Below are 111,553 nucleotides of genomic sequence, written 5' to 3' on the forward strand. Positions count from 1 at the left end.
TACAAAAAAATCTTATAAGTAAAATTTAAGAACAGAAACTGTTTACCACTTATTTTCAAAATTAACAAATTTTAAATAGGTTAAGTATTTTTATAAAATATTTGTTGTGAAATAAAACTCCGTATGCGTCCTTGGGAATGCAGTCGAATTGTTTGCTCGCGAGTGTAGGATAACACTTTTATCTTATTTATCCTTATCATAATTAATAAGTGATTTTTCAGGTACAAATCATATAAATACGCTCAAGAAGCTCATAACTTTATCCAGGTCCTGAAATGGCGTTTAAAGTAGCAATTTTGTGTCTTGCTGTCCTCCTAGGCTGCAATGGTAAGCACCTACCACTTACTCTAGACCTATGGTCCGTGACAGCTTGAGACGGCAATCGGGGTATGAGCGGGGGGACGCACAGCTCACCCGCACGTCACCCTCACTCGCCCGCACCGGGTTAGCGGGACGTTCCCTCTCCAATTGCCATCTCCACCTGTCGCGTACTATAATATACCTACATTTTAAAATTATGAACCGCTCCGGCTTCGAAAACATATAGATTCGTTTGTGATTGGTTCATCATCATCATGATCAATCTATGACCGGCTGACTACAGAGCACGGGTCTCCTCTCAGAATGAAAAGGGCTTTAGCCATAGTCTACCACGTTGGCCAGATGCGGATCGGCAGACTTTACTTAGGTACCTTTGAGATCATTATGGAGAACTTCCAGGCATGCAAGTTTCCTCACGATGTTTTAAATAATTAAATATCACTTGCTATAACGATGAAGGAAAACATCGTGAGGAAGCCTGCATTGTGATTTCTCTCTCTCAAAATGTTTAACGCCCACTGACTTTTGTGTCTTTGTAATTTGTATGGGATTACGTAACAGAGAGAGCCCTATAGTAACGACCTCCTGGCGCAGTGGTAAGCACTGTGGTCTTATTAGTAGGAGGTCCCGGGTTCGATTCCTGGCAGGGGTTTAGAATTTTATAATTTCTAAATTTCTGGTCTGGTCTGGTGGAAGGCTTTGGCCGTGGTTAGTTACCACCCTACCGGCAAAGCCGTGCCACCAAGCAATTTAGCGTTCCGGTACGAAGTTTTCAACATCCCAAAATCACCCAATGTGCCTGAAATAATAATAAAAATGTTTTTTTAACAAAAAGAGCAACTAAGTACCTACCTACTGAGTTTCTTGCCGACTCTTCTCAGTAGAATTGCTTTCCGAACCGCTGGCAGAGACTTTACTTTTCATAATTTGACACATACGTCCTATATGATATGATAAATAAATTCATTTTTCATTTTTTTCTTTCTTTTTCGGGCTCAGTACCTCAAAAGGAAAAACGGAACCCTTATAAGATCACTTTGTTGTCTGCCTGTCTGACTGTCTGTCGGTCTGTCACCTACAGGGTACTTCCCGTTGAAATTTTGCAGGTAGGTGGGTCTTATAGCAGACATTAGGGGAAAATCTGAAAATGGTGAATTTGTGGTTACATCACACAAAAAAAATTAAATTGTGGTCATGAACTAATAATTAGTATTTTCAATATTCGAAGTAAGATAACTATATCAAATGGGGTATCATATGAAAGGGCTTCACCTGTGCATTCTAAAACAGATTTTTATTTATTTTTATGCATCATAGTTTTTGAATTATTGTGCGGAATGTCGAAAAAATACGACTGTAGTACGGAACCCTCGTTGCGCGAGCCTGACTCGCACTTGGCCGGTTTTTTATTTCAAAAAATTTTCACGAAAATCTTTTCAGCCTTCCCCGTTGAGGAGGAGGAGCAGGACATGTCCATCTTCTTCGACCACACGGACCCCGAGGCCCGCATCGTCGGAGGCACCAACGCTGGGAACGTGCCCTACATGGTGGCCCTGACCACCGGCAGCATCTCCAGGAGCTTCCTGTGCGGCGCCAGCATCGTCACCCGCAGGACCATCCTCACCGCCGCGCACTGCATGAGGGCTGCTGGCGGAAACAACCCTAGCAAGTACGTCTTTGATAATCCCAAATCAAAATCTTCCGCTTCTATACGTATCTAAATAAAAAGATTTATTAACTACTAGCTGATGCCCGCAATTTCGTCCACGTGGGTTTAGGTTTTTAAAATCCCATGGGAACTCATTGATTTTCCGGGATAAAAAGGTGCCTTTATGTCACTCTCCAGGATCTTTGACTATACCCATGCAAAAAAATACTCCAATCCGTTGCTTCATTGCACCGTGATTGAAGGACAAACCAACAATCCAATAAACCAACAAACCAACAAACAAACACACTTTCACATTTATAATATGGATACAGATATGGGTACCTACTAATTTGGGTAGTGATTGGTAGTGATAAATACAGCGACGCTGTCACCTTAACACATGAGCTGGTGGCACTACATGACGGAGCGCGTATTGTTTCAGCTCCCTGAGAGGAACCGTCGGAACCAACCGCTGGTCCAGCGGCGGCTCCAGCCACGCCTTCCAACGCGGTATCATGCACGCGCAATACAACCACAACCAAATCAAGAACGACATCGGTATCCTCATCACCTCGGCCAACATGGCCCTGTCCAGCTCAATTGCGCCAATTGTCATGAACTACGACTTCGCTGGCGCCGGTATGGCGACCAGAGTCACTGGCTGGGGAAGAACATCGGTGAGAAAGCAAAATTAAACCCTCTCCTCTAGTTAAAAAAAATTCAAAAAGTTCTAGTTTAAATATCAAGTTAATTAGTATATAGCCGCCAAATGCTTGTGACGGTTCACTAATGATTAACAAAAAACGTAAGTATAACCACGAATGCTTAATTAGTATAGAGCCGCCAAATGCTTGTGACGGTTCACTAATGATTAACAAAAAACGTATAACCACGAATGATCATTTCCACCCAAAAAGTTTTCAAAAACTAATCAAATCACAAACGTCGTACCTATTCCGCAAACATATAACATTGTTGATTGCGATTTTTTCCGCAGTGCGCGGGACTCAAGTATTTTTCCATATAACACAAAAATCTTACGAATTCGTATCGCACCGCAATTGCGAATATTAATCGCATGCGATTTTTTTTCGCAGTGCGTGGATGCTAATGTATTTTGATGGTTCACAGATTCGCGATTTTTTTTCGCAGATTTATTTTCGTTGTGCGCGCTTAGCCTTAATGGGAATGTTCCGCATTTGCGGATGCGGATGCGAATATCCGTAACAGCCCTGCTTCTTAGTTTCTGTAAAAGCTAAGAAAATTTTCATTTATTTTTAGGCTGGAGGTCCCCTTTCTCCGACCCTTCTGGAGCTCCGCCCCACCGTCATGGACGGTAACCGCTGCGTTCAGGACCTCGCCCGTCGCGCCCAGGAACTCAACATCCGCGCTCCCCCGGTACACCCTAACATAGAGATCTGCACCTTCCTCGCTAACGGACGCGGCACTTGCAACGTGAGTATGCAGGAACTTGTCACTGCTTCCTTCTTTACTTAACGGCACGGATCGTCATGAACTTGATACTTGCGGAAGTATACACTCACTATAAAGAATTGGTGTCGCACGGCAGATTGCGGGAGGCAGTATATGACGTGATAACATAACAATCACCACCACTACACGGATGACATCAAACGAGTCGCAGGCAAGACCGTGGCGTGTGGAAGTCCCTGCAAGAGACTTATGTCCAGTCAGACCAACGTCTATCGATATTGATAATGATGATAAAATATTATGTTAATGATTCATTAAAAGTGGTCCTTGGGTTTTCGGTTAAAACTGAAGAAGTGTTTCAGGAGTTTTGGAAATTTTACCCCCTTTCTGATTTTCAAAAGTCAAAGTCAAAGTCAAAGTGCTCACTACAGAGCACGGATCTCCTCTCAGAGTGAGAAGGGTTTTGGCTATAATCTACCAGTACCACGCTGGTCAAGTGCGAATTGGTAGACTTCACATACCTTTGAACCATTATGGAGAACTCTCGGGCATGCAGGTTTCCTCACGATGTTCTCCTTCACCGTTAAAGCAAGTAATATTTAATTAATTAAAATGCACATAACATCCGAAAAGTTAGAGGTGTGTGCCCGGGGATCGAACCCCCGACCTCCGATTAGAAGGCGGACGTCCTAACCACTAGGCTATCACAGCTACGAACATACTATAATTTATATAAATCTGTTTCCAGGGAGACTCTGGTAGCCCGCTGGTCCGCGCCGACCGCAACCAACAGATCGGTATCGTCTCCTGGGGCTTGCCGTGCGCCCGCGGCGCCCCGGACATGTTCGTGCGTGTCAGTGCCTACAGGTCCTGGATCATTAGCAACACTGTATAAACTAAACTGTATAATAAAAAGGATTACCTATACTCAATTGCTTCTCTTTTATTGACTTGCTGATCTCAAAACCTAACAACCTACAAATTACTGAAAGGTCGGCAATTTCAAATGGCTGTCATGCAAATTAAAAAGTACTTAGCACAATAGTAGTAAAATATTGCACATCGAATTTTAGAAAGAGATGACGGTTTAAAAGAGCGTTGTCTCTGTCATTGAGACCGACGAAACGTCACATAGGATGAGATGACGCTCTACAAAGCAGTGATCTCTTTCTTAAGTTCGATGTGCAAATTGTTAGGTAGGTAGGTAGGTACATGGTGTTATAATATCTTGAACGATGGTACGGAACTCTTCGTGTGTGTGTGTGTGTGTGTGTGTGTGTGTGTGTGTGTGTGTGTGTGTGTGTGCGTGTGTGTTAGTGTGTGGATGGTTGGATGGATTAAAAAGACATTCACATTACAATCCAGATAGGTATGCAACTAGCGTGGCCCCCTCAGTCCCTCTCGCTCAAGCAGAGGTACTTACTTGTGAAATGCTATTCAGTCTATTTTACGTTCGCTTCGGCTATTGTAGCCTAGTATATTGTAGCCTAGTATAGTATACTGCAACCCACCATTGCACAATAACTTCAAAAACAACAAAACAAATTAATTATTTCTTTAAAATACTTGAGTCAACATAACTTCACTTCGCGTTGTTTGCCAAAGTCTCACGTACAAAATACATTTTGGCAAACAAAAAGAAGTGGCCACGGTGATAAGGACAAAACATAATCATTTTGTCACGTTCTAATAAGAGCTTAAATGCATTTAGCTATCTCGGTCTAACAGTAAGTGTCACAATAAGGCTACTTCTAATAGTCCTTATTCTGAGGATCTAATACTCTAAGATCTCCCGCTCTCTATAGTCTATAGATTCTTGATCCTTACTGACTGCAATTTTTTTGTTATGTTTCTTATACACGCTGCGGTGTATATTATTAAGAAAATTACAGTGGATGTGGGTAACATTAGAATCGCGTACATTTTGTGAACTAAAATTTTATAGCACTTGCGAAAAATAACTTTAAACTAAAATAAAAGCTTTCTTAGACCGGTATGTCATTACATATATTTTTTACAGTACATTTATTTTAACTGTAGGTACCTACATAATTTCAAATAATAAGGTGAATGACGTGTTCACATTTAAAATGCACAGTAGTCATTTTAGTCAGACAAATATCAGACACAATATCTTCCAGTGGCCAGCTTAACGAATTTCTTAAAGGCACACACCCGGGCGTACACGTCGGGTGCTCCCTTGGCGCAAGCGAAGCCCCACGATTCGATACCGATTTGTTTCATGGTACGCCGACAAATTAGAGGGCTGCCTGAATCGCCCTGAAAAGATAATAGTATGTTAAAACTACATTAGTCTATACTCTATATATACACGCTGAAATTTTGATGGTTGTTTTCCCGAAGTGAAATGATTTAGTCAAAGTATTACAATCGATTTATGAATAAAAAAAAAATTATAATCAAAAATGGAAAATTTCCAATCGAGAAAAACAAAACTCGAAAGATACCTCGAACCAATAGTAAGAGGTACTTCGCACTCCGTGGGTCAGTGGTTGTCGGCGCGCGCGGTCAAAAAAGGTCAACGACTGCGCAGCCGCGGTCGTTGACCTTCTCGCTTAGTCTAAGCCTGGCTCGCAGCGTGCGTGCACGCTAGTTTATGCCGTATCACTACGCGCAAAAGGTTATTTTGCTCTGAACATCGTTATGAACTTTATCGTTATGTTTGGAGCAACGCTGGCTGAATGCGTACAGGCTATTTTATGCCGTATCACTACGTACGAGAGCTTATTTTGCTCTAAACATTTTCACTTATACAGCTGAATTCGAGTAGACGTAGGTACCTACTACCTGCCTACTTATCAACTAAATGCAGTGATTATTATTACCCTCACTATTGTTTCTCATACTTTCGAGTTGACGAGCATTTTTCTTAATTACTTCCAAACAAAAACATTTTTATATTTTGATTTTAACTCTATGTTTCGATAGTACTACTGAGGGCAAATCATTCCGCCGCGGGAAGACAACCAACAAAACTTCTAAAAGGAAAAACTGATCTATCAACGCATAGCTCAAACTTTTTGACGGATCGGGCTGAAATTTGGTATGTAGATAACTATTATGACGAAGACATCCGCTAAGAAAGGATTTTTGGAAATCCAACCCATAAAGGGGTAAAATAGGTGTTTGAAATTTGTGTAGTCCACGCGGACGAAGTAGCGAGAATAAGCTAGTAGTAAATATAGCATTTATATATATATTTTAAGTGCTATAGTTGAGCCATTACAAACGTGCGAACTGGGTCATAAATCATTTTATCATTTTATGTAAAGTACATGTTCTGTCCCTTTTTAGTATTGTTAAAAAGAAAAGGATGCAGATACTCTAAATTTAGTGTAGAGAAAAACGGAATCAGTGCCTGAGCACACCTATAGAGTATTCGCATACTCTTCTTACTAATGTATTATAAAAAGGACAGACACAGTCTGACAGTTTTAAATTCAATTCAGAGCTGCCATACCTCGTGACTTTTAGCTGCCAGTCGCGTTTGTAGCGTGCCCTACAATTTAGAGTCTTTAAATGTAAAATTCATGTTCCGTCCTTTTTTAACAATATTAAAAAGAGATAGATGCAGATACTTTAAATTTAGTTTAAAGAAAGACAAGAAAATCGGCGCCACTCTCTCACTATTCGCTGAAACGCACTGTTGTAACAATAATACCTAGTTAGGTACCATAAATTATTAGCAAGAATACTATAAATATCAAACAAACATAATCATTGAAATTGTAGCAATGATTGATGCACATACATGATTTTTTGTAGATTGACTGAAACTCTCTCTCTCTCTACTATTGCCATAAAAATACCATATTATTATGTTCACCTTATCACAGCAATGTTGCGAGTATCCTTTGTGCTATGGAAACTGTTGGTAAGGTGGTTGTAATCGCTTAAAATAATTTTTATTGATTGACAATTTTAAACGCGAATCTAATGTTACCCGCATCAATGATAACTTACATTGCACATGCCATGTCCTTTGGAATGAAAGGTGCATATCTCAAGCTTGGGATCCACGGGCGGCGCTGGCCCCATGATTTGTGAAGCATTCTTCATGGACAGATGACACTGCTCGGCTGTCAAGGTTGTGACGTTCAACATCTGGGCGCGACAAGGTATATCTCCCCAAACCTGGAATCATACACATTTTTTTTTAATATTAGCCATGTCAAATGACTAATATTCCCCTTTCCTATCCAACTAAGGGTAAAGCTTGTGCTAGGAGTAGGTACGACAATAGTGCAACGGGCGGGGTTTGAACCGTCGATCTTTCGGTTTTCAGTCCACTCCTTTACCAGTTGAGCTATTGAGGCTCAAATTCACATTCACTAGATGTACATAGAATTATTAATTATTATTAATGTATTTATTACCTACTTTTAGAGTTTATTTATATAATTATAGGGTAACTATACCTAATAACTAACTGTAAAAACGGACCTTACGATACAGGTCACCTCCTAGTGTAGGGTCCACTGGTAAAAGTTCATGAAATGTGCAAGCAAGTATAATATACCTACACCTAGTTACATATTATTATCACCACACATTTTTTACGAGACATTTCACCGCGATTAATAGCCTCAACTGGTGACAGAAGGGCTGGCTCATTTTACCACTTGTAATCTGTAATTGTAATTAAGACTTATATGTACTTGTACCAATACTTTTGAGAAATAAACGATTTATTCATTTATTTGTTATTTTAATTATTGTTTTTTTTTAATTAATTAATTTTTAGTTGTCAAATTACATGATACTCTTTATTCGCATGTGGTGTTTACCTGTAATTAACTTTTCATTTTGTCTAAGAACTTTTCTATTTTTAATTTTGTGTTTGATGTAGATGATAAAGCTGTTGGTGAACCTAATAAATGAAAAAAAACCCATTGTTTCAACGACGCGAAAGGCGTAAATCTCGCGATCATTGCTGTACAACCCCCCCCCCCCCCCCCCCGCACCTTCACTAAATTCAAAACAGAAAACTATATAAAGACTCGTAATATTCGCAATAAATTACTACCACAAAACCATGTGACTCGGTACTCGATACTTACGATAATTCGAGTAAGTTTGTATCAGTATTTGATCGATTTGATTACCTATGTAGTTACTGTAAAGTACATTGGATCAAAGTTCTGATTAGAAAATTCAACTTGAACTTTAATACTGTAGGTATTTTGAAACAATTCAATGGTACGGAAGGTCAATTTGTCTTTATTTTAATACTTTTAGTTTAGTAGGTATTATTTTTATTTACGGCTTTGAGCGTCAAGCTCATTCTTTTCAGTAAAGATCACTACACAGTATTTAATTACTATTATGTAAAATCGAATGAAGCTGGTAAAATTCAGTAATTAAATGATTGCAACAACGCTTCGTAAGTATTAATTATTAGAAATTGCATGCTGCTATAAAGTAAGTGCAAAAAGAATACTCGCAATATATTCTTTCATATTATTTAACATAATATATACCTAACCTATATATAATATATATAACATATTATGTAACATATATAACATACCTACCTAATATATATTATTTAACATATTATTATGTATATATGTATCACCCACGTACCCAAGATCAGGTAGTTATGTTTTAAAAAAAGGACTTACCTCCAAACGTCCCCACCCAGTCACAAACGCATGCTGCCCACCACTCATATGCTCGAAGTTCAATGCAATTGGACCAACACGCTCATTGAACGTGAACTCCTTAACGGTACAGAGGACACCAATGTCGTTCTTGATGGTGTTCCAATCCCAATCTGGATGATTCACATACCCGGAAAACGCTATTGTCGTGTACGTGGAGTTCCAATAGTAACTACCATAGACTCCAATCAAACCCCTGAAATAAAAATCTCTCTATCAAACACAACTACCTCCATGGTGTAGTGAGAACTGGGAAGTGCCGGGTTCCATGTCTGATAGGCGCAATTCATGGGAGGTTATGCCCGTGGCTGGTTACCAGCACCACCCTAACAGCAAAGTTGTGCTGCCAAGTAATTTAGCGATCCGGTACGATGCCGTAGATCGATGGATGGATAGGAACAGATTAGGGCTATAGAATTAACAAAACTGCCATATTTCTTACAGGCTATGCAACTACCACCTTAGGCTGAGATTTGAGATGTACAATTACCTAAATACTAAACTTTAGTACCTAAGTAGATATCAGATATCAAAAGATTGATATCAGATGAAGATCAGATTGAGTAGAAAAAAACGTCTGTTGAAAATGTTTCGTGTTGACAAAAACATTTTCATCAGACGTTTTTTGTATCATGTGATTGTGAACTCAAAACTATGTAAGTAATTAATACATTTGCACAGCCCAAGATGATGCACGTCACCTGTCTAGAAGATGTGTATTCAGTATTCACTCTTGTTTTGCAAGTACCAATATTGTAATTGGCTGAGAAAATGGTAGCTAGGTTCGGATATTCCATAAGTTAACGATGCGAAGAAACAAAGAAGTGATTCGCTTCGTAAGAGTTTGTTGAGACAAGTTAAAGCATATTCACGACGAAGAATGTAGTAGCCCAGTAGCAAAGTCTTCGGCCTCCTATCCAAACAGTTCGATTCCAGGCACGCAACTCTAATTAAAAGGCCTGAAAACATCGTGAGGGAACCTGCATGCCTGAGTTCTCCATAATGTTCTGCAAGGTGTATAAAGTTAACCAATCCGCTCTTGGCAATCGAAGTAGACTATGGCCTAGGGAGAAGAGAACCGTAGGTACTCAGTAATAGGACGGGTGGTGATAATGATGATGACTCACGGTGAAAGGTGACCCCAGTGTGAGTAAGGCTCAATACAGTGGGCTGCACTCAAAACGTGTCGTTTTGTGATGATGGAGCCTCCGCAGACCAGCCACTTCATGTGCCAGCCCTCATAAACGAGTGCCACCATATGCCTGGCATACCCAGGTGGAACATCCACACCTCCGACTATCCGAGACGAAAAGAAACTCTTTACGTCATAATCGGGCTGGGTTGTTTCCAATGGAATCCCTGAAAAAGGCGTAAAAGTCTATCTATAGAGAAACTTACTGAATCGCGACTGACATAATATATCAGCTTACAGCTAAAACTGCAATTTTAAGAAAGGTAAGGTTCTCTTAATAGCACTAAGCTTTTTAAACTTTTTATAAAACGGGAACCTAAAATAAAGCCAAGGGGACAAAGACGCAAAAAAAGTTAGTAGGTACCTACTTAATAATAATAAATAACTATTATTATAAAACTACATTAGATTATAAATTGATCTGATTTTGATCCTTTACTTTAATCTGATTAAAAATAAATAAACCGTGTCGTGTAAAGAAAACATTATATAAAGTACTAGCGACCCGCCACAAATTCGCATGAGTGGCAATGTAGATACTATGTAGTGTCACTTCCATACTATGTAATAAATGCGACCACCGCCGCCTCCGTCTCGTTTTGTTGCGCGGAATATTTGTTAATTTTCGATGGAAGCTTGATTTCGTCCGACATTTCGTTCAAATATCGTCATATTTCAACAAATTAACACAAACCAATATTAAACTATACCTATAAACTTTCCTTTTTAATCACTCTATCTATTAATGAAAACCGCATTAAAATCCGTTGCGTAGTTTAAAAGATCTACGCGTTCATACATACAGACAGCGGGAAGCGACTTTTTTTTATACTATGTCGTAGGTAATAGTATGTAGAGATTTCAAGTTGTCGTTTGGCGCGCTTTTCAAATCGTTCAGAAAAATTATTTAATACTATTTAAAAATAGCAGATTTTTGATTCTAATAATAACATTTTTATTACCACTGGATATTTGCAGGAAAGTAACAAATATAATTGTTATTTGAGCAAACATGTTAAATGTTCAACTCAGGATTGTTTACATACAGTTATTTTTTATTATTGCCTATTTATATGAAAACTCGATTTGTTATTATCAGTTTGATATTATTGAGTTAATTAAACTCTCGTTTTAATTACTAGGAGTCCATTGTTGTCTCCAGATAATCTCTTTAGATAATCTACAAATAAGTACGATACGATGAGCCCTGACCTTTATATCCTTGAAAATAATCACACTCCAATCACAAAAGGAAAGTAGAAAAGTAGATCACACTGACTTACTTACTTACGATAACTCTTTCTTTGTATATTTTTAATCTTCTGTGCATATTTATTATATTTTATTATTCACCAATTATCCCTCATTCATTACTTAATTAACCACTCAGGCATTGTTATTTTGCTTACCTGTAATCTTGAGAAATACTAGTTAGTCTAGCCTTATCATGGTTCCCAAATTTAGTAAGTAAGTTCAGATGAAAATGAACTTATATTGGAAGTATTAAATAAGTATAAATAAAGTACTTAGGTATATTACAAAATTTAGTTTTTATTTACTAATTTTTGTACTTTATCGTTTATATATTTTTTAACATAATTTTTTTAGGGGGATATTCGGGTAGTTGTTGTGATTTTAGGGGTTTTAGGGGGAAATATTTTTGGGAGTTGGTAACACTGAGTCTTGTTAAAACAAAATTGTTATTTAATAAAGATGGGCGTTATTGGCTATTTACGGCAACGGTTAATCAACAGTTACTTAGTTTCAATACCGATATTGTTAACCGTTGCCGAATATCGGTATCAGAGTTGTATTTCAACTAATTTAATATGCGCAACGCGCAGCGGTTTCCGTAGTAGTAACTAAGCTAGCTGCCGTATCAATACCGTCTGTATAGCTAGCGCGCGCATATTCACTAAAATAAAACCAATTTTACTTTCATGAATATCGTGAAGTAATCACAACCTTAAGTTCATAGCAGTAAAGTTTAATTTGATCATTGACATAGGTCAAACTATAGTGGACGCCTGCACGAATAGTTTGCCACAGTCCAGTTAACCAAAAACATTTCATAAAGATTGATAAACCAAAGAGGACCTTATCTCTATTACTCTAAGGCTAACTGTATTTAGAATGATAGATCAAAGTGTAATGGACAAGTACTTGTACAGTTAAGCCTTAGCGTAATAGAGATAAGGTCGGTTTTGGTTTACCAAGTTCTTAGTTACTAAGCCGGTAGCCAATAACCGCTCCTTCTCAGCTTTCAGTGAAAGAAAGAAAGAGAAGGCATAATTATTGCGTTTCTAGTTACCCAAAAACCAAACAATGCATTGTCGGTTGCCAGTTGGCAGTGTTGCGTTGTCAGGTGGTTCGTCATAGATGATAACTGAAAACCGTTGCTAGCTACGACAATAACGCTATGGTACGCTATAGGCACGGCAGCGGTTTTCAGTTAAGTTAAGCTATAGCGGACACATGTCTATTATTTAAGGATTTTTAGACTGCCAAATCTCGCTAATTTTTTTTACAGTACGATTTAAACGTAAATGCGCCCCTAAGTTTGCGTACGACGTTGCGCATGGGTTGCGCACCACACACAGTTTTTGGGTGTCCGGGGCATATATTCAATGTACTCTGTGGTCCGGGTAGCGGGGGCCGAGGAGGGTAACAGCGCACGTCTCGCAACTTCACGACGCATTTAAGTTTGAATCGTACCTACTGTACTTTGAAAAACCCAAAAAATCACTGATTTGTTACTTAATTATTGTTTTCATTTTATTCAAAAATAGTCCCACAAAGACAAAATTATAATAATGATCTCAATATAATAAAGACGTTTCAGATGATTGTGTAGATAATCTATGAATGAAAAAAGCAATTCTATTTTTCGTTTTGAGCTATGGCAGGGCTATGGCGGTAAAACAATCGACAGCGTACTGTCACTTGTCAGTAGTCGGCATAGTTGTCGGCGATTGGAGCATGATCTGAGGTGATCACGAGGTGATTGGTGATTGTCGGTTCCGGTTGTCAAAAATATTTATAAAAGTTTTTGACTATGTTTTGTGAAGTAAAATAACTTATTTTTGCGGGTAGTTGAGTGTTTTTTAATGACATAGCGATGAATTTAATAAAACCATTTCCGCCATGTTTCTTTCTTTTTAACCATCGAGGCGAGAAACATCAGCGAGGCCCGAGGTAAGTAACATTTATTATTTTTACCCTTTATTTCTGCTAATTAAGTTACCTCCCGTCTTTAAATAATATATTTTTACGTTGTACAAAGATCTATTTATCTACCTACGTCTAAAGACCTGTGTTAACTGAATCATAAGTTTTTGGTATAGTTCGAAAATGATTACCATGTCGCAATTTTGTTCCCAAAGGGTTTATAAGAAATGGAGGAAGCAGAAATTGCCTTCAGAGAATCGGGACCTGACCATCCAATTTTGTTCATACCTAAACACTTAACCACGCTCGAAACGAAATGTGCACCATCTGATAACGTATTTATTAACTTAAATATAACGACGGCGGACACAGAGGGAAACGACCTTAATGTATATTCTGGGTTTTGCAACGTTAAAGTTATAGACAGTTCCAATGACGATAACGATGCCGATGGAGAAATGTACTATCCATCAGATACAGAGAATGTTTTGGGTGAAGTCACTCTACCAGACTCGAACGATAGCAATGAGTCTGACATGTTGATCGATCCAACATATAATCCATACATTAGTGATGCCATGGAAACTGAGGACAACTACACCATTTACCAGTCCCATGATGAACATATCACAGTGCGGCAGCACGGCTCTTATCTAAAGAATGTGAATCATTATAGTGAATCTGTGCAATACTCTCAGTATATGGAGTTTGAGCACAAAAAGTTCAAGCGGATGAAGACGAGCGGTGAACCGAAGCCACAACACGGTGAACCCAGTTTAAACAGTAATATATTTATTTTACTTTGCTTGTTAACGGTAGCAGTAGCTTAGTAATTAAGGCTTATGCTTCCTATTGAGTTCGATCCAAGGTAAACACCTCTGACTGTAAGCAATTAAATATCACTTGCTTTAACAGTAAAGGAAAGCATCGTGAGGAAACCTGTATGCCTGGGAGTTCTCCATAAGTGTCTTAAAGGTGGGTGAAGTCTGCCAATCTATACTTGGCTTGATGGACTAGGGCCTAAACCCCGTTAAATCATCCTAAGAGGAGACCTGTGCTCACATAGTAGGCTGGCGATGGGTTGATATTGATGATGATGAACAGTCAAGAGTAAATAGGCATCTTTTAGTTAAGTGCACTCCGTCTTAGGCTGTGTCATCACTTGCCACCAGGTCTAATTGCAGTCTGTGTGGATTAAGATATTTTTAAAATCCCTAGAAATCTTAGCGGAGAACTACTATGAAAAGAACTTAGTTTTTTCTTTTTTTTTAAATAATAGCTATGTTTATCATGACTAATATTCCCCTTTCCCCTCCAACTAAGCGTAAAGCTTGTGCTAGAGAAGTAGGTACAACAAAAGTGCAACGGATGAAGTGTAAACGACCAACCTTTCAGATTTCAGTCCCACCATTGAGCTATTTATTACTAATTCCTTTTATTTATTCACTATCAGCGCACACTTGACCACGATCACACCTGGTAGCAAGTGGTGATGTGGCCTAAGATGGGCCGCGTTTGCCTAGAAGGTGCATTAGTTAAACCCTTTGATAAACATTGGTCCAACCTGCATCGTTGCGACAACAACAACTTTACTTAGATTGTTGTTATTGAACCTTTATTTATGTTTCTAACTAGCTTATGCTCGCGACTTCGTCCGCCTGGACTACATAAATTTCAAACCCCTATTTCACCCCCTTAGGTATTGAATTTTCAGAATTCCTTTCTTAGCGGATGTCTATGTCATAATAGCTATCTGCATGCCTAATTTCAGCCGGATCCGTCCAGTAGTTTGAACTGTGCGTTGATAGATCAGTCAGTCAGTCACCTTTTCCTTTTATATATATATATAGATTTAATTTAACTAGGTAAGGCGCCGATTCTCTTGTATTTCTCTAAACAAAATTTAAAGTATCTGCATTTTTTCTTTTTAATATTGCTAAAAAAGGACGGAACATGAATTTTACATTTGAAGACTAAAAATGTTGGTGCTCGCTACGAATATAAACCATAGGATCGCGACTGGAAGCTAAAGTCACGAGGTATGACAGCTCTAAATTGAACTAAAACTGTCAAACTGTGTCTGTCCTTTTCATATTACATTTGTAAAAAGAGGATACAAATACTCAAATTTAGGTGTGCTCAGAATCAGTACCAATTATATCTGTGTCATATTATTTTTTCTGTTTCAATAGTTTGTTATGGGCTCTTATATTGCCTGAAATAAAATTCATTTATTTATTTATTTTATTTTATTTATTTTATTTTATTATATTTATTTACTAGATGATGCCCGCGACTTCGGCCGCGTGAATTTAGGTTTTTGAAAATCGCGCGAGAACTCTGATTTCCCGGGATAAAAAGTAGCCTATGTCCTTCCCCGGGATACAAGCTATCTCTGTACCAAATTTTGTCATTATCGGTTGAACGGATGGGACTTGAAAAGCTAGCAGACACACTTTCGCATTTATAATATTAGTATGGATATGGATTAGTATGGATTTATTCATTTACTAGCGACCCGCCCCGGTTTCGCACGGGTAGGTTATTACAATTTTCGTAGGGATCTCTAATTCTTTTGAAAATAAAATATAGCCTATGTCACTCAGGAATAATGTAGCTTTCGATTTCGAAAGAATTTTCAAAATCGGTTCAGTAGTTCCAGAGATTACCCCCTACAAACAATCTTAACGACATTACCTCTTTATAATATTAGTATTGATTTATTAGGCCTATTCACTTTTGTTTTAAAGATAACACTGATCTCGGACTTCACTTATTTATGTACTAGCTGATGCCCGCGACTTTGTACGCGTAGGTTTAGGTTTTACAAATCCCGTGGGAACTCTTTGATTTCCCGGGATAAAAAGTGGCCTATGTCAGGTCTCCAGGTCTTTAACTATACCCATGCAAAAAATCACGTCGATCCGTTGCTCCGTTGCGACGTGATTGAAGAACAAACACACTTTCGCATTTATAATAAGGGTACTAATAGACTAAGCAGTTTTCGCTGAGGCGTCTATATCAGAAGTGCTTCGAGTTTTCCAAATGTTTGTCTAATCTATTATTGAACTGCTTGTTGCCAGAAGAAAGAATGATTGCCAAGGAGAAGCAAGTTAGAGCGGAGATGAATTACGTAGACTTCCCCTGCGACGTCGCCGTCAAGCAACTGATGTCCCTGGAACTGCAGGGGACTCCCCGCCAGCAACGGACCATCCTGCTCTTTGCTGACGGCTCGCAGGAGGGACAAACCATCCAGAGAATAGCTATAGATGATCCACAGGCTAAGTGCCGTGCGAGTGGAGCTGGAACTAGTGTTCCTGGTAAGTGGATTTTTTTGTTGTAGTCTAGGGTTCCATACTTAAAGGGTGGCAAGTGGCAACAGGACCCTACCTTTTTATTGCATCTTTAACAATTTATTAACGGACCATTCTGCTCCTTGGAGACGGCTCGCAGAAGGGACAAACCATCCAGAGAATAGCTATAGATGATCCACAGGTTAAGTGCCGTGAGAGTGGAGCTGGAACTAGTGTTGTTGGTAAGTAGATTTTTTGTTGTAGTCTAGGGTTAAATACCTAAAGGGTGGCAACAGGACCCTTATAGGATCACTTTGTTGTCTGTCTGTCGGTCTGTCAAGAAACCTACAGGGTAGGTACTTCCCGTTAACCTAGAATCATGAAATTTGGCAGGTAGGTAGATCTTATAACAGACATTCGGGGAAAAATCTGAAAACCGTGAATTTGTGGTTGCATCACACAAAAAAAATTAAATTGTGGTCATGAACTAATAATTAGTATTTTCAATTTTTGAAGTAAGATAACTATATCAAGTGGGGTATCATATGAAAGGGCTTTACCTGTGCATTTTAAAACAGTTTTTTATTTATTTTTATGTATCATAGTTTTTGAATTATCGTGCTATGACTGTAGTACGGAACCCTCGGTGCGCGAGCCTGACTCGCACTTGTCCGGTTTTTTATTGCATCTTTAACAATTTATCAATGGACCATTCTGCTCCTTGGAGACGGCTCGCAGAAGGGACAAACCATCCAGAGAATAGCTATAGATGATCCACAGGTTAAGTGCCGTGAGAGTGGAGCTGGAACTAGTGTTGCTGGTAAGTGGATTTTTTGTTGTAGTCTAGGGTTCCATACCTAAAGTGTGGCAAGTGGCAACAGGACCCTACCTTTTTATTGCATCTTTAACAATTTATTAACGGACCATTCTGCTCCTTGGAGACGGCTCGCAGAAGGGACAAACCATCCAGAGAATAGCTATAGATGATCCACAGGTTAAGTGCCGTGCGAGTGGAGCTGGAACTAGTGTTCCTGGTAAGTGGATTTTTTGTTGTAGTCTAGTTCTTAAAGGTGTCTTGGGGTGAGATGTATAGAGCGCACTTCGACTTAAGTTTGAGTTAAACGAGACAGATTTATGTAAGAGATTTACATCTGTCTCGTTTTAACTCTGTCTTAAGTCTAAGCAAAGTCAGAGTGCGCTCTATAATCCGCACTGGGCCAGCGCAGTGTGGCGGACTATCATCATCATCATGATCAACCCATCGCCGGCTCACTACAGAGCACGGGTCTTCTCTCAGAGTGAGAAGGGTTTTAGCCATAGTCTACTAAATTGCTAATATCATTACATAAATAATTTCCTTTCGTCTGGGATTGCAGACACATTTTCAGCTTTTATAAAACAACGAACGTCTGGCCCTCACAGGCTCTTACTCTAATATGTCATATGATTTATTAGCATGCTGTATAATTTTTTATACTTTCCAGTTAACAATTCATGTCAAAAGAAATACCAGTGTGAGAAATGCAAGCAAATATTTTATCAGATATCAGCATTCAGGCAGCACATCCAAGTCAAACACACTCCAAAGAGGAAACAGCCAGACGTGCCTGCAAACAATGTTGGCTTCTTATGCCTCGAATGCAAGAAAAGTTTCAAGAGTCGCGAAAAGTTTGAAATGCACTGCCTCGGCCACGGCAACCCGGATGTCGAGTGTAGCACATGCCGCAAAGTGTTCGCATCCAAGTCGACTCTTCAGAACCACATTAAAATACATCTGAGAAAACATAAATGCCCGTACTGTAGAAAGACTTATCAAAAATTCAAAGACTTGACAGCTCATTTGGAGAAGGCTCACTTGGTTTCTAAATGCGATATTTGTAATTCAACTGCATCTACGTTGGGGTTGGAGAAGCACAAGGAGCAACATAAGTTTGATGTGGTGCTAGCTCAGAAACCTGAACCCGGGGCTTTTAATTCTGAAAGAAATCTGTCAGTGAACAACTGGCCGGATAGTGCTGAAGACTACAGCGTGCCCTATGAGGAGACCAAGCAAGATCATGATTCTGTTATAGCTCAAGCCACCAGCAATGAATTGTTCCTGCTACATGCCAAGAAGGGGAAGAAAGGGAAGAAATGTAAGGAAAAGGTAATTTTTATATAGGTCACTTTGGAGGGATGTCCTTTTTAAAGGACAAAATATTATGGCGTCGATTTTTCTGCTGCGTTTTATTGAGGCTTGAAAAAGGTAATTTTTTTAATATTGTTAATACATCAGCACCAATAACTAGGCTGGCGCCACTTCAGTCATACCAACCATCTGTCCAGTAACAATGCCTACAGAGCATCACGGAAGACTACAGCATACCCTATGAGGAGAGCAGGCAAGATCATGATGCTGTAATAGCTCAAGCAACAGGTGAATCGTTCCTGCTACACGCCAAGAAAGGGAAGAAATGTAAGACAAAGGTAATTTTTATATAGGTCACTTTGGAGGGATGTCCTTTTTAAAGGACAAAATATTATGGCGTCAATTTTTCTGCCGCATTTTACTGGAACTTGAAAAAGGTAATTTTGTTTACTTTTTAGGGTTCCGTACCTCAAAAGGAAAAACGGAACCCTTATAGGATCACTTTGTTGCCTGTCTGTCTGTCTGTCAAGAACCTACCTACAGGCTACAGGGTACTTCCCGTTGACCTAGAATCAAGCAATTTGGTAGGTAGGTAGGTCTTATAGCTGCCATTAGGGGAAAAATCTGAAAACTGAATTTGTGGTTACATCACACAAAAAAAAAATTAATTGTGGTCATAAACTAATAATTAGTATTTTCAATTTTCGAAGTAAGATAACTATATCAAGTGGGGTATAATATGAAAGGGCGTCACCTGTGCATTCTAAAACAGATTTTTATTTATTTTTATGCATCATAGTTTTTGAATTATCGTGCAAAATGTCGATCAAATACCCTAAAACACTTAGATAGAACCCTTGTTTGCGCGAGCCTGACTCACACTTCGCCGGTTTTTTAATGTCATTTTGACAGTGTAATTATCTTCGAAATTATAAAAAGTGCTGGAAATGAAGTAAAACAAGCATTTATTTTGATAATATGTCAAGAGTCTGGTCTGCCTAGCCAAGCTGTACACAGAACTAAACTGTTGACAACCTCCCTGGCGCAGTGGTGAGTGCTGTGGTCTAATAAGCCCCGGCGTGGTCCCGGGTTAGATTCCCGGCAGTGGCAATTTTTAAATTTCGTATTTGTAATCTTTAAATGGTCTCTAGTATGATCTAGTGGAAGGCTTCGGCCGTGGCTAGCGCCAGTAGCGCTAGTTGCCGCATAGAAACTGATCAGCCATAGCCCCTTCCATGTTAGCCAGCTTCCAAGACTGCATCGTCACTTACCACTAGATGAGGCCGCAGTCAAGGGCTAACTTGTATCGGAATAAAAGAATAAAAAAACAATTCCATGTCTATAGATGCTAAATTGTGCCAAAGGGCATTCAATATTATCTCTTTTGTTTTGATTGATTTACTGTTCATCTTTTAATTAATTAAGTATCTTAATCTATATTATATATATAATTCTATATATAATATAAGTAATCAGTTTAATCAATAAAGATTAAAGTAATATTGTGTCTCTATAAAATGTGTTTTAAATCGATTTGATAAAGCAAATGACAGTGTAGGAAAAACCACATCATCATCACGATCAACCCATCGCCGGCTCACTACTGAGCACGGGTATCCTCTCAGGCTAATAGGGATTGTCTACTACGCTGGTCAAGTGCGGATTGGCAGACTTCATACATCTTTGAGAATATTATGGAGAACTCTCAGGCATTCAGGCATGTAGGTTTCGCATATTATATTATATTTTCTTTCACCGTTAAAGCGAGTGATATCAGTACCCTTATTATAAATGCGAAAGTGTGTTTGTTTGTTGGTTTGTTGGGTTATTGGTTTGTTGGTTTGTCCGTCAATCACGTCGCAACGGTGCAACGGATTGACGTGATTTTTTGCATGGGTATAGATAAAGACCTGGAGAGTGACATGGCTATTTTTATCCCGGAAAATCAAAGAGTTTCCACGGGACAAACCTAATTCCACGTGGACGACGTCGCGGGCATCAGCTAGTTTATTAAGTCTGAAAAGTAATAGGTGCGTGCCCGGGATCGAAACTACGACCTTCCGAATCTAAACGTTTTTCTAAAATACGACCCTTCTTTCTAGAGATGCAACGTATGCTTAAAGAACTTCGACCGCCGCAGCGACTTGAAGCGTCACCTCATCGAGCACATCCTTCGAAGCAGCCTCGAGAAGGACCCCATCGACGACTCCGGGATACTCCACCTCACATGCGAGGTATGTCAGAGCCAAACCTTCTCCCGAATCGACGAGTACAAGGCCCACCTTCGCGAGCACGCCAAGCTAACCACGTACAAATGCACGGTCTGCGGTAAAACCTTCAGCGACTCCAGCAACTTCTCCAAACACAAGAAAGTCCACGGCAACCAACATTTCCAGTGCGACATCTGCCTGCGGAAATTCAACACCAAAAAAACTTTAATCGCACACATCGAGTACCACAACGCAAACAGACCAATAAAGTGCTATTATTGTAATAAAAAATACCACTTCCAGTCGGCATTAAACAAACACATCAAATTTGTACATGAGCAAATCGTACCCCGCTACAAATGCACGATCTGCGATGATTTCCTGAGCACCGTCAAAGAGAAATGGGAGCACGAATGGCTGGTGCACCAGGTCAGGAAGGTAGTTGTGGACTGCCTCATCTGTGGGGCGAAGTTCAGAAAATATTCTGAACTCAAACGGCATTGTCAATTGACGCACAAAGTAGAAATCCCGCCGGCTAGAAGGCTGTTAAGGAAACGCGACGACCGTAAATAAGCTTTTTCATTTTTGGGTCACAGTTCAGAAAATATTCTGAACTGAAACATTTCACAAGATTGGAAATTATAGCTTTTTCAAAAACATAGGGCCCGTAAATCAAGCTTTTTGGGTTGAGTTAGTTCAGAATATTTTCTGAACTAAAACATCATTTTAATAGGTGCGACGGAGTCAAAATTATGTTGTTTTGGAGGCTTTTACAAAGAATAGGGTCTGCAAAAGGAGTTTTTGTTGATTTTTGGGTCACAGTTTAGAAAATATTCTGAACTTTCGTTCTGTCTGTTGGAAAAACGGTTTCTTTGAATCGAAATTCAGAAAATTCAGGTTTGATTCAGGATATTGGAAATAACGCCGGCTTGGAGATTGTAAAAACGCAGGTCGTTGAAATAAAGCACAATCTCGGTTTTGTTAAACTGCTAAATAATTTTAAATACTTACATATCAAAAATTGCGCAACCGGCAGGATTCGAACCTGCGACTCCCCTGAGAATCACGTCCGAAACGCCTGTGACCACTGCCAGTGCCGAAATATTAGATGGGTAGGCATCGATATAAATAAAGAAAGAAAGAAGAAAGAAAGAAAACTTTTATTTGATCACAATACCTACTACAATAAACCTTAAAAGCTAATTAAGTTAATCTACATAATTAAACTAATAACAAAAAAATATAATAATAAAAAATAATACCTATATATATACAAGTACGTGTGACCAAATATAGGTCTCCCACTCAGCATAATGCTGCAGCAAGCTGCAGCGCTGGTTTTCAGTAGGAGCCTTAACAAGTGAAGTCACGGACGATTTACCTAGTACAGTATATTATAAAAATAAAATACGCAAACAACTAAACTAAGGTTTGAACAAGTAACTAAAAAAAAAAAGACAAACAATATAAGAAAACTAAGACCGTACATAAAAAAATAAAAAATAAAATAAAATAAATATGAGAAGAGGTATAACGGAATTATTATAAATGATGATTGTAAAAACAATAAGTGCAATATAATATGTGACATAAGTGCTGAAACGATAGGTGCTGATCCGAATAGTATGAAATGATTAAGTAATTAATTTTAACTTGTAATTTTTTGTTGTATAAGAAGATAAGTTTTTAATTTAGTTTTAAAAGTTCCAAGAGATATTGACGATTTTAACGGCGGTGGTAGATCGTTCCAGCACTTAGTAGCTGCAAATTTAAAGCTTCCCTTAACAAAATTTTTCACGGTTTTTAGGAACCAAATAAATCAGCGCCACCTCTTAGATACTAACGAACGACCCGTTTGAAATCCAGACGTCACTGAAGTTGCATTGGTGCTAAAGCACCACTGAGTCGGTGCCATTTTGTTTGTTCAATAGCCCTGTCCATACGAAGTAATATATAAGTCAATGTGGGTAGGTATGTATTTTTATTCAGTACCTACTATGCGTTTCGGCACTGGCAGTTGTTAAGTGAACCGTGACTTAGTGGTCAAAGGCGCTCCCTGGTGTGACACACAGGACAGACGCAGGTTCGAATCCTGCCTGTTCCGCAATTTTTGATACTTATGTATTTAATATTATTTAGAAACCTATTATAGTTAAAACTCTATAAATTTTAAAAAATTACAAATGACTTTTATGAAACTGTTTTCTCTAATTTTGCGTCCAAGTTCAGAAGATATTCTGAATTATTAAAACCACCTCTAAAAATTATAGATATAGGTGTTCCTATTTATTGATGTTTTTATAGTACAACATATTTTTGTTTTTTTTATTTATTTTTTATTATTTTAAAATCAAATACTTAACTGTAGGATGATGAATTCCGTTATTTTTTTGTGTTTTTGCTAATTTATTTTTATTTTTATTTAGATTGTTTGAGCCAGATTTAAGCAAAGTATTAATTTGAGTCTAATTTGTTTGGAAAGTATACCTACCTAGATACTTAGTAGTTTGAGAGTTGAATCTCATATAAGTTTTTTTTTTAATTTTAAAATCAAATAAGTAACTTTAGAATGATAAATTATGTACTTTTTTGTTGTTGTTGCCAATTTATGTTTAAATACTACATACGTACTGATTTTTTGAGACTGATTTTAACATAGCATTAGTGAGTATAAATTATTTGGGTCTAACTTAGAAAATATTGTTAACTGAAAATCGTTACGTAATTTTAAATGAACTTATTAATTTAATTTACTTTTAATTAGTATAGTTCTTGCATTTCACGAAGGCCACTGACTCATGCTTGTGTTTAAGTCGTATCGGTATACGTAAGGTACACTAAATGTGTGCGTTTGACAGCGCTAGCTCGCGACTGATTGGTCCGACATGCACGCACACTTACGCAATGACCATGTAAACGACGTTACCACAAGTAAAGTTCACTAGCCTCCGTGAATTGCAAGAACTGTACCATAATATGGATTCAAACTCAGAAAATATACTGAATATTTTAGGAAGTTGTTGCAAAAATGTAAAAGACCTATTTCACACGAACTTTTTTCTAACGCGCGTTAAGAAGGCGTTCGGTCGGATCAAAGAAAAGCCTAGTTAATTCGATTTAACCATGACCGCCGACGGTTGAAATTTCAAAACATCGCGTTAGAAACATGTTGAGATATTAACACAATACCTATTGTAAATCTATTTTTCTTTAGCTTAGAACTTCTCGCAGAAATACGTAAGCGACGAGTATTGTCTGGCGCTTTAGACGTTCTAAAGTTTGGTTTTTTATGGCTACTGTTGTTAGTGCGCTGTAAGAACTAAGAACCACTATGTATCGTTTATGGCGCGTCGTTTAGGAGTTTTTCGATAATCGATTAATTTGCCTTTTAAGTCAGCTAATAAACAATATCTAGATTTGAAGCTCCTTTGTTATATTATAATATTTTCAGCGCTATATAGGTAAGCTAGAAGAAATCAAACCATGTTAAACTGTTGGTATTTATAACGCGCGTTATTAAAACGTCCGTGTGAAAACGGGCTTACAAATATTAAGATTTGTATACTTAAATACAAAATGAAATCAAAATTTTATTACAAATAGTTAATGTTATTTTTTGTTATAGAATTCAAGGTGCCAATTTTTATTTTGTTTTTTAAATTAGATACTTTTTAAAGGTTTTTAGAATAACTTTTTATAGGTTTTCTATAAGCACGTTCTACACTAGCGCGCGAATCGTGGTGCGATTTTTGCGAATCAAACATCCATTTCGCGCCGCGAGTGAAGAGCGTGCAACGGATATTCTAAGTCTTCTTTTTATACGACACGCAACGACTACGATACAACAGATTTTGTTACATATATTTTTTGTTGGTAAATCTATTTACATCACAGAATATGATATAGGTAGATATAAGGTGACTCAAAATGGTTAGCGTCCACTGAGATTTTTGTCTCTATCATTTGTATGGGATAACGTAACAGAGAGAGCGCTATACCTAGTAACTTCTTTCCGCGGATAGTTTAGTTTAAGCAAGCTAGAGAATTTGTAACGCCATATTAGCGTGAAATTATATGGTATAACTAGCAGCCAAGCTGTTAATAATTTTTGTCAAAATGTTTTTGAGTCTTGAGGTTATGACAGTAATGAAGATTACTACGATCCTAAATGTGGCTACAGTTCATACTTCATACTGTGCTTCATACTCTTTAAAGTTGAGATCTATGGAGCATACTTTAATTTGCTCAGACGGTATAGAGTTAAAACGAGACAGGTTTATGCCGGAGACAGATCTGTTTCAGCTTACGACGTGGTCTATATATAGTTTATATTTAATATAAGATAAAAGTACATATATGTACCTAGTTGATTGTTGGAGACTGATTTTTACTTATCTAATCAATTGTGTTAAGATACCGTTATAGTATTATTTGGTCAACTTTATGTTTTAACAGTGATTAGAAAGGTAATTCCTATTTGTGGCTAGTTTGGCAGGACCAATAAAAAGAATATCATTGTGAAATCAAATGTAGCTTAATCGTTCAATTTATCAAACTTTTTAGTTATATAAAAGTGCCTTAAATGATATTCCTTTAGGCCTTAATATTAAGAAGATTTTTATACTCAAGTTATAAGATGAAATCAAAATTTCATTATAAATAGCAGATTTTTATTTTGTTATCAAGTTCAAGGTGGTGGGTTTTTTAGTTTTTAATTTACTTTTTTGAATCTTTAGGATAATATTATACCTATTAGGTACCTACTTACTTTTTAATTCTTACTTTTATTGATAAGTATCTCTGTCTTTTCATAACAGCTATAGGGCTCAAGGTACATTGAACTGAAGCGAGGCGACAGATATTTTCTAAAAGTGTTTTAAACAGAAGTTTACTACGTAATGTACTTTAGGAAGCAAATTCTAGTTCGCGTCGTTTACCGTAACGTTTGCCGACATCCGAAAATTACATTCGAAATCGCATTTATCATACTATGTTTTAACATTGATACAGTTATTTAGTGATTGTTACGGCTTTTATGCGTTTGACCTTCTGAATGTAGATGTCGACTACGCGCATAGATTCGCGATTGTCGCGTCAATTAGGGCGTTGGAATATATGATGAGTAGGTGATCTTAGCAAGACTACGTGTCGCTTCGCTTTGCTACAATATGCCTTGATCCTAGCAATGTTTGGTACAGTTGGCGTGAGATAAATAGAGCTTGGCTCCTAATCCTGTGCAGTGGGTGATTCATCGATCTGTTTAGTGGTACGACGTGAGGTGCGACGGCAAAGGTATACTGTACCTCACTTCGTATCGTACATGCCGTACGCCACTTCGTATACGCTCCGTCATTGGTTCGTCAGTCAACCATTCGTTTTCGCGCTGCAAGATAGCACATACCCATGCGCAGAAACATCTTCATTGTAGTCCTGAGTTTTTTTACTTGACGCCAACTGTACTTACAATATATTGCTTTTTAAATCTAAATTATAATTTAAGTACAAAATTATAGTTTTTACATTTCACGAAGACGAGTGGCTCATGCTTGTGTTTTAATCGTATCGGTATAAGTAACGATACGATAATTGGTCTGACATGCACGCACACTTACGCATTGCCCATGTAAACGACGTAACCACAAGTAAAGTTCACTTGTCTTCGTGGATTGCAAGCTGTACCTAAGTTCTAATTAAGTAAAAATAACTAAGGCTGTGTTTTATGAGAGTGCCATAAAGTGTCTGATTAGTGATTAATGATCTCTTGTTAATTAAGAAACAGCCTATACACAAATGTGCAGTATTAAGCTAATTTATTACATCTACTTTTTTGCTAAATTCTGGTTTTTATTTCATGGCCTAATAACTTGTTAGGTATCTATTTATATAACTTTTTATTATTTTGATATTAAGATTTTACGATGTAATAATTGCATTCAGATCCATTTAATTACGTCTATACAATCGGCCCCTCGATTGTGTAAGAATAACCATTTCATCGCTATCGCAATCGTCAAAAAATTCTGCCCTTTGATTGGCTGTGAAAAATGTAAACAGCGAATCAACCAATCAAATGGCAGAATTTCTTGATTCAGATTGCGATAGCCATGAAATGGTTATTCTTACACAATTGGGGGGGCTGTTTTTCCTTATAGCTAACTTCAACAATGCAATTCTGTTGCAACAAGAATCGCACAAATTCAGCCAATCAGAAAATTTGAGATTGTAATAATGATTGATGCAAGTTTCCCGTAATCGAGGTGCTGTTTATACTTCAAAGTCGTGTGATGTAAAGAGGCCTCAACGACCGACCTTGGATTAGCGCATGCGCGGCGGGTCACCTGCCAGAGTCAGACATTGGTTATTTCATTCTCTCGATTCTCAAAGTCCGCGAGGCCGCCGCGCGTTACGGTCGTTCGTACTAACCGCGATCGCGGTCGCGTGTTTTAGCAATCATTCATACGACTAAATAACGATATCAATACTTAAATACATATTAAATATAGCTGCATAACCTCTAATGTATGATAGTGTGTGGTTATTGTGTCAGTGAATCTGTTTTGGAGACGAATAACAAGGTATGTATTGAAATGCACGATTATCTATAATCCGTCATGTTTAGTACCTATTCGAATTTCGAATGTTTATAGTTTATTATCTTCCATTTAGCTGTATAGTCTGAATCTATATATAAGTACCTACCTATAGAGTAGGTAGTTATGTTTGGTACATTTAACATTGGTTTTACTTTTAGATAAGCTTTGTTTGGAAGGCAAAAACTAATTATGAGACCATTACTTATCTAGGTAGGTAGGTATCAGTGGCGTGTACAGGAGTTCAAGCCAGGGTATGCATTTAGGTATGAACTTATTTTACGGCAGGTTAAAATGAAAAATAAGCAGACTTATTATAATGAGGTTAAGCAGTGCGTTTATGCCTCTAGGAAAGGCATTCTGAACCAGTGGTAGATGCATCCGACTATTCGTAAGTACTTGTAAAAGTTTATACGAATAAAAAAGATTTTTATTTTATTTATTAATTTATTTATGAGCTGCACGCCACTGTTAGGTATGTAGGTTTTCCGTCTCTTTTCATTGATTAAATATGCTGAATAGGTATGTAAGAGTAATCATATGCCTTTTATTATATCACTTGTTTTAACGTTGGAGAAAAACGTGAAGAAACTTCCATGCCTGAGACTCCGTACTGTTCTCAAAGGTGAGTGAAGTCTGCCAATCTGCACTTGGCCAGCTTGGTGGACTATGGCCAAAACCCTTCTCATTCTGAGAGGAGACTCGTGCTCTGTAGTGAGCCGGCGATGGGTTGATTATGATGATGATGATGATCTTCCATTTGGTATATATATATCTAAGGTGTATGTAATTTGGCTGTATAGTCTGAATCCATATAAGTACCTACCTACAGCCTAGGTAGTCATGTTTGGTACATTTAACATAGGCACCTACCTAGGTTTTACTAAGATAAGCTTTGTTTGAAAGGAAGGAAGACTAGAGAAAATTTAATCGGTTCCCAACGAGTCACACCCAACACTGACTCGTTCATAGCTCGTAGCTTGGGTGTGACTTGATGGGATTTTATTTATTGGGATGGGAATTACAATGAATAAAAAAGTTGCAACCAGTAACAGTGTGACTCGATGGGAGAAAAATTTCGATGAGCTCCCAACGAGTAACACTGTGACACGATTGAGTGTTGGGAACCCATCAAAAATTTAGAAATTATAAAATTACAAATTTCTTCTGCCGGGAATAGAACCCAGGACCTCCCACTAATAAGACCACAGCGAGCCACGGGCCACGGCACTAGGGAGGTCAGTTCACGTCTCAACAGTATCGATGTCGCGTTTATTAGCTTTTGATACCTGAAACTTCATGCAGTCGAGCGCAAAATTAGGTAAATAGCGACCTAACTTAATATGCTTGAATTCCTAAGTTAACTTGAAGCTTTGGAACTATAGGGTTTCGGTGTTAAGTAAATTAAATTACGAAACTTGTGCATTATGAGTCATGACGTATGTTACAGTTAGTACTATTATATTATCTTCTGTGGTTACAGTCAACTCTTATCCGGTCCACTTTTGACTGCAAAAAAATTAAAAAACCGGCCAAGTGCGTGGCGGGCCACGCGCAGTGTAGGGTTCCGCAGTTACAACACTTTTGACACATTTTTTAAAGTTGTGTAAAGGCAAGTCTAAAAATTAAAATTGCTAATAAAATTCCGCAAGCAATTTTAGACTTGCCTTTACACAAGTTTAATAAATGTGTTAAAAGTATGCTCCTAAAAAAAGGATATTATACAGTCGCAGACTATGTAAACGATAAAAAAGCTTGGATTTGACTCGCTCCAGCAATGCACGGGGCTGCAATGGCTTGTATAGTACGGTATAATAACATTGTAAATTGAAAAATTAAAAAGAGCAACCGCCGAGTTTCTTGCTGGTTCTTCTCGGTAGGAACGGCATTCCGAAATAGTGGTAAATTAAAACTACCTGACTATTCCTAAGTACTTGTAAAAAGTTTACATGAATAAAAAAACATTCTATTCTATTCAACTTGGCCATGATAGTTTTACTTTAAAATCCATACTAATATTATAAATGCGAAAGTGTGTCTGTCTGTCTGTCTGTCTGTCTGCTAGCTTTTCACGGCCCAATCGTTCAACCGATTTTGATGAAATTTGGTACAGAGTTAGCTTATACCCCGGGGAAGGATATAGGCTACTTTTTGTCCCGGAAAATTAAAGAGTTCCTACGGGATTTCAAAAAACCTAAATCCACGCGTACGAAGTCGCGGGCATCAGCTAGTTGATTATAAATATACCTACTACTGCTGTGAATTTTTTCAAGTTCCTATATACTAATATTTGGCTGATAAAGGGAGGGGGGACACTTGACTCTAATAAAAATTAGCATTTTAAAACATCATATTTTCCAATGGATCTAGAAATCGAAAAATGATACACCCACAGTATTTTTAAATTAAAAGACCTATTCAACTATACCCCACACTATGGGGTAGACGAGAAAAAAAACCGGCCAGGTGCGAGTCAGGCTCGCGCAATGAGGGTTCCGTACTACAGTCGTATGTTTTCGACATTTTGCACGATAATTAAAAACTATGATGCATAAAAATAAATAAAAATCTGTTTTAGAATGTACAGGTGAAGACCTTTCATATGATACCCCACTTGATATAGTCACTCACTTCGAAAGTTGAAAATACTAATTATTATTCTAAATAATATGTGTCCCGGCTGTACTCACGTGTGTAGTCGACGTTAGCCCGACTAGTTTCGAACCCATACGGGGTCCTTTTTCAAGGGAGTCCGTTCGCGCACGCGCCGCGGTTTTGACTCAACTGAAACTAGTCGGGCTAACGTCGACTACACACGTGAGTGCAGCCGGGACAGATATTATTTAGAATGGAAATCACTCACGGTAGTTTAAATGCTAAAATACTAATTATTAGTTCATGACCACAATTTTTTTTTTTGTGTGATCTAACCCTAAATTCACGGTTTTCGGATTTTCTCCAAATGTCAGCTATAAGATCTACCTACCTGCCAAATTTCATGATTCTAGGTCAACGGGAAGTACCCTGTAGGTTTCTTGACAGACAGACGGACAGACAGACAGACAGACAACAAAGTGATCCTATAAGGGTTCCGTTTTTCCTTTTGAGGTACGGAACCCTAAAAATCATCCCCACTTTACATGTAAGGGAGCTACCCTAAAAAAAATATTTATTAAAATTTTATTTCACCACTTTGTCGTCGTAATTAATTATTTATACCCATGCCAAATTATAGATTTCTAGCACTAATAGTCTCTGAGATTAACTGAGGACGGACGGACGGACATGGCGAAACTATAAGGGTTCCTTGTTTACTACGGAACCCTAAAAACTTCAATTTCTGATTGTACAGCCATTTTCTGTAGCTATTTGCAGCTATAACATTACATGCATCGCCGGACTTAGTATTATCCAAGCTATATGACCCGTGCAGACCCTTTGCGGGTGTCTGTAAATAACTAGCCATAGCCAGTGGCCGGCGATATGAGTAATGTGGCGTAATAGGCATTGCTTATGCGAGGGGTTGTTTATTATCTTAGCCTCAATAGCTCAACCGGTAAAGGAGTGGACTGAAAACCGAAAGGTCGACGGTTCAAACCCCGCCCGTTGCACTATTGTCGTACCTACTCCTAGCACAAGCCTGACGCTTAGTTGGAGAGGAAAGGGGAATATTAGTCATTTAACATGGCTAATATTTAAAAAAAAAAAAACAGAGTGTTACATTTTTGTGCCGTTTGCCGTGGAGACCCTGGGGCCATGGAGTCTTAGTGCAAAAAATTTTTTACGAGACATTTCACCGCGATTAATAGCCTCAACTGGTGACAGAAGGGCTGGCTCATTTTTTGCGCAGCGGATCAGCCTGGCTGTCCAGCGCGGAAATGCAGCCAGTATTCTTGGCACCATTCCACGCGGTCATGATTTATATAGTAATTAGATAAGGCTATCTTTAAGTTTTATTGTATTAAAAAAAAAAAAAAAAAAAAATACTTTATCTAAAATACTTATGCTGTATCATATGAAAAGCCTTGACTTGTAGGTACATTCTAAAATATTTATTTTTATTTTTAGGGTAATATTTTTTTGATTTATCGTGCAAAATGTCGATAAAATACGATTGTACTACGGAACCCTCAGTGCGCGAGTCTGCATCGCACTTGGCCGGTTTTTCTAAATCTAAATAATATATAAAAGGAAAAGGTGACTGACTGACTGACTGACTGATCTATCAACGCACAGCTTAAACTACTGGACGGACTGAAAGGATTTTTGAAAATTCAAGTCCTAAGGGGGTGAAATAGGGGTTTCAAATTTGTGTAGTCCACGCGGACGAAGTCGCGAGCATAAGCTAGTATAGTTATAAAAGGAAAAGGTGACTGACTGACTGATCTATCAACGCACAGCTCAAACTACTGGACGGATCGGATCGGGCTGAAATTTGGCATGCAGCTAGCTTTTATGACGTAGGCATCCGCTAAGAAAGGATTTTTGAAAATTCAACCCTGAATTGGGTGAAATAGGGGTTAGAAGTTTGTGTAGTCCACGCGGACGAAGTCGCGAGAAAAAGCTAGTTTTATAAATAAAATTAATCTGGGTACCTAGGCCATGTTACGATTTACGAACTAATAACTTAAATCCTATTATTCGAACAAAGCATGTAAGTATGCAAAGTGTATGGAAACTAAGTAATTGTTTATGTTTGCAAGTAAGGGCACGTGTACACAGTAGTTGGTACACACTACACGTGTAAACAACGCCAACGTGTAGCCAAAGGCTTATCATTACACATTAATGCCTTGCAAAGTTGTAAGCTGTGATAGCCTAGTGGTTAGGACTTCTAATCGGAGGTCGGAGGTTGGATCCGGGCACGCACCTCTAACTTTTCAGAGTTATGTCCGTTTTAAGTAATTAAATATCACTTGCTTTAACGGTGAAGGGAAACATCGTGAGGAAACCTGCATGCCTAAGAGTTCTCCATAATGTTCTCAAAGGTGTCTGAAGTCTACCAATCCGCACATGGCCAGCGTAGTTGGATTTGACTCGCTCCAGCAATGCACGGGGCTGCAATGGCTTGTATAGTACGGTATAATAACATTGTAAATTGAAAAATTAAAAAGAGCAACCGCCGAGTTTCTTGCTGGTTCTTCTCGGTAGGAACGGCATTCCGAACCAGTGGTAAATTAAACCTGACTATTCATAAGCACTTTTAAAAAGTTTACATGAATAAAAAAACATTCTATTCTATTCTATTCTAGTAGACTACGGCCAAAACCCTTCTCACTCTGAGAGGAGACCCGTGCTCTGTAGTGAGCCGGCGATGGGTTGATCATGATGATGATGATGAAAGTTGTAAGATGTTGTGTTGTTGTAGTTGTATACTAGCTGACCCGCCCGGGCTTCGCTCGGGTGGAATTTGGGAAATCAGCGTGGGCGTAGAATTTTCAAAAATCTTCAAATAGGTACCTACCTACGCTTTCCTGCAGGATAAAATAAAGCAGGAACTTTTATTTAAAAAAACCGGCCAAGTGCGAGTCTGGCGCACCGAGGGTTCCGTATTACAGTCTTATTTTTTCGACATTTTGCACGATAAATCAAAAACTATTTTAAATAAATAAATAAATTATTCATAAAAATAAATAAAAATCTGTTTTAGAATGTACAAGTAAAGCCCTTTCATACGATACCCCACTTAGTATAGTTATCTAACTTTTATTTAACTAACTAAAAAGTAGCCTATGTCGTCGTTAACTATACTCATGCAAAAAATCACGTCGATCCGTTGCTCCGTTGCGACGAACAAACAAACACATTTTCGCATTTATAATATGGGTAGTGAAGTGATATTATGTAATAAACACCTTTTCAGTGACGTCATTGTATGTATAGCACTACATATGCGTCCTGAAAATTGCTAATACGCGTGGCCGCCATTTTAGTGACGTCAGCACTAGACTTAAGTTTCGAGCTGATGGTATATATTTTTACTTAAATATACGTCTAATGACATCAAAAGGACGTCATTTCGATGATAATGAGACAGTTCCAGCGCAATAGCAATTTGCGGGACTTATACCTATATTATTGCGATTGATCAGAGCGGCGCGAAGGTGACAAAGGTACAAGGAGAGGAAACGTCGTGATTCGTGGGAGTTCGTCTCAGTGAGCACAACGCGTGTCTTCATACGTGTTAAGTCAAGCCGAAGATATGATTAGGTCACGTCACAGTGATCTTGTTCAATTCCAAGTACTGATGGATAATGGAATAACAACTCGAAAATCGGGCGGATCCAATACCTATATTATCTATACATTAGATATGTTGGTAGAAAACTGAAGTGAATATTCTAGTTTTCTATCTTGAATTTTGTCTGTATTTTACATTTTCATTTTACAATTAGGTAGAATGCGTAAAAAACGACTCCTCACGCGCCATTTTACCTTTTTGTGTCAAATTTCATGTCAAAAGTACGATTTTAGTCCTTATTTTAAAGGTGATATGCCTACTTTTGACATGCCAGTTGACCCTTAGAGTTAAAATGGCGCGGAGGAGTCACTTTTTAGGACTATTTACTCTGGTTACTTTGAGTCTCATATGGATGTACTCATTTCTGATTTGATCACATAGAGAAACTCCAAGCATAGCTCTCTCCATCGTCTGCTGATTGACCCTGAGCTTTCTTATGAGGCCCGTAATGCGTTTTTTCCGGTGCGAGGTCGCCATTCCAGCACCTGAGACCCCATCGTCTATCGGTTTTTCGAACAATGGCTCTGCCAATTGCCACTTTAGCTTCGCAAACCGTTGAGCTATGTCGGTTACCTACTCTAGTTCTCCCACGGATCTCATTTCTGATTTGATCACGTAAAGAAACTCCAAGCATAGCTCTCTCCATCGCCCGCTGAGTGACTCTGAGCTTTCTTATGAGGCCCATAGTTAGCGAGGCGCCCATGTCTCGGATCCATATGTCAACACTGGCAACTATACATACCTACTCGTCTACAATTTCGTGTGGGGAGCTCTGAACGATTACTGGATGAGACGGGACATGAGCATTAGACACGATTTCCGATGCGTAAGTAGGTATCATAAATGGGGGGGACTTAATATTTAAAAGGGTATAAGTCACGCAAATTGCTATTGCGCTGGAACCATCATTTGACGTATATATTTTTACTTAAATATCAGCTCGAAACTTCAGTCTAGTGCTGACGTCACTAAAATGGCGGTCACACGCATTAGCAGTTTGCGGGACTTATAGTTGGTATATCGTTTATCAGAAGCAGGCCTTCAATGCGAAAGAAAATATTTTCCATTATATAAACAAACCGTTATGCGTATCTGGGACAAATGGCCCCAAAACATAATATTCAAAGCAACGTCTGCACATTTCACTGGTTGCTCCTGAATAAATGAAACCCCCCACGGGCGTTAAATGGGGCGCTGTACTGCCGGCAAAAAAATATTTGGTAAAATTTAACTTTATTGTGTACCAGCTTTTGCCCACGACTTCGATAATTTATAGCCTATAGACTTCTTCCGCGTTGATTTTAGGTTTTTTACTCTTTGATTTTCCCAAATAAAAAGTAGCCTATGTTACTTTTCAGGTCTTCAACAATACCTACCCGTGCAAAAAAACATATTATATCGTTCCGTGCTCCGTTGCGACGTGGTTGATTGATAATAATCCAACAAACCCATCGCTAGTTTACGACTGAGCACAGGTCTTCTTTCAGAATGAGAAAGATTTAGCCATAGTGCCTACTTTTTTTTAAAATTGATTATCAACATACAAACAAACATTAATATTAGGTAGCACGCATTGCAAAAAACCACAGAGATTTGACTTCACTCTAGCCAAGTTTATTTTAGACTTAATCCACGTGATCGCAGCCTTTAAAATGTTTATTTACTTGTAAATTTTATTTTATTTGCGGACCGTACCTGAAGTTAGAACAATGGGTCGTCTTTAACGGGTCATTTGACGCCTACGCTCGACTCCCTCTCCCGACTTACCGTCTCACTTAACTCTAACCTTTTTCGAAAACGCTTTACCTACTTATTTCAATCGAAAAAAAACTATTTACATATTTTAAATACGGGGCAGAACAAAGTAATTTTTTTAAATTCTGTTATGTGTATATTATGTTGACTGCGATCTCACCTGATGGTAAGAGATAATGATAATGCAGCAGATAATGGGTATGGCAGTTTCATTAATTAAACACTAGTTTAAAACTAATTTTAGTTAAACACTAGTTGACCCGCCGAGACTCCGCACATGTGGGTTTCTTCTTCCTCTTCTTCCCGGCAATGATGGCTGTGCAGGACTCTTCCAGACCCTGTGTCACATTGACCGTTGCTCATAATATATTATGATCGTCACCATCTACAGCTCCCTTCCAATACTGATTGCCGCTAGGAATAGCTACAGCTTCTTGGCTAGAACCTTTTTTCGGGTTATGCCACTCGTGACATAGTTTATTCCAGCGCTTCTTCTGTTATGTCGCATTTAACGCATGTTGGCGTTAACGCTCAACTGGAGGAAGTGCCAGTATAAATAACCAACTTTTAGGTATAACATGTGATACGTGGCACAATTTAAAAAAAAATTAAGAAACAAACATTTTTCTTTATTTCTTCCTATCCTTCTATATAAACTAGTTTTGTTCAGAAATACAGGCTAAAACTTAATAAGTTAAATTGCCTGTCTCTTTTGAATGACTTTCAGATGTGGACTACCAGCGGTTATTAGTTCAGATTGCGGGACCAAATTATAAACCAAATTAGAAAATACGACAATTTTATTACATGTATGGAAAATATATGTTGCTTTCCTCGTGAAATGTTTGTTCTATTGTGTTGATAAAGGCAATGAAATCACAGTACCCATAATATTAAAAACGATTGCGAGAAGAAAAAACAAGTTGGTAGGGATACTATCAAGAGAATATAATAAAATTCCTCGTACAGAAGTCTATGCTAACCCAGATCACTGATGAATATCTATTCAGAATTGTTATTCTCTGTATTCAATTCTATACAGTTTATAGAAACTCTGGATCCAGAGAAATTCCTAAGCGATCTAGGAGCTCTAATCACTCGGCTACATATTAATTAAATTACGTGCTGTTAATTTAATTAAGTAGGTTAATAATATATGCCAATTGGTATTTGGTTATACCAAAATTCCCTAAATATTTGGGCTTTTCCACCTTATCTCTTGTTATTTTTAAGTACATTATTAATGAAATAATTTTGATATTTATTATAATTAGATTAATTTAAAAAAATCCTGAAAGGCCGGCAACGTATTGGAGGTTCTTCAATCCTCTGGTGGAAATAAAAAACTGCCATACCCCTTACAGGTTAGCCCGCTTTCATCTTAGACTGCATCATCACTTACCACCAGGTGAGAGTCAAGGGCTAACTTGTATCTGAATATATAAAAAAACTACTGTGTCATATTGTATGGCACAGCCCGAAAAAATGTTCCAGCTCAACATAATGCTGTATGCCTTGATACACAAGAGCATACAGCGCTGATTTTCAGCCAGGGCCCTGAACTGGGTGACTCCACATTGGCAGACTATCTAAATATATAAAAGGAAAAGGTGACTGACTGACTGACTGATCTATCAACGCACAGCTCAAACTACTGGACGGATCGGGCTGAAATTTGGCATGCAGATAGCTATTATGTCGTAGGCATCCGCTAAAAAAAGATTTTTGAAAATTCAATCCCTAAGGGGATGAAATAGGGGTTTGAAATTTGTGTAGTCCACGAAGTCGCGAGCATAAGCAAGTTTATCTATATTTGTATCTATCTATAGGTATACGGTGGACCGTCGCGCTAGAAGACTCATTGGTGACGAAGCGCTGGTCAATTCTAAACTTCAAAGTTTGGAACATCGGCGCAAAGTTGCCTGTCTATCGGTATTCTACAGGATAGGTATATTTCGGAGAGTGTGCTGAAGAACTTTTCAACCTGGTTCCTCCTTCACCCTTCTACTATCGTACCGCAGGCATCGCCAAGGTCTGCACCCGTATGTACTTAGTCGAAATTCCACGGATACGCACGAAGCGATTTGCCTCCTCATTTCTGATTCGAACCGCTAAGATTTGGAACACCCTTCCAGCATCAGTTTTCCCCTCCAATTATAATATACCTTCAAGTCAAGAGTGAATAGGCATCTTCTAGGCAAGCGCGCTCCATCTTAGGCTGCATCATCACTTGCTACGGTCTGATTGCAGCCAAGCGCTAGTCTACAAATTAAAAAAAAACCGGCCAAGTGCGAGTCAGGCTCGCGCAATGAGGATTCCGTACTACAGTCGTATTTTTTCGACATTTTGCACGATAATTCAAAAACTATGATGCATAAAAATAAATAAAAATCTGTTTTAGAATGTACAGGTGAAGACCTTTCATATTATACCCCACTTGATATAGTCACTTACTTCGAAAGTTGAAAATACTAATTATTAGTTCATGACCACAATTTAATTTTTTTTGTGTGATCTAACCCTAAATTCACGGTTTTCAGATTTTTCCCCAAATGTCAGCTATAAGATCTACCTACCTGCCAAATTTCATGATTCTAGGTCAACGGGAAGTACCCTGTAGGTTTCTTGACAGACAGACAGACAACAAAGTGATCCTATAAGGGTTCCCTTTTTCCTTTTGAGGTACAGAACCCTAAAAAGACTTGCTATCTGACCTCGACCTTAGTCTCCCGGATGAAAATGAAGCTAATACTACATCGCGTGACATTGTACGTCAAGCTATCATGTCCACGAATTGCTCATTACATTAATAACATAATAGCTTCAATTTCTTAACTAATAAGGCCTGGCGTATATCTGTTATGTCTGTTTGTCACGCATGAATAAAAGTTACGTAGTAGGTTGTATGCCACCCGCCATGCACCTCTAACTTTCAGAGTTATGTAGGTATAATATATGTATGGTATAAGGTATGCATGTATGTATGTATGGTAAGTATGTGTGTTTTAAGCAATAGGGTCTTGGACTGTAGTAATAAAATGACGTGATTTTGTGTATAGTGTAGTGATACCTACTCGCTCAACGGATCAGTAGGGCGATTGTCTAAAACCTGCATCAATCATTATTACAATCTCAATTGTTCTGATTGGCTGAATTTGTGCGATTCTTGTTGCAACAATGCATTGTGGCCAATTGTGAGCGAGCATTAACCAATCAGAGATGATTGCGATCGTGACATTGTACCTGTCAAACAACCGCGGCAGGGCCACAGAATGGCTGAATGAAATTCAGGCAGTATTCTTGCCACCATTCCACGCAGGCATGATTTGTATAACAAGCTTTAAGTTTTATTGTAATACTAGCTTCGTCCACTTGGATTTACGTTTTTCAAAATCCCGCGGGAACTCTTTGATTTTCCGGGATAAAAAGTAGCCTATGTGTTAATCCAGGGTATAATCTATCTTCATTCCAAATTTCAGCCAAATTCGTTCAGTAGTTTTTGCGTGAAGGAGTAACAAACATACACACACACACATACAAACTTTCGCCTTTATAATATTAGTCGGGATTTTCATTTAAAAAAACGTTTCGTACTAGCACTCTGCAGTTTGCACACGAGGTCCAACGTAAACTACAATAGCCCCAATATTTGGCGGCCTACAGTGATCTATGTATTACATAATACATATATAGTAACTAGTCCCTATAGACTATACCACAAAGATTCCCACAGTTCCCAGCGAATACTTGTGTTGATTATGTGTGCCTTAAAAGTTTTTGTCGAAAAAAAGTAAAAAAAAGGGTAATTACCAAAGGTAAGGTATTGAAGTTATTGTATTTTGCATGATTTATAGAATCTTGTATATATTTGAGTCAAACATTAACGTAAAGTTACTTTTCAAAATATTATTATAAACAAATTCATTTTGATAAAATAATTTGAATGTTACCTACGCACTGAATCGGCCAGGGCTCGGAGGAGCATTGAAGCGGACGAAGAAAAATGATGAAAATGATAAAGTAGGTACACAGCATAATTTCCATCTTTCTTGTACAAACATTCTTGCAAATAAATATAAAAAAAAAAAAAAAAAAAGCAAAGTGAGTGCGTGTACACAGTCGCGATTGTCCTGTAATTGGACAGCTCGACCTACTTTCTAGCTTTGAGATTTTCAAAAATCCTTTCTTTCAAACATCATAATAGCTATCTGCATGCCAAACAGCCCGATCCATCCAGTAGTTTGAGCTGTGCGTTGATAAATCAGCATCAGTCAGTCAGTCACCTTTTCTTTTTTAACTGACTTCAAAAAAAGGAGGAGGTTCTCAATTCGTCGGTATCTTTTTTTTTTAAGTATGTTACCGGATTACTCGGAGACGCCTGGACCGATTTTGAAAATTCTTTTTTTGTTTGAAAGGGTATACTTCAAAGTTGGTCCCATTTAAATTTGGTGAAGATCTGATGAACATCTTCGAAGATAGATAATGAAACTCCTCAACGGATCAGTGTAATAGCTTAGTAAACAGTAGACTTTTAACCAGGCATAGCATATTTTAATACCATGGGGCCACTAAAAATTGTAAAATAAAAAAAAATTACAAAAAAAAAACCGACTTCGATACACTAACACTAAAAATTGAAAAATAATTTAATTTATTACCGAATATATTATGTATACACGAGTTAATATGGCAATTGGGGTGGGGAAGCCCCGCATAGCTCCCGCGCTAACCCGGTGCGGATAGCACGGGAGACGTGCGGGTGTGCGGAGCGTCCCCCAACCTCATACTCGATTGCCATCTCTCATCGTAGGTACTATAGGCAATGAGTAGGTAGGTACATTTTAATCAACGAAGCGTGAGAAAATGTTTCTCTAACATTGACTGCGACTCGACACGATCTAATTCATTAGTTACGCGTGATCGTGATGTAAACAACACAAATCTAGATTATACATAGATGCGCAAACTACCTACTTGTTATTTGTGTATAATCGATTAGCGATTATTCGACTATTCGCCATAGGGAATACTGAATAGCTAATCGATTATATAGCATACTCTGTGGCGAATAGTATTTTTTTTACAGAATATTAGCCATGTTAAATGACTAATATTCCCCTTTCCTCTCCAACTAAGCGTCAAGCTTGTGCTAGGAGTAGGTACGACAATAGTGCAATGGGCGGGGTTTGAACCGTCGACCTTTCGGTTTTCAGTCCACTCCTTTACCCGTTGAGCTATTGTTTTGCGTTGCAAACATAAACAAATAATAATTAAGTACTTAATAACTAACTAACTTAATATCCCTGTACAATGTATCTCGGACAAATACCTATACCTACCTCATCATGATCAACCCATCGCCGGGTCACTACAGAGCACGGGTCTCCTCTCAGAGAGAAGGGATTTGGCCATAGTCTACCACGCAGGCCATGTGCGGATTGGTAGACTTCACACACCTTTGAGAACATTATGGAGAACTCTAAGGCATGTAGGTTTCCTCACGATGTTTTCCTTCACCGTTAAAGCAAGTGATATTTAATTACTTAAAACGCACATAACCCCGAAAAGTTCGAGGTGCGTGCCCGGGATCGAACCTACGACCTCCGATTAGAAGGCGGACGTTCTAACCACTAGGCTATCACAGCTTAACTACGTGGCGGACTATAGGTACAATGGCCTAAAACTCTCCTCATTCATTTCATTCTCCGAGAGGAAAGTGGAGAGTGGAGACCCGTACTCAGTAGTGAGCCAGCGATGAGTGATCATGATAATGATGACACACCTTTGAGATCATTTCTCAGACATGCAGCTGCTCGATTGCGGTAGAATGACAGCTACAATGTCACGATCGCAATCACCTGTGATTGGTTGACGGCGGCCCACTATTGGCCACAATGCTTCAAGAATCGCATAAATTCAGCCAATCACAGCAAATGAGATTGTAATAATGATTGATGCAGGTTTTACGAAATCGACCCACTGGTTTCCTTACGATGTTTTCCTTAAAACAAGTGTTATTTAATTGCTAAATAATTAATTTTATTACATAATAAACAAGATACATAATATTTTGTCCGTTTCGCGAACCGTACATGAAGCAATCACTGACCTTTGTAGTGTTATCATCACTTATCACAACGGCCCATCGATATAAATGACAAGATATGCCCAAGCAAACAACATTTTTCACGGGTTTGGAACCAAACAAATCAGCGCCACCTTTAGATACTAATGAACGACCCGTTTGAAATCTAGACGTCACTAAGGTTGCATTGGCGCTAAAGCACCAATGAGTTGCTGCCATTTTGTTTGTTCAATGGTCCTGTCCATACGAAGTAATATATAAGTCAATGCAACGGCCACTCGGATCGGCTGAATTTATAATGCAATTAAAATATAACCTCAAATCGCAAAACTAACGTAAAGAAGTAAATTAGTTCAATATCTTTGGCTTTAATTTATTTTCATACTAGCTAATGCTCGCGACTTCGTCCGAGTGGACTACACAAATTTCAAACCCCTATTTTACCCCCTTAGGGATTGAATTTTCAAAAATCCTTTCTTAGCGGATGCCTACGTCATAGTAGCTATCTGTATGCCAAATTTCAGCCCGATCCGTCCAGTAGTTTGAGCTGTGCGTTGATAGATCAGTCAGTCAGTCAGTCAGTCACCTTTTCCTTTTATATATTTAGATTTCATCACAACTAAAAGAAAAGTAGGTATATTATATTTACCTACATGTAGAAAAACTTATTTTTTTTTATTTATTACAAAAAATATAAGTACGCCGTCCAAATGGTCATTTATGGGCATCGTGCCCAACACACTGGTGCTATTACCTCGCTATATTCTTTGGCTCCAAATTCATCGTCTTGATGGTAAATTCTCAAATTGCCCATACCGGGAACCTGTAAAGTCGCATTTATAAGACCCACAGCCCTCACCACTGCGCCAGGAAGGTCATCAAAATTGCGTACAAAGCGTCCTGCATCTAAGTGTCCATGTTGGAGTGGAGGTGTCCATTAACTGGACCAAATGGCCACTAAAGCCGAATCTGGGTCGCGGCGATACCGGCCGGGGTCGTGTTCGGGAATTCATTTAAAACGGCCCTTTCCCTCGTCATTCGGGTGTAATGGGCAATGAAACACGAATAAACTGTAAGCTGTATATAAAATGAGTTAATTTGAAATGTTAACTTATTTTTGAGTATCTTCCAATCTCCTAAAGTTAAAAAAAACGGGCCAAGTGCGAATCTGTGGTAGGTTGATCATGATAATAAAAATATGTAGGTACCCACTGAAGTCCGAATATAGGAAAAGGTGACTGACTGATCTATCAACGCACAGCTCAAACTACTGGACGGATCGGGCTGAAACTTGGCATGCAGATAGCTATTATGATGTAGGCATCCGCTAAGAAAGGATTTTTGAAAATTCAACTCCTAAGAGGGTGAAATAGGGGTTTGAAATTTATGTAGTCCACGCGGACTAAGTCGCGGAAATGTTGCTACTGGGCGCACAGAGTTTGTTTACTCATTTTGTAAACACTGCCGAGTGGCGATGCTGAAGGCCGACGAATTCGACCAATATCGAGCTATTTATAATTGAAAACCGATTTAATGAAACAATAGGTACAATTTCATAGGTTGTATGATTATATTATATGTGCCTATATAAAATTTCAATTTCAATTACCTATATTTCAACTTATGAATAAATAAACTATGTCTAATGTTAACTACTAATCTAGTAAAAGTGAACATCTTAAAAAACAACTAAAACTGAAACCTTAAAAAATATGATATTATAATTAAAATATATTATTAAAAGGAGTCCCTTTAGGCAAGGTTCCGAAGATACTGGCAGCGTTCCCCCTTTGAATAGCTAGGCTAATTCTTTGTCCGAGGTAGCTGCCAGCTCTTCGGTCTCCTGTGAAGTCGACTAACGTTTTTGCTATTTCCTTAAAATATAAAAAGTCTTATAGCGCTAGGATCCCACGGACCAAGGGTCTCGACACCGAATGGGACAAAATCATTTCATAGGTGTGTATGTAATTGTAGGGGAATTGTCACATTGTATGGCTCAGAAGCTATGGCTTAGCTGGTGGTAGTCTAGTGTTTAGGACGTCCGCCTTTTAATCGGAAGTCGGGGTTCGATCCCGGGCACGCACCTCTAACTTTTTGGAGTTATGTGCGTTTTAAGTAATTTATATATCACTTGCTTTAACGGTGAAGGAAAACATCGTGAGGAAACCTGCATGCCCTGAGAGTTCTCCATAATGTTCTCAAAGGTGTGTGAAGTCTACCAACCCGCACATGGCCAGCGTGGTAGACTATGGCCAAACCCTTCTCATTTTGATAGGAGACCCTTATAAATTTCTGAAAACATTAAACATGGACCCCTTGCAGGTCGTCGTCGGCCCACCACGGCATAACGTGACCTAAAAAAATTCTCAGTGCTTGAAGACCAAAACCTTCGAATGATGCGTAATGCCAGTGATGACATATGGAATATGGATCCAAGCCATCTGTGATCCGAGACATGGTCGCTCTAAGTATGGGCCTCATAAGAAAGCTCAGAGTCACTCAGCGGGCGATGGAGAGATTGCTATAAGTACTTACTTGGAGTTTATTTTTGTAATCAAATCAGAAATGAAGAGATCCGTAGGAGAACTAGAGTAACCGACATAGCTCAACGGACGACGGACGGACGGAAGTGGCAATGGGCAGGGCACATCGTTCGAAAAACTGATAGACGTTGGGGTCCGAAAGTGCTAGAATGGCGACCTTGCACCGGAAAGCGCAGCGTTGGTAGATCCCCACTAGGTGGACGGACGACATCATACCGGCAAAGCCGTGCGCCAAGCGATTGAGCGTTCCGGTACGATGCCAGTAGAAACCAAAGGGGTAGGTACAGCCATTTACCACTTCCAGGTTAGCCCGCTTCCATCTTAGACTGCATCATCACTTACCACCAGGTGATATTTGTATCTGAGTTTAAAAAAAAAAAATAGTTTCCATTGAAATTCGTGCCGTGCCGTGACAATAAAATTCAGGAAGACATTATAACAAAAGGTCACATTATGTTATTTCAGCAATGACAATATGAGTAACCCCTGGGGGACACTTTAATGCAATTTGCCGAGAGGGCGAGCCATGGACGATCGACGCAAGATCGCCATTCCATTTGTTAAGTGATTCTGTTGGGGAAATATGTTTTTTATCTACCTTTAAAGCCTATTCGAGACGAATGTAAATTACAAAATTCACTTAGGTATAATTCGGCCACCTGCAAGTTTTGTTCAATACTATGTCATGGCCAGATCAAAAAATTGCGCATTTCATTAAACGTCAGGGTGTTTTATGAAATTTGTCATCTCCAAACGAGATGGATAAAATTTGCCTCAGACTGAACTATCACAAACTTAAAGCCACGACTGCAAAACAACATGCGACTTTTTTTCTCTTAAAATAGAAGATTTTTATATCGCCTCTGTACATTATTTAAATGGCACATATATTATCGTCTTTATACATTCTGGGGCACGCGTCCATACAAATTTTGTCCTTCTCCTTTGGTCGAATTTTGGACGAGAAGACATCTCGAAGCTTCCCGAACGCAGCCCAGCCGAGATGGACTCAGCGGTTAACCTCTTTTTGGGAATTCGACCAAGGTACCTATTAGCTGGATAGAGTGTCCCAGGCAGTATATAATCATCATCAACCGATCGCCACTGCTGGACTCTCGTTGGGACTTCCACACGCCATTATCTTGCCTGCGACTCGTCTGATGTCGTCCGTCCACCTAGTGGGGGGTCTTCCACCGCTGCATCTTCCGGGCGATGATTTAAATTTCAATTTACACTTGTTTCAAAGATAAGGTTTCGTATTTCAAGATTTTCAAGGTAAGAGGGACCTTGTAACTGATATTTATGTGGTCGTGGAGACCGGCTCCGCACAATCGCATTAAAGAGCCCCAAGGGCTTCCTAATATCATTGTTCAAATGAGATTTGTTCCGTTATGTAAGCAAGTACCTACCTACCTACGAGGATTTCAGTTACAACTTTAACCGCGCTCTATGTGTGACTGTGATATGGTTTCCTTGCTATGAAAAGGTCACTGTAGGTGTAGAAACGTACAGACTCGCCCTGCTGGGCGCGTTTGGAACCCTCGTAGCTTTAGTTTTAAGTTTGCCAAATTTTTTTTAAAAAGAATATTAGCCATATTAAATGACTAATATTCCCCTTTCCTCTCCAACTATAATCGTCAGGCTTGTGCTAGGAGTAGGTACGACAATAGTGCAACGGGCGGGGTTTGAACCTTTCGGTTTTCAGTCCACTCCTTTACCGGTTGAGCTATTGAAGCTCTATCTAGAAAAGAAGAAAAGAAAAACGTTTATTTTTTAAAGCTGTACGTACCACACATTACCAGTTAGGTTATCCCGGCGCCTCTAATACTTGAGTAGTAAAGTCACCTATCTATCTATCAACTCTCTATCTATCACCTCTCTATCTATCACCTATCTATCTATCACCACTATATCTTACAAAGCCAACAACTGAAAAGCAAAAAGAGTAATTACCTAGGTTTTTAAAAAATCCCGTAAGAACTCTTTGATTTCCGGGACAAAAAATAGCCTATGTCACTCTCCAGGTCTTTAACTATACTCATGCAAAAAATCACGTCGATCTGTTGCTCTATTGCGACGTGATTGAAGGACAAACCAACAAACAAACACACTTTTGCATTTATAATAAGGGTAGGTACTGATTTAGAACAAATTATTTGGATTTTTGAATTTTGTTTTTTTTTTTTTTTGGACTGTCTTAATACTGCTGGGCTGCTAGCCGCACAGCCCCAGCGCACCGGGTTAGCGCTAGGGCTGTGCGGGTTGCGGGGCGTCCCAATCTCGATCGCCATCTCGACCTGTCGCGTACTATAGGTACCTAATAAGAATAACAATGTATAAATGGAGATAAAATATCTACACTTAGATACAGTGGCGTGCACAGGGTTTGAAGCCAGGGTAGGCATTAGTTAGGGGAACCTGTTTACTGGCAGGTCATAATGTAAAATTTGCATTGAGCTATTACAACTGGGGTAAGCAGTGCATTTATGCCTCTATGATCTGCACGCCACTGCTTAGATAGTATAATAAGATTAATAAGAAGGAATAAATTATGCGTTCAGATCCCATGGTCCTTATGCATAAATTCATAAGCTACAGAGTAAAAACTTCATAAATAAAGCTTTTCTCGGAGAAAATTGCGAATCCCTGTAACTACCACAGTAGGTACTAACTTGGCGAACATTAAAAACCCTAGCTAATAAATATAATAAGCGGCGCTTACAAAAGAAAATTCAAGAAAATTCCTTTCCAAAAATTCATCAGAAGAACGGGATTTTTTCTCTTTTGTGTTGAATTCCAGCTTCATATCTCTTAGCTACAATGCGAAGTAATTTGGAAGATGAAAGTAAATACTTTTACTAACGGCGATATGCGTCCAAAAAGCAGTGTTGAGACCATAGACTTGAGACACATTTCGGATGTTCAAAGAATCAAGTTTTGGCCTCAAAACTACAACTTTTGAAGCTACTGAAAGCCTCTATAGCTCAACCGGTAAAGGAGTAGACTGAAAACCGAAAGGTCGAACCCCGCCCGTTGCACTATTGTCGTACCTACTCCTAGCACAAGCCTGTCGCTTAGTTGGAGAGGAAAGGGGAATATTAGTCATTTAACAATGGCTAATATTCTTTAAAAAAAAAAAAAAAAAACTTTGCAACGCTTTTACAACGCTAATGTGGGACGCTACTTGCGTTGACACATTGGCCCCCGTGTCATATCAGGGAGACAGCATCAAGACCGGGAGCCGCAGCAGAAACAGCTGAAAATGGCAAGCGGCCCAAAATATATGCCTCTCTTATCGAGAGTTTCATTTTTGTTCCGTTTGCCGTGAAGACCTTGGGGCCATGGAGTCTTAGTGCTAAAAAAAATTTACGAGACATTTCACCGCGATTAATAGATCTGGTGACAGAAGGGCTGGCTCATTTTTTGCGCAATGGATCAGCCTGGCTGTCCAGCGCGGAAATGCAGCCAGTATTCTTGGCACCATTCCACGCGGGCATGATTTGTATAGTAATTAGATAAGGCTAGCTTTAAGTTTTATTGTACCTAATATTTTAAAAAAAAAACCTGCTACTTGTAATTTTCCCTGTAAAGGTCGGAGGGCGAACAAAGATTCGAAACGCGAAACCTCGGGAAAGAGGTCCTTACGTAGTTATAAAGATTGCTATCAATTTGTGCCAGTGAGAGCATCTCTGACCTTCCAGTGGCTCGCGTCAAGGCCGCCTCGCGCGAGGTCAGGGACCGCTGGTCTTAATGACTTGAGTCTTGACCTCAGAGTCAAGCGGCGGTCTTGGAACTTAGTTGCCGACGCGCGACGGTAGGGGTCAATTGGAGAAGATAATATTATTTGTTGACAATATTTGCCGAAAATATTTTCCTTTTATATATCTAAATATATAAAAGTAATAAGTGACTGACTGACTGATCTATCAACAGCTCAAACTACTGGACGGTTCGAGCTGAAATTTGGCATACAGATAGCTATTATAACGTAGGCGTCCGCTAAGAAAGGATTTTTCAAAATTCAATCCCTAAGGGGCTAAAATAGGGGTTTGAAATTTGTATAGTCCACGCGGACGAAGTCGCGGGGATAAGCTAGTTAATATTAAAAACTCTGGTGTTATCACGCCGCAAGTCGCATCTCGCAACGCATTCCCCCCATTCCCACTTGTCATTTATCGCTCGATGTTCCAATTGCAGTACATTTTGACACAAAATCGGGTTCCGACAAGTGGGAATAGCTTCATAATATTATATCAATACACATATTTGTTGTATAGTAGCAGGCGTTACTTTGCGGAAATCTAAATATATAAAAGGAAAAGGTGACTGACTGACTGACTGACTGACTGACTGACTGACTGATCTATCAACGCACAGCTCAAACTACTGGACGGATCGGGCTGAAATTTGGCATGCAGATAGCTATTATGATGTAGGCGTCCGCTAAGAAAGGATTTTGGAAAATTCAACCCCTAAGGGGGTGAAATAGGGGTTTGAAATTTGTGTAGTCCACGCGGACGAAGTCGCGAGCATAAGCTAGTCCATGATATACAATGAACTAAAAGCTTAATTTGCTATAATCCGCTGAAACAGATAAAATCTGTATGGTGCAACATGCAGCCTGCGACATGTACCGCCCGCCCTCCCGCACTACCACCAGTGCTTGCCTGGTTGCTGGTTTTTCCTGTTTAGCAGTGGGAGGGCGGGCGGTGCATGTCGCATGCTGCATGTTGCACCATACAGATTTTATCTGTTTCAGCCGGTGGTTTAAGCGGATTATAGCAAATTAAGCTTTTAGTTCATTTTAATACACATATTGATATTTGTCTACTATAGAATAGTGTAAATTTACCCAGGCGTGCGAAACTGGGCGGGTGGGGTCAACTAGTCTCCGAAAATGTACCTACCTACAAAAGCTAATTAATTTCTAAATAAAGCTATCAAGCTTTAATGGAAATCATCAGAAGCTAGCACAATAAAGTCTTTAAATTTTAATCACTACGAATTGAAGATGGCGGTTGAATAATGGGGAATTAGTATGTTTTATGTCTGCCTGCATGAAGCTGTGATAGCCTAGCGGTTAAGACGTCCGACTTCTAATCGGAGGTCGGGGGTTCGATCCCGGGTACGCAACTCTAACTTTTCTGAGTTATGTGCGTTTTAAGTATAAATATCACTTGTTTTAACGGTGAAGGAAAATATTCTCAAATCCATGATCCATATTTCATAATGTTCCCAAAGGTATGTGAAGTCTACCGATCCGCACATGGAGCGTGGTAGACTATGGCCAAAACCCTTCTTACTCTGAGAGGAGACCCGTGCGCGTAGTGAGCCGGCAATGGGTTGATCATGATGATGATGTCTGCCTGACTTACTGCAAGGGATAACGCCCCGACATTAGTATGATTGGCTTTTTATTGCTCCATTGGATCCACACAGGATGTTACCTAGCAAAAACTTAACGTTATTGTATACTACCTAAACACAATCCAATCCCAATATCATTTTGTAGTTTTAGTGATTTAGTATTTTTCAAACTCGCAATGTATAGCGTCCAAAACTCGGGTCAATGGGCATCTTAGGCAAGGAATTGACTCCAAGTGGCCTACTTACGCAACGTTCGTTGACCTCTTACGTCAGTCAGATGTTTTATTAGCAATATATCGTAAACTTTTACAAAATATAGAATTTTTTTCATATATTTTTTTGTGGTACCTATAATATCAGTAATCATCAGCACTATCACGTGTTTTCGTTTTTGCTAGCATTCTGGTTACATCCTGTATATCACCGATCACCGTAGTAAGGTTGCCGGCTTATAGGTGTTTTATAGGACACTAGCTGATGCCCGCGACTTCGTCCGCGTGGATTTAGGTTATTGAAAATCCCGTGGGAACTTTTTAATTTTTCGGGATCCATAGTAGCCTATGTCACTCTCCTGTATCCGTAGTACAAGGTTTTACGTCTCACCAAACGAAACCAAATTCGAGAGTCGAAATACTTCCGCGTTACAGTAAAATGGACCTAAACAGCGTTGAATTGAAGTCAAATATTCAATGCCACTGATTTTGATTTCGCAATGTTTCCGCTTGGAGCGCTGGCTGTAGAAGTGTAGACAAACTTGAGCTTTAAAACAAGGCGTTTAAGATCCAGTTTACTGTAACGCGGAAGTATTTCGACTCTCGAATTTGGTTTGGTTTGGTGAGACGTAAAATCTTGTACTACGGGTACTGGTCTTTGACTATACTCAAGCAAAAAATCACGTCGATCCGTTGCTCCGTTGCGACGTCATTGAAAGACAAACCAACAAACAAACACACTTTCGCAGTTATAATAGGTGTTTCGAAATTATATTCTAGAGAAGGTAACGCTAGATCAGCATGGCAGAAGCCCAGACAAAACACATGATATACATAAAATATTATCTGACGCAACTTGTGAAGGAGTTCGAGTTGGCGGATTTTATTTCGAATGTCACTGAAAAAGTTAAGGTACGTTTCCCATAACGCTATGCTTATTTTATTACACAAACGTAAAGCATAACAAACGGTCGTGGACCTCTCGTGGAAAATTCTCAAAATAGAATGCGTAAATATGGATAAAAGACTCTCTGAGAAAAACTGTCATGTCAAAATTACGGGTTAGTTTTGACATGTCGTTTGGTAATACTTTTGAGATGACAGTTGACACATAGAGCAAATATGGCAAGTCCTTTATCGCATTTATAAATGGCTTTGACTATGACAAGTACATATTTTATATACACGAGCCTTTATAGGTCTATGATACAAGCAAATAAACTATTTTATGACTCCATGATAAAAAAGAAGAATCCGAGAACTCGTATCTATGAAAGTATGAACACATATCTTGTAAATGCGTATTGAAAACGTACTTTAAGTCATCCGCTCCGTAAGAATGTAGGGCGGAATAACAAAGCCGTAATCGAAGTATTAAAAAGTATAAACATTTCTCGAGCGAAGATATACCGACATATTTCTTTTCGCGGTTTCAATCTGAAAAAAGCTTTATGAAACTGAAGTATTTCATATTTATTTTCCTTGGTATTAAAATACAAAAAATGTTTCTACTTAATATGTCCGTTATAGCCTTTCAACCATCCAACCGATAAGGGGCAAGCTAACAGTGGCGTGCAATTCATAGAGGCATAAAAGTACTGCTTACCCTAGTTGAAACGACATTTTTCTTTATGACCTGCCATTCCATAGGTCTATGAAGCTAAGAATGCTCTGCACACTACTATTTGCGGTTATTACTATGTATAATTTAATAGACATAAGTTGATTTGTATACGGGGGCGACATAATCGCAATGCGATAAAGCCCCGTCAAAAATAAAGATTAAAAAAAAAACCATCCAACCGATGTGCCCCAAACCGGTTTCGTTAGAAAGGCTATAATGCGAAAATGGTTTTAGGCCACTAAAACAATGCATTAGGCTCATTTTTTCCGTTAGTAAGTATTAATAAAAAAAAAACACTTTTATATTTATTCTTATAAACAAAAAAATATTATTACATCGTATCGAGAATCGTGATATACGATAAGTGGGTAGATACGTGAAAACGACCTTGATCTAATTTCGTCAAAATATGCATGAGGAAGTGTTATCTATATTACAATACTAGATGATGCCCGAGACTTCGATCGCGTGGATTTAAGTAGTTATTTTTAAAAGCCATGGGAACTTTTGATTTTTCCGGGATAGAAAATAGCCTGTTCTAGGACTCTATCTAGCTCTGCGGGGTGGTTCGCTAACGCAGTGATAGCCCCCGGACCGTCGCGCCGTACCACCGTACCGCCGTAGTCAACAGGGCTCGCAAGGGATGAAAGTGATGATGATGACATAGATATAGGTCCATCTCAAATCTTCCATCTCAGTCTCCACACTACAGTACGCGGCAGAAAATAATGTACATTGACTATTAGAAAGAGGTTTCGGCTTCGTAGAGAGTTGTCTCTGTCACTCATATCTATCTGACATTTTGTCAGTCTCAACGACAGAGACAATGCTGTACAAAACCGCTCCAGATTCCTCGGTCATCTGTATTGGTCTCTTTAGACTGGTTGTATGACGTCATTTTCCGTTGTCCTCAGGAGATGGCCAGCTGCTAAACAGGACGAGCGTAGCGAAGTTCGCGCGAGTGGAGTGAGCGCCCTGCACCATGACGAAGAAGTTCGAGTTCAACTGGCAGATACCAGTGCCGGAACCGCTGCTGCAGGTTAGTACTATAGGAATCTGTATATATAAAATTCAAAGTCCTGACTGACTGACTGACATATAATATATCAACGCACAGCCTAAACCGCTGGTTCTAGAGACATGAAATTTGGAGGGTGTATTCTTTGTAAAGAGCAGGTATCCACTAAGAAAGGATTTTTTGAAATTCCACCCCTAAGTGGGTTAAATGGGGGATGGAAGTTTGTATGAAAGTCCGTCATTTTTGAAGTTACATCGATGAAAATTGGAATTTAAGCTTTCGATCAAAAATAAAAAAATACGTATTTCACGATTTTTGGAAATTCTACTACCAAGGGGGTTAAATAGGGGATGAAAGTTTGTATGAAAGTCCGTCATTTTTCAAGTTATTTGCATGAAAATTGGTATTTGGGTTTTCGGCAACAAATGGAGAAATATGTATTTCAGGATTTTTGGAAATTCAACCCCCACCTCGATTTTCTAAATTCCACCTGAGCGAAGCCGGGGCGGGTCAGCTAGTATAGTATATATCGCTTACTATATACACGTTGAATTATATGCAGTTGGGCAACATTTGCACTTTGCTTGATGTAATTTTGATACGCTTTGTATATTCGAATCATGGATGTAGGAAATAATAATTCGAATAGCTTTTGATTCGATAGGTATAATACTTACCTATCGAATCAAAGGCTATTCGAATGACAGCGTTTCAAATGTGAAGACCGGCAGGCGGCAAGGCGTTTAGATATAGAATAGAATAGAATAGAATAGAATGTTTTTTTATTCATGTAAACTTTTTAAAAGTGCTTATGAATAGTCAGGTAGTTTTAATTTACCACTGGTTCGGAATGCCGTTCCTACCGAGAAGAACCAGCAAGAAACTCGGCGGTTGCTCTTTTTAATTTTTCATATTATCAGTTTCTTATCATAGAGTAAGGATAGTTACGGTAACTTAAGGGGTCGGAGATTCAGTCCCGGGCACGCACCTTTAACTTTCCGGAGTTAGGTTGGTAATTAGGTATGCACGTTTTCAGCAATTAAAATATATCACTTGATTTAACGGTCAACCCTCCACCTCCCATGGCCCCACCAACCTCTCGGTTATATGGGCCGAATCGCGGGAGGGCGCCCGTTCGGTACTTGCTCTTGGCATTTTTCCCGGGGCGCCTTCTTGACTCCCTACAAATTATTTTTGTCTCTTCCTTGTCCCTTATGCTCACTCTCCCCCCTTGGGGGCTAGACGTCACTAACACAGCTGGGATCTCCGCTGCTGCTCCTCCGTGGTGCCGGCCTGGCACCTGCACGCTCCGAGCTGCTTCGCCTCTTATGCCAATGGTGCGCGAATTGTGAATGGTGATTTAATTTAACTGTCAAGGAAAACATAATGAGGAAACCTGCACGCTTTTGAGTTCTCCATAATGTTCTCAAAGGTGTGTGAAATCTACCAAACGGCACTTGGCCAGCGTGGTAGGCTATGGTCATAGTCTGTCTGTCTGTCTGCTTTTACGGCACATCCGTTCAACCAATTTTGACAAGGTACAGCGATAGCTTGCATCCCGGGGAAGGACATAGGCTACTTTGTATCCCGAAAAATCAAAGAACTTTTGCAACTTGTGGATTTGTGCAAACCTAAATCCACGCGTACGAAGTCGCGGGAATCAGCTAGTGATTTAATAATAGGAAAGTTTTAATCTGTCCAACATAATGCAATTAGTGGTAAGCGCCCAACTGGGTCATAACGAGGAAATAAATTGACTTGTGGTTTAAGCCGATAATACCAGAATATAGTAACTTTATATTCTTCAGTTGTTCACACTAATCGGTTCATAGAGTCGTAGTTTCGTAGGTTCGTAGAGGGAGGACATAAAGTCAGGTTCACACTAATAAAAATTAGCAATTTATTAAATAACAGCAATTACTGAAGTAAAAAATAATCTCAAAATAGTTTTAAAAAGTCAGAGAAATTCAAGCTTTTTCGGAAAATCAAGGAAATCTCTTCGTTATTTTAGAATGGAGATAGAACTCAGAAGTCTAGAATCTACACCGTTTGCTGTAATACCTAGTATCGCTAACGATAATTTAGATCTACCTCTACGAGATCAGAGAGGTAGATCTCGTGATAAATGGCGACCACTACGATGACCCTTCAACATAAGGCCCTGACTACGTAGGCCACTTCTAGTCGCTCCTTCGTCCAGCGCGATTGCTCTGTCTAGACGGCTCGTCGAATCTCTGTAAAATATACCTACTCTGTGGTATAACATAGTTTATTCGATATCGAACATCCGATTTGACCCCAGAATGCTCTTTGCATCATCGGAAAACTTCAACATAAGACCCTAACTACGTAGGCCAACGTAGGCCAGTTCGAGTCGCTCCTTCGTCCAGCGCTTACCGCACGATTGCTCTGTCTAGACGGCTTGTTGAATCTCTGTATGTTAAATACCTACTCTTTACTTACTACCTACTCTGAACATCCGATTTGACCCCACAATGCTCTTGGAAAGCATCATCGGAAAAGTATTCACACGCGTTATCTGCATTCCGGAGCTCATGTAATATTTTAAATGGAAAAAACGCACCTCGCATGAGATAATAGGTTAGGGTTGTCAAAATGCAACTTTTTGGGCATCTACAAAAAGTAAAAGGTACCAAGGTTTTTCTTGAAATACAACAACAATACACGAACAATAATTTTGATTAGGTTTTAACTGAGCTGAATTTGGTACAAAATCAAGTTGTTGGTATTCTTTTGGACATTAAATTTAATTATTTAAAGAGTGGTATCCGTTCGGAATCCATACTACTAATAAATTATAAATGCGAAAGTGTGTCTGTCTGTTTGTCTGTCTGCTAGCTTTTCACGGCCTATCCGTTCAACCGATTTCGACGAAATTTAATATAGGGATAGCTTGCATCCCGGGGAAGGACATAGGACTTTTTAACCCGGAAAATCAAAAACTTCCCACGGGATTTTTAAAAACCTAAATCCACGCGGACGAAGTCGCGGGCGTCATTTATTAAAAAGTGAACATGAGTTCAAACAAATACCAAGTGGAATAAATCGAAATATGGCTACGAAAGTACGAAACTGCTCAAAATATAATATTCTTATTTAAATTTAAATTTTAACTAATCTTTGCAGCTATAGGCATTGAGGACAAACCTCTGTGGTTTTTTCAGTGTTTCTTGTTTAAGCGTTTGATTTGTATGTATTTGATTGGATAATAAATAATAATAAAAAAAACTAACCGGTTTCCCGCACCGGCTTAGCGCGGGGGCTCCCCATCCTGATTGCCATCTCGACCTGTCGCGCATATACTTAATTAGATTTTTTCTCCCATCGCGTCCAACATTGCTTAATGGCATCTCTTTCTCGGTACCTACACTACAGTGAATTAATTTATCCTTCTCGCGTTTCGTTAAGAAACTTAAAATAAACTTGGAAATTTGCAATACATCTTCGGAACGATCGTGATCACGTTTCTCTGGAGTAACGAGGTCTTTGATCTGTGTCAAACGATACCACGAGGCAATTACGAGGAAACCTTCAAAGTTAATTGCCTATTAACTTATGTTTTGTTTGCCATTTCGTTTCCGTAAACATATTTTTGCCCACAGATTCAATACTCGCAAATCAAATCTTCTAAATATTCTATACTAGCTGATGCCCGCGACTACGTCTGCGTGTGACTACACACATTTCGAACCCCTACTTTACACCCTTAGGGGTTAAATTTTCATAGTTAACGACTTGGAGAGTGACATAGACTACTTTTTACCCAAATCAGAGTTCCCATGGGATTTTTAAAACCTTGAAACCACGCGGGTGAAGTCAGGTGACGAGATCAGCTAGTGCTATGTTATAAATTGCACAAAAATTTGAGAAGAAAATCGTAAAATTTTATTTTAAAAAACCCAAATGATTTTTTTCTGTACCCTAGAATTTTTCTCTTTTAATAAAACCCCCGCGCGGTCTACCCACTATTCTCGCCAATCGAGGCACCCACCGAATGGCAGGTTTAGTGGGGTTTTGTCGGACGAATGTTTCTGATCGTCCCACATTCCTTCAGAATGTACAATTTTTATAATTAACTAGCTGCCCCGGCGAACTTCGTACCGCCTAACAGTCGATTCTTTAATTTTTTTTAATACTTTAAATTTTTCTCTCCGTAAGAACCATCCTTGTACTTCAAGGAATATTATAAAAATAGAATTAGCGAAATCGGTTCAGCTCTTCTCGAGATTAGTGATCAGCAACACATTCAGCGATTCATTTTTATATAAGTATAGAGAAGAAGAAGATTAGGTGAAGTCTGAAGTGTCGTAGGACTCGTAGGTGGCAAGTGGCAACCCTATATACGAGAGCGAAGTGAAAGCAGAAAAGTAAACATACATAAAGCAAGCTCTTTGATCAGTTTCACAAATCCACGTGGATTGACGTGTTTTTAAAAGTCTCAAGGCAACCCTTCTATTTTCCGGAATAAAAAGTATAGTACGCGAAAACTAATTTTTCTCGGATTCTCACCGCCTGCCGTAGGTTTCTCAGGCACGTGGTATTTGTACTCTAAAACTTTCCGGGCCAATATCACGTGGCTGTTTTAGTCGGAAAATGGATGGGTGAGATTAAAGGTCTGTACGCACCTAAGCGGCGCTGCGCGTCACTGCACGTCGCGGCACAGAGCGTCAAAATATTATTTCTATCATTTTGTATGGCGCATATCGCACTAGAGCGGCGCTGCACAGCGCTTCACCGCGCGTTGCCGCGCGTCGCGGTTGGGAGAATATTGTGAAGTGCAACGAAGCGACGCGCGGTGCAGCGACGCTAGTGCGACATACCCAGTGGCGCGTCGCGTCGCTTCAGAATGCGTACGGCGCTCGGATAAGATACACGCGCATCGAGTTAAGTATTTAATGTATAGGGGTGATAGACCTCAAAATAAATAACGTAGTTTTAATTTTTGGCACATGACGGGCTCTCAAAAGTATATACTCAAAATTCCTAACCCCTAGGATGTCGGCTTCCACCCTTTCCCTCTTCAATGTCGCTCATCTTGCGACGTTGTTGTTCGTACGCGATCGGGCATAGAAGTGACGCGCAAGTGACGCGAGCTGCCGCGTACTGCAGTTGTAGTGCGGTAGGTACCGTGAGCGGCCTGAAGTGACGCGCCCTGCAGTCGGACAGCTCAGGTGCGTACAGATCTTAACTCTCTCTCTATTAAAAAAATCGGCCAAGTGCGAGTCAGGCTCGCGCAACGAGAGTTCCGTACTACAGTCGTATTTTTTCGACATTTTGCACGATAATTCAAAAACTATAATGCATAAAAATAAATAAAAATCTGTTTTAGAATGCACAAGTGAAGACCTTTCATATGATACCCCGTTTGATATAGTTGTAGTTGTTGAAAATACCAATTATTAGTTCATGACCACAATTTAATATTTTTTGTGTGTGGTAACCTCAAATTTACGGTTTTCAGATTTTTTCCCGATTGTCAGCTATAAGATCTACCTACCTGCCAAATTTCATGATTCTAAGTCAACGGTAAGTACCTGTAGGTTTCTTGACAGACCGACAGACAGACAACAAAGTGATCCTATAAGGGTTCCGTTTTTCCTTTTGAGGTACGGAACCCTAAAAAAGCGCCGGAATAAACTGTGTCATGTGAGGCACAACCATTGATTGTGATGATGTTCCCTTTGTCCTCAGGGTGCGACCTTCGACCGCTGGACGGAGGAGAAGGACAACACGGAGTTGGAGCTGAACTGCCTGTTCAAGGTCGACGAGTATGGCTTCTTCATCTACTGGAAGAGCGAGGGAAAGGTCAGTCTTGCATTTTTGGTCTATGGTTAAGGAGGAATTGATCGACACACAGAATTCCAGGCAATCTAGTCAATTATGACGTCACAACCACAAGAAGTAATTTATTGCAATACTCAACAATCTAAATATATAAAAGGAAAATGTGACTGACTGACTGAATGACGCACAGCTCAAACTACTGGACGAATCGGGCTGAAATTTGGCATGCAGATATATATTATGACGTAGGCATCCGCTATGAAAGGATTTTTGAAATTCAACCCCTGAGGGGGTGAAATAGGGGTTTGAAGTTTATGTACTCCACGAGGACGAAGTCGCAAGCATATGCTACTATAATATAGTATTGCTGGGTTTTGCAGTTAATTGTTTCATGTGGTCGTGACGTCATAATTGACTAAATTCAATCGCCCGTGTAGCGTACCTCAAGCCTAAGCGGACCATTCATCGATATAAATGACAAGATATGCCCAAGCGAACAAAGTTTTTCACGGTTTAGGAACCAAATAAATCAGCGCCACCTCTTAGATACTAATGAACGACCCGTTTGAAATCCAGACGTCACTGAGGTTGCATTGGTGCTAAAGCACAACTGAGTCGGTGCCATTTTGTTTGTTCAATAGCCCTGTCTATACGAGTAATATGTAAGTCAATGGCACCATTAGATAATTTAAAGACATTCGGTCAACTATGCAAATTGAGATTCAAACTATGCTACAAAACCGACCCGAATCAAGGATGCTAGTTGAAGTAACAACTTCAGGTATTTATTTCCCTCAGGCTCCCCGGGTAATGCATGGGATAGTAGCCGAGAGGGTAGGATTGCCCCTGACAGCCAATGATAGAAACTGAAGATTACTGCCGTGTCCGAAAACCACTAAACTTCCTAACAAATTTGAGCCTCAATAGCTCAACCGGTATAGGAGTGGACTGAAAACCGAAAGGTCGACGGTTCAAATCCCGCCCGTTGCACTATTGTCGTACCTACTCCTAGCTCAAGCCTGACGCTTAATTGGAGAGGAAAGGGGAATATTAGTCATTTAATATGGCTAATATTCTTAAAAAAAAAAAAAAAAAAAAAAAAATAGTATGTTTACCGAAGCTAGTTAGCGAAGATAGTTAGCTACTGCAGAGTGCAGATGGCGAAGTCCTGTGGAGTGATTCGCTAACTCAGTGTTAGCTGTATTGATGATTAATGGTAGCCACCGAGTTCATTTGACATTTATTTTTAATCCATTGAAGATTTTCTACGAAAAATTATTTTATTATCACTCGGGGAAGCAGCAATGTTGAACCAACCAATGTTAAATTAGTTCAGTGGCTATCATTCATCGTTGGACGCTAAGTTCGCGAATCAGCATGCGGGTTTGATTACCGGGTCGGCCAAAATAGTTTTGTATTGAATTTTTCTGTTAATGCAGCGCGTTAAGCTCGTTAGTGGGGTCTTCGTTATACCTACGCTATACATGGGAGTAAACCCACATGCCAGTCTAGCCAGTCACCCACAAAGTCTAGACTGCGGTAGGTTGTCTATTTTTTAATTTTATGTACTAGCGCTTGGCTTGGATGTTCCAAACTTAGAAGCTTATGGTGCCACCAGATGCTTGCTGCAAACAGCATACACCAAGCATCAGCAAACACCACTGATGGCCTTCCTGCCAATCGGAACGCTCCATAGCGTTGGCAAGCAAAGGCAAACGCTTGCTGTTTGCTCTTTGTCGCAAGCATTTGGTAGCACCATTAGGATTGACCATCGCTTCCTTGACCTTTCTAGCGTGATGCTCCACCGAATCCAATGCATCAAGCCTGCTCGATTGCGGGAAAACTGCATCAATCATTATTACAATCGCAATCGTTGCGATTGGCTGAATTTATGGTATTTTTGTTGCAAAAATACATTGTAGCCAATAGTGAGCGAGCATCAACCAATTAGAGGTGATTGCAATCGTGACATTGTAGCATTCACTCTACCGCAATCGAGCAGCGGGTAGGTACTTGGCAGACTGGGCCGATGTCTAGACACTGTTGCAAAACAGCTAAAGATTAATTTTACTATGTTCTGTCTGTTATCTATTGCATTGGTTATCGTTGCAACATTTGACCATCCATCCATCATCCTAATGGACGAGCACTTGAAATACCAATACGCGTAAATAATTTTATATCCCATCTCAAACACTTCGGGGTTGGAATATGAGTGTTGCAAGAATATTTGAAACTAGCGTTATTTCTAGAAACTCAATAAAGTTTATTTATTCCATAAAGTCGCAGGAAAATGTAGATGGGATCGCCTTATTACATACTAGCTTATGCCCGCGACTTCGTCTGCGTGGACTCCACAAATTTGAAACCCCTATTTTACCCCTTTAGGGGTTGAATTTTCAAAAATCCTTTCTTAGCGGATGTGTACGTTATATTCTGTGTGCCAAATTTTAGCCCGATCCGTCCAATTGTTTGAGTTGTGCGTTGATTGATGAGTCAGTCACCTTTTCCTTTTCCTTATATATATTTAGACTAGCTGACCTACCCTGGCTTCGCTCGGGAAATATTTCAGATCCTATTACAGAGAAAACTTCAAAAAGAGCTTTAGAGCAGGAGGTTTTAGCTGTATGTTGATTTGTCAGACAGTTATTTTTTTTTACTTGACTACGGCAAAGCCAAAAGGAAGAATCAAGGGAAAAATAGAATAGAATATTTTATTCAAGTAGACTTATTACAAGTGCTTTTGAATCGTTAACTAATAGTTTAATTTACCACTGGTTCGGAACCGTTCCTACCGAGAAGAAGGGTTATGATTTTAGCAGTCTATATGTAGGATGTATGTATGTTGTATGTATTTTTTTTTTAAATTCAGATACAAGTTAGCCCTTGACTGCAATCTCACCTAATGTTAAGTGATGATGCAGTCTAAGATGATAGCGGGCTAACCTGGAAGGGATATGGCAGTTTTGTTTAAACCCGTACCCCTTTGGTTTCTACACGGCATCGTACCGGAACGCTAAATCGCTTGGCGGCACGGCTTTGCCGGTAGGGTGGTAACTAGCCACGGCCGAAGCCTCCCTCCAGACCAGACCAGAAATTTAGAAATTATAAAATTCCAAACCCCTGCCAGGAATCGAACCCGGGACCTCCCATTAATAAGACCACAGCGCTAAAATAGTTACAAACATGTATGGTTGTAACTATTTTTTGCGTTATAGGCTTACGCTTCACGACAATCATGCTTAAAAAGCAATGATGAGGTCTAGGTTAGGTTAGGAAGCCTAGAAGATGCCTTTTCACTCTTGCTTTGAAGGTATTCTTTTGTTAGATTAGAATTATAGATATTTTCCACGAAAGTTATTCCAGGGACGGATCAACAAAATCCTAAAATAGAAGGTTTTCATTGGCAGTTCCTGTGGTTCTGTATACGTAGGTTTGTACATTGGGCAGCGGAAATCGCCGACATCTGGGTATCCGCCTGTTATAACTATCACTACCCATAAAAATATGTATAAATGCAAAAGTGTGTTTGTTTGTCAGTTTATTGGTTTGTCCTTCAATAACGCCGCAACGGAGTAACGAATCAATATGATTTTTAGGGTTCCGTACCTCAAAAGGAAAAACGGAACCCTTATAGGATCACTTTGTTGTCTGTCTGTCTGTCTGTCTGTCCGTCTGTCTGTCTGTCAAGAAACCTACAGGGTACTTCCCGTTGACCTAGAATCATGAAATTTGGCAGGAAGGTAGATCTTATAGCTGACATTTGGGGAAAAATCTGAAAACCGTGAAATTAGGCTTACATCACACAAAAAAATTTAAATTGTGGTCATGAACTAATAATTAGTATTTTCAATTTTCTAAGTAAATAACTATACCAAGTGGGGTATCATATGAAAGGTCTTCACCTGTGCATTCTAATTTATTTTTATTTTTATGTATCATAGTTTTTGAATTATCCTGCAAAATGACGATAAAATACGACTGTAGTACGGAACCCTCATTGCGCGAGCCTGACTCGCACTTGGCCGGTTTTTTTTTTTGCATGGCTATAGTTAAAGGTGCACTAGCTTATGCTCGCGACTTCGTCCGCGTGGACTACACAAATTTCAAACCCCAATTTTAACCCCTTAGGGGTTTAATTTTCAAAAATCCTTTCTTAGCGGATGTCCACGTCATAATAGCTAGTTGAAAAAAAAAGTAAAAGGTGACTGACTGACTGACTCAACGCACAGCTCAAACTACTGAATGGATCGGGCTGGAATTTGGCATGCAGATAGCTATTATGACGTAGGCATCCGCTAAGAAAGGATTTTTTAAAATTCAACCTTTAAGGGGGTGAAATTTGTGTAGTCCATACGGACGAAGTCGCGAGTATAAGCTAGTAGATCTATAAAAGCTTTCAGGTGGCCCATATCAAACTAATAGGTACTTCAGTTGAAACACTGGCAGTTACAGACATTTTATGTAGCAAGCAGTGCGTCTGTTTTTCTAAAACCCCTATTTCCGTACAGTGCCAGACTTTGAACAATCAATCAAATAATTCATTTCGTGATCGCGACTATGTTCCAACAGTTACGTCCAATTCTGTCCGCGACAGACTGAGATGGCAATCGGGGTATTGAGGCAGGGGGACACCCCGCACGTCACCCGCGCTCACCACACTGGGTTAGCGCGGTGGCTATGCGGGTGTGCGGGGCGCGTACTATATCTACCTGTCTTTCATGATTCTATGTCAAAGGGTAAGTAAGTACCCTAGGCTTTCTTGACAGTCACGACAGACGGACAGACAGACAACAAAGTGATCCTATAAGGGTTACTTTTCTTCCTTTTGAGGTACGGAACCCTAAAAAACCGACCAAGTGCGAATCAGACTCGCACACTGAGGGTTCCGTTATCCGTAGTACAATCGTATTTTATCGACATTTTGCACGATAAATCAAAAACTACTTACTAGATCTCGTTCAAACCAATTTTCGGTGGAAGTTTGCATGGTAATGGACATGATAATTTTTTTTTAGTTTTATCATTCTCTTATTTTAGAAGTTACAGGGAGACACACACACACACACACACGCACACATTTTACCACTTTGGAAGTGTCTCTCGCGCAAACTATTCAGTTTAGAAAAAATGATATTAGAAACCTCAATATCATTTTAGACGACCTATCCATAGATACCCCCCACGTATGGGTTTAATAAAAAAAAAATTGAGTTTTAGTTCTAAGTATGTAAAACCCAAAATTTATTGTTTTTTTCTATTTTTGTGTAAAAATCCTATGCGGTTCACAGATTACATCTACTTACCAAGTTTCAACAGTTTAGCTCTTATAGTTTCGAAAAAAAGTGGCTGTGACATACGGACGAATTTATAAGGGTTCCGTTTTTTGCCATTTGGTTACGGAACCCTAAAAACAGCTCACAATAGCAATTTGCGGGACTTATAGTACGTAGTACAACTTACTCGGTACAGGGTTCAAGGAGCATTCGGCTCGCGTACTAGAATACAAATTGGAGTAAGTACAATTTACATCTTTTACGTGGAAGTGAATGGCCCTTGAACTTTTTTTTTTTTAATTCAGATACAAGTTAGCCCTTGACTGCAATCTCACCTGATGGTAAGTGATGATGCAGTCTAAGATGATAGCGGGCTAACCTGGAAGGGGTATGGCAGTTTTTATTAAACCCATACCCTTTGGTTTCTACACGGCATCGTACCGGAACGCTAAATCGCTTGGCGGCACGGCTTTGCCGGTAGGGTGGTAACTAGCCACGGCCGAAGCCTCCCACCAGACCAGACCAGAAAGTTAGAAATGATAAAATTCCAAACCCCTGCCAGGAATCGAACCCGGGATCTCCCACTATTAAGACCACAGCGCTCACCACTGCGCCAGGGAGGTCGTCAAACTTGCAGATTTCAGGCACTTAGGGGGTCAGGTGCCCCATTTTTTGGGTTTGAAGATTTTCAAGTGGTCTTTGACCCTACAGATTAATAATAGGGAAACGATTTTCAAATGACCTAAATGGTCTGTTAACGACTAGGTGGAATATCAGAAAAAAATAACCTTTAAAATTAACCTAATTTACCTACAGTGTACTGAATAAATTAACCGACTTGGTTGTTCGTTAGATATCAAAACTTTTTGCAGTTGAAAGATAGAAAAAAAAAGATTCCGACGAATTGAGAACCTCCTCCTTTTCTTGAAGTCGGTTAATAATATAAAAGGATAACTTTTTTAATGACTGGATCCGCGTGTAGTTTACCTACAGTGTAGATAGACCCTTATTCCCTTCAACCCTCCGGTTTGATGACCTCACTGATTATCCCTAAACATGAAAAGGATAGGTTAAGCCCCTCCATTTCACGCTACGTGGTAAGTGGTAACCCTGCAAGGGTTGTCGCTCCCAACAAAGTGAACTGGGTATATTTGCCAAGCGACCTCGTTTAGAAGGTAGGTGATAATAAATGAGCAGACATTTTCCAACATTAGTAGAAAGGTTTCAACGGTTAGGTGCAAACCTTTTTTCGAAAACGCTGGTTCTTCAAAGGTACTATTCAATTCCAATCCAATCCAATCCATCAGCCTTCGGATTTTTCATTCTTCCAAGTTCCAATGTTACTGCAACACGCTTTTTGCGATCATGGATCATTATACGTTATAAAAAGCCGGCCAAGTGCGTGGCGGGCCACGCGCAGCATAGGGTTCCGTATTCACAACTTAGGCAAGATAGTTTTCCTTTAAAATTGATCATAATACTACTGCTGTGAATTTTTCCACGTTCCTATATACTACCATTTGGCTGATGGGGGGAGGGGGGGGGGGGGACTTGACTGTAATAAAACTTTGTATGAAAGTCCGTCATTTTTCAAGTTATTTCTATGAAATTTGATATTTGGGTTTTTGGTTACAAAACAAAAATACGTAGGTAGGTTTTTGAAAATTGTACCCCCACGCCGATTTTCTAAATTCCACCCGAGCGAAGCCGGGGCGGGTCAGCTAGTCCTTCATAAGCTTTGTCACAGGCAGTCAAGTAAAAGCCTACAATAGGTATAAGTTGAATACATGTAGGTCGCAACCGTCAACCGTCAGTTGAATGGAGCTGTCATGTCAATCGTGTAGAAGGCAATCATTGTGTTCCGTATATCGGTCCCATCTCCGTTCAACACTTCAACACCTGTACGCTTTTTAACCGACTTCAAAAAAAGGAGGAGGTTCTCAATTCGTCGGAATCTTTTTTTTTTTTTTTTTTTATGTATGTTCCCCGATTACTCGAAGACGCCTGGACCGATTTTGAAAATTCTTTTTTTGTTTGAAAGGGTATACTTCAAAGTTGGTCCCATTTAAATTTGGTGAAGATCTGATGAACATCTTCGAAGATAGATGGACTGGAACTCCTCAACGGATAAGAGTAAATTGCTCGCGATCAGTGTAATAGCTTAGTAAACAGTAGATTTTTAACCAGTCATAGCATAATTCTATGGGGCCACTAAAAATTGTGAAATAAAAAAAATTTACAAAAAAAATAAAAACCGACTTCGATACACAAACACTAAAAATTGAAAAATAATTTAATTTATTACCGAATATATTATGTATACAAGAGTTAATATAGTTCCATAATAATATTTTTTGGGGTCGGTGCCAATGAGGTGCCATTGTGGAGTCTCATAAAAATATGAAGTCTAGACGATTCGCGCAGCTAAAGCTAATTGGCACCGGCACCAAAAAGTATTATTATGGAACTATATTAACTCTTGTATACATAATATATTCGGTAATAAATTAAATTATTTTTCAATTTTTAGTGTTTGTGTATCGAAGTCGGTTTTTATTTTTTTTGTAAAAATTTTTTTATACATATAAAGCATTGAAAAAAAGTATGTGTATAATATGAAACATGCTATCATATATAGGGCCTCGATAGCTCAACGGTTAGAGGAGCGGACTGAAAATCGAAAGTTCGCCGGTTCAAATCTCACCCGTTGCACCTGCTCCTACCTACTGAATAGATATTATGTACTCAACAGATTGAAATGGCAACCGGGGAGGGAACGCCCCGCACACCCACACAGCGCCCGCTCTAACCTGGTGCGGTGTGGTTAAACGCGATCTCCACTCAAGGACTTTCCGGCTCCAACGTCCATCGCCTCTACGACAGGCATGACTTGCCCACTGCCACTTCAGCTTGCTAATAGCTTAGGCTATGTCAGTGACCTTAGTTCTCCTGCGGATCTTCTCATTTCGGATCCTAACCCTCAGGGAAACTCCTAAGTCCTAACATAGCCGTCTCCATAGCTCGCTGAGCGACTTTGAATTTGTGAACAAGGCCGTTTGTCAGTGTCCACGTTTCAACACCATAGGTGAGGACGGGAAGAACACACTGGTTAAAGACTTTAGAGGAGACTTTAAAGAGGAATAGAACGAGTTTATAGAAGGACATATATTCGGACATTCGACGACCTCCCTGGCGCAGTGGTGAGCGCTGTGGTCTTAATAGTGGGAGGTCCCGGGTTCGATTCCTGGCAGGGGTTTGGAATTTTATAATTTCTAAATTTCTGGTCTGGTCTGGTGGGAGGCTTCGGCCGTGGCTAGTTACCACCCTACCGGCAAAGCCGTGCCGCCAAGCGATTTAGCGTTCCGGTACGATGCCGTGTAGAAACCAAAGGGTATGGGTTTAATAAAAACTGCCATACCCCTTCCAGGTTAGCCCGCTATCATCTTAGACTGCATCATCACTTACCACCAGGTGAGATTGCAGTCAAGTGCTAACTTGTATCTGAATAAAAAAAAAAAAAAAATTATCGGCAATACAGCGACGATCACTGAGAGGAAATGCACCCGTAACAGAAAAATTCAATAACTAAGTACTAAAGAACCTACTAACTACAAAATGCAAGCGTGGAAACTTCATTTCCGTGTTGGCTCGTTTCCGGGAGCGTGTAGAGACTGGAGAGGCGGCACGGATATTGCGTGTCGGCAGCGGAGCGGATGTCTCTCTGCTGTCGCGCGGATGCAGCCCTGACATTGAAATAACTTCCCTTATACATGGAGATTACACGCAGTAAACTAATTTTATTTTGTTTATTTGAAAGTAATGAACAGCGTAAATACATAATTATTATAATAAATTAGCTGCCCCGGCGAACTTCGTACCGCCCAGTCGATTCTTTTTCAGGATTTTGTGATCCATTTTTATATTATAATATATAGTATAATAGAAAAGAGAGACTATAGCTGCGCCGCCGGCGAACTTCGTACCGCCTAACAGTCGATTCTTTAATATATTTTTAATACTTTAAAAAAAAATCTCCTTAAGAACCATCCTCGTACTTCAAGGAATATTATACAAAAGCAATTAGCGAAATCGGTTCAGCTGGTCTCGAGATATGCGATCAGCAACACATTCAGCGATTATATAAGTAAGCGACAGATCGAGACGGCAATCGGGGTGGGGACCCCCGCACAGCCCACGCGCTAACCTGGTGCGAGATAGATTGTGCCATTTGATTTGATTTTTTTTTTTTTTTTTTTTTTTTAATACAATAAAACTTAAAGCTAGCCTTATCTAATTACTATATAAATCATGACCGCGTGGAATGGTGCCAAGAATACTGGCTGCATTTCCGCGCTGGACAGCCAGGCTGATCCGCTGCGCAAAAAATGAGCCAGCCCTTCTGTCACCAGTTGAGGCTATTAATCGCGGTGAAATGTCTCGTAAAAAAATTTTAGCACTAAGACTCCATGGCCCCAGGGTCTCCACGGCAAACGGCACAAAAATGTAACTCTCTATAAGAGAGGCATACTTGCGCCGCTTGCCGTTTTCAGCTGTTTCTGCTGCGGCTCCCGGATGATTGATTTGATTTGATTTGATTTTGTAATTTGTCATAATTTGCTTCAGGATGGAGACGTGATCGAGCTGTGCCAAGTGAGTGACGTGAGGTCTGGGGGAGTGCCAAAGGTAATATTCCTTAATGATGCCATTAATATTCCTAACGGCCATGTCAGATTGCTGGAATATCTAAGTTTAACCCGTTAACCCTAATCAAATGACAGGCTTGCGCGGTTTTACTTAAACCTTATAGGGTGCGTTTTCACTGACGCGGAACTGGGCGGAGTGGAGCGGAGCCGACTTTCAAATCTTCTAAATAGGTATATAAAAGGTAAAGGTCACTGACTGATCTATCAACGCACAGCTCAAACTACTGGACGGATCGGGCTGAAATTTGGCATGCAGATAGCTATTACGACGTAGGCATCCGCTATGAAAGGGTTTTTTAAAATTCAACCCCTAAGGGCGTGAAATAGGGGTTTAAAATTTGTGTAGTCCACGCGGAGTCGAGCAGGCTGTGGTGCCGAGCGGAGGGTAGCGGGACGGTGCGGCGCGGTGGGACTGGTCGGAAACCGGAATACGACTCAATGCAGCTCTAGTCGACTCAGCTCAGCTCCATGCCGCCCCGCTCCCCACTTTCACACTTTTCACTGGTTTTCTCCGTTCCACTCCGCCCATCTCCACGTCAGTGGAAACGCACAGCTGCCATATTGATTTTTCATAGTGTCACTCTGTATGATGTAAGAATTCTAACAACACCCAAATCCAAATCTATTCAGGCATTTAGAAGTTCAAGCATTAAAAAAAAAATTTAGAAGTCAACTATGATGGAATAAAGAAACTCGCACCCTCTCATGAACGCTGAAAACAAACACTACCTTCAGGCATTCGTGGAATCACTAGAATTTTTCAAAACAACATGAGGCCCAACAAATTATGTTTGCATCAGTTATCCCAGCGTGTAGACACGTGTCGGGGGAGGCCGGGGCTGTCGGCACGTGTTGATACTCTCCCAATGTCACCCGATCGCGATGATACGAATGAACAGAAACAAATCCATACAGTGTAACCAGAACGCTGGCAAAAACGAAGACAAGTGATAGTTACTGATGATTACTGATATGATACTACAAAAAAACGCAAATTTAAAAAAAGTCCTATAATTTTGTAAACCTTTACGATATATGTATTGCAAAGAAAACATCTGACTGACGCTAGAGGTCAACGAACGTTGCGTAAGTAGGCTGCTCAGAGTCAATGCCGCGTCGTAGGCGTTGCATCGACTCGAGTTTTGCACGTTGTATCAGTTATCTCAGCGTGTAGCTGTAGCAGTGTAGACACTAGACACGTGTCGGGGGAGGTCGGGGCTGTCGGCACGTGTCGATACTCTCCCAATGTCACCCGATCTCGATGATACGCCACCATAGAGCAGAAACAAAGAGGAGATGTTGTATTAAGATTTCCCTATGAAATATCGAGTGACATTTTGCGGGGTGAGGGGTTGTGGAACGCCGCCCACTTCTCAATTTTCCATCTGCGGGTTAGTAGCAAAACTACTCGCTTAGCGACCTAACATCGTTATATTGATGTCACTACATAGTTCAGCTATCTCACACTAGATGTCAATAAGTGTAGAAACAATTTAATAATTACGTATAAAATTACTTACAAATGAAATGTGATACCATTCATAGCATCAGAACGTCTGTCTGAATAACTTTGACACGATAAAACACAACACTTCATCCTTTTGTTCTTAAAAACGCGAAAACACACCGATAATACGAGTCTCAATATATGTGAACCTGACGAACGCAGACAGCATACTAACTAAGGCCCCGCCCACAGTGATGACGTCAGGACCTAGTTGAAAATCACAGTGCACAGTTGCTTAGGCCAACTCCTCTTTGTTTCTGCTCTATGTACGCCACATTAATACGTTAGGATGACCGAAAACAAATCTGTATGTTAAAAAACAAGTCTATAAGGGTGTAACCAGAACGCTCACAAAAACGAAGACATGTGATATAAGTCCCGCAAATTGCTAATGCGCCTAGCCGCCATTTTAGTGATGTCAGCACTAGACTGAAGTTTCGAGCTGATGGTATATTTTTACTTAAATATACGCCAAATGACGTCATTTCGATATTAATGAGACATGGTTCCACCGCAATAGCAATTTGCGGGACTTATAGTACTGACTATATAAAAGGAAAAGGTGACTGACTTATCTATCAACGCACAGCTCAAACTACTGGTGGGATCGGGATGAAATTTGGCATGCAGATGCAGACAGCTATTATGACGTAGCCGTCCGCTAAGGATTTTTAAAAATTCAACCCCTAAGGTGCTAAAATAGGGGTTTGGAATGTGTAGTCTGACGTGGACGTGTTAGTCGTGGACGAAGTCGCGAGCATGAGCTACGAGTAGTAATTCATATATATGCTTATGTGTTATTATATTTCAGGATGCTAAACTCAACGACAAGCTAGAAAAGAAACACGGCAAAGACCTAGAAGAGAAGTCGTTAACAATATGCAGCGGGACCGACTACATCAACATAAACTACCAGCACGTCGTCTGTGCGGACGCGAACACTGCCACGGTTTGTATAAATTATACAACAATTATACAATTACAATTAGTATAATTATATTATATTAAAAAAAATCTTTATTTAACAAAAACAAGTTATTTTGGCGTCGGTTACTAGTGGTCTCCACACTAGGTTAAACCTGTGACGTGGAGACCATATATGAGTTCCTAGTGGGTTTTACTGAGGACTGGGAAAGTTTAGCGGTTAGAATATTTTATATAATATTACTAATTACTGTTACGAAGATACAAACAAATATAATATGATGATGAATGAAAGGAGTAATAAATAAATAAATAAATATTTATAATATTATATGTATACATATATATTTATTGCACATTAGGTATTTAGGTAGGTTACAAAGCATAAGTAGTATATTATACAGTTAGTAATCCCAGCCTTAGTTTATTGGCCGCATTAGACCAAATATTCTATGGAACCATTTATTCTATCGCGCATTTGGGCGCTTAGTCCAGTCGCGTATACTACTTACCACTTTTATAAGTCGTATCCATTCATTAGAAATTAGATTTAGAATAATTGGGACTACACCAAAAAGAAATTATTTCTCAGTGATTATTAAATAGAGGGTCTTCCAAAATACGTATAATCCACGTCCTTTGCTGGTTTTAAGTGTAATAACCATTTTATATTATCGATTAAACTAAAAAAGCACGTCAAATGATTGTGACGTCACACATCGGTATCACAGAATATAATATAGGTAGTAGTACTCCGGTATTTCATAGAATCTCGCATAGGTAGGTACTAAGCGCGCGTTTTGACGTTTGATAAAAAGTTACTGATTTGACTAGTTGTCAAATACGGTATTAATTCATCATTAAGGTCTAAACAACGCGGAAACGACGCGGCACTTGAGTTTGTATGGAGCAAAGCGCACTTGAGCGACGCGGCGCGGCAAATATAGTTTGTATGGGACAAGGCTTTGCCGTGTGGCGCAGAGTAGCGTAAGTGCGTTTGGACCTTTAACAGTACTTAATTCAAAATATACTGTATAAATAGAAAATTACAATACAAAGGAGGTAAAATTGAATAAAAATATAATACTGAAGTATTAGGTATGTACCTACCTACCTACTCAAATTATATTTATTGTATTTGCACAAAATTCATAAAATATGTATAAACAATTAGATTAATAACATCAAAAGTACAGACAGTTGTAGGGAAAAGATTCAAAGAGCCGTGGGACGTAACAAGCAAAATAAGATCCCCGCTATGAGCAAGAACAAAGGGGAAAATCCTATGAAGTTCCACTTTGTTGTAAGAAAATCGTGCTCTGCTCGTATCTAAGTACTTTGTGTTCTCACTTTAATATTTAAATCTCAAGCTAGCTAGCAACGTAAAGTCTTTATGTACGTACGTATATCATAAAGTCTTTATGTACGTACGTATATCATAAAGTCTTTAACAGATTATCCTTATGATATTACTAGCTGATACCCGCGACTCCGTCCGCGTGGATTTACGTTTTTCAAAACCCTGCGGGAACTCTTTGCTTTTCCGGAATAAAAAGTAGCCTATGTGTTAATCCAGGGTATAATCTAGCTCTATTCCAAATTTCAGCCAAATCCGTCTAGTAGTTTTTGCGTGATTGAGTAACAAACATCCACACTTTCACATTTATAATATTAGTAGGATAGTAGGATCATTATATCGATCACCTACTTAATTGGTAATGAAGCGCTGGTCTATTCTAAACTCCAAAGTTTGGAACATCGGCGCAAAGTTGCCTGTCTATCGGTATTCTACAGGATAGGTATATTTCGGAGAGTGTGCTGAAGAACTTTTCAACCTGGTTCCTCCTTCACCCTTCTACTATCGTGCCGCAAGGCATCGCCAAGGGCTGCACCCGAACATGGTCGAAATTCCACGGATGCGCACCGTATTTGCTTCCTCATTTCTGATCCGAACCGCTAAAATTTGGAACACTCTTCCAGCATCAGTTTTCGACTCCAATTATACCTAATATGGGTACCTTCAAGTCGCGAGTGAATAGGCATCTTCTACGCTCCATCTTAGGCTGCATCAGTCTGATTGCAGCCAAGCGCCGTGTCATAATGTGTGTTATAGCAATAAAACTGACTCTACCTTTCTTTATTTCCTTTCAATATACTGTATTGTTTAATAGAGAGCAGTGATACGTCCGTTACTTATAGTATAACTGCTTTTGTACACACTTTTTTTGGACAGTGACTAGTTTTATACGTCATGGCTTGTACGAGTATTACTCAGTTATTATTGTCATAACCTGTTTTGTAAAAAAAAAAATGTAAAAAAAAGAAAAGATTTCCATCTAATCGCTCATACTTATTTTGTACAAAGGTGTGGTTGCAAGGGCTGAGAAAGATCACACACAACGTAAAGGCCAACAATGTGTGTCCAATGACATGCCTCAAGAAACAGTAAGTGCCTTTGCACGCATGCATTCAAGTGCCTTGATGTTGCATTGCATCATAATTATCTTAATGCTTAATGCTTAGCCGCGTTCGGTGCATGGATTGAACACCGCATGGCATATTTTGCATGTGTTTTTCAATCTACATTGTTGTTTTAGCGTTTAAACTACCGTGAGTGATTTCCATTCTAAATACTATCTGTCCCGGCTTTACTCACGTATGGGTTCGAAACTAGTCGGGCTAACGTCGACTACACACGTGAGTAAAGCCGGGACAGATAGTATTTAGAATACATTGTTGTTGGTATATTTACAAGAAATATGTAGTCATGTGTATGTGTCATGTGAATACTGGTGGTGGAGGTATTATGTGTCATGTGAATACTGATGGTGGTCGGAGGTATTATGTGTCATGTGAATACTGGTGGTGGAGATATTATTATGTATCATGTGAATACTGGTGGTGGAGGTATTATGTGTCATGTGAATACTGGTAGTGGAGGTATTATGTATCATTTGAATACTGGTGGTGGAGGTATTATGTGTCATGTGAATACTGGTGGTGGAGGTATTATGTGTCATGTGAATACTGGTGGTGGAGGTATTATGTGTCATGTGAATACTGGTGGTGGAGGTATTATGTGTCATGTGAATACTGATGGTGGTCGGAGGTATTATGTGTCATGTGAATACTGGTGGTGGAGATATTATTATGTATCATGTGAATACTGGTGGTGGAGGTATTATGTGTCATGTGAATACTGGTAGTGGAGGTATTATGTATCATTTGAATACTGGTGGTGGAGGTATAATGTGTCATGTGAATACTGGTGGTGGAGGTATTATGTGTCATGTGAACACTGGTGGTGGAGGTATTATGTGTCATGTGAATACTGGCGGTGGGCGGTTTCAATATAATATCCTGAGAGTCAGTTTCTCTATATTTTAATAGTAGCTATACGATAGAATATACGAAAGTTTTTCGTTCAAACTAAATTTCTTAGTTCTCTAGATGCATTATTTATTTCCCTTGAATAAAACAGACAAAATATGCTAATTGGGTAAAAAAATTCGTGTGAAAGACTCCAGCCAGTCTGTTACGATCTGCATTGTTAAACAGATTTCGTTTCAATAAAACATTAACGGGACGAAATCGGGCCTTTTTATTTTTATTATTATGAAAGTCAAATGAATCCGAATCACTTATCTCCCGACCATTTGCGTTACGAATACGGAATACTTAATTGAGCTCTGAATACGGACCACAGAATTGTAATGGAAGAAATGGTATTAGCAGTTCTTTAGTAGCGATGTGCCGGTCTAAAATCAAGATTTTTATATTTCGTTTCTATTTTCTATGTCGATTTTTTTAAATCTAATTCGGCTGAACACACATTAATACATTATTTCTGCTGCGTATTGTACAGATTCTAACGGGCCGTCGACTAAGTTGCCGGGCGACTAGTCGACCGTGCGTTGGCATATAATATTATGTTGGCTCTATATGTTGGCATGAGTTTGCATGAGTTTGCATGTGCTTTGTGTCCCGCTTCGCAAGGTGTGGAAGGAGTCGCTTCGCGCCATCACGCATAACAACAAGATCAACAACATTTGCCCTCGGATCAGCCTCATGAAACAGTACGTACTTTTTTCCTTAGTTTGCGAAAGATAAACAAATCGCAGAAACCGTAGGGTCTTGGACTTTCATAAGAAAAACCGGCCAAGTGCGAGTCAGGCTCGCGCACCGAGAGTTTCGTACTACAGTCGTATTTTATCGTCATTTTGCACGATAAATCAAAAACTATTATGCATTAAAAAAATCTCTTTTAGAATGTACTGATAATGCCCTTTCATTTATAATACCCCACTTGCTATAGTAATCTTACTTTATAAGCTGAAAATACTTATTATTTGTTCAAAACACTTTTTAATTTTTTTTGTGTGATGTGGCCACAAATTCACGGTTTTCAGATTTTTCCTTTAATTTCTGTACTTTTTATTACTACAGTCCAAGACCCTAGTACAAACTCACACACTCGCTCGATTGCCCAGCGACTTTCCCCCACTTGTCGCTTCAGCCTTTCTGCGAGAAGATACTGTACCTTTTGTATAAGATTGTACAATCATACCGAGAACAACAAATCTTAGAAGCTCGTTTGGTTCAGAAATAATCTTGTAGCAAAACATCTCTTCGCCTAAAAGTTGTTTGAAAGTTATACGTCTACGGCTATTGTATCAGATATAGGGTTGTCACCTTCTTTAAGGAAAAAATTTTCGAACCGCTAAGATTTGGAACATCCTTCCAACATCAGTTTTCCCCTCCAATTATAATATGGGTACCTTCAAGTCAAGAGTGAATAGACATCTTCTAGGCAAGCGCGCTCCATCTTAGGCTGCATCATCACTTGCCACGTCTGATTGCAATTGCAGCCAAGCGCTAGTCTATAAATTAAAAAAAATAGGTTTTAAAAAAAAAACGCGTTTTTTGTGGTATCATATTAGTAAGCATAAGTATTGTCTAGTGTCTTCGTTTTTGCTAGCGTTTTGGTTACACCGTGTATAAAATTAAACAAGTACCTAGACCTATGGATGAAAATAATATGAATAGGTGGGTAGGTACACAATCTCTAAATTGCACGTCTAAATCTAGTGCTAGGTACTTGTAAAACGATACCAATAAATTTTAGACTTGTAATTTTTGTTGAGTTAGCAGATCGAATACACCAGAATTAGTCATATTTTAGCGTTTAAACAATCGTAAGTGATTTCCATTATTATAAATAGTATAAATGTTATAAATATAAATGCTCCCGCAACGCGTTTGCGAGCCGAGTCCCTGTGAAAAAGGACCCCGGGTGGGTTCGAAACCTATGGTTCGTTCGTTCGGTCGGGCTAACGCCGACTAAACACGAGTACAGCCCGGAGCATTTACCTATATTAATTTATAGTCACATTTTTAGGGTTCCGTAATTCAAAAGGAAAAACGGAACCCTTATAGGATCACTTTGTTGTCTGTCTGTCAAGAAACCTACAGGGTACTTCCCGTTGACCTAGAATCATGAAATTTGGCAGGTAGGTAGGTCTTATATCAGACATTCGGGGAAAAATCTGAAAACCGTGAATTTGTGGTTACATCACACAAAAAAATTATTTGTTGTCATAAACTAATAATTAGTATTTTCGATTTTCAAAGTAAGATAACTATATTATCAAGTGGGGTATCATAATATCATATGAAAGGACTTTACCTGTGTATTCTAAAACTGTTTTTTTTTGCATCATAGTTTTTGAATTATCGTGCAAAACGTCTAAAAAATACGACTGTACACGGGACCCTCGGTGCGAGAGCCTGGCTCGCACTTGGCCGGGTTTTTTTTAATATATCATACGTGACAACTGACAACCCTAATGAACTAATATTTATTCTTGATATAAACTTGCTCACGATCTCCAGACACATAAAAGCTTTTATTTAACTTTGCACAGATAATATAGGGGTTGATATTTTACCGCTTCACTGCGATTTACTTGCGTCCTTAGGGGCAACGCACACCGGCAGGGTCGCGCGGCGTTTTTCTTGGTAATAACATAACTAAGCTAAATGAAATATTTTGGCATAGCTACAGAAGTGGGAATCAGCTTTGCAATTGTTCTGTGGGCATAAGAGCTATACCATTTCACAGGTAACATGTGAAAAATCACATGTCATGTTACTTTAAATAAATACAGGGTGTAACCAGAACGCTAGCAAAAACTTAGCGTTATTGTTATACTACCTAAACACATAACCATTTGCCTCATTTTGTAGTTTTAGTGATTTAGTATTTTTCAAACCCGCAATGTATAGCAAAAACAAAACTTAGGTCAATGCCCCGCTTACGACGCGGCATTGACTCCGAGTAACCTACTAACGCATATACTAACGTAGCGTTCGCTGCCCTCTGGCGGCAGTGTTTTGTTATCCTAAACTTTTACAAAATTATAGAATTTATTTTTTCACGTTGTTTTTTATGGTGTCATATCAGTAATCATCAGTACTATCACCTGTCTTTGTTTTTGCCAGCGTTCTGGTTACACCCTGTATATAATATATTTTTTAATTTACATTTTCTAGTTGGATGCGCTTATCATTCCTAACGGATCCAAAAGGCAAAGTTCCAGTGAAGGTGGTCGCACGAACATTCGCCTCGGGGAAGACGGAGAAGCTGGTTTACCAGTGTCTGTCAGACCTGGGCCTGCCCTCGGGGAAGAATGAAGCCATGGAGAAGGAGGCTTTCACCTTTGACAAGTTCTACGCCTTGTACCATAAGATTTGCCCGAGGAACGACATCGAGGAACTGTTTAGATCTATGTGAGTAACTTTTCGGAGCCACGTATGTTTAAGCAATTTAATATTGCACTAAGGTTAAGGAAAACATCGTGAGTTATACACATAGTTCTCCATAATGCTCTCGAAGGTATGTAAAGTCTAAATCTTTCTCATTCTGAAACGAAGTAGTGGGTTGCTGACGACGGGTTGGGACCTTTAAGGGAGTTCATTAATTCACAAAAGATGGTTTGAAACTAGTCTGGCATACTGCGGCAATAACGTAAATTTAGCTGTCGGTAATTTATATTTTACAACGAATATCACTATGATAATTTAAACGCTAAAACAGGGCTAAATTGTTGCATACACATTGTACCAAAACCAAAACGTCAATCAATTTTCCAGCACGCAAGGCAAATCAGACCGCATCAACCTAGAGCAGTTCGTAAACTTCCTGAACGAGAAGCAGCGAGACCCGCGCCTCAACGAGATCCTCTACCCCCTGTACGACGACAAGCGCGCGCTCGAGATCATCACCGACTACGAGCAAGAAGAGGATGCTAAGACTGCCAGTGAGTTCTTTGTCTACGTAGGAAGCGGGGCCCGCGCCTCAACGAGATCCTCTACTCTCATACTTCGATAAAATCTCTGTGTGTGCCCTGCCCATTGCCACTTCAGCTTCGCAACCCGTTGAGCTATATCGGTTACTCTAGTTCTCCTACGGATCTCCTCATTTCTGATTTGATCACGTAGAGATACTCCAAGCATAGCTCTCTCCATCGCCCGCTGAGTGACTCTGAGCTTTCTTATGAGGCCCATAGTTAGCGACCATGTCTGGGATCCATATGTCATCACACACAGTGACGTATAAACCAACTGATTTATACCTATTGTTGCGGCGTGAAACGAAAAGCATAACACAGGCGTGGGCTAAACCGACCGATTGGTCCACGTAATTTCGCGATCTGTCGTTGCCTTTTTCAAAACGTCAAGACGAACTTCTGTATATACGATTTCGAACCAGTCCTACTGTTATCACTGTTTTGCCTTTATTGTATTGTAAAACTGAATTAAAAGTATATATGGAACAGCACAATCAAACACGCAAACACCCATGAAAATCTTTCTAATTTCCAGAATGCCTAACAAAAGACGGCCTCATCCGCTACCTCATGTCGGACGAGAACGCGCCGGTATTCCTCGACCGCCTGGACTTCTACATGGAGATGGACCAGCCGTTGTCGCATTACTACATCAACTCCTCACACAACACCTACTTGTCCGGCCGACAGTTCGGCGGCAAGAGCTCCGTCGAGATGTACCGACAAGTCTTGTTGGCTGGGTGCAGGTAACGTCTTAGGCTGAGATCTTTAGAGCGCACTTTGACTTTGCTCAGACTTAAGATTAAGTTTTTTTTAAAAAATAGAGATAGCGAGCAAACGAGCACGCGGGTCACCTGATGTTAAGTGATTACCTCCACCCATGAACATTTGCAGCACCAGAGGAACCGCCGATGCGTTGCCGGCCTTTTAGGAATTTGTTGGTCCACCCCTTGAATAACCCCATGTTGTAATCTAGTGGGAACTTAAAAGGAGATTTATGTGAGAGGTACAGCTCTGTCTCGTTTTAACTCTGTCTTAAGTCTAAGCTAAGTCAGTGTGCGCTCTATAGATCTCATCCTCAATCTTTTTTTTCGACTTGGAAACGTCCCATATAACTGGTATCCGCTTTCCTAAACTTTCCTGCCCATTTTGCCCGTCTTTTGTTTTGCTTGGTCAAGCAGCTTGATGCGCCCGCCAAGCAGCTTGATCAAGCAAACGGAACTTTCAGCTTGATCAAGCAAACGGCACTTTTCCGAATCGAACAATGATCGTCGAACGAACACTGTCCAAACGATGCGTCAAGCAAAAATATAAAATCGCTCAGTCACCGTCAAGCACGTAAATGCGTGACTCAAGCATCAAGAAACCAGCAGGGCGATTTCGTAAAACCTGCATCAATCGTTATTACAATCTCAATTGTTGTGATTGGCTGAATTTGTGCGATTCTTGTTGCAACAATGTATTGTAGCCAATAGTGAGCGAGCGTCAACCAATCAGAGGTGATTGTAATCGTGACATTGTAGCTGTCATTCTACCGCAATCGAATCGTAATCGTAAACGGTCATAATGCTTGGCTCAAGCAAAAAGGTTGACGTCGAGCAGCTTGACCTGACTTCTTCTGATAACTTCTAATATCAAGAAAGGATTTACAGAAATTCTATGTAGTTTCAATCATGTTTCGTTACAGATGCGTAGAACTGGATTGCTGGGACGGCAAAGGGGAAGACGAAGAGCCAATCATCACCCACGGCATGGCCATGTGCACTGACATACTGTTCAAAGACGTAATCTACGCGCTGAGAGACACAGCCTTCGTGACGTCAGACTACCCCGTCATCCTGTCCTTTGAGAACCATTGCTGTAAGGCGCAGCAGTACAAACTAGCCAAGTATTGCGATGAGATCCTCGGGGACTTGCTGCAGAAGGAACCTTTGCCTGACTATCCAGTAAGTTATCGATTCTTTACCTATATATTTTCGACAACCTGTTAGCATAAGCAAAATCGATAGAGAGAGTATGCGGTAGAAAATATTGTACGTCGACCTTTAGAACGAGATAGCGTAGTTAATATAATAGCGATAACGACGTTTCGTAGAGCGTTGTCTCTATAGTTGAGACCGATAAAACGTCACATAGGTATGAGTGACAGAGACAACGCTCTACAAAGCCGAAATCTCATTCTAAAGGTGGATGTACAATATTTCTTGCCGGCTACCATTTAATTACCATTTAACCTACCATTTAATAATCAATAGTTACTTTACTCTTTACCAGAGAAACCTACTACTAGCACTACTTTAACAAAAATACTTGCTGATGCCCGCGACTTCTTCCGTGTGAATTTGGGTTTTTGACAATCCCGTGGGAATTTTCTTATTAATCTTTCATTCAAAATTTCATTCATCAAATCTTTAATTTTCCGGGATAAAAAGTAACCTATGTCACTCTCCAGGTCTTTGACTATACCTAAAAATCACCTCAATCCATAGCTCCGTTGCGCCGTGATTGAAGGACAAACCAACACACCAACAAACAAACATACTTTCGCATTTATAATAGGGGCAGTGATTTTTAACCAGTGCCAATTCTTGTATGAGAATATGCCGGAATCCACGAAACTGCCTAACGCTTAAACATGCACTAAATCTGAAAATACTAATCGCAGTACAGTTTTAATAACGTATGGTTCAGAAAAACCGTTGCTTCCAGCTGGAACCTGGCCAGCCCCTGCCGCCACCCTCGCTGCTGAAGCGGAAGATCATGATCAAGAACAAGCGCCTCAAGCCTGAAGTGGAGAAGCAAGAGTTGGAGCTGTTCCGACAAGGGCAGTTCGTTATTGAGGATGAAGTGAAAGAAGATGCTTCTGCTGTTGTCTTGCCTGAAAAGAAGGTGAGGACCACTTTAACGCGGTGTCCTGCGTGAGCGACAAATAAGTACTACGCGACGCGACGAACGCGATCAACTCAACGGCATAACGTGCTTGTGGCCAGTGGCGTGCACAGGGTTTGAAGCCAGGGTAGGCATTAGTTAGGTAGGAACCTGTTTACTGGCAGGTCTTAATGAAAAATATCTTGTGAGTTATGAGGAAATAATAAGGCAGATTAGCAGTAGATGAACTGGATCAATTTTATTAGGTATAACAAATTAATTTAGAGAGCTAATTAATACAATGTCGATGCCGCCATGGTTGCCCAAGAGAAGAGCAAGTAAAGGTTGGCTGTCAAACAGCAAACACTATTGGTTGTCTGTGGTCTTAGATGAAAATCAGGGTTGCCAAGTCATTTATAAATTGACCCTTAATTTTCATATTTACAACAAAATATGCATTGAGCTTACAATTGGGGTAAGCAGTGCATTTATGCCTCTATGACATGCACGCTACTGCTTGTGGCCTATATGGCAGTCTGCGGCGAGAAGCAGACTGCCATATACGCATTACGTCGCGTCGTGTCGCGTCGCGTCGCGTCGCGTCGCGTCGTATTCGTCGCTCACATAGGACACCGCGTTAACAAAAATCAGAGCAAAAGTACACTCTTCGGATCTCGGCCAGTGCAGGCATGGCGTAAATAATTCATTTTTTCTTCCATTCCTTCAGGTGGAAGAGGAAATAGTAGCGGAGGCGGCAGCGGCTGGAGACGGCGACGCTCCGCCCCCCGTGCAGTATACAGGGTCAACCACCAACGTGCACCCCTGGTTGTCTTCCATGGTCAACTATGCGCAACCCATCAAATTCGTCAGCTTCGAGGAGGCTGAGAGTACGTATCCCTAATCCCACTAAAGCTTATAGTAATTGAGCAGTGAAAAAAGACAGGTCGAGATGGCAATTGATGTGGGGACGCCCCGCACACCCGCACAGCCCGGTGCGTGATAGCGCGGGTGACGTGTGAATTTGCTGGGTGTCGCCCCGCCTCCTACCCCGATTGTTATCTCGACCTGTCGCGTACTATAAGTATCATTTAGTGTTAGGGTGAGATCTATAGAGCGCACTCTGACTTTGCTTAGACTTAAGACAGAGTTAAAACGAGACAGATGTATATCTCTCACATACCTAAATGTCTCGTTTTAACTGAATCTTAAGTCTGAGCCAAGTCGAAGTGATAGATCTCAGCCTTAGACACTGGGTTAGCGAATCACCCCGCTGAACTACTTTGAATAAATGCTTTGACTTTGTATTTCCCTTCAGAAAAGAACATCCACCACAACATGTCCTCGTTCGCGGAGACGACCGGCATGAACTACCTCAAGTCGCAAGCCATAGACTTCGTCAACTACAACAAGCGGCAGATGTCCAGGATCTACCCCAAGGGCACCCGAGCCGATTCCTCCAACTACATGCCACAGGTAATCTTCAAAATTCTACTTCGCGACCGCGTGTACTACACAAACTTCAAACATCTATTTTACCCCCTTAGACTGGGGGCACACGATGCGTTGCGGCGCCGCACCGCAAAGATTTCACCGTATCAGCGGGCACACGAGCGCTGCGGCGCCGCAACATTGTTATGTCGCAGCGGCGCCGTAGCAGCGTTGGACAATAGGGACAACCCTCCACCTCCCATGGCCCCACCAACCTCTCGGTTATATGGGCCGAATCGCGGGAGGGCGCCCGTTCGGTACTTGCTCTTGGCATTTTCCCGGGGCGCCTTCTTCACTCCCTACAAATTATTTTGTCTTTTCCTTGTCCCTTATGCTCACTCTCCCTCCTTGGGGGCTAGACGTCACTAACACAGCTGTGATCTCCGCTGCTGCTCCTCCGTGGTGCCGGCCTGGCACCTGTACGCTCCGAGCTGCTTCGCCTCTTATGCCAATGGTGCGCGAATTCCCGTAGCCGGTTGTAGTTCCCCGCCGATGAGACGAGGTCCGTGTAGAAGACCGGCCCCGCTTCCCCGCGTACGATCCCATCCAACATCGTCACCCGCAAGTCCTCATAAAGGGGACACTCCCACAGCACATGGTGCCTATCCTCGTCGCCAAAGCCGCACTCGCACGCCGGGCTCTCGCACAACGTCATCCTATGCAGGCGCGCCCGGAAACAGCCGTGTTATGTCGCAGCGGCGCCGCAGCAGCGTTGGACAGTTCGGTTGCAAGTCCGGTGCGGCGCCGGAGCGCATCGTGTGACATGCCACAGGTAAGACGACGCATCGACACCGCTCCGGCGCCGCACCGCCGCCGCAACGCATCGTGTACCCCCGCTCTTAGGGGTTGAATTTTCAAGAATCCTTTCTTAGCAAATGTCTATGTCTTAATAGCTATCTGCATGCCTTTTTCAGCCAGTTAGAGTTTAAAAGATTAAGGGCAGGGGGTTGCTACGATACTAAATGTCCTAATAGGTAGGTACTTACTGTTCCGACGAACTTTACACTTTGACCTAAGAAATTTTACACCTTTGTTACCTGTTATCTCCCAAAGCCACCACGATCTAAACTTCACAGTCGTTGATCGTTTCTCCCTATGTTGGGGACAATACACAGAGAAAATTTCAGCTTTTATAAAATAACGCTGGCTCTCTCTTTCTATTTATCCAACTTAAAAGGGGGTCTGCCAACATTGTGTTTTCAGGTGCCAGGTCGCCATTCTAGCATCTTGGGACATGAAAGTCAATCGGTTTTTCCAACTATGTACCCCGCCAACTTCAGCTTCGCAACCCCTTATGTTGGTTACCGTCGTTCTCCGATAAATCGCCTCATTTCTGATTACAATTATTCAGTTTTGAATCACCCAATTGTCTCCAGGTGTTCTGGAACGCAGGCTGCCAGATGGTGTCCCTCAACTTCCAAACCTCCGACCTGCCGATGCAGCTGAACCAGGGCAAGTTCGAGTACAACGGCAACTGCGGGTATCTGCTCAAGCCGGACTTCATGCGGCGCGCCGACCGCAGCTTCGACCCCTTCGCGGACGCGCCCGTGGACGGCGTCATCGCCGCCCAGTGCGGTGTGCAGGTAGGCCTGAACCATAATATACAGAGAGACACAGTAGTCAATAAAAAGAATACCTGGCTGAGTTTTTTGTGGGCTCTTCTCAGACCTGGGCGCGTTTGGAACCCTCGTAGCTTAAGTTTTAAGTACCTACGTATTAATTGAGCCTCAATAGCTCAACCGGTAAAGGAGTGGACTAAAAACCGAAAGGTCGACGGTTCAAACCCCGCCCGTTGCACTATTGTCGTACCTACTCCTAGCACAAGCTTGACGCTTAGTTGGAGAGGAAAGGGGAATATTAGTCATTTAACATGGCTAAAATTCTTTTAAAAAATAATAAAAAAAAAGTTATCACCACTACTATACCTATCCTCTTATAAATTAAAATTTTAACCTCAGTAAGCGTAAAACTTTACCTATTCTGAATAAATAATTTGAGTTTGAGTTTGAGTCCGACGCCTTTGAACGCGAGGTAAATGTCCTAACCTAAACCTTTTAACATAGGGTTTGTCTGGTGGGGAGGCTTGGCACGTGGCTAGTCACCACCTTACCGGCAAAGCTGTGCCGCCAAGCGATTAAGCGTTCTGGTACGATGCCTTGTAGAAACCAAAGGGGTATGAGTTTAATAAAAACTGCCATACAGTTAGCCCTGTATGGCAGTCTTGACATCTTAGACTTTATCATCACTGGTGAGATTGCAGTCAAGGGCTAACTTGCATCGGAATAAAATAAAATAAAAATTGACATGTTATCTTTTTCACACGATATGGGGTGGAATAGAAAATCTTAGAATGAATAATCATGATTTTGGTAATAATTTTGATGATTGTGAATTTTTTCCCCAGGTAATAGCCGGACAGTTCTTGTCAGACAAGAAAGTGGGCACATACGTGGAGGTGGACATGTACGGGCTGCCCACCGACACCATCCGTAAGGAGTTCCGTACGCGCATGGTGCCCGCCAACGGGCTGAACCCGGTCTATAATGAGGAACCCTTCTTGTTCCGAAAGGTGAGCTTGTCTGCTGTCAAAATCTTGTTTATTAGGCAGTTTCGGAAAATATCTAAAAAAATACATATCAAAAATTACGGACCGGCAAGAATCGATCCCGCGTCTCCTGGGATCGCGCCCGACGCTTTGACCACTAAGCTATTCGGTCCGCAATTTTTGATATGCATTTTAAAATTATTTAGAAACTAGCTTATGCTCGCGACTTCGTCCGCGTAGACTACAAAATTTCAAAACCCTATTTCACCCCCTTAGGAGTTGAATTTTCAAAAATCCTTTCTTAGCGGATGCCTACGTCATAATAGCTATCTGCATGCCAAATTTCAGCCCGATCCGTCCAGTAGTTTGAGCTGCGCGTTGATAGATCAGTCAGTCAGTCAGTCAGTCATTCAGTCAGTCAGTCAGTCAGTCACCTTTTCCTTTTATATATATAGTCAGATTTCCTTCAAGTGTTGGTAAACCACTAAAAATTATTTAAAAAAGAAATCTAAAAGTTTATTTCTATGGTACCTAAGAGTTTTATGTATTAGAGTCAAAACAAGGACACAACGTACTTGGACGTCTTGGATAAAAAAAATTAAGGTGTTATCCTAAAAACGTTCGAGTTTTCAGAGTTTTCAAAAGGAGAGGCAACTATTGTAAGGATGTTTTGTACACGGATAAGTAGTGCCCGTACGAAATTTGGTATTGGTATCAATTTTTTTCTTGCGATATAAATTTTAACCATTTACTTAGGTATTTTGATTAGGATCTTTGAATCGAAGTTTTTACGATTTCCCAATAATAATTAATATTCGGGTATTTCACGATGGGTTTTTACGATATCATTGTTCTACAGGTCGTACTACCAGACCTGGCCGTGCTCCGTTTCGGCGTGTACGACGAGAGCGGCAAGCTGCTCGGTCAACGGATCCTGCCCCTGGACGGCTTGCAGGCTGGCTACCGACACATCTCGCTGAGGACTGAGGCCAACTTCCCCATGTCGCTGCCTATGCTGTTCTGTAATATCGAGCTGAAGATCTACGTGCCTGATGGGTTTGAAGGTAAGAGATTATCGACCTTTAAAGTTATTTAAAAAAAATTGGTAGAATTAATTGCCGTGTAAAAATTTTAAGAAAATCGTAACACCTTATGCGATACCACCTCGGGCTCAGTGCATTTAATAGTTTCACTCAGCCATTGTGGACATCAAGATGCAAAGAATGTGATAGTAAATCGAAACAATTGGTTGAAAATTATGCATTGTTTGCTAAAAAAACAGCAACAACTTAGGGTAGGTAGTCGAAATGTATTTCATTTCATGTTTCCTGTTTAACTTAAAAAGATAAAACCCACATCTTTTGAAATATTGCCTGTATTTTCTTTTGCAACGTATTATAATAATACATAATTTTTCTACACGCGTCTATTTCACGGGCAAAAGAAAATTGTTTCCCTGAGCGCTGCAAAGAGCCTTTCTTCTTTAAAGAGCTTAGGGGAAATCTATACACTTTGACTTTGCTCAGACTTAAACAGAGAAAAGGAGATAGATTTATGTAAAGATATAAATCTATCTCGTTTTAACTCTGTCTTAAGTCTTAAAAAGTTAACGTGGGTAAATTAATCTCAGCCTCATCCAGCCAGCCAGATCTCATTGATTCATTGTTTGGGTTTTAGAATTATGAAGAACTTTCATTATTTCTAGACTTCATGGCGGCTTTGTCTGACCCTCGAGCGTTCATGGGAGCGGCCAAGGAACGAACGGACAACATGAAACAGATGGGCATTGAAGAAAGTGGACCAGAGAAGAAGGCACCAGTTGAGGAGAAGAAAGAAGGTGGGTACTTTACCACAATCCATAGATACCTACCGATATTATTATAAATGCGAAAGTGTGTTTTTATTCGTCACGGCACCTGCGCTAACCCGCACCGGGTTAGTGCGGGTGTGAGCGCCCCGTCCCTACCCCTATTGCCATCTCGACCTGTCGCGGTCTATACAAGATACAACACTAGGTACCTATACCTACTTTTTAGCATGACCTATAAAATGTTTATTCTTTGGTAGAACCTATTACCTAAATGTTTTGAAGATATGCCCGAAATTCGCAGAAATGAACGCAAGTTATGACGTCCGATTAAAGAAAATCAGATGTTAATATGTTTACGTTATAGCCGGCCTGTAGGTAGTCTCCCCGAAATAGCCAGTGGAATCATAATTTATGCCGAAGCTCCGGAGTTACCGTGCCCAACTAATGGTCGGCGGATATTTAGATCTTCATTAAAGTGCCCAAGTCTAAAGCAAAAGCGATATTTAAAAAAAAAAAATTGTGCGTTTGCGTGCCTTTACGCGCGGTTAAAATCGGTTAAAGATGGTCTCAAAAAGCTGTTCTGTTTGGCGATCGATTAAAGAAAATCAGATTGTTTACTTTGTGTAGCCGACCTGTAGATATACTCCCCGAAATAGCCAGTGGAATCATAATTTATGCCGAAGCTCCGGAGTTACCGTGCCCAACGGACGACGGATGTTTAGATCTTCATTAAAGTGCCCAAGTTAGCAAAAGTAATATTTTGCCTGACAACTCATGAAGTTCCAGCGAAAAGAACAAGAAAGAGGGTAGTCGCTATTACCCATGACAGTTCGAACTTCATTTCTCGCAGCACTGCAGTCCCGTCGTGACCACGACCCCAGTATATTATGTACTAGATGATGCCCGCGACTTCGTCCGCGTGGATTTAGGTTTTTAAAAATCCTGTAGGAACTCTTCAATTTTCCGGGATAAAAAGTAGCCTATGTCACTCTCCAAGTCTTAAACTATACCCATGCAAAAAATCACGTCAGTCCGTTGCACCGTTGCGACGTGATTGAAGGACAAACCAATAGACCAACAAACCAATAAACCAACAAACAAACACCCTTTCGCATTTATAATAAGGGTACCTATGCCACGACCCGTGCAATTGGGTTTAAATATCGACAAATCAAAACAATTAATCGTTGTATGTGCCCGTTATGTACATTAAAATATGTCGTAAAACCACGAAATAAGCTTAAAATCGTTAAAATCGCTACGTCTATCACTTACGCCATACAATCTGGAATTTACCATATTTTGAGCGCAGATATTCAGCGAAAGCAGTTGATTGCCCAAACGTATTACGACGCCACAAGAAAAGGTTGGAAAATAACGTGTCGTGCTATACTTACCAAAACCGAATAGATTTTAGTCACAAATGCATTATTGTCATATACTCGTATGTAGGTATTTATTAGTGTAAACTGTGTAAGCTACGTGTAGTGATACGCTGAAATGTGGAAAACTAAAGGTAGGTAAACAAAAGTTTAAACAAGAAAGAGAGTTACTGTTGAATTTTTTTTTCAAGTAAACTTTTTTTTTTTTAAAGAATATTACAAGAATAGAATTTACTTTTACAAGTGCTTTTGAATCGTCAACTAGTTTAATTTACCATTGGTTCGAAAGCAGTTCCTACCGAGAAGAACCAGCAAGAAACTCCGCGGTTGCTCTTTTCAAGTGATCAATTTACAATATGTATTTATTATACCATACTGTATTTATATAGTTTTATAGTTTTAAGGCTAAAATTTGTACGCCTTACATAGGCATGAAATAGAGTGACATAAAAATTGTACCAACACCTTACCTTACATATACCTATTTCAACAAATAAATAGATTTAGATTTTTGATTTTGATTTTGTACAAGCAATTGCAGCCCCGTGCATTGCTGGAGCGAGTCAAATCCAAGCTTTTTTATCATTTACATAGTCTTCGACTGTATAATATGCTTTTTTTAGGAGCATACTTTTAATAGAATCTTTTTCTTTTTAACCGACTTCAAAAAAGGAGGAGGTTATCAATTCGACTGTATGTTTTTTTTCGAACGGAGATACCTACTGCGTTATAACCACCTTGAAGACTCAAATATACTTTGGAATTGAGCATAAACGCATTTTCCATGACCTACTTAAGACTAGATCTAGAATTAGTTTAACAGCGCTAGATATCGTAATCTTCTATAATATAAAAATGAATCACTAAATGTGTTGGTCATCGCAAATCTCGAGAACAGCTGAACCGATTTCGCTAATTCTTTTTTTTATAATAATATTCCTTGAAGTTCAAGGATGGTTCTTACGGAGAGAAAAATTTAAAAATCTTGAATCGACTGTTAGACGGAACGAAGTTCGCCAGGGCAGCTAGTAATCAAAATAAACGTTTATAATATGATCACTTTGTTGTCTGTCCGTCTGTTTGTCGTGTCTGTCAAGAAAACCTATAGGGCATTTCCCGTTACCCTTGAATCATGAAATTTGGTAGGTAGGTAGATCTAGTTTGGTAGGTATAGCACACGTAAGGAGAAAAATCCGAAAACCGTGAATTTGTAGTTACATCACAAAAAAAATTAAAATTGGGAACAAATAAATAATTTTAGCGTTTAAACTACCGTGAGTGATTTCCATTATAAATACTATCTGTATAGCCCGAAACTAGTCGGGCTAACGTCGACTACACACGTGAGTAAGCCGGGACAGATAGTAGTTATTTATAAATAAATAATTAGTATTTTCAACTTTCGAAGTAAGATACCAAGTGGGCTATCATATGAAAAGGCTTTACCTGTACATTCTAAAACAGATATTTATTTATTTTTATGCATAATACTTAGATTTGATTTATCGTGCAAAATGTCGAAAAAATACGACTGTAGTACGGAACACTCGGTGCGCGTGTCTGACTCGCACTTGGCCGGTTTTTTTTGCGTAAAGTAACATCAGAAAACCATCACTTAATTTTTAGGGTTCCCTCAAATATTAAGGCTCGTTGAGTTACCTAATTAAATATTTAATCCTTTTTGTCTACGATTCCAGAGCCTCTAGTCTTCGAACCGATCACAGTAGAGTCGTTAAGGCAAGAGAAGGGCTTCTTGAAGACAGGCAAGAAACAGCAGAAAGATCTAGACGTGATGAAGAAGCGCCACGCCAAAGAGAAGATGACGCTTCAGAAGCAGCAGTGCGCCGCGCTCGAGAAGATGATCAAGGGAAAGAAGTAAGTGTGCTCCAAAACTAGGTAATCTGAGACATGCAAGAGGAGGGCAAAAGGACAGGCAAGAGTTAGGCAAGAAGCAGTAGTGTATTATTGTATTAGAGAAGGTAATCAAGGGCAAAGAGTAAGTATGATTTAGTGTTGAGATAGGCAAGAGTTATACAAGACGCAGCAGTGCACCGCGCTAGGGAAGATGATTAAGGGCAAGAAATAAGTGTGCTTTACATATACTTAATACAAAGACAGGCAAGAGGCAGCAAAACGACAGGCGAGAGTTAGGCACGAAACAGTAGTGCACCGTGTTAGAGAAGCTGATCAAAGGCAAGAAGTGTAATTTTAACAGTCGCTCGAGTACTGAATAGAGACGTACATATCTTAAATTAGGCTTAATGGTTTTTTTTTTTACTTTTTAGTCGTGTTTTTTAATTGTTTTAAATACGATTTGTTTTTAATTTTCAGTAAAGAGCAGTTAAGCGCCGACGCGGCCTTCCGTTCTTTAGTCGGCGAGCAGGCGGGCGCGTGGGGCGAGCTGGTGAGGAAACAACGCGCTGAAATGTGTGCGGCAGCCAGGACCAGGCTGCACGAGCAGAGGGACATGCTCAAGAAGTTCTGCGAGCAGGCGCAGCTGGCGCAGATGAAGCAGCTGGAAGCTAAGCATGAGAGGTGAGTGAACTAGTGGGTGGAACAGGAGTAGTGAGTGAATATGAGATGGGTGGACAGGGTAATGAGTATGAGATGGGTGGGACAGGGTAGTGAGTGAGTATGAGATGGGTGGGACAGGGTAGTGAGTGAGTATGAGATGGGTGGGACAGGGTAGTGAGTGAGTATGAGATGGGTGGGACAGGGTAGTGAGTGAGTATGAGATGGGTGGGACAGGGTAGTGAGTGAGTATGAGATGGGTGGGACAGGGTAGTGAGTGAGTATGAGATGGGTGGGACAGGGCAGTGAGTGAGTATAAGATGGTTGAGACTGGGTAGTGAGTGAATATAAAATGGGTGGGACAGGGTAGTGAGTGAGTACGAGATGGGTGGGACAGCGTAGTGAGTATGAGATGGTTGAGACTGGTTAGTGAGTGAGTATGAGATGGATGAACTGAAAAAGCTCTTCAGAGCTTTTTGACCGAATATCAAACATAAATAAAGTATCGAATTTGTCATTTGTGATATTAATATGGTTTTCTGCAATACCCCAGGGAACTGAAGGAGATGAATACGCGACAAGCCAAGATCAGCGTGGAGACGAGCAAGGAGGTGGCCAACGACAAGACGCTGAAGACCAAACAGGAGAAGGACCGGCGTCTGCGTGAGAAGAAGCAGAACAACACCAAGAAGTTCATGGACGAGCGGAAGGTACTCTTTAATTCTTCCACAATTCAATCAAATGTATTTACTTCTTGTAGGACGACTATTGCCACTTATCTCCCATCATTGGTTCGGAAAGCAAATTCCACTAAGAAGATCCGGAAAGAAACCGGAAATTATAGCGCCAAGTATTCCTTCATTTTAACCGAAAGCCCAAATATCAATAATTTTCATGGATGGTTTCTATTTTACCCCAGGAGATGACTTTTCAAAAATTCTTTATTAGCGGATGTCTACGTCATAATAGCTATAGTACGCGACAGGTCGACATGGCAATCGGGGTATGAGGCGAGAAGACGCCTCGGACACCCACACGTTGCCCGCGGTCGCCCGCACCTGGTTAGCGCGGGGGCTGTGCGGGTGTGCGGGGCGTCCCCACCCCGATTACTATCTCGACCTGTCGCGTAATATAGGTATCGGCATTTTTATGCATACGAAATTTCAGCCAGACCCGTGCAGTATTTTGAGCTAAGCGTTGATAGATCAATCAGTCATCTTTTCCTTTAATATATATAGACTAGCTTATGCTCGCGACTTCGTCCGCGTGGACTACACAATTTTCAAACAACTATTTTACCCCCAGCCTGCGGTTGAATTTTCAAAAATACTTTGTTAGCGGATGCCTACGTCCTAATAGCTATCTGCCAAATTTCAGGCCGATCCGTCCAGTAGTTTGAGCTGTGCGTTGATAGATCAGTCAGTCAGTCCTTTTGCTTTTATATATATATATATATATATATTTTTTTTTAAAGAATATTAGCCATATTAAATGACTAATATTCCCCTTTCCTCTCCAACTAAGCGTCAGGCTTGTGCTAGGAGTAGGTGCGACAATAGTGCAACGGGCGGGGTTTGAACCGTCGACCTTTCGGTTTTCAGTCCACTCCTATACCGGTTGAGCTATTGAGGCTCTATGATTTAGATTAATTAATCCGAAGTACCTATTTAAAGTTAATCAATTGATGTTATTATTACAGACACAAACCATCAAACAGAATCGCGAAAAAGACAAATTGAAAGTCACTCACGATAAACAGATGGAGGAGCTGTCTAAGGATATCGATAATGTGAGTAATACTACATGTTTTAGTAATTTCGAAATCGATTTCAATCAAAATTTTGAAACCTACATATACCAAGATAACCTTAAGAGGGCTCAGGACGGTGCTTTCTTCATACAAACGTAGGAGGGTAATTACTACATTATTTGATACTGTACGCTCAAACCTAAGTATTATATCGATTGATCTCGTCATTATCTAGGTTTATTGATATATGAAACATTGATAAAAATATTGATTTTAAAGTTACGAGCCTCAAAAGATTCCTATTTTAACACTAAATTTATGACAACTTTGGGCGTAAATAACTAAGATTAGGGGTATAAAAATTCTAAAGAAATTCAACAACGAACATAGTTTATTTATTCATTAGTTGAAATAACTATACTTTGCAAACATAAACTCAGTAGTTTTTTCTCAAAAATACTTTTCCTAAACCCTTGATTTCGGTGAAAATCATCGTGCCTCTCACCTTTCTCATACAATGTCGAGTGAAAAGCAAACAGGTTCGGTCGGGCGTACTGCGTCACCTTAAATTATAGTCATGGTATTTTCCACGTATTTTTAAGAGGTAGTTATATTTGGATGAAAAATCGATGCGGGCAATGTTGGCTGAAATTCCGAATTACTTTGCCCGCCATCAAAATCGAACCAATTTTGGTTTAAATGTTAATTTATCAAAAAAAACACAAAGCGAATTTGCTTATAAATTGCTTTTTGGGCAAAGTATCACTGAACGGCAAAGTTGGCTAGTTTGACGGTAACTATACCATTTAGGACGAAATATTCCTAAATCCTAGGAAGGTGGAATAAGTCCTTAATTATTTTTCGGCGTCGTAAGTTTATTTAGTTTTAATTTTAATTTTAAGCTTTATGTTGTTATTTTTACAGCTGATCGAGATGTACAAAATGGAGGAATCGGAATTTGAGATGGCGAGCAAAACAGAGTTCTTTGCATGAAAGTATCCAGATATTGCTCCGTTACTTGAGCAATTGACGGGAACAGACTTGACAGTGAAGTGATCTCCTTAATTATACCTATTTTATATACATTAAGCTTATTTAACACCACGGGATATAAATTCTATTATAGTCCGGTCAATATTGGTGTTCCCAACATTCGTGGCAATTTTTAGGTGTAAAAATTGGTATAGTTCTTGCATTTCACGAAGGCCACTGACTCAGGCTTGTGTTTAAGTCGTATCGGTATACGTAAGGTACACTAACTGTGTGCGTTTGACAGCGCTTGCTCGCGACTGATTGGTCCGACATGCACGCACACTTACGCAATGACCATGTAGACGACGTTACCACAAGTAAAGTTCACTAGCCTTCGTGAATTGCAAGAACTGTACGAATGTTGCGAACACCAATATTGACCGGACTATAATTTATAACCTGTAGTATGAAATAAGCTTTATTATTTAAATATATTAAGCGAACTGTCCATTGGATGAGGATTTCTCCTTTTTGCACTGTGTTAACACTTGAAGCAAGTCAACTTCTGTTAGTTTCGCTTACTAAAATTTGCACACAGACTAAAGTACTTCCGAGACGGTCAAGCGGCTTGACGCCAAGCACGTAGATTTGTTTGCTTGATCAAGCTGCTTGATGCGAGCTTGATCAAGCAAACGGCCCTTTTCTCATATCTCGAACACTGTCCGAATGTCGCGTCAAGAAAAATATAAAATCGCATCAATCACGTAAATGCTTGACTCAAGCAGACATTGTACAGAACGCGGCAGAGAGTAATAACCTTTTTAACCTAGTAGTAACCTTTAGAAGGAGATAGCAGATTTGTAGAGCGTTGTCTCTGTCCTTGAAACCGACAAAACGTCATATAGGTATGAGTGACAGAGACAACGCTCTACAAAGCCGAAATGTCATTCTAACTTGGACGATCTAACCTATGGACTTGTAACGCGCCTAATATTACGAATAAAAATTTCTGTCACTTTTGGTGCGGGACGAGGAAACACTACATAGACAACTTGACACACTCACTCAACAAAGTTTTGTGTCATTATTAACACACACCTATCTAAATCTTCAACACTACTACATTTTACGCACACTAATAAGTTATATACATCAACATACAAAGACATTACGAGTGTAAGACAGTCAAATTGATTTGCGATGCTACCGTATCGATATTTTAAAATATATCGATAGTTTTTCAGAAACAAAAGTAGAAGTAAGAATTTATTACTCGTATTTAATTACTTAAAACCAGTGTTTGGTCAGCGTAGCGTATTCTTGCATACATTCACCTCACTTAATAGGTAATTATCCCAAAAACTAATAATGCAACGTAAAAATAAGAAAAATATTTATTTAAAAAATATGCACATACTTTTTTACTTATTTTATATCATTTTTAATCTTTTGTATTTTTTTATATAACGAAATTTTCATTTAAAATTTCGATAGTGAAAATGTGCTTATTAATGACTTATATTATTATATAATACAAAATAAACCTGACCGCGCAAAAGCCTACCAAACATAATTAGTAGGTATATCAATCAATAAAATGTTTTTTTCTTTCCAATCAATCATTTATTTATTGCACATTGGGTTTACATGGTAATTCCAATATGGTGTACTCTTTGTCCAAAAAAATTAAATGTAAGTTATTAAATATTACACGTATTGCCCTTACAAATTAGCAATGCAAAAATTTTCTCAATACCTGCCGCTTTTACCCCACAGCAAAATTCCATAAGACAGATATGATACTATGAAAATAAATTAGTAAACACACACGGTGGCCTCTTCTATATTTAACACGTCATTATTTACCATTAGGTTAATGTTATGTATATTCTTGGCGATTCTCTCTGTAAAAATATCGAAATCTGTAAAAATAAAACGATTATGATAAATTATTACCTAATCCTCATCCTTGAGAAAGGTACACCTTTTAGCTAGAAATTACCCAGTTCAGAGACACCCTACCCCGTTTCTCGCCTATCACTAAAATTGCGTTGCTTTAATATTTTTTTAAATGTATTAAGTACGTGAAATCACAGAAATCGACCAGTTTTATTACAAGTATAGGTAGCGAAAAAATTGTGGTAATTAATAATAACTATTCTTTACTTGACTTGAAGACGGTAATTTAGTCGTTAATAATAAAGAAAATGTTTTCATCGATATCGATAATCGAACCGCAATCACTATCACATGATTCTTAAAAATCGAACCTTATGTCCTATGCAATTAAATCTAATACTGAAAAATTTTGTAAAAATAACACTATAGTCTCGTGGGGAGTGCGGTATACTATAGACGGAGAGCCAGGGCCCAAAATACTGTTTGAATTTACTAAGGCTAATTTTTTTATAGTTCATTAGAATGGTTGCGTACACAGACATACTGCGGTCAGTCAAGTGAACCTGAGAACAGTGACTCAGGTGCGCTATCAAAGGTGTCGTACCTGCGAGGTAATAAAATGAATTTACTAAGGCTGAAAATTGTTATATAACTTGTATATTGCATATAAATAAAAGTTGTAATGGTTAGTCAGCAGAATATGGTGACAGAGCTGGTCAGTATGCGCAAAAAATTAGCCTTAGTAAATTCAAACAGTTTTTTGGGCGCTGGCTCTCCGTCTTTAGTATACCGCACTTCCCACGAGACTAGCAGCGGCGAAGAGTCAATATAACACGATTCCTATCGGCTTCCCTTTAAGAATTGGCATAATATAGCGTAAGTAGGTACTATTCACATAAATTCCGTAATACGTTCGTAAATACAAAGGTTCGATCGTCACAAATGCTAATTTTTCTTTTGTTATTAAGTACTAATTTAAGTTAAAAACATAACAGCTAATGTAAGTAACATACACCTACGTCCTACACCTTACAAGCCGTAAAATATCGGATTCCCTAGTTAGATTTTTGCTTAGTATTTATCTCTTTCATTTCCCTAGCGAAAGCGAAATGAGCGAACTAGGTCTGTCTCGCTCTACGGTCGACTAATAAAGAGCACACCAATTTAATCTGGCCCAGTAGCGAATACGAATTTGGAACTCTGACAGGTCAGACAAATTTGACGTAAATAACTCGGTTGGATCCGAGTTACCCTATAATACCTCCAAATTAAAAATTATATTAATAGTATTGTTTTAACAGGTACATGCTACTATTTTGAGTATTTTGTATTTTGAAGGGTTATTTGATATTGATACATATTTTGTTTTTGTGAAGCGGCCATGCTTGTTTGTTTTTAAAGTTGTTAGTGGTGTTTTATTTTGATATAATAAATTGGGGATGTGATTAATAACTTATAAGTGTAAGTTCACGGTAATTTTGATTCAGTTTGGTAAGCCAAAATCAGATATGGCCTTAATTCACATAGATTGTTGTTTAACAGATTTCTTGTTACGTAACGATAGTAACTTTTCTAAATTAAGTTTTGAAAACAAAAATCGAACAGCTGATATTCTTGTAGGTAAGTACGTTTCCGGCTTCCCTTTATCAGATTTTCACCCTTCGCCACTGGAGACTAGTGTTATTTTTACTACTACGTAATTTCATGCTGTTCACGCGTATTCAAATTTTAACCTAATTTGTATATAACGAGGGTTGCAATTGTTTAGAAAAAACAAAATATAGTCTCGTGAGAAGTGTGACTCGTTTCTACCGAATTATTACGTACTCAATTACTGAATCGGTAAAGTTCTCGATTGTTATTTTATTATAATAATTTATGTAATTTAATTTATAGAAAGCGTTTATTACACCAAAAATACTTACTTATCAAATGAAATTCCATCTTTTTGTAAATTTGATGTGTTTGATTTGTTCTTGCACTCACTAACGGCACAAACAGGCATTTTTCACCCAGCGTGTAAGACGTCGTCACACATCGAAAACGATTCTGACAATGACAAAATCGATTCCGCAAACAGTGTTTATAAACGCAGTGGATTAAAAATCCATTACTATTGACAGAGGGGAATAATCATGCGAGGCGCGTCCTTAGGTTAGATCGTCCAAGCATTCTAAAGGCCGATGTACATTACTTTCTGCCGCGTACTGCAAATGGTTGATTCAAGCAAAAAATTGACGTGCTTGACGTCAAGCCGCTTGACCGTCTCGGAAGCTCTACAAGAACATGAAAAGACAGCGACCTCTGAAAGAAAACTTGCCAGTGGGCAGTCATATTTATGGTGGAAACACATTCGCAACACGCCACCCCACCCGGAGCACAGAAGATATAATAGTACTAACCCAGAGTCGCGTAAAACATGTTTTCAAACTGTTTTAGGGTTCTGTACTGTAAAAAAAGTAAAAAGGAAACCTTATAGGATCACTTTGTTGTCTGTCTGTCGTGTCCGTCAAGAAAACCTATACAAGACCTAGAATCATGAAATTTGGCAGGTATAACTAAATCACATATAGATGGCGCTGTCCGTGTGATGCTTCATAATATAGCGGCTCTATAGTCTATACTGACTAAAAATACTGAAATGTTTTTATAATAATTATTATAAAAACATTTCAGTATTTTTAGTCAGTATAGAGCCGCTATATTATGATTTTTAAATATACACCATTCCACTGAAAATTGTACAGTCAGCAAGTGAAGTTTATACTCTATCCGCGGAAACAAGTTAGTATAGCGCTCTCTCTGTTGCAGTGTTCTACATACAAGGTATATTGTACCATGGTACGGAAACATTCGTGTGAGAGTCAGACTGGCACTTCACCGGGTTTTTAAATAAATGATTTTGTTTTAATCATTCAACTTTTTAGGCGAACTACAACATTAATAATAAAATTATTATTTAAGTGGCGTGAGGTAGGTAACTTTCACGGCACGTGGCGTATCAGTGTGAAGCGTGGGGTGATCAAAAGATGTGTTTCTACACTACATTAAATACTACGTAATTTAGTGATTAATTAATTATTATTTATTTGTATAGACATATTGTATTACATTTAAGTGGTACTTTTAGTATCTGCCCGACTATAAAAGTTGGATTTACGCAAAGTGCCAAAACAATCTTTTTTTTTCTTTATTTAATGAATACAAAATAAATGTATTTTAAATTATTTTTAAATATTAGTAAACTAAAGAATTTTTTGCACTATTTAAATAATTTTCGCATTGATTTGAATTTGTAAATGAATAAAAAATATAAAACAATATATATATTTTAAATCATACATACATAGTTTAAGACTTTTTTCTTGATATATTTTTGTTATGGTGTGATTTAAGATTTTGTTCTCTTTACGGGTAAAAAGTATAGAACCTCTTTATTACCTAGTCACTGATCTGTACTTATTTTAATTATATTTTTAGGGTTCCGCAGTAAAACAAGAAACTCTTATAGTTTCGTCAAGTACCCATCCGTCTGTCTGTCCGTGTGTCCTTTTAAAAATTAACTATTAGAGATAAATTTTGGCTGTAGAAAACTTTTATTGCGACATAGACGTATATTCTGATTATGAAAAAAAAATTAGGACACTTCCTGAACATAAATATTGAGTCAAAAACAACAAAAAAACGTACAAATAAAAACCACGACAAACATGAAGACAAAAAGATCACACATACTAAGCCTTAAACGTACGGCTTTCCACGCATTTCAACCAACAAAAATTATTTTGAGACGGTTTTTATAAACATGACTACGGAACCCTATCTTATGCGTGTACACGCACTTGACCAGTTTCTTTAAATTTATAGAATTACGTATTATTAATAAGTGAGTTTAAAACTTGAGTAAAGTTTTTAATTAATATAATAAGTATAAATAATAATTAATATAAATAGGAAATATACTTAATTTAACTACAATTAAGCTACCTACACATGGTCTTCAAAGTTTAATAGTTTCTAAAATAGACTACCTACTATAAAATATACTAAAAGTCTAAAGTACTATATTATAGAAAAAATTTATAACAAACAAATTATTAAATTAAATATAATAAATATGACTGAATAATACCAATATCTTTTTAGAATTTATATATATTATGTACCTAGTTGTTTCCGCTAGTTGAGCTACATTGATTAAAGTTGATAACTGGATAGGTGACCAAATACCTCAGAGCTCGTTGTATCGGCATCACCCTGTGCTTTTGCTTTATGTTGTTTAAAATATTGACTAACGCGATGCCCGCGACTTCGTACGCGTGTATTTAGGTTTTCAAAAATCCCGTGGGAACTCTTTGATTTTCCGGGATAAATAATATTGTTACTCTCCAAGTCTTAAACTCCTATGCAAAAAATCACGTTGATCAGTTGCTCCGTTGCGACGCGATTGTAGGACAAACCCACATACAAACACACTTTCGCATTTATAATATGAAGTAGTGACAACAAACCCGTAGCAGTCTAGGCTGGAATAATAAGTTGATCTTATTATCTGTGGCTACTAGCTATACAAGACCTGTGATAGCCTCATGGTTAGGACGTCCGCCTCCTAATTGGAGGTCAGGGGTTCGATACCGGGCACGCACGTGAACCGAACTTTTGACATGACAGCTGACACAGAGTTAAAATGGCGAGTGAGTTTCGTGCGAACTATACGCACCTTTGGGTAAAACGACACCTACGAGCATGCTTCAAAATATAGCGGCTCTATACTGACTAAAAATACAATAATTATTATAAAAGCATTTCAGATTTTTAAATATACACCATTTCACTGAAAATTGTACAGTCAGCAAGTGAAGTTTATACTCTATCCGGGGAAACAAGTTTAGTATAACGCTCTCTCTGTTACATACAAATTATAGAGCCAAAAATTTTAATGGTCGCTAACCATTTTGAGGCACCAACCAATCACAAACGAAACTATGGTATCTAATTGAATTTCGAATGTTTTTTGAAAACATTTTCAAATTAAGTTTAGAATGTTTTTTTAAACGTGTTTGTGGTTGGTTGGTGACTCAAAATGGTTAATGCGTATTGTTATTTTTGTCTCTATCATTTGTATGGGATTACGTAACAGAGAGTGGTACACTAACTTCTTTCCGCGGACAGAGTATAGTATGCAGCCCTTAGTATTAAGAAATAAGTTCTTATTTCATGTTACAGGTGATTTGATTTTGAATTGAGGAATTACGTATGTGTAGTTAATATGTATTTAGTTTTATACACATTTTTGATTAAATATTATTATGACGTATATTATTGGTTTATATTATGAATTCAAAAAATCATTTGAAATTTGTAATTATATTATTGTACTATTTTTCTTGATTTTTGGTTACAGTTAACTGTAAAACTACTATCTAGTCAATTTTAATTAATAAGATACATTTAGATTCTGACTATAATACAATTTACTTATTATTAAAAAATTATGTAATCAATTACTTTTGTCTTGGAATTGTTATAAGTAAATTAAGATTCTTAAATTTTTTAAATGGTGAAGTATAATCCACATCTGGACTAGACACAAATAAAAATATTGTGCTTTCTCATTAGATTTTACCTAACTTACCTTTATTTATACCATAACTACATAATAGCATTGTCAAATAGCTTTATTCAAATAATTAAACAAGCACTTGAATATTTTACAACAATCTTCAAGTTATCAATAACATTGTTGTATTGTCTTTATAGAAAAAAAAAATAAGTATATCGTTTTGGTGTGGATTGCACTTTATTATGTTTGTTGTATTTACATAACGTAGGTAAATAAAAATAGTGAGAATAATTATAAGTATCTAGACTCTAATAATTGTAATTACGTATATTAAATGTAAAAAAATATTACAGGAAAATACAACCTGTATATATTTGATCTTTTATAAGGCTACGGATAAATCTAGCGGAATTGCGCAACAATGTATACGTGACAGGTCGAGATGGCAATCGGGGTAGGGATGCCCCGTACAGCCCCCGCGGTAACTCGGTGCGAGATAGCCAGGGTCACGTGCGGCTGTGCGGGGCGTCCCTCCAACTTATACCCCGATTGCCATCTCGACCTGTCGCGTACTATGCCTATCATAAGTATTGAAATGTTAGGGGAGTGCCCATATCTGCATTTTCCCATTAGATTTGTTCTTAGCCATACCTACAAGAAAACAATAAAATAGTATTTGTACTGTTATTTTAAATATTTAAATAAAACTATTATTATCATATTTTCTATTAACTGACCACAGCTTTTACTATCATTTCAATATTATATTCTACACTTCTATTCAAAAGGTACTCTGTTATAGAATGACGATAATTAGGGAATAAATAAATAAAAAGAAAATTCTAAATAATTATAATACAGCGAAATAGCCTAGAATATAGGAGTAGATGATTTAAAAAAATGGTTGGGAAAATGTGGAGTACTTTTCTATAGAGGTTGCACTTATTTGTGCACATAATTTGAGTGGAGGCACAGACTTCTTTTAAAGTACCTTATTAGCACTTAGATAATAATATAATAAGAGCACATATTTTGAGTGTATTTTACTTCCTACTGCCCGTTCTTCTGTTCCAACTAGCTTTCACAATTAATGTGATAATCTTTTTATTATTCCAATTTGATTATTTTATAGTCAGATTTTACTAAGGCATATAAACCTGTAAGTATACTCACGTCACTTAAGTAGCTAACATGATTAACTTACGACAAAAGACAATGCCCATTCAAGTATGAACAAATGTTCTGACTTCAAGATTTTTGTATCACCATCAAATCAAATTCTATCTGTTCAATAACATCTTCAGAATATTTGTAGAAAAAATTTACGAAAACGGTTTTCGCATTTCAGAAATATTAACCATAAATAATTACAATATTGTAAGGTTAGGTTCAGCTAGAAAGTAAAAATGTCTTTATAGGGTTAATAAAACAGTCATCGTTTATAGGGTTAATAAAACAGTCATAGTTTAGAGTATCTGCATCCTTTTCTTTTTACTAATGCTAAAAAAGGAACGGAACATGACTTTCACATTTGAAGACTCTAAATTTTAGTGCACAATACAAATTTAAACAGTAGGTTCGCAAGTGCGTGCTAAAATCACGGGTTTTACCATCTAAAAATTAAATTTAAAACTGTCAAACTGTGTCTGTCCTTTTCATATTACATTAGTAAGAAGAGCATGCGAATACTCTAAAATTAGGTTGTGCTCAGAATTAGCCCCAATTTCAGATCTTTTTATCCTAAATTGAATATTCATGAAACTTATTGAGAAATTATGTTTTTAATTTAGCTTTAATAAATAAATAAATTAAGGTACAATGTTTCTTGTGAGAGTACTGTCCATGGGCATACTCCTTTGTTGTCAATTGTTGACAATTAAATTACGTAAGCTACTTACTTGAGTAAAACTTCCAGGTGTAATTAAAGAAATTTTAAGGCTCGCGAATTTCTGTTAAATAAATTATTACCATCATTCTGAATAACTAGTAAAGTTTGGAAGAATAGAAAAATAATCAATTTATTTAGTTGTCTGAGAAAGATGGTACAGATGTTTCATTTACATTACCTATTTTTTTAGTATAAGATTGAAACGTAAAGCATATATTCTAAATTTATCATATTAAATATGGAATAGTAATCTGTATGAAATGTTACTGAAATAAAAAAACATTCATTTGCTAGTAATTAAAACACATTGTATCCAAAGATTTGTTTATTGTTTTAAAGTATTATAATTATATTATTTAAAAGATAGCGTATTTGTTTTATTTCTTACCTAAACTATGAATCTAATAATAATTTAACATACTGTATGCCATCTGGTATTACTTGATACTTCGTATTTTCTTCTTTTCCTTGTAAATGCTGTCACGCTGGACTGAAAAGTTATGAAATAGTTAATAACATTTCATGTACAACAAGAACAAAGGACTAGTCTGTGTGTCACAGTTATTTAAAAAATGAATTTAGTACAGTTATGGTAGGGCTAGATCGTGATTTGGCAAATGATTCGAGTTCAGGCATAAATGATAGTTTAGCACTAGGCAAATCAACTGGCCACACTATTCGGGATACAGCTTATGTTTAATGTTTGGTACATTTTTCAAAAATTAGGCAGATCAGCAGGTTGGCAGATTTTACATTCTGTGATAGCAAATAGTTTTTTTTTAAATTAATAAACTACCGCTTGGCTGCAATCAGACCTGGTGGCTTGCCACCGCTTCATCGTCACTTGTGATGATGAAGCCTAAGAGCGCGCTTGCCTAAATGGTTTTTTAAATTTATAGACTAGCGCTTGGCTGCAATCAGACCTGGTGGCAAGTGATGATGCAGCTTAAGATGGAGCACTATGATTATGATGGAGCGCTTGCCTAGAGATACCTATTTCCTCTCGACTTAAGGGTAGGTACCCATTTAATAATTGGAGGGGAAAACTGATACTGGAAGGGTGTCCCAAATCCTAGCAGCTTGCATTAGAAATGGCAAATCGTTTTGTATGTATTCATGGAATTTCGATTATGTAGGGGTGCAGACCTTGGCAATGCCTTGCGGTAGGATAGTAGAAAGGTGAAGGAGGAACCAGGTCGAAAAGTTCTTGGGCACACTTTTTGAAATATATCCTGTAGAATACCGATAACCAGGCATCTTTACACCGATAGTCCTCTCTGTGGTGTATTAAGTAGATATATCCCAGAAAAGAAAGAGTTCAGCGGGATATATAAAAACCATCCAGGTAGCAAAAGTGTCGCTACTAGAAGGCATAAACAATCGCTTCAGTACTGAGCGAACAAACATAATATAAGTCCCACAAATTGCTATTGCGCTGAAACCATATCTCATTGACCTCGAAATGACGTCATTTTGACGTTAGCAGAAATAAAAATATACAATCAGCTCGAAATTTTAGTCTAGTGCTGACGTCACTAAAATGGCGGCCACGCGCATTAGCAATTTGCGAGACTTATATCACAAATTTTGTCACTAGCAGCTAGCGAGCCGTAGCTTCATGGTCAGAGCGTCGGGCGCGAGCCCAGGAGACGCGGGTTCGATTCCTGCCGGTCCGCAATTTTTGATATATATATTTAAAATTATTGAGAAAAATAATTATTCAAAAGCACCACTTACTAAAAGGATCAAAACAAATCAGTTCCAATTTGTCTGCCAGTCGTTCACGGATTTTGTTGAACCGGTGTCCGCTCACTATGCTTTCCATCATGACCATTATGTTTCTGAAACAAAACAATCTTTTTTCTTATAAAACTAGTTAAATGTAGTTTAGCCAAGTCTTTATTCCCTCTTTCTGCTAAACGCAAAAGCTCGTGCTAGTTTTGTTCTACAGCATACAAATACAATGTCACTTCATCATCATCATCATCATCAACTCATTACTGGCCCATTGTCGAGCACAGCTTTTCTCTCGGAATGAAAAGGTGATCATAATGGCCAAGTGCAGGTTGACGGGGTGACACAGCACATGGAGAACTCTCAGGCATGCAGGGTTATGGCTTGACCTTATTTCAATACAAGGAATCCTAATAAAGAACTGGTTTGGTGACTGCTAATCGACCATTATAGCCGATGGAATGGCACTCTTGTATGATATTTTTCATTCAACTGTGAGAATCTTTTGATACCTATAGGAAGACTATTTATCAAAATAAACTTAAGTAGGTACTTTTGAATTGTCAAATGCATCTACCACTGCTGCAATCATTCGGAATGTCTTTTTGTTACCAAATCCTTTTTTCCAATGGAACCTCTGGATCCCATTTTAAGCATCTAGTAGACCGGTACTTGAATGCTGGATCCATAAATTCTAAATAATACTAACAGCAGTTACGATTCAAAATAAGTAAATACATAAACTCACTTGCTTTTTGCCTTTTTAAGCAGGATATTAGTTAAAAACATGGCTGCTATATAATTTATTACTAAGATACAAATCAATCAAACGTTGATTTTTTTCGAAAATGATATGAATTTGTGAATTTTGCAGAATCTAAATGATCTAAACCATAACATAACATAACCTTAAAAATCAAAAATAATCTCTATGACATGATCCTGACATTGACGTTGACCACAGATTAATATAGAATTAAAACATAAAGATCATATAAAGGTACATTCACAAAAAAGCGCACACGGTCCTAGGTCCTAGTATAGGACAACTTGGGACTTCACCGACGGTTGACGACTTACAAGGTAGGTATCTCTAGTATATAGTAGATAATCTATGTACACGGTTATGGGGACCTCAGAATAAGGACTATTAGAAGTAGCCGTATTGTGACACTTACTGTTAGAGCGAGATAGCTGCTTGAGCGAGAGGGACTGAGGGGGGCCACGCCAGTTGCATATCTGGACATATCTATGGCTAGAAGCAACCAATGAAACAACCTGGCAAGTTGGAAGGAGAAACCGGACGTCTATTTCGTCTCTGGCGTAAAGTATGCAGACCGCGCCTTCAGGCAACCGGATCGGCAATAAAACCTGAAATGCCTGATAGTAGCTTCCAGCTTGGATGAGAGATCAGGCTACCGGGCCGGACGTGTATTGTATATTCATACAAAATAATGGCTTCAATGCTTCAGGTAGCCGGACCGGACTGGACCGGATTAAAACCTGACGTACATTGCCGGCCTAACTGACATGTCACAACGCAATTGATCCATGGATCGTGATCGTGGTCTGCCGAGTTCTACAAGGACCATAGAATAAAATTATTGAATATCGTAGTCAGACAGAGACAGAGAATTTAGGTTGAAAACTACCCCAGACTAGTGATCTGTGATTAAATATCTTGACATAGAGAAATAGACAAATTCTCCAAAAATATTTTTGCTAATGCCACGTAAAAATAAATAAAATTTGACAATTTTATGCACGTGTAAATTGTGAAAAATCGCTAAAAGTGTGAAGAAAAAAGCAATAATTTAGTGCTTCACAGTTTTAAATGTTAGTTAGAATTAGCGTTACACGGTCATTACGTTTCAAACTTTTAAAGTACCATTTGTTCTGGTAACATTCCAAAAACAAACTCGTTCATGTGTCGTGTGATGATGAACTTGTGAACCGGCGTTGCTGTTGGCGTTTTCGTACAATTTGGGTTTTTGTGTTAGTCCTTTGTTCGTTTCCATGTCGCAAATGAAGTAACAAACAGCCATCTGTGTGACTTTATTAGTATTTTGTGTTAAGTAGTGTAGTTCGTCAAACGGAACGATGTTAAACGAAATGAGTGTGGAGAATGGCGGCGGCGACGCCAATAATTCCAATGTGTCACCGACCAAACTCATGGTCAACTATATACCGGAGCTGATGACGCGGGATATGATGTACGCGCTGTTCTCCGCGATGGGTAAAATCGAGAGTTGCAAGCTGATCGCGAATCGCGGTTACGGCTTCGTGGAGTACGAAAAACACGAAGACGCCGAGAAGGCGCGCGCGGCTTTCAACGGGCTTCTGATGCAAGGCAAGACGCTCAAGGTGTCGTTCGCGCTGCTCAACCCCGAGAACAAGGCTAGCCACAAGCCCGACACCGAATCCAACCTGTACATCAGTAACCTACCGCCCGACATGACTCTGGAGCGCCTCAACGCGCTGTTCGGGCCGTTCGGGCACATCACCAACAGTCGCGTGTCGCAGGGGATCGGCTTCGTGTGCTACGAGAGCCGGCAGCAGGCGGAGGACGCCATCACGCATCTCAATGGGCAGACACCGCTGCCGGGTGCGGGCGCGCTAGTGGTCAAGTTCGCCAACAAGCCCAGCGGCAAGGGCGTGACGCGGCGCGCGGGCCCGGCGGCGCTGTACAACGGCGCGGCCGTGTTCAACGGCGCGGCGCCGGCCTTCAACGGCACCAACCTCAGTGCGTTCGGCGCGCGGCCCGCCTTCGCTGGCTTCCCGCAGGCGTCGCCGCCGCCACTGCTGCCGTCGCCCGGCAAGGCGCTGCCCTTCGTCACCAAAGGACAGCAGCGCTTCAACCCCATGGCTAGCACGGCGCACGCGCTGCCGCTGCTGGGTGCGCCCGCCAGCCCCGTGCCGCTGCTGGGCGCGCCGGCCGCGCCACAGACCACGGTATACGTGTACAACGTGGGCGAGGACACGGACGAGCTGGCGCTCTGGCAGCTGTTCGGCCCGTACGGCGCCATCGACTCCATCAAGGTCATCAAGGACCCGGAGACCAAGAAGAACAAGGGCTTCGCCTTTGTCAACATGCGTGAGTACGACGAGGCGGCCATGGCCATCCAGGGCCTCAACGGTTACACGCTCAACGGACAGGTTCTCTCGGTTAGCTTTAAGACGCAGAAGAGAAGTAACTAGTTAACGGACGTTTTGAACGCCACCTCTCGTTTGTGATCGTCCCGGGGCCGAAAGCTTAAAGAAAGATTTCATTCCAATCTCAGAATATTTTTGTAGTCGAGACGCGAGATCCTCTATGTGCATTTCAGATTAGTGGCATAAGTATTTTTGTAAGATTAATATAGTTTTGTACCGTACTGGCGAGAGCGCGCCGTGACTTGTAAGTTGAGTTGCTTGACCGTATCCTATATGTGTACTTGTATCGTATGATATGGTATTATATTATCGAACTATGTATGACCTGTCGGATATGTATTTATGGGGCCGGCCCGCCTGCCAGTCCGCCTGGCCCCCCCACACCCTCCAGGTATTTTTATTTTGTGTAAAACCAAACATTGTATGTTTTTTATCTTTAATAAATTTCATGTTTAAATAGCGTGTATTGTATATTTCTCTATTTTTTCTATATACGTCGTTCCCAGTCCTCTCCTTATTTACTTACTTATAATATACATTATTATCCATAATAAATATACATAATTATTTGTGGCAGTAGTGTTAACATGTACATAGTATTGTGTGTATTGTCGGTCGACAGGTCGCTGTGTAAAACTGCTTGATTATTGCATGTTGTGTAGTGGAGCACAGAAATAAGTTTATTTGTTTATGTTACCGCTGGTTTTATGGCCCCCCTCCGTTATTGTATTTACCGCCGTTACTTATTTTGATATTTTTGGCGCTAGAGCCAGTCAGTCAGTCTGGTTTGGGGAATCTTAGTAGCTATAAAAACGCTTGCGTCGCCTTGAGACTGTCACGGGCGATGTATAATATCGAGCTTTAATCTTTTATAATTTATATGGCTTCGCCATAGTGTAGGCGTGGTGTAAACATGAACACGTAATTACGAGAGAACAATTTGACTGTTACGATGGACATATACAATAAGACTGCAATAAGTGGTCCAAAAATATGTTGGAATAACTGTGATTTAGAGACTGCCACAAGTAATAAAGTTACTATGCTGTGACTTGGTGCTGCTTTTGGAAATGTGTTGAAGTATAGAATACTTCAGACTACAGGATGGTGAGTAGTATTGTAATAAAATTTTTAATTAACTTTTCAGTAGGTACTGAAAATTAACAATTTAATTAACATTCCATTTATGTGATACTGATAACAACTGTAGTTTTTACATTTTATAACCTCAGTAGTTCAATGGTATAAAGGTGGGATGTAAATGGGATGGTAGTTGGTTCAAATCTCAACTGTGGATCTTTTGTTGAACCTTATAGTACCTACCTTGCATAGTTGGTGGGGATAGGAGAATCAGTATTTTTAATTATTTACTAATTAAGTGGAATCAGTATGATTAGGTACTTAGCCTAGTTATAACTGTCATCGTTTTGTTGAAAAGTGGCTAACTGCAAAAAGTAGTTTTTACGTGGGAACTTTAAAATACTGATGTACCTACCTACCTACTTTTCTAAAATGAAACCTAGGTAGGACGGATTTTTTGTTATTGAATTGGTCTTACCGCCGTACTCAGAGTCGCTAATCGTTACTTTTGAAGCCGTTTAAGATTGAGTTAAAACGAGACAGATTTATGTGAGAGAAGATATAGCTCTGTCTCGTTTTAACTAAACTTAAGTAACAATTAAGCGACTCTGAGTACGGCTGTTACACAATTTACTTTTTTAGAAAATTCATTTTATCATAAAACTTTTTGCATGATTATGAAGTTTCTAAAAAAGTATGCTTATGTAAAACCAATTCAATGACTAACTAAAAACCTTGATCCTACTTGGCATACCTAGGTAGTTTTTCAGAATTATCACGTTTTTTGGCAATAACTTAAAAACTAATTTTTGGGGTTAGCCGCTTTTTAACAAAATTTCGGCAGATAAAAATACATACAAAAGTACTAGATCTATCAATCATTTATTTATTTAAAGTTAGGGACGAGTGGTATTACCTAGTTGCGGCAGCGCATATCAGGCGATTATGCTGGGTAAGGGATGGTGATCCTAGTTTGTAACTGGTTGGGTGACCAACTTTAGAAGTTCGAATTTGGCCTTTTACGTTCCTCAATGGCTCGGAAAGCACGTAAAACGTCGCGACGGGCCCTGTTAATATGATTAAAACAGCTGATAATAATTTCCATTCAAAATCGTACTTTCAAGTCTTTATAGCCGTTAAGGTATATGCGAATTGCGGAAGGATCAAGGCATTTATCAGATCGACCACTAGAAAACTGAAACCCCCTTAAGGGCGTTTGTGCACTCATCCGTGAAATTACGGATTCCGTAAAAATACGAATCGAATGAGTACGTATTCGTAACGCGTTGATAACACGCCGCGCTGTGGTCTGATAAAGTACACCCACAGAATTGTAAATAGAATAATAGAAGTGGTATATGCGATCATTCCGGTATTTGACAACTAATCAAATCAGTAAATTTTTATCAGACGTCAAAACGCGCGGTCGGTATGCGAGCTTCTATAAAATACTGGCATGTGACGTCACAATGATTTGACGTGCTTTTTTAGTTCAGTCGATAATTTAAAATGGTTATTACACTTAAAACTAACAAACGATGTGGATTTTACGTATTTTGGAAGACCTTCTTTTTAATAATCACTGAGAAATAATTTATTTTTGACATAGGCAAAATATATATCCAAAACAACGTTAATTAAACTCTCAAGGTCGATTTTGAATTAAGTTTGTATGTCTGTCCTTTTCTTATTACATTGCAAGAAAAGATGCAAGCACTCTAAAATTTTGCTGACAATATTCGAAATAGGGGTCATAATATTATGCTGTGTAAAACTTTAGATTGTTGTTTCGATCCGCTTCGACTCTGTGTCAGAGTGAAACGCCCCAACTCGATGCAAATGCGTCTGTTTTTATAATAACGTGCATTGATGTTTCTCTACACATCTACAGGCGTCGCAACGCTCGCGTATGTTTACCACTTCTAATATTTTGGGTTCTGTGATCGCCAGTTAAACGTACAATCAAACGCGCCAGGGTACTTACTTTAGAAGTTACAACACATCGATTTGCTCTTCAGGGTTACGAGATATTAGGATTGATCCTAGCAGAAGGATTTACTGTACTTGCCAGGTTTCGGCTAGGGCTAGGTTTTCAAAATATCAAGGTTCTTAGGTTTTAGGCACTTGCCATGATTCTGTCTGGACATTGAAAGTTAGTTCAAGATTGGCATTGGTCAGTCAGTAAAAAATAACTGGTTTCTTTTCATTTTTGGATTTCACACACCATGGAGAACTCTCAGGCATGTCAGTTTCTTCACGATGTTTTCCTTCACCGCAAGCAAGCTGTGGTAGCCTAGTGGTTAAGACGTCCGCCTTCCAATCGGAAGTCGAGGGTTCGATCACGGGCACGCACCTCTAACATTTCGGAGTTATGTGCGTTTTTAAGTAATTAATCACTTGTAACGGTGAAGGAAAACACCGTGAGGAAACCTGCATGCCTGAGAGTTCTCCATAATGTTCTCAAAGGTGTGTGAACTTAGTGAAGTCTGATAATTCGCACTCGGCCAGCGTGGTAGACTATGGCAAAAACCCTTCTCACTCTGAGAGGAGGGCAGTGCTCTGTCGGCGATGGGTTGATCATGATAAAGCAAATGCTATTTAATTTCTTAAAATGCACATAACTCCGAAAAGTTAGAATTGCTTGCCCGTGATTGAAGAAACTACCGCTTCGTGACTTTGAAAATGGTTGGATTTTTAGGCACTTGTGAGGATTCTGGCTAGACTATAAGTTCAATAAACGGGCTTACCCCTTACAGGATTGCCCGCTTCCATCGACCGCATCGTTATTTACATCAGGCAGGCGATTGTCTAAAACCTTCATCAATCATTA

At 39.3% G+C, this 111,553-nt stretch overlaps 6 protein-coding genes across 13 annotated transcripts; 4 read left to right on the forward strand and 2 right to left on the reverse strand.

The window, feature by feature from the left end:
- Positions 1-273: 273 nt before the first annotated feature.
- Positions 274-4,301, forward strand: LOC117989462 (chymotrypsin-1-like). The gene is made up of 5 exons (XM_034976835.2): positions 274-327; positions 1,762-1,990; positions 2,415-2,649; positions 3,254-3,427; positions 4,155-4,301. Exons 1-5 carry the CDS (start codon positions 276-278, stop codon positions 4,299-4,301), a joined length of 837 nt encoding a protein of 278 aa, XP_034832726.1. The 5' UTR covers positions 274-275.
- Positions 4,302-5,403: 1,102 nt separating this feature from the next.
- LOC117989730 (chymotrypsin-2-like) lies at positions 5,404-11,837 on the reverse strand. 5 transcript variants are annotated; one of them, XM_069503784.1, is made up of 5 exons: positions 11,692-11,837; positions 10,218-10,449; positions 9,052-9,286; positions 7,391-7,561; positions 5,404-5,686 (listed from the first exon to the last, which is right to left on the reverse strand). In XM_069503784.1, exons 2-5 carry the CDS (start codon positions 10,346-10,348, stop codon positions 5,528-5,530), a joined length of 696 nt encoding a protein of 231 aa, XP_069359885.1. In that variant the 5' UTR covers positions 10,349-10,449; positions 11,692-11,837; the 3' UTR covers positions 5,404-5,527. The 5 variants fall into 5 exon arrangements, with proteins under 5 accessions (XP_069359885.1, XP_069359883.1, XP_069359884.1 ...); XM_069503782.1 differs by lacking the exon at positions 11,692-11,837 and adding an exon at positions 11,570-11,676; XM_069503783.1 differs by lacking the exon at positions 11,692-11,837 and adding an exon at positions 10,993-11,108.
- A 1,435-nt stretch (positions 11,838-13,272) lies between these two features.
- Positions 13,273-26,916, forward strand: LOC117989732 (zinc finger protein 492-like). Its single transcript, XM_069503753.1, has 5 exons — positions 13,273-13,477; positions 13,666-14,233; positions 16,534-16,770; positions 18,228-18,889; positions 20,974-26,916. Exons 2-5 carry the CDS (start codon positions 13,678-13,680, stop codon positions 21,652-21,654), a joined length of 2,136 nt encoding a protein of 711 aa, XP_069359854.1. The 5' UTR covers positions 13,273-13,477; positions 13,666-13,677; the 3' UTR covers positions 21,655-26,916.
- Positions 26,917-27,463: 547 nt separating this feature from the next.
- On the forward strand, positions 27,464-94,353 carry norpA (no receptor potential A). 4 transcript variants are annotated; one of them, XM_034976827.2, is made up of 22 exons: positions 27,464-27,656; positions 52,413-52,537; positions 58,229-58,342; positions 68,221-68,280; positions 70,619-70,756; positions 73,097-73,176; positions 77,284-77,520; positions 77,884-78,050; positions 78,616-78,826; positions 79,768-80,026; positions 80,772-80,969; positions 81,676-81,835; positions 82,264-82,421; positions 83,813-84,019; positions 84,841-85,005; positions 85,841-86,045; positions 86,687-86,818; positions 89,871-90,048; positions 90,505-90,708; positions 91,238-91,394; positions 92,384-92,473; positions 93,359-94,353. In XM_034976827.2, the coding sequence occupies exons 2-22, from the start codon at positions 52,481-52,483 to the stop codon at positions 93,425-93,427; spliced, it is 3,246 nt and encodes a 1,081-aa protein (XP_034832718.1). In that variant the 5' UTR covers positions 27,464-27,656; positions 52,413-52,480; the 3' UTR covers positions 93,428-94,353. The 4 variants fall into 4 exon arrangements, with proteins under 4 accessions (XP_034832718.1, XP_034832720.1, XP_034832717.1 ...); XM_034976829.2 differs by having other exon boundaries at positions 80,790-80,969; XM_034976826.2 differs by lacking the exon at positions 73,097-73,176 and adding an exon at positions 74,728-74,807.
- A 7,709-nt stretch (positions 94,354-102,062) lies between these two features.
- On the reverse strand, positions 102,063-105,453 carry mRpL33 (mitochondrial ribosomal protein L33). The gene is made up of 3 exons (XM_034976836.2): positions 105,239-105,453; positions 104,494-104,597; positions 102,063-103,246 (listed from the first exon to the last, which is right to left on the reverse strand). Exons 1-3 carry the CDS (start codon positions 105,277-105,279, stop codon positions 103,194-103,196), a joined length of 198 nt encoding a protein of 65 aa, XP_034832727.1. The 5' UTR covers positions 105,280-105,453; the 3' UTR covers positions 102,063-103,193.
- Positions 105,454-106,178: 725 nt separating this feature from the next.
- On the forward strand, positions 106,179-108,103 carry fne (found in neurons). Its single transcript, XM_034976834.2, has one exon. The coding sequence runs from the start codon at positions 106,591-106,593 to the stop codon at positions 107,686-107,688; it is 1,098 nt and encodes a 365-aa protein (XP_034832725.1). The 5' UTR covers positions 106,179-106,590; the 3' UTR covers positions 107,689-108,103.
- The last annotated feature ends 3,450 nt before the right edge of the window (positions 108,104-111,553 follow it).

This window comes from Maniola hyperantus, chromosome 16 (assembly GCF_902806685.2).
Source record: "Maniola hyperantus chromosome 16, iAphHyp1.2, whole genome shotgun sequence".
NCBI lineage: Eukaryota > Metazoa > Arthropoda > Insecta > Lepidoptera > Nymphalidae > Maniola > Maniola hyperantus.

Bases quoted from the DNA above. Each gene is read 5' to 3' on its own strand.
- LOC117989462 (XM_034976835.2), top strand. From the start codon at position 276: ATGGCGTTTAAAGTAGCAATTTTGTGTCTTGCTGTCCTCCTAGGCTGC. The intron at 2,650-3,253 runs GTGAGAAAGCAA...ATTTATTTTTAG, and splicing joins CTGGCTGGGGAAGAACATCG to GCTGGAGGTCCCCTTTCTCC. The intron at 3,428-4,154 runs GTGAGTATGCAG...ATCTGTTTCCAG, and splicing joins ACGGACGCGGCACTTGCAAC to GGAGACTCTGGTAGCCCGCT.
- LOC117989730 (XM_069503782.1), bottom strand. From the start codon at position 11,612: ATGCACAGAAGATTAAAAATATACAAAGAAAGAGTTATCGTAA. The intron at 7,562-9,051 runs GTAAGTCCTTTT...GTATGATTCCAG, and splicing joins CTGGGTGGGGACGTTTGGAG to GTTTGGGGAGATATACCTTG. The intron at 5,687-7,390 runs GTAAGTTATCAT...TTATCTTTTCAG, and splicing joins AAGGACATGGCATGTGCAAT to GGCGATTCAGGCAGCCCTCT.
- LOC117989732 (XM_069503753.1), top strand. From the start codon at position 13,678: ATGGAGGAAGCAGAAATTGCCTTCAGAGAATCGGGACCTGACCATCCA. The intron at 14,234-16,533 runs GTAATATATTTA...GCTTGTTGCCAG, and splicing joins CGGTGAACCCAGTTTAAACA to AAGAAAGAATGATTGCCAAG. The intron at 16,771-18,227 runs GTAAGTGGATTT...TATACTTTCCAG, and splicing joins AGCTGGAACTAGTGTTCCTG to TTAACAATTCATGTCAAAAG.
- norpA (XM_034976827.2), top strand. From the start codon at position 52,481: ATGACGAAGAAGTTCGAGTTCAACTGGCAGATACCAGTGCCGGAACCG. The intron at 80,027-80,771 runs GTAAGTTATCGA...CGTATGGTTCAG, and splicing joins AACCTTTGCCTGACTATCCA to AAAAACCGTTGCTTCCAGCT. The intron at 86,819-89,870 runs GTGGGTACTTTA...CTACGATTCCAG, and splicing joins AGTTGAGGAGAAGAAAGAAG to AGCCTCTAGTCTTCGAACCG.
- mRpL33 (XM_034976836.2), bottom strand. From the start codon at position 105,279: ATGTTTTTAACTAATATCCTGCTTAAAAAGGCAAAAAGCAA. The intron at 104,598-105,238 runs GTGAGTTTATGT...GTTTTGTTTCAG, and splicing joins CTTAAAAAGGCAAAAAGCAA to AAACATAATGGTCATGATGG. The intron at 103,247-104,493 runs GTAAGTGGTGCT...ATAACTTTTCAG, and splicing joins GATTTGTTTTGATCCTTTTA to TCCAGCGTGACAGCATTTAC.
- fne (XM_034976834.2), top strand. From the start codon at position 106,591: ATGTTAAACGAAATGAGTGTGGAGAATGGCGGCGGCGACGCCAATAAT.